This window comes from Oncorhynchus nerka, linkage group LG2, assembly GCF_034236695.1.
Source record: "Oncorhynchus nerka isolate Pitt River linkage group LG2, Oner_Uvic_2.0, whole genome shotgun sequence".
In the NCBI taxonomy this organism is placed as follows: Eukaryota; Metazoa; Chordata; class Actinopteri; order Salmoniformes; family Salmonidae; genus Oncorhynchus; species Oncorhynchus nerka.
Genome location: NC_088397.1, coordinates 50,916,848 through 51,061,026, shown reverse-complemented (window position 1 = coordinate 51,061,026; position 144,179 = coordinate 50,916,848). Strand labels below are relative to the sequence as shown.

The window sequence follows — 144,179 nt, the reverse complement described above, 5'->3', positions numbered from 1 at the left end:
ATGCTCTCGATTATGCATCTGTAGAAGTTTGTGAGTGCTTTTGGTGATAAGCCGAATTTCTTCAGCCTCCTGAGGTTGAAGAGGCGCTGCTGCGCCTTCTTCACGATGCTGTCTGTGTGGGTGGACCAATTCAGGGTGTCTGTGATGTGTACGCCGAGGAACTTAAAACTTACTACCCTCTCCACTACTGTTCCATCGATGTGGATAGGGGGGTGTTCCCTCTGCTGTTTCCTGAAGTCCACAATCATCTCCTTAGTTTTGTTGACGTTGAGTGTGAGGTTATTTTCCTGACACCACACTCCGAGGGCCCTCACCTCCTCCCTGTAGGCCGTCTCGTCGTTGTTGGTAATCAAGCCTACCACTGTTGTGTCGTCCGCAAACTTAATGATTGAGTTGGAGGCGTGCGTGGCCACGCAGTCGTGGGTGAACAGGGAGTACAGGAGAGGGCTCAGAACGCACCCTTGTGGGGCCCCAGTGTTGAGGATCAGCGGGGTGGAGATGTTGTTGCCTACCCTCACCACCTGGGGGTGGCCCGTCAGGAAGTCCAGTACCCAGTTGCACAGGGCGGGGTCGAGACCCAGGGTCTCGAGCTTGATGACGAGCTTGGAGGGCACTATGGTGTTAAATGCCGAGCTGTAGTCGATGAACAGCATTCTCACATAGGTATTCCTCTTGTCCAGATGGGTTAGGGCAGTGTGCAGTGTGGTTGAGATTGCATCGTCTGTGGACCTATTTGGGCGGTAAGCAAATTGGAGTGGGTCTAGGGTGTCAGGTAGGGTGGAGGTGATATAGTCCTTGACTAGTCTCTCAAAGCACTTCATGATGACGGAAGTGAGTGCTACGGTGCGGTAGTCGTTTAGCTCAGTTACCTTAGCTTTCTTGGGAACAGGAACAATGGTGGCCCTCTTGAAGCATGTGGGAACAACAGACTGGGATAGGGATTGATTGAATATGTCCGTAAACACACCAGCCAGCTGGTCTGCGCATGCTCTGAGGGCTGGGGATGCCGTCTGGGCCTGCAGCCTTGCGAGGGTTGATACGTTTAAATGTTTTCCTCACGTTGGCTGCAGTGAAGGAGAGTCCGCATGTTTTAGTTGCGGGCAGTGTCAGTGGCACTGTATTGTCCTCAAAGCGTGCAAAAAAGTTATTTAGTCTGCCTGGGAGCAAGACATCCTGGTCCGTGACGGTGCTGGTTCTCTTTTTGTAATCCGTGATTGACTGTAGACCCTGCCACATACCTCTTGTGTCTGAGCCGTTGAATTGAGATTCTACTTTGTCTCTATACTGACGCTTAGCTTGTTTGATTGCCTTGCGGAGGGAATATTTACACTGTTTGTATTCGGTCATGTTTCCAGTCACCTTGCCCTGATTAAAAGCATTGGTTCGTGCTTTCAGTTTCACGCGAATGCTGCCATCAATCCACGGTTTCTGGTTTGGGAATGTTTTAATCGTTGCTATGGGAACGACATCTTCAACGCACGTTGTAATGAACTCGCACACCGAATCATCGTATTCGTCAATGTTGTCGTCTGACGCAATACGGAACATATCCCAGTCCACGTGATGGAAGCAGTCTTGGAGTGTGGAATCAGATTGGTCGGACCAGCGTTGAACAGACCTCAGCGTGGGAGCTTCTTGTTTTAGTTTCTGTCTGTAGGCAGGGATCAACAAAATGGAGTCGTGGTCAGCTTTTCCGAAAGGAGGGCGGGGCAGGGCCTTATATGCGTCGCGGAAGTTGGAATAGCAATGATCCAAGGTTTTTCCCGCCCTGGTTGCGCAATCGATATGCTGATAAAATTTAGGGAGTCTTGTTTTCAGATTAGCCTTGTTAAAATCCCCAGCTACAATGAATGCAGCCTCCGGATATATGGATTCCAGTTTGGAAACAGTCAAATAAAGTTCGTTCAGAGCCATCGATGTGTCTGCTTGGGGGGGAATATATACGGCTGTGATTATAATCGAAGAGAATTCCCTTGGTAGATAATTCGGTCTACATTTGATTGTGAGGAATTCTAAATCCGGTGAACAGAAGGACTTGAATTCCTGTATGTTGTTTTGGCCACACCACGTCACGTTAACCATAAAGCATACGCCCCCGCCCCTCTTCTTACCAGAAAGATGTTTGTTTCTGTCGGCGCGATGCGTGGAGAAACCAGCTGGCTGCACCGTCTCCGATAGCGTCTCTCCAGTGAGCCATGTTTCCGTGAAGCAAAGAACGTTACAGTCTCTGATGTCCCTCTGGAATGCTACCCTTGCTCGGATTTCATCAACCTTGTTGTCAAGAGACTGGACATTGGCGAGGAGAATGCTAGGGAGTGGTGCACGATGTGCCCGTCTCCGGAGTCTGACCAGAAGACCGCTTCGTTTTCCCCTTTTTCGAAGTCGTTTTTTGGGGTCGCCGGCTGGGATCCATTCCGTTGTCCTGGGTGAAAGGCAGAACACAGGGTCCGCTTCGCGAAAGTCATATTCTTGGTCGTACTGATGGTGAGTTGATGCTGCTCTTATGTTCAGTAGTTCTTCTCGACTGTATGTAATGAAACCTAAGATGACCTGGGGTACCAATGTTAGAAATAACACGTAACAAAATAAAATAAAATAAAAACACGTAAAAAAACAAAAAACTGCACCAAGTAGATCAACACCATCATCCGGAAACCCTAGACCCACTGCAATTTGCATAACAGCCAAACAAAACCGCTACCGTGGGTAGTGCATACAGCCCAGTACGTCACTGGGGCAAAGCTTCATGCCATCCAGAACCTATATACTATGCAGTGACAAAGGAAGGGCCATAAAATTGTCAAAGACTCCAGTCACCCAACTCATGCTGTTCTCTCTGCTACCGCACAGCAAGCAGTACCGCACCGCCAAGTCTAGATCCAAAAGGCTCCTTAACAGCTTCTAACCCCAAGCCATAAGACTGCTGAACAATGAATCAAATGGCCACCCAGACTATTTAGATTGACACCCCCCCTTTCTTTTTACACTGCTGCTACTCGCTGTTTAATATCTATGCATAGTCACTTTACCACCCAGCTACATGTACAAATTACCACGACTAACCTGTACCCCCGCACATTGACTCAATACCTGTATATAGCCTTGTTATTGTTATTTTATGTTACTTTTAATTTTGCTTTAACTGCGTTGTTGGTTAAGGGTTTTTAAGTAAGCATTTCACGGTCAAGTCTACAGCTGTTGTATCCGGCCCATGTGACAAATACAATTTGATTTGACCAGTAGTCATGACACGTGCCACTCTCCCCTGGTCCTGTGATGAGACATGGAAGTAGTCCCTAATCAGACACTAAGGACTTGTGCCGCCTTAAAGGGACGAATAACTGCTCCACATGAGAGGCTCTCCAGACGCCACTCACAAAGCAGGTGGCCATGTGAATGTATGTGAGCAGAGCTTTTCAAGCTCAAGAGAAACACATCAACAGTTTATTTCTCAGCTTTACAATTCAGCCTGAGAATGGATTCCCACAATAATGTAGCAGGTAACCACAGAGGGTAGGAAGCAATGTAACAACATAGGGTGATCAAAGACTTAGTAACGTAGTTGTAGTCACGATCTGGTTACCTATAACTACAAACAGTTATGTTTTTGTGTTTTTACATATTTAGAAATGTATTTCCGGAGATCTTCGGAACTACCCACAATGCAATATTTCTCAACATCATATTCAGTGGCGATTTTAGCATGTAAATCTTGGTGCATGCCAGCAAAGCCACTACACAACACAATATTAAACAATATATGAATTGCACTATGACGGTGACCAAACTGTTAGGGCCTACATAAAGCTGTCCCCACACCTTACCACTGCTACACCTGGCTATCAGCGGAGCCTTGTCTGGCAGCAAAAGTAAATACAGCCTAATTTACTGACTTTTAAAAAAACATAGCTGATATGGCTGACTTGCTTAAACAAATGTGGTTTCCACTAACAACTGAGATGTACAAACTTATGGCATAAGGGAATGACGAGTGGATAAGAGGTGTCTTTTATACTGATAACAAGTTCAAACAGGTGCCATTAATACAGGTAACGAGTGGAGGACAGAGGAGCCTCTTAAAGAAGAAGTTACAGGTCTGCGAGAGCCAGAAATCTTGCTTGTTTGTAGGTGACCAAATACTTATTTTCCACCATAATTTGCAAATAAATTCATTAAAAATCCTACAATGTGATTTTCTTGATTTCTTTTTCTCATTTTGTCTGTCATAGTTGAAGTCTATCATTAGTAACACACTAACGCCGTCATGGATTAACATCCTGCAGAGCACACAAGGTCCCCCTGATCAAGCCAGCGCATGTCCAGGCCCGTCTGAAGTTTGCCAATGACCATCTGGATGATCCAGAGGAGGAATGGGAGAAGGTCATGTGGTCTGATGAGACAAAAATAGAGCTTTTTGGTCTGAACTCCACTCGCCATGTTTGGAGGAAGAAGAAGGATGAGTACAACCCCAACAACACCATCCCAACCGTGAAGCATGGAGGTGGAAACATCATTCTTTGGGGATGCTTTTCTGCAAAGGGGACAGGATGACTCCACCGTATTGAGGGGAGGATGGATGGGGCCATGTATCATGAGATCTTGGCCAACAACCTCCTTTTCCTCAGTAAGAGCAATGAAGATGGGTCGTGGCTGGGTCTTCCAGCATGACAACGACCCAAAACACATAGTCAGGGCAACTGAGGAGTGGCTCCGTAAGAAGCATCTCAAGGTCCTGGAGTGGCCTAGCCAGTGTCCAGACCTGAACCCAATAGAACATATTTGGGGGGAGCTGAAAGTCCTTATTGCCCAGCAGCAGCCACGAAACCTGGAGGATCTGGAGAAGGTCTGTATGGAGGAGTGGGCAAAAATCCCTACTGCAGTGTGTGCAAACCTGGTCAAGAACTACAGGAAACTTATCATCTCTGTAATTGCACACAAAGGTTTCTGTACCAAATATTAAGTTCTGCTTTTCTGATGTATCAAATACTTATGTCATGCAATTCAAATGTCATACTTATGTCATGCAATGCAAATTAATTACTTAAAAATCATACAATGTGATTTTGTGGATTTTTGTTTTAGATTCCGTCTCTCACAGTTGAAGTGTACCTATGATAAAATATTACAGACCTCTACATTACATAAACAGACCTATCGGCTGCCTTCGATACTGTGAACCATCAGATCCTCCTCTCCACCCTCTCCGAGTTGGGCATCTCCGGCGCGGCCCATGCTTGGATTGCGTCCTACCTGACAGGTCGCTCCTACCAGGTGGCGTGGCGAGAATCTGTCTCCTCACCACGCTCTCACCACTGGTGTCCCCAGGGCTCTGTTCTAGGCCCTCTCCTATTCTCGCTATACACCAAGTCACTTGGCTCTGTCATAACCTCACATGGTCTCTCCTATCATTGCTATGCAGACGACACACAATTAATCTTCTCCTTTCCCCCCTCTGATGACCAGGTGGCGAATCGCATCTCTGCATGTCTGGCAGACATATCAGTGTGGATGACGGATCACCACCTCAAGCTGAACCTCGGCAAGACGGAGCTGCTCTTCCTCCCGGGAAGGACTGCCCGTTCCATGATCTCGCCATCACGGTTGACAACTCCATCGTGTCCTCCTCCCAGAGCGCTAAGAACCTTGGCGTGATCCTGGACAACACCCTGTCGTTCTCAACTAACATCAAGGCGGTGGCCCGTTCCTGTAGGTTCATGCTCTACAACATCCGCAGAGTACGACCCTGCCTCACACAGGAAGCGGCGCAGGTCCTAATCCAGGCACTTGTCATCTCCCGTCTGGATTACTGCAACTCGCTGTTGGCTGGGCTCCCTGCCTGTGCCATTAAACCCCTACAACTCATCCAGAACGCCGCAGCCCGTCTGGTGTTCAACCTTCCCAAGTTCTCTCACGTCACCCCGCTCCTCCGCTCTCTCCACTGGCTTCCAGTTGAAGCTCGCATCCGCTACAAGACCATGGTGCTTGCCTACGGAGCTGTGAGGGGAATGGCACCTCAGTACCTCCAGGCTCTGATCAGGCCCTACACCCAAACAAGGGCACTGCGTTCATCCACCTCTGGCCTGCTCGCCTCCCTACCACTGAGGAAGTACAGTTCCCGCTCAGCCCAGTCAAAACTGTTCGCTGCTCTGGCCCCCAATGGTGGAACAAACTCCCTCACGACGCCAGGACAGCGGAGTCAATCACCACCTTCCGGAGACACCTGAAACCCCACCTCTTTAAGGAATACCTAGGATAGGATAAAGTAATCCTTCTACCCCCCCCTTAAAAGACCTAGATGCACTATTGTAAAGTGGCTGTTCCACTGGATGTCATAAGGTGAAAGCACCAATTTGTAAGTCGCTCTGGATAAGAGCGTCTGCTAAATGACTTAAATGTTAAATGTACATGCTTTGTAAGTAGGAAAACCTGCAAAATCGGCTGTGTATCAAATACTTGTTCTCCCCACTGTATCTATCCATCATCTAACTTACGTTTCACATTTATTATAATGTACTAGTAACATTACTTGTAAGGCTACACTGCCTGCAGTGTTTTTGACCAGACAACTTAGCTAATGTGTCATAGCCTCTTCTCTGTTAGCTAGCAAGCTTATCCAGATTGTCCTTGTGACTGTGCACCAAAGACACATGTCAACGCATTGCTGGGATTGAGACATGGGGGCCAGCCAGCCACAACTTGCCTAGCTAGCTAACGTCCGTAAAAGTTTTTTTTTTTCTTGTTTGTCAATGTCATTGCATTGCACACCAAACGTTGGACGCCAAAAATTGGCTGCCAAATTTGGTCAATATCATTGCATACCAAAAGTCCCTCAAAGGACCAGACAGTGAGGGAGTAGATCACGTAATGTGTAGGTCTTTTTTAAATGCAGGCGGCTTTCCTTATGCCTCAGCTTCTCCGGCCTAGTCTGGAACAGCTTGAGATAGTAATAATATGATCTAAATGTTTTACAATATGTGAGAACTTGAGTAACATCCTCATTTATTTTTTTTCTTTCTCCCTCTTCCTCTAGAAACCTGAGTACCACCTCAGTCCAACATCAGAGACCTGACCGTGTGGTGCATGGACAACAACCTCTCCCTCAACATGATCAAGACAAAGGAGATGATTGTGGACTACAGGAAAAGGAGGACTGAGCACGCCACATTCTTTAGTGGAGCAGGTTGAGAGCATCAAGTTCCTAGGCGTCCACATCACCAACAAACTAACATGGTCCAAGCACACTAAGACAGTCGTGGACAGGGCAAGACGAAACCTATTCGTCCCTCAGGAGCCTCAAAAGATTTTGCATGGGTCCTCAGATCCTCAAAAGGTTTTTACATCTGCACCATCGAGAGCATTGGGACAGGTTGCATCACTGCCTGGTATGGCAACTGCTCGACCTCCAACCGCAAGGCACTACAGAGGGTAGTGCATACGGCCCAGTACATCACCGGGGCCAAGCTTCCTGCCACCCAGGACCTCTATACCGGCCGGTGTCAGAGGAAGACCCTAAAAATTCATAGACTCCAGCAGCCCTATTCATAGACTGTTCTCTGTTACTGCACGACAATCGGTACAGGAGTGCCAAGTCTAGGTCCAAGAGGCTTCTAAACAGCTTCTACCCCCAAGCCATAAGACTCCTGAACAGCTAATTAAATGGCTACACAGACTATTTGCATTGTCCCTGCCCCCTCCCTCTTCTATGCTGCTGCTACTCTCTGTTATTATCTATGCATAGTCACTTTAATAACTCTACCTACATGTACATATTACCTCAATTACCTCGACACCGGTGCCCCCGCACATTGACTCTGTACCAGTAGCCCCTGTATATAGCTATTGTTATTTACTGCTCTTTAATGATTTGTTTTTCTTATCTATTACTTTTTTTTAGGTACTGCATTGTTGGTTAAGGGCATGTAAGTAAGCATTTCACTGTAAGGTCTAAATCTGTTGTATTCGGTGAATGTGACTAATAACATTTGATTTGATCAGCCTTCTTATGTCACACTGCCATTAACACACCTGTATTCAGCCCTAGGTGATTCCTGTCTGCTAGGGTAGAGCTATAACTGTAATTAGGGTTTTGTTACACAGTGTTGTTCCCTTGTACTCTTTGCCTTTGTTTAGTTCCCATTACTGAGCTGAGATCATTGGATAAATTGAAGCAGCACCTTGAGCCGGTAACAAGCCGAACTCCACATCGGACATTGGGCTCCTTGACACTCCTCACACCAAGCACTGCACGTCTTTGCCGCTGCCACCAAGCTTTCAGAGTGGTGTACAAATATTGTTATAACATATATTTGTATAACTGTTAATAAAAAGGTACAAATGTGTTTGAATTATTTGTATGCTAACTTGAAGCCCGTTTAGGGCATATTATCCTCATTTGGGAACTACACTATTTCTTATCCCATTGACTGTACATGTTGGAATTGGCGGATGGTTGTACCGCCCAAGATTCCAGATGATGAACTGAACTGCCTGTAGGCAAAGTGTCTGAACTTTCTAAAAAGAAAGGGAAAAATGTAATACTATTGGTCGGGGGGGGGGGGGCGGGGGTGTAAGATTATTAGATTTTATTATTGCATTCGATTAGTGAGGATTCTATTTATAGATGAACTAACTCGTGTTGACTAGGGACTCTGTCAGCATCCTGGGCGTAGTCTGCCGGTAAATATTGTAGGCCGTGAGCAGCACATTGACATCCAGGCAGACCTCTGTCATCGTGGACATTGTCTCCGGTATTCCTGACACGACACAGACTCCATGGCTGTCTGCATGGGAATACACCTGGTACGACAAGTAATTTTTCCATGGTTTAGACGTAGTAACGAAGGAATTGACGTTATAGGATATATTCTCAGTAGGGAACTAACTAGCCATAATTATCAATCAACATCCCCCACACGTCCTGCACTACCGGCACGCTCTCTACGGCCCTTACTTCGGGGTCAAATCGAAACAGGAAAGTGATCCCTGCCTCAGCTGCCTGTGCTAACGTTACCACAACTTTGTCTTCATCGTATTCTCCAAAAAGGCCGAGGGGAAACAGAGTTCCTGCTTTGCTCAGAGTTGCTGCTTTAAACTGGCGTTTTGACATTTCATATAATTTCATAGCTGGCAAGGCTAGTTAGCTGGCTAAAATAGCTAGCTAGGCTTCTCACATCGGAAGTGACTCCCTGGCCCTGGCTTTGGTTGTTAGCTAACTCAGCCTACAGTCCTTACCATGATGGGCCCCAGCTGTCAATATTTTTGCTTTTATTACCTGCTGAAGGGTTTTGTTTTAGTTATGTGGGTTACTGCCTGTGTTCGCTGGTCTTCATTGTTGCAACGCTAGCTGGCTAAAATGGCTAACGTTAACTGGCTGACTAGTTTGCTGGCTAAGATAACATTAACTGCATATACCGTTATTTTGTAACTGGTTAGATGTGGTTATCTATTTCAAAAACGTTGGTTTACTTTAATGTAGCTGTAAGTTTAGGCGTTGATAGCATCTAGCCGACTCATGATGTGCTAACATTTTGTTAGCAGGCTGGTAGTGCTAAAATTAACAACCTAGCAGGGCTAACATTAGCAGGCTACTAGTTGGCTAGCCACCTTGCAATATATTCATAAAGCATTTGCTTGTAAATTTAACAATTTTGGTTTAATTTTAAGTTATTTCCATTGAAGTTTACATTATAGGGAATAGGCTGGCTTGTTGGGTCCTCAATATTATGTCACACCCTGCAAATCTTTTTTACCCGGGATGACTTCGGCAATCTTCGTAATTCTGATCAATTTTATGTAATAACTTGAAAAATAGAAAAGTTAGGTGTAACTTTGATTTGGGACTTTTGATGTGTACTCTAATGCAAATCCACATGTTACATGTGGTTACATTTATGCTACCCACACTTTAATAAGATTAGAGAGTATTCCTCCTCAAATCACATTGCTTTCACAGACATTCAATGTGTGATAATTATTTGTATTAATTATTATTATTATTATTACATTAGATTTTTTTTTTAAATTTTCTATTACACACACACAACATTAAAATACACAAATATATATGAGGCTATGTAAAGACAGTATGGACAGTATATACATAGAAAAGGTGTGTACAGCAGTAGTTCTATAGGATGAGCCATGACTAGATTACAGTATACTGTATAGTGGGTAAAACAGTAAACATTATTTAAGTGACTCTATGTATATAGGGCAGCAGTCTCTAAGGTGCAGGGTACAGTACCATGTGGTAGCCTGCTAGAAGTGAATAAGGCTAGTGGTGACTGTTTTAACAGTCTGACGGCCTGGAGATAGAAGCTGTTTCTCAGACTCTCAGTCCCAACTTTGATGCACCTGTACTGTCTCTTCCAAGACAGAAGCTACTCTTCCTGGGGTCCAAACACATTAAGGCACTTACATTACATGTAAAACAAAAGAGAAAACAGTACATCATATTACATTATTAAACTTCTACATATCTACAATACAACAAGTATAATACCACCATACAACAATATTACAATGTATGTGTTTGTGTCTCTTGTTTGTGTCTCTTCACAGTCCCTGCTGTTCCATAAGGTGTATTTTTACCAGTTTTTTAAATCGGATTCAACTGCTTGCATCAGGTCCCTGATGTGGAATAGAGTTTGATGTAGTCATGGCTCTATGTAGTACTGTGCGCCTCCCATAGTCTGTTCTGGACTTAGGGATTGTGAAGAGACCTCTGGTGGTATGTCTTGTGGTGTATGCATGGGTGTCTGAGCTGTGTGCTAGTAGTTTAAATAGACAGCTCGGTGCATTCAGCTTGTCAACACTTGTTACAAAAACAAGTACTGTTGAAGTCAATCTCACCTCCACTTTGAGCCATGAAGACTGATATGCATTTCATTAATGTTATCTGTCCTGTCTACATTTAAGGCCCAGCCATGCTGCCCTGTTCTGAGCCAATTGTAATTTTCCTAATCCCTCTTGGTGGCACTTGACCACGCAACTGAACAGTAGTCCAGGTGAGACACAACTAGGGCATGTAAGACCTGCCTTGTTGATAGTGTTGTTATTAAGAAGGCAGAGCAGCACTGTATTATGGACAGACTTCTCCCCATTTTAGCTACTGTTGTATCAATATGTTTTGACCATGACAGTTTACAATCCAGGGTTACTCCAAGCTGTTTAGTCTCCTAAACTTGCTCAATTTCCACATTATTCATTACAAGATTTAGATGAGGTTTAGGGTTTAGTGAATGATTTGTCCCAAACACAATGCTTTTCATTTTTTTTTTATATTTAAGACTAATTTATTTAATTCTGAAACTAACGGCATCTATTTATTAAGTATTGCAGTCATTTCAGTCATTGTAGTAGCTGACATAGTGTTGAGTCATTCGCATACATAGACACACTTGCTTTACCCAAAGCCAGTGGCATGTCATTAGAAAATATTTTTAAAAAGTAAGGGGCCTAGACAGCTAACCTGGGGAATTCCTGATTCTACCTGGATTATGTTGGGGAGACTTCCATTAAAGAACAATCTCTGTGTTCTGTTAGACAGAATATAGCAAGGGTTGTAAAAGTCATAACACATACGTATTTCCAGCAGCAGATTATGATTGATCATATCAAAAGCGGCACTGAAATCTAAAAAAAACAGCCCCACAATATGTTATCTTGAGGTTCTGCTCACTTGAGTTAGAATACTTCATGATAAGGGCCTCCCGAGTGGCTCAGCGGTATAAGGCACTGCATCGCAGTGCTGGAGGTGTCACTACCGACCTGGGTTTGATCCCGGCCTGTGTCACAATGGCAGCGCACAATTGGCCCAGCATCGTACGGGTTAGGGGAGCGTTTGACCAGGGGGACTTTACTTGGCCCATCGTGCTCTAGCGACTCCTTGTGGCGGGCCAGATCGAATCCTACAACACCGGCTCTGACACTTGTTGGATGTTGCAAATCCTGCAAACTATCGCGGATTACAAAAGGAAACCCTGCCCAGTGATGCGAGCCTACCAGATGAGCTAAATGCTTTCTATGCTTGTTTCGAGGTACCAGCTGTTCTAGACGACTGTGTGATCACACTCTCTGTAGCCGATGTGAGTTAGACCTTTTTAAACAGGTTAACATTCACAAGACAACAGGCCAAGACGAATTACCAGGACGTGTACTCAGAGCACGCGCTGACCAGCTGGCAAGTGTCTTCACTGACATTTTCAACCTCTCCCTGATCCAGTCTGTAATACCTACATGTTTCAAGTCCTTGTGCCCAAGAACGCAAGGGTAACCTGTCTAAATGACTATCGACCTGTAGCAATCACATCTGTAGCCATGAAATGCTTTGAAAGGCTGGTCATGGCTGACATCAACACCATCATCCCAGAAACTCTGGATCCACTTCAATTCGCATACCGCCCCAAAAGATCAAGAGGAACACCTATGTGGGAATGCTGTTTAATGATTACAGCTCAGCGTTCAACACCATAGTGCCCTCCAAGCTCATCACTAATCTAAGGACCCTGGGACTGAACACCTCACTTTGCAACTGGATCCTGGACTTCCTGATGGGCCGGCCCCAGGTGGTGAGGGTAGGCAACAAACAACACATCTGCCATGCTGACCCTCAACACGGGGGCCCCTCAGGGGTGCGTGCTTAGTCCCCTCCTGTACTCCCTTTCCCTCCCTCAGCCTCTCCCTCGATGTCAGCAAGACAAAGGAGCTGATCATTGACCACAGGAAACAGAGGGTCAAGCACACCCCCATTCAAATCGACAGGGCTGTAGTGGAAAAAAATTGACTCCAGCCATCCAAGTCATAGGCTATTCTATCTACCGCATGGCAAGCGGTACCAATGCACCAAGTCTGGAACCAACAGGACCCTGAATAGCTTCTACCCCCAAGACATAAGACTGCTAAATAGTTAGTTAAATAACCAAGTAGCTACCCGGGCTATCTGCATTGACCTTTTTTACACAAACTTTTTTTACTTATCACATATGCTGCTGCTACTGTTTACGTGTATTGTCTGTCACTTATTCCTACCACATGTCTACCACAATTACCTTGTACCCCTGCACATCGACTAAGTACTGATACCCCATGTATATAGCCAAGTTATCATGAATCATTGTGTATTTATTATTACTTTTATTATGTGTTTTACTTGTCTATTATTTCTCAATTTTCTTTCTCTGCATTGTTTGGAAGGGCCCGTAAGTAAGCATTTCACTGTTAGTCTACACGTGCTGTTTACAAAGCATGTGACAAATACTATTTGATTTGATTTGAACAATGGTGGACATCTTGAAGCAAGTGGGGACATCAGACTGGGATACGGAGAGATTGAATATGTCCGTAAACAGTCCAGCCAGCTGGTCTGCACATGCTCTGAGGACACAGCTTGGGATGCAATCAATGTGTTCCACTATGGATCCCCTCTTTTCATCCCCATCATCAGGGGCAATTTACTTTCACAATAATGCCTGACTTCTACCTCTGAAGCACTGGAGATTCAGCCGAAGATGGTCGATAAATGAAGATGTCCCACTCAGGCCGTTTAACATTGAAGAATATTGTCACAGTTGTGATCTGTTTAAGGGGTGGCTCTCCTATAGGCACCAATGCATTAGCAGCTGGGTCTGGTTTGCTTAGTTCATTGACTGTTAATGAACCAGAATAAAAGGGGCTCCTCTTCCGTCTCTGATTCAGCCATAGTTGGATCATTGATGGCTGTAGTTTACTTTAGAGATTACTAGTTTCCTAGATATGTTTATGCAGCTTCTTTGTTTCCACTGCGCTCTAAAGACATGCCTCTTTCTTTACCGCTGTAACATACTAAGGCGATGCAATAATGAAAACTCTATCCAAGTAGTTTGGGTCCAAAATGACTTTGATCTATTTGATATCAAAGATATGTATGTGCTAACACTAAAGAGGTCCTGAATGTCCAGAGAATTTAATACAATCTTCTACTACAGTAACTTGCCATTTTTATTCTTTGTTGTAATAAGTTTTTGTTTGATACATTCCCTAAATGTATTTTTTATTTATTTAACATTTATTTAACTAGGCAAGTCAGTTAAGAACAAATTCTTATTTACAATGACGGCCTACCCTGGCCAAACCCAGATGATGCTGGGCCAATTGTGCGCCTCCCTATGGGACTGGCCGGTTGTGATACAGTCTGGAATCTAACCAGTTTCTGTAGTGATGCCTCTAGCACTGAGATGCAGTGCCTTAGACCGCTGCGCTGAAACTGCCACGTCCATTTACTTCCAACAACAAACACAGTTTTTTTCCCTCGGACATCATTGCACGTGCAATAGTACAGCAGATGTTTTTGCCAAGATTCTGGATTCTCCGCTCCTCCTTTCACAAACAAAACAAAAATAGCTGCAAGCAGCAATGATTGGGGTTCACAGGATGACACAGTGACAACCCAGGTAGCACATTTATTTCCTTGGAAATTGTGGGAATGTAAGTTTTTGGTCTCCCATTGGTTCTGGGAACAAAGCCATCCGTTTTTTAAAACATTCTTAGAACGGAAGTGAACATTTTGCTTGTTCTAGGAATGTACAGTTACATTTACATTTACATTTAAGTCATTTAGCAGACGCTCTTATCCAGAGCGACTTACAAATTGGTGCGTTCACCTTAAGACATCCAGTGGAACAGCCACTTTACAATAGTGCATCTAAATCTTTTAAGGGGGGGGGGGGGGTGAGAAGGATTACTTTATCCTATCCTAGGTATTCCTGAAAGAGGTGGGGTTTCAGGTGTCTCCGGAAGGTGGTTAGTTAGGTTGCAGGGAGGTTCTGAGAATGTTTTACTATGGTCGCCTGAAAGTTTTCCTAGGAGAATTTATTAACGTTCGGAGAAGGGAAATGATCAGTTTTTGAATAACTTCCATAAAACTTTCTCTGAATGTTTTAATAACACTGCTAGCTTAGTTTTGGTTAGCTGTTTGGAACTCCAAGCACAGATAAGCAGGATAAACATTAATCATGCAAACACATTTATTCTTTATTGTGGCCTACGATCTTCTGTTCTCTATCCATGTAAATTAGTCCACTGCGCCACCTGGATGGAGCTAAGAGACCATATTTTTTTCAATAATCATACAAAGCTGTTCATTTTAGGGTATGTTCAAAGAACACTGAGAATGTTATTGAAAAACATATATATTCCATGCGCAGCATCAACAAAATTTGCTCTATCCTCTATCTTGTTAAGTGTATTCCGGGTGTTAGCTAATGCCTCTTAATTGGCCACACCTGGTCTTAATGAGTGCTTGAGTCATGACCGCAGTCAAATTCCACATGGCTGTTGAGTCACGGTAATCTACTTAGTTTTAAAATTATTATTATTTATTTTTTTGCATGCGTACTACAGGAGGTTGGTTGCACCTTAATTGGGGAGGATGGCTCGTGGTAATGGCTGGAATGAGTGAGTGAAATGGTATCAAACACATGGGTTCGAGAAGCCATTCGCTCCTTTCCAGCTATTATTATGAGCCATCCTCCCCTCAGCAGCCTCAGCTGATACGTTAAGGGGTACCCAATTTGCTAACAACCGCCAGGTCGCTAATGGCCTTGTACTCGGCTCTATTATCCCTCTAACCACTCTGACCTCTCCTCACCGCTCTCCTTCATTCCTTTCTCGAGCACGTAGAGAGAGGGGCAACAGTCAACAGTTCAATTAAATGTGTTTTGTTGTAAAAACATGCTACAATCAATGTTCCTGAACAGATATCACTTGGTTTCTTAAATTGAGCACTGGGTAGCTGCAGGAACAGGGTTGGAGAGCCCAAGGCATACAGAGTTTTGGCAGAATACCACCTGTCACGCAGCAAGAGGCTGCATGCTCCTCAAACAGGTTGATGTGTGGAATGAAATATGTGTTCTTAAAAGCCCAGACATTTCTATATACAATCCCGTTTGATAGTTGATGGTTGCCAATAAAAAGAGAAGGATCCCAGCTGCTACTGTATTTATGTCTCAGCTGCTAATATTAAGCACATGCTCCACTATAACATTGAAAAACTCCAGAGCGCCCGCTCCTTCTGGACAGGAGAAACACAATGAGTCCACTTCATGTTACTTTCACAGACAACAGTCGCCAACTTCTCCTCCACCCAACCTGACACCACATATGGATCAGCCAGAATACAAGGACTCATTCTCTACACAACACTCACTCCCACTGTGCCAAAATCATCCTTGTCATCATCGGGACGAGGCTCGAAATCAGCGGTCTTCACCGCAGGTACTTCAACTTCACTTGTCAGGTTCCATCTCTGAACTACTGGAGCACGTATCCCTATTTTTGCTTCCTCACCACACTTCCTCACCACACTTCCTCACCACACCGCTTCCCTCTACACTTAGCTCCTTCTCGTCGGTCATCACACCACCTGGCAGAGCATTGAATTAATCCTCACTCTCGTCACGTTCAATTTCCTTCTCTAGCTCTTCCAAAAGTGCTGTGTAATCATCCATTCCATATTCACTCAAAGCATATTCCAATTTTCTATTTTTTTTCTTGTCCATCATCTTCTCCTTCAACAGATCCCCCACTCTATATTTATTCATAATATGTTCCACTTTGCTCATTTTTTTTCTTGTCTGCCATCTTCCAAGAGCGGTCGTACCCTTTAGACAAAAAAAACCCCTTCTTTAACCTGTTTCCTCCCCTTCATCTACACTGATTGAAATGGATTCAATATTTTTTTAATACAGTTAATAGCCTAAAGTTAAGGCTCTTACAAACAAATGTAAGAGTATTTATTCAACCTTACAATGAGTAATAGATCCCATGGTCACATCTTGAGGTTAGCCTACTGTAACTATAAATGTCTTATGTAATCATAGAAAGCATGCATGTTAAAAGTGGCATGCAAAGGTCGCAGTTCTGTGGAGATGTTCACAATTGCTTTAATAATCTGTGCAGAACCTTGAACAGCATTGATAATGTGCACTTTTAATGTAATCTCAACTGAAATCCAGGTCATTTGGTTGTGCTATTAGATGAAGCACAGTAATAACACATTGAGTAGTTAAATAAATAAACAAATATTCCCATTTGAACTTTGTTGTGCTTTTAAATGGTTGAAAGAGCAGTGATGGCACATTGAGTTGATGTATAAACACAAAACTCAGACATTGTTTTTCCATTGGAATATGGTTGTGCTTTTAGATGGTTGAAAGCCTAGTAATAACACATTGTTGAATTCCCAAACTTCTAGCTGGCTTTTTGAGTGGACGAATTGTGGTTGAAATCTCATTGATCAACGTCTCAAACTAATATTACCCAAATTTCCATGTTGAGATGATGTGGTGTGCCCAGTGGGCTGCCACTCCACTTTATAATCCACAGTTGTCTAGAGCAAGACGAGACGAGTTTAGGCAAGTTTGCCATTTATCGCAACAGTTTTTGTGACGACAACCATTGTTAGAGTTGAAAATGTGAAATAAACACATCAAACTTTTGATTTTGATTGAGTACATGAAAGCGTATGCAAAAAACGGCCTTGTGCACTACACACAGCTTTTTATCTACAACAAGTTAGTTTGATAGAAACACACCACTAGTGGGAAGATGTGCATATTTTCTTTATGCATATTTTATAATATTAGCCTACCTAGCTACTGTCAGATCTGAAGTATCAACAATGAATCAAAGTGATACTTCCCAGAATTTATACCAGATATGACTGAGGTAAAAACAGAGTAGCCTAAATTGCCTCAAAATACAGCATACTGTACAATTTAATAGACCAACCTTATATAAGCCCTGAGAGACACATAACAAAGCAAATCATCTACAATACTTGTTTTTCTCAATAGGCTCCAGAGTTTCCATAGCTTAGCATACTATTAAGTAATCAATGACCTTCCTGTCAATCTTTACCTCCGCTCACCTCCCTTCCCACTGGGCACAGACATCAGTTGAACATCTAGTTTTGTTCAATGTCTAGCTTTGATTTACATTTGGTTGAGTTGTCAACTAATATGAATTCAATGTGAAATCAACAAAAAAACGTCACCATTTCACCAAGTCATTGGATTTGGGTAAAAAAAAAAAGACGGAATTCCCTTATGTTGATGACAATCAGTTTTCCGTGTTGATTCAATGTCATCACATTGATTTTTTGGATTGAAATGACATGGATGAAAACAACGTTGATTCAACCAGTTTTTGGCAAGTGGGCTCCCTCGGCTCCCCTCCCCGCGGCTCCCCTCTAGCTCACTTTAACATTGAAGACACTGATGGCTTCAATGATCAGAGAGGCCCTAGCTATCTACACTGAACAAAAATATAAAAGCAACATGTAAAGTGTTGGTCCTATGTTTCATGAGCTGAAATACGCACAAAAAGCTTATTTCTCTCAAATTTGGTGCACAAATTTGTTTATATTCCTATTAGTGAGCATGTATATTTTCCCAAGATAATCCATCCACCTGACAGGTGTGGCATATCAAGAAGCTGATTAAACAGCATGATCATTACACAGGTGCACCTTGCGCTGGGGACAATAAAAGGCAACTCTAAATTGTGCAGTTTTGTCACACAATACAATGCCACAGATGTCATAAGTTTTGAGGGAACGTACAATTGGCTTACTGACTGCAGGAAAGTCCAACAGAGCTGTTGCCAAAGGATTGAATGTTAATTTCTCTACCGTAAGCCACCTCCAATGTTGTTTTAGAGAATTTGGCAGTACCTACAACCGGCCTTACAACCGCAGATCACGTGTAACCACACCAGCCCAGGACATCCACATCCAGCTTCTTCACCTGTGGGATCATCTGAGACCAGCCACTCGGACAGCTGATGAAACTGTGGGTTTGTACAACCTAATCATTTTTGCACAAACTGTAAAAAAAAAAAAATCAGTCTCAGGCAGCTCATCTGCGTGCTCGTAGTTCTCACAAGGGTCTTGACCTGACTGCAGTTCGGCATCGTAACCGACTCCAGTGGGCAAATGCTCACCTTCGATGGCATGTTGGAGAAGTGTGCTCCTTATGGATGAATACTGATTTCAACTATACCGGGCAGATGGCAAACAGCTTGTATGGTGTCGTGTGGGAGAGCAGTTTGCTGATGTCAACGTTGTGAACATAACCCCACCATCACCATAGGGCACTATGGCATGTGCAGGTATAAGCTACGGACAATGAACACAATTGCATTTTATAGATGGCAATTTGAATGCACAGATGTTGTGTCTACACTTAACACTTACATGCAACTTCTGCTATCAGAATACGAATTTCGCATTGAAAAGATGCACAAAAGTCACTTTGTGGTCTGATTGTGTTCAGATGTGTCTGCCCACTTCAGGTGGTCAGGGATGCATTTTGTGTGGATTTCTCCACAGTCTGGATGCAATCAGGCTACCGAAAACGCATACAGTGGGCGACATCATCAGCACTCCTCCCACAAGTCTCCAGAGAACGTGTGTTTTCAGACCGAGCAGGAAATACGTTGGAGGAAATACGTTCCTTGCATGTGGGGAACGTGTTTGCTGGCCTCATAAATGCTAGCCATCTGGCTAATATTTAGAAGAAAATATGGCTAAAGTTATGCTAACTCGTTTGCAATCCATTTACGTTGCTTCCTCTGCTAGCTTGCTGGTTAGCTACAGCAGCCATCAGCTGTTGTTGTGTTATCATATTTTCCCTACTGACACAATATGGACATGGAGGGCACATTTAAATGTAAATATAGACGTATGACAGGTTTGGATCATTCCATGATCAGAATACAAAAGCTGCATGAACTGTCATGTCTAGACACGGCCAGAGATACCGTGACGAGATCCTGAGGCCCATTGTTGTGCCATTCATCCGCCGCCATCACCTCATGTTTTAGCATGATAATGCACGGCCCCATGTTGCAAGGGTCTGTACACAATTCCTGGGAGCTGAAAATGTCCCAGTTCTTCCATAGCCTGCATACTCAACAGACATGTCACCCATTGAGCCCGTTTGGGAAGCGCTGGATCGACATGTACGACAGCGTGTTCCAGTTCCCGCCAATATCCAGCAACCTCACGCTGATTGAATGTGAGGCTGCGCTGCACACAGTCATTGATTGAAGAGGAGTGGGACGACATTCCAAAGGCCACAATCAACAGCCTTATCAACTCTATTCGAAGTAGATGTGTTGCGCGGCATTAGGCAGATGGTGGTCACACCAGATACTGACTGGTTTCTGATCCAGGCCCTTACCTTTTTTTCAAGATATCTGTAAACCACCAGATTCCCGGTTGTGGTGTATTGAGAAATGTGTTAATGAGTTTAGATTTAAAATGGTGCAAATAGCCAATGGGAATTGTTTGCAGGGGTTGAGTTATTTGAATTAACAAATGACAATGGGGTTTCCGTTCTGGCATTGAAGTGATTGGATTACGAGACGCAAGGGCGGTTAGAGTTCAATGATGTATGGGAGAGTTGGGCTGAAGACACTGTAGAGAGTGGTCAACTGTAATGTGATAAGGAGAACATTAAATAAATCTGTTCCATTTATTATAAACCCGCTTCGGAGGCTTCAGTAAGAGAACCCAGCATCTTAGGATGAAACACCAGTCATGCGAAATCCATAATGAATTTATTTCAATTGACAGATTTCTTTATAAGAACTGTGCCTTCGTAAACTCTTTGAAATTGTTGTATGTTTTATTCAGATTTTTGTTCAGTGTACCTGCTCTCTGAAAGAAGTACTCTTTTTTTAAAACACAGACTCCAGAGTCATTTGACAACTCTCTCCCAAACAATCTCATGTCTGCACCTGAGTTTTGGGGGCTTGTCTCCAATTGTTTGCCACGTATTAAGAATGATTGGAAGGCAGAGGAGGCATGAGAATGTCTCTGCTCTTCTTAGTGTCACAAAGTTGTCAACTGTTCAATGTGTGGTACTTAGAGATTTGCATTCACAATGCACTCTGTGACATCTCTGCTTTGTGAGTTTAGCTGAAGCTCTGTTACCTTGACATTTCCTTCAAGCTTTGTGTGCCATGGATGCCGAGAGCCCAAACTTTTTGGATGTGAACAAGGTCAATCAATTGTTGGATCTAACCAAAACTGAACCAGTGGAAGTGGAGTTTATTGCGGGTTGCATATTCTTGCAAAGTGAAATCGCAACCACAACCAGCAACAACAAATGGAACCCTTCTCAGTGTTCTTCAAGGATATGACGGGCCTTTGTCAGCAATGCCGACTATGCTGTTGGCACTGAACCATTGATTTGAGGCATCTACAGCAATGTTTGAATATTCATTCTCCACCCTGAATAACATATTCAGTGAACACAGCATGTTACATCAAGGAAAGCCCAGCTGGCATTTAAGAGGGACCTGGCAAGTAAATTTCGCCAGGAAGGATAATGTAATCAAATGTATCATGAGGTTCAACACATCATCAAGGAGGCTGCAGCTCTTCTAAGCGGTAAGCTACAACCTTTATGGCCATGCCAGAATGATTAATGAATTGGTTTTCCACTCATGTAAGCCTGGCAGATTTTTTCAAATGTAATATGTAGTTACTTTAGGCCTTTCCTTTTTACTTCAATGCATTTGAGATGTATCTATGATTCTTAATGTCATTGCTTGCTTTTGCGGGTCTAATTGCTATTGATAGATATACACCTTTGCGTTATTTTATGTATTTAGGGACAATGACCGATGTAGCCTATTGGTTGTGCTCAGAGGCGAGCCCTGGCACAATGCTCCTGTTGTCCTGGCTGTCCACTTCGGTGGTGCTGAAATTGGCAGTGCATCCTTTCGTTGCGCTGACTGGCGGTAGCCTTCTATCCATGTCCCTGAATCGATGGTTACGGTGTGTGCTGTTTTAATGAGTGCATCTTGGGCTGCCAATCTTCGTGGGACTTCTCTTCAACATCGTGTACTTTCGTGTACTTTTGTTGTGTGCTATATGGCTGCATTTCAGATAGGAATAACGCAAGGAGGCCGAGATGCAAAAATAGTATAATTGAATCCATGCTTGAAATAATACAAGTGCTGTACAAACAAATGAATAAGACACCTACTTAAGACACCTGCTGTGCATAACAGATGCAAGCAGATAGTTGATTAGAGACTGGTGAATAGGGAGTCAATGCATATTAACAAGGAATAATATAGACTATCAAATAATTGGAAAGAGACAACTGTCTGGGCTACATAACATTATCAGAAGCAAATATATGTAATACTCTAGTAGGCTAAAAAGCTCAGAGAGTGGCAGGGTACCGAGGTAAAGTTGGTTTTACATTCAACAGACATTCGCCAAAAGATATTTACAAATGTAAAAATCAATACCTAATTCACCGTTTGCACAGACTCATCAAACTATATATGATTTATTCTATAAATGTCTAGCATACTTTTACAACCTTTGTTTTGAGTAAACATTCCAGTTCTGATTTGATGGAAATACATAACATCTATCAAATGCCATTTAAAGCGGTATAAATCAATAACGTTTTCACTGATTACGATAGAATCATCAAACTAGATTGGATTTATATGGCTTTTTCTTCGCAATTCCGCCTAGAAGGCCAGCATCCTGGAGTCGCCTCCTGTTGACATTGAGACGGGTGTTTTGCGGGTATTATTTAATGAAGCTGCCAGTTGAGGACTTGAGAGGCGCCCGTTTCTTAAACTAGACACTCAAATGTACTTGTCCACTTGCTCAGTTGTGCACCAGGGCCTCCCACTCCTCTTTCTATTCTGGTTAGGGACAGTTTGCGCTGTTCTGTGAAGGGAGTAGTACACAACGTTGTACGAGATCTTCAGATTCTTGGCAATTTAACACATGGAATTGCCTTCATTTCTTAGAACAAGAATAGACGGACGAGTTTCAGAAGAAAGTTCTTTGTTTCTGGTCATGTTGAGCCTGTAATCGAACCCACAAATGCTGATGCTCCAGATACTCAACTTGTCTAAAGAAGGCCAGTTGTAATTGCTTCTTTAAATCAGCACAAAAGGGTTTTCTAATGATCAATTAGACTTTTAAAAATTATAAAATTGGATTAGCTAAGACAATGTGCCACTTGAACATAGGAGTGATGGTTGCTGATAATGTGTCTCGGTATGCCTATGTAAGGTGTGGTTAGAGCGTTGGACTAGTAACCGGAAGGTTGCAAGTTCAAACCCCCGAGCTGACAAGGTACAAATCTGTCGTTCTGCCCCTGAACAGGCAGTTAAACCCACTGTTCCTAGGCCGTCATTGAAAATAAGAATTTTTTTCTTAACTGACTTGCCTAGTTAAATAAAGGTTTAAAAAGAAATGTTTTAAAATATGTAGATATTCCATTTAACAAAATCAGCCTTTTCCATCTACAATAGTCATTTACAACATTAACAATGTCTACACTGTATTTCTGATCAATTTGATGTTATTTTAATGGACAAAACATTTGCTTTTCTTTAAAAAACATGACATGTCTAAGTGACCCAAAACTTTTGAACGGTAGTGTATGTTATGGTTCACTCTTAGTTTTCCTTATCTCCACTGTGGAATGTCCATGTTAATCCTCTTGGTTGTCTTGGTCCTCTTGATCCATCCACCTGTCTTCTTTGTTAGTCAGGCCTGACCCCTTCATCCCGTAGTTTTATTTTTTTAACCTGTAATCTAATTTAATATGACTGAAGATGCAGAATTGTATGCCAGACCTCTTCTAATAGGGTATAACAGACTCATTAAAACTTTGACCACATGCCCTCTAGACGGACTACATGCCCTCTATCAAATCAAAACTGGAATTATTACTCAAAACAAAAGTTGTACAAGTATGCTAGGCATTTATAAAATAAATCATACCTAGTTTGATGTTACCGTGACAAACGGTGAATTAGTTATTGATTTATACAGCTTTAAATTGCATTTGAAAGATTTGATGTATTTCCATCAAATCAAAACTGGAATGTTTATTCAAAACAAAAGTTGTAAAAGTATGCTAGACATTTATAGAATAAACCATATCTAGGTTTCTGTTTCAGTGACAATCGATGAATTAGTTATTGATTTTTACAATTTAATTTTAAATGGCTTTTGGTGAATGTCTGATGAATGTTTGTTGAATGTTTGTTGAATGTCTGTTGAATGTCAGTTGAATGTATGAATGTGTGAATATAAAACCAACTTCTCACTACAAGAAACCTACAAGATCCAGGTCCTCATTAACAAGGAATATATAGGATAAAAAATTGACAATTAAATGTCACAAATAATTGGAAAGAGACAACCGTCTGGCTATATAACAATATCAGAAGCAATAGATATGAACTACTCGAGTAGGCTAAAAAGATCAGAGAGCAGCGGGGGAACATTTTAACATCTAAAAAGTCCAACAAATTAAGTTCTTTCGTGATAAATAAATAATACACCATCAATAGATTAATTAACTGTGGATCTAACAATGTATGGTCTTGTCCATGCGGCTTGCAACACTGGTATTACGCGCAGACAACTACGGTTACGCATCAACGAGCATCGCAGTGCCATCCGAAGAAATTACCTAAAATCACCAGTAGCCAGACATTTTCATGAGGCTAATCATGCTGTGACTAATCATACATTCTGTGCCATTGACTGTTTTCTTAAGCCACAGATGCCGCAATTTGGATGAGCGCCTTCTCCAGCGCGATGCCCGATGGATCTTGGACTTAAAAACTCTACATCCCCAAGGGCTTAATATGCATTGATTCCCTATTCGCCAGTCTAATCACGTATCTGCTTGCACATGTTGTAATGCCCAAAACGTATGCTCCTTGTCTTTTATTTATATATATATTTATACACCTTGCACTTTCACATTTTGCGAAGTGTCATTTTAGTGTGCAGTGTTTTAAACTTTAACGGTAGGGAATGGCACTGTGTATAGTAAGTATAGTACAGTACCTGCGCTGGGAAAGCTGTTGTCCTGTCAACGTAGGTTTGATATATGGACGGATTTGGAGGTATTGTGCTGCAATTTGGTCATTTGCAATCTGTGTGTGGGGCTTGTTTTGAGGTTTGTTGTAGTGGTAATTTTGTGGCCTGTATATTTTTTGTTATTGCAGTAGTAGTGGTAATTTTGTAGCCTGTATATGTATTTCTTATTGCAGTAGTAGTGGTAATTTTGTAGCCTAGGATCAGGAATGTGCAACAAATTAACGTTTACACCCCTGAATCAATCTTATTGAGTGATACATGCTTCCCTAACGCCGTCTCTTTGGAGTCCCCCCCAAAGTCTTCCCCATGGTGATTTTGTAAACACAAGGCAGTAGCAGGTCATTTTATCATTCAGTTGCCGGAGAAGACACGATTGTTATATACAAACCCGAATATTAGGAACACTTCTCTTCAAGGATCAGAGAGCGAGACAGTCCGCATAAAATTGCATTGGCATTAATTCTCCTGTGAATTTTCCGTTACATCTTGGTCATATTCATGTTTACTCTTATGTAATGCGTTGCATTATTAAAACATGATAAACATGATGCATTTCTTATTATGAACAATCATGTTTGTAAGATGGCTGTTGTTTAAAAAGTAATTTCACAAATATTGGTTCGATGGATGATCCACCAGGAGCAGTGCATTTTTATCTCGTTAATGATCCCGGTTGAATAGCCATCTGGATAGTGGGAACATGCTCTGACAGCGTCAAAACTGACAGAGAAGGCAACATTAAAACCCCAGCAGATGACTTTTCAACATTGATGAACCAATCTGATTCACACTGTAGCCTACGTCATACAACAAGACATGATCGATATTCCCTGCCATTTTGGAAACAGACATCGTCTGCTTTGTCAGTGTCAGTTACGTGGCTTCGTGTATTGTGTTTCACAAAATACATCACTTCGAGCTGTCCTATCTTGCATGGGGATCTGACATGTATAGCTGATCTCGATGCATCATACAAACCATCACCTCAACAGTGCATGGAACCAGCCCAGCCTATGGAACAGTCAGCTAATGTATTGGGTTTAGTTGTGTCCACTTCATTTATTTAGCTTTGTACTTAAAGATTAAACATGTACATCCTCACCGGACATTGAAACATGTGCATTGTCCAAAGCGATGTTATTTATCTACCACAAACCTCTGTTCGCATATACTTGGTAAAGCAAGTTTGCCATGAAAACAGATAAGATATTTTGGAGATGTCGAGATCAGTTATTTAGTAAGAGATATTTAAGACAATCTATTTTATATACAATGGTGTGAGATTTAATCTTACAAAATATTATGAAAATGTTGAATCATGTTTAGTCATTTTCGCTTTCATTTGATGTTCACAATACTCTTATCAAAACCATACAAAAGGAGACCGAATGCTTTCACCAGAATAGTTCTCCCCATGCTCTCACTTATCCACTGGTTTTGTTTTCATGCGGTACTCGTGGATCGATGTCGGTGGTCGTTATCACAGTATGAAAATCCACCTCTTTGGAATCGCAGTGAGCTACATTGGTTGATCCTACATGCAAAGTAAAGCTCAAACACTGCGTTAAATGCACTTAGAGCTAGCCCATTTTGCTTTTCTATGTTGACTGTTAGATTTGTTTGGGGTTAATTGAACCCTCTCTACAATAACCTTTTTGCGAATGCAAACACAGGTGTTTACCAAATTACGAATGCATTTGAGCCATTGAGGGTGACTGTTTGTTTCATTTGTATTTCTAATCAAATCTATTCTGTGACATAGGCTATGGTAGTTTTAATGAAATACCTTTCAACCATAATGTGCGTCATCATCACCTTTTACACACTTACTTTGAAGCAATTATTGTCAGATGTTAGTGTGTTTTTTTGTTTGTGTGAGAGATAGAGAAACAAGTAAATACATGTGTGCAGTAAGCCTATGTGTGGTTTGATTCCTAATGAGTTTTTGAGTCCACTCGCCAGGATGTCTTCCTGAATGAACAGACTTACAGAGTCGTCTGGTTGTCAGAAATCTGGCCGATGAATGGTGGGAGCCCTTTATCATAAAAGGTCCAAACTGAGACAGCTGCCACACTGGGGAAGATAACAGGTCTTAGCAGTATTGTGTGAGTGTTGATCCCAATATCCTAAGGCTTTTAGTCCACCAGACTTCCAAAGGGATTTTGTGGGAGTGGAAAAGAGTTTCTTGAAATGTCTTAAGTGTCATTGATTCAGGATAAGATCCTCATTTTTTATTGTATTTTTTATTATGGCTTGTGCAGGATACTTTCCAAAATGTCTCATATAAATGGACCATGGTGTAGTAAAATAGGAGCCAACTCTTATTTCTTACATATTTTGTCACAACTAACTTAAGTACAAAGTAACTAAGAGCCAAGGTGTCCTTCCTTGTAAATATATGTTTTATTTTGTCTTGAGGACATCATTAGGCTATTTTATTGGAATTCATCTTACCTCCTATGTCTACCCATCACCTCCCTTGGCCGTGGGACACAGTGCCCTCTTACACTCCTTGAAGTAGCCTACCTCTGCTGTGAATATACCCGACCCACTCTCCTGGATCAAATGAGGAAAACAGATATAGTCTACATTTACTGGCATCCTAGATGTATTGTAGCCTACATCATAAAGTAGCTTACTTTCTGCACATAGATCATATTTTATAATTGATATATTAATAAATTGCATATCTGAAATCAATATATTTTCCACCCAGCATTTTAATGCTGACATAATTTCATAAATCAGATGTGCAAAACACTGAGGCTAACAACAGTTACAATAACTAAATTGCAATAAATATGAATTCAAACACTGACAGTATGTTTGGCATAGGCCCTTTTTTACATAAGCTAATTTCACTGCGTATATGTCACCTTAACCAGCTCGATGCTTGAATGTTCAAATTCATGCCATGAGAACATTCCTGAATCACAATGACTATCTGTGTTCAAAACATATGCAATGAGGTTTCTTTATAACACTGTCAGTGTCAGTATTTAAATCTGTGTACACAGCTCCCTGTCTATATTCATTTTCAGTGCCTGAAAAACGTTTAAACATACATGTGCTGTAACAATTTGCAGATGTAGCTAGGTCTTAGAGTTATAGCAGCAGGAAGATGTTTGAGGGTGGGGGTGCTGCGATTTTTATTTTGCCTGCGCTATAGACTGCAAACTCAGCAATAAAAGAAGTGTGCCTTTTTCAGGACCCTGTCTTTCAAAGATAATTCATAAAAATCCAAATAACTTCACAGATCTTCCCATGCTTGTCGAGGGAACCATAAACAATTAATGAACATGCACCTGTGGAACAGTCGTTAAGACACTAACAGCTTACAGACAGTAGGCAATTAAGGTCACAATTGTGAAAACATAGGACACTAAAGAGGCCTTTCTACTGTTTCTGAAAGACACCAAAAGAAAGATGCCCAGGGTCCCTGCTCATCTGTGTGAATGTGCCTTAGGCATGCTGCAAGGAGGCATGAAGACTGCAGATGTGGCCAGGGCAATAAATTGCAATGTCTGTACTGTCAGACGCCTAAGACAGCACTACAGGGAGATAGGACGGACAGCTGATTGTCCTCGCAGTGGCAGACCACGTGTAACAACACCTGCACACGATCGGTACATCCGAAAATCCCACAGGTACAGGATGGCAACAACTGCCTGAGTTACACTAGGAATGCACAATCCCTCCATCAGTGCTCAGACTGTCCGCAATAGGCTGAGAGAGGTTGGACTGAGGGCTTGTAAGCCTGTTGTAAGGCAGGTCCTCACCAGACATCACCGACAACAACGTCGCCTACGGGCACAAATACACCGTCGCTGGACCAGAAAGGACTGGCAAAAAGTGCTCTTCACTGACGAGTCGTGGTTTTGTCTCACCAGGGGTGATGGTCGGATTCGCGTTTATCGTCGAGGGAATGAGCGTTACACCGATGCCTGTACTCTGGAGCGGGATCGATTTGGAGGTGGAGGGTCCGTCATGGTCTGGGGCGGTGTGTCACAGCATCATCGGACTGAGCTTGTTGTCATTGCAGGCAATCTCAACGCTGTGCGTTACAGAGAAGACATCCTCTTCCCTCATGTGGTACCCTTCCTGCAGGCTCATCCTGACATGACTCTCCAGCATGACAATACTGCTCGTTATGTGCGTGATTTCCTGCAAGACAGGAATGTCAGTGTTCTGCCATGGCCAGAGGAGAGCCCGGATCTCAATCTCATTGAGCACGTCTGGGACCTGTTGGATCGGAAGGTGAGGGCTAGGTCCATTCCCCACAGAAATGTCCAGGAACTTTCAGGTGCCTTGGTGGAAGAGTGGGGTAAAATCTTACTAAAGCAAGAACCGGCAAATCTGGTGCAGTCCATGAGGAGGAAATGCACGCAGTACTTAATGCAGCTGGTGGCCACATCAGATATTGACTGTTACTTTTGATTTTGACCCCACTTTGTTCAGGGACACATTATTCCATTTATGTTAGTCACATGTCTCAGTTGTTGAATCTTGTTATGTTCATATAAATATTTACACATGCTAAGTTTGCTGAAAATAACCGCAGTTGACATTGAGAGGACGTTTCTTTTTTTTTGCCGAGTTTATATCGGTTTATATCGGCCTCGTGAAGGCCTGTATTAGTTTAACATAATATATATATATTATTTTTTAAATGCCTGCACTACAGACAGCTATTTTGGGCCTTTAATACAGGATTATGAAAGGCCCAGTGCACTACTTTTGTGGAGAAAAAAATACAATTTTCGAAAAAAAATGTGTCTATGCTTCAGATGGCTATATTGGTCAGCTAATACAGGACTCGTAAAAGACCCAGTGTGTGCGAATGTATTATTCTCAAAATTATTCAAAAGGTATTCTGATTTTTCAGGGGGTGCTGCAGCACCACTACTTCCCGCAGCTATGCTTAGTGAGCTGAATATTTAATATTTGCTCTTTACATATATATACACCAAGCTCAATCAGCATTAATCATCTGTGTTTGCTAGGGATGGAGAAAAAGTGCGACACCAATCAGGCCCCCGAGGACTGGAGTTTGCCCACCCCTGAGCCAGACTGAGCTCTTGTCAACTTGTTTCATCTGGAGTTAGAAAGGCTCTTGGAACTGTACCGCGAGCTAACCACAGTGGCGTCCTCTTGTATGGAGTCATTCATGTCCGACTGGCTAACACACACTAAAGCCACACGTATCTTGGGGCGCTTCCCACTGAAGAGCAGGTAGATGCAGGGGTTTGCACAGCTGTTCAGACTCGCCAGGAGCATCAGGATGGTGAAAGTTGCAGCTGAAATATATATCAAAAGATGTAAAACACTCATTATTATCTAAAGCATCCTAATGTATTTATATTCCTTAATACATATAGGAGGTGGCGCAAAAATGCCAAGTACATAAACTATAGTAAACATACATTGCAAGTAAAGTTGTAATCCAGGTATTAAAACGTGTGACAAAAGGAGGGATTTCTTAGATATACAGATTGAACAGCTCTTACTCTCAGTCGGTGCTTGGACATCCCAGACGGACCACAGCTGGACAGTGAAGAAAGGAGTCCAACAGATAATGTAGGCAAGAACAATGACCAAAGTCATCTTCACAGTCTTGATCCTGGCTTTAGACACCCCAGCAACGCTACTTGCCCTGGAGGGCAGCGGTTTGGCGAGAAATGTCGATACTTGTTGAGTTTTCATGTGAAAGTTGATTTGAACAGCTCGGCAAATACGCACCTGGCACACGATAACAGTTAAGATGGGCAAGACAAATATCACTAGAGTGGTCCAGGTCACGTAAGCTTTTAACCCCCACGGTTTGATGAAGTCAGCCCAGCAGTCATAGACACCAGGCGCGATTTGAACTCGGGAGAAGATGAACACTTGAGGGAGACTCCCGATGAGGGATACAGACCAAGCAACGCACACAGGCACGTTCCAGCGCGCTCTCCGCCTCTGGAAAGTAACCATTGGGTTACAGATTGCTTGATAGCGATCAATGGTCATCACTACAATCATGTAAGTGGAGGCAAACATGCCAACGACCTGCAGGTATTTCACCAGGCGGCACAAAACGTCAGGACCGAAGAATCTGTCCGTTACATCCCACATCAGCTGCGGACAAACTTGGAAAAATGTGACAACAAGGTCTGCCAGGCAAAGGTGAAAAACAAAGACGCGCATCCTCGACAGCTGCTTCCTCCTCTTCCACAGCACAAATAGCAGTCCAAAATTTAAGATTGCTCCACTGAAAAATATTATGCTTAAAAGGGCTATTTCAACTCGAGCCAAGCGCTCATCCCGGGACAAATTCTCGGCCAATTCCGTTTCCAAACTTCTATTACTAATATTTGGACTAAAGAAAGTCATACTTTGAAGCAAAATGTCAGTTTTACAGATAAAAACGAAAACAATTTGGCACGTACGTCCACAGGTAAAACATTGGCTAGTACAGTAAACATGAAACAAAATCTGCATAAATGTATACACGTTTATGTAAATGTGCAATTGTTGAAAGTGTAGAGTAGAAAACGTAGACGAGGGAAAACTTTGGAAACGGAAAAAACCACCACTGCGAATGATGAGGAGCGGCGGCGGTGGCAAAGCATTTATATCTACGGATGCACCCCAGGAGGGAGGGGCTACCCTTCTGCACCTTTACAATAACCAAACGACGCCTTAAATACATTCACATTTGAGTCATTTAGCAGACGCTCTTATGCAGAACGACTAACAGAAGTAAGTGCATAGATTTACATACCTTTTTTTCGTACTGGTCCCCCGTGGGAATCAAACACACCCTGGCGTTGCAAACGCCATGCTCTACCAACTCAGCCATAAAAATATATATAATGCAATACATCTGAAAATAATATAGGCTACCAGCACTAAGGATTCACTGCAAACATGCAGAAAAAGGCATGCATTAGTGTTCAAAAATTATTATGATGACTTATTTACTTGTGTAGGCTACACAGTAAATTGCATAGGGAGGTAAACTAAGAATTAGGAATAATATTTGTTCTAGTCAAACTTGGGATTTATTCTTGTCACTAAAGTAACATCCTTTAGCTTGTAACTTTTTATACACCCGCTTTATCCATTAAAAAAAGAGTGATTCCTCGCGAAACCAGGACAAAGAAATGTCATTATGTTGGGGATTTGTATGCAGAACCCTTTAGTTTCCCCACGTTTTGTTACGTTAGAGCTTTACTCTAAAATTGATTAAATTCATGTTTTTCCTCAATCTCCACACAATACCCCATAATGACAAAGCGAAAACAGGTTTTTAGAAATGTTTGCAAATGTATTAAAAATAAAAAACAGAAATACCTAATTTACATAAGTATTCTAGACCCTTTGCTATGAGACTGGAAATTGAGCTCAGATGCATCCTATTTCCATTGATCATCTTTGATGTTTCACCTGTGGTAAATTCAACTGATTGGACATGATTGGGAAAGGCACGCACTGGTCCCACATTTGACAGTGCATGTCAGAGCCAAAACCAAGCCATGAGGTTGAAGGAATTGTCCGTAGAGACAGGATTGTGTCGAGGCACAGATCTGGGGAAGGGTACCAAAACATTTCTGCAGTATTGAAGGTCCCCAAGAACACAGTGGCCTCCATCATTCTTAAATGGAAGACGTTTGGAACCACCAAGACTCTTCCTTGAGCTGTCTGCCCGGCCAAACTGAGAAATCAGGGGAGAAGGGCCTTGGTCAGAGAGGTGGCCAACAACCCGATGATCACTCTGACTGAACTCCAGAGTTCCTCTGCGGAGATGGGAGAACATTCCAGAAGAACAACCACCTCTACAGCACTCCCCCAATCAGGCCAACAAGATTCTCTGGTCTGATGAATCCAAGACTGAACTCTTTGGCCTGAATGCCAAGTGTCACGTCTGGAAGAAACCTGGCACCATTCCTACGGGGAAGCATCGTGCTGGCAGCATCATTCTGTGGGGATGTTTTTCAGCAGCAAGGACTGGGAGACTAGTCAGGATCGAGGGAAAGATGAACAGAGCAAAGTACAGAGAGATCCTTGATGAAAACCTGCTCCAAAGCTCTCAGGACCTCAGACTGGGGTGAAGGTTCACCTTCAAAGAGGACAACCACCCTAAGCACACAGCCAAGACAACACATGAGCAGCTTCAGAGCAAGTCTCTGAATGTCCTTGAGTGGCCCAGACAGAGCCTGGACTTGAACCAGATCGAACAACTCTGAGACCTGAAAACAGCTGTGCATCGACACTCCCCATCCAACCTGACAGAGTTTGAGGATCTGCAGACAAGAAATGGGAAAAACTCTCCAAATACAGGTGTGCCAAGCTTGTAGCATCGTACCCAAGAAGACTTGAGGTTGTAATCACTGCTAAAGGTGCTTCAACAAAGTACTGAGTAAAGGGTCTGAATACTTAAGTAAATTTGATTGTTTTTTTGTTATACATTTCCAAAAATGTAAAACACACACACACACACACACACACATATTCGACTTTTGTAGCTAAAAGCTTAATTTATACATAATTAAAAAGTTGTCATATGTATGAAATTTGATTTGGCATTACCCAGTGGCGATTTTAGCATGTAAATCTTTGTGGGGTAAAAAAAAAAAAAAAAAACGATTTGCACTATAAAGGTGACAAAACAGTGTCCACAAACTGTTAGGGCCTACATAAAGCTGTCCCAACAGAGCCACTGCTAAACCTGTCTATCAGCGGAGCCTTGTCTGGCAGCAAAACAGTTCATTCAGCCTCATTTACTGACTTTTAAAAACATAGTTGATATGGCTGACTTGCTTAAACAAATGTGGTTTCTACTGACAATTGAGATGTACAGTACAAACTATTGCATAAGGGGACGACAAGTGGATAAGAGGCAATCCGTAATTCCGATTAAGACATTAATGAGCAAGGTAGGATGGACATAGTCAATATAACTATTTGTTCAGCACTTTGAAATGTACAGCAACATAATTCAGAGCATGGGTTGTTCTTAGGGTGTTCTCCCTGTACACCAAGTCAGAACAGTAGGATAAATAAAAGGGGGCATATAAGCAGACAATGAAAGCTTTTATAATATTCAATGATTACATTTCTAAAAAACAGTTTAAAGGCTACATGTGCACCACCAAGTCAGAACAGTCGGTGAAATTAAGAGGTGAAAATATACCAAATGATTAGGGTGAGGCACATGGGCAACTAACAGCTTACTACACAACATACACTTAGTATTACTTTCTTAGTTACAGTATACATATCTCCCTGGCATATTAATAATTTATGCAGCAACATACGAGACAATTTTGGACTCACCTTGTTGTGCTGTGCTCACTTGAACAGGAAGGTGGTGAAGAGAAGGTCCTTTGTGGGAAAATGTTGTCATCAAACTGTCATCAAAGTCTGGTATTCTCTGGATTGATGGTGCTTTCAAGACAACTGGAAACTCGGGGGGGGGGGGGGGGGGCATAACCATGATGACATCAGTGATCTTTAGGTGGTAGCTCTAGACAGGCCTGGGCAACTCCAGTCCTCGGGGGCCTGATCGGTGTCACACTTTTACCCCAGATCCAGCTTAGACACCCAACTCCAATAATGAACTAATCATGATCTTCATTACAAAATGCAATTAGTTTAAATCAGGTGTGTTTGCTAGGGATGGGGAAAAGCATGACACCAATCATGCCCCCAAGGACTGGAATTGCCCAGGCCTGCTCTAGAAAAATGCCCGAGTTCCGAATGTAGTTGGATGAAAGTTCAAAATGTATTTTTCCAGTCGTAGCTCATTTTTACCGAGGTCCCAGTTGTCTTGAACTCACTAAAGTCTGATTTCGCAGTTCCGAGTTGTTTGAGCACGGCAAAAATCATGCTTCATTGGCCATGCTGTCAATGTTGAATGTATATCATTTTAAACTAGGAAAAGAGACCCTTAATCTTAGACTTAGGTCCACACAGCTACTCAACTGAATAGCAGGCTAATGATTGCTTTGCAATGCTTGCAGTTTGCCACTGATTCCTTCCAAACCACTCATTGTTGAATTTGCGATTTCTAACTTGTTGTGTAATGTTTATGTCCAATGGCCGATGAGCACCGATTTGTTTTATCTATAATTTCTCTTCATTATTTCGCTTCATACAGTTGAAGTCGGAAGTTTACATACCATAGCCAAATACATTTAAACTCAGTTTTTAACCATTTCTGACATGTAATCCTAGTAAAAATTCCCAGTCTTAGGTCAGTTAGGATCACCACTTTATTTTAAGAATGTGAAATGTCATAATAATAGTAGAGAGAATAATTTATTTAAACTTTTATTTCTTTCATCACATTCCTAGTGGGTCTGAAGTTTACATACACTCAATTAGTATTTGGTAGCATTGCCTTTAAATTGTTCAACTTGGGTCAAACATTTCAGGTAGGCTTCCACAAGCTTCCCCCAATACGTTGGGTGAATTTTGGCCCATTCCTCCTGACAGAGCTGGTTTGTAGGCCACCTTGCTCGCACACGCATTTTAGGTTCTGTCCACAAATGTTCAATAGGATTGAGGTCAGGGCTTTGTGATGGCCACTCCAATACCTTGACTTTGTTGTCCTTAAGCCATTTTGCCAAATCTTTGGTAGTAGGCTTGGGGTCATTATCCATTTGGAAGACCTATTTGCGACCAAGCTTTAACTGCTTGACTGATGTCTTGAGATGTTGCTTCAATATATCCACATCATTTTCTGTCCTCATGATGCCATCTATTTTGTGAAGTGCATCAGTCCCTCCTGCAGCAAAGCACCACCATTTCATGACACTGCTACCCCCGTGCTTCACGGTTGGGAGGGTGTTCTTTGGCTTGCAAGCCTCCCCCTTTTTCCTCCAAACATAATGATGGTCATTATGGCCAAACAGTTCTATTTTTGTGTCATCAGACCAGAGGACATTTCTCCAAAAAGTACAATCTTTGTCCCCAAACCGTAGTCTGGCTTTTTTATGGCAGTTTTGAAGCAGGGGCTTCTTACTTGCTGAGCGGCCTTTCAGGTTATGTCGATATAGGACTCGTTTTACTGTGGATATAGATACTTTTGTACCTGTTTCCTCCAGCATCTTCACAACGTCCTTTGCTGTTGTTCTGGGATTGATTTGCACTTTTTGCACCAAAGTACGTTCATCTCTAGGAGACAGAACACGTCTCCTTCCTGAGCGGTATGGCGGCTGCGTCGTCCCATGGTGTTTATACTTGCATACTATTGTTTGCAAAGATGAACGTGGTACCTTCAGGCATTTGGAAATTGAGGTCTTGGCTGATTTATTTTGATTTCCCATGATGTCAAGCAAAGAGGCACTGCGTTTGAAGGTAGGCCTTGAAATACATCCACCTCCTATTGACTCAAATGATGTCAATTAGCCTATCAGAAGCTTGTAATGCCATGACATAATATTCCAAGCTGTGTATTGGCACAGTCAATTTAGTGTATGTTAACTTCTGACCCACTGGAATTGTGATACAGTGAAATAATCTGTCAGTAAACAATCATTGGAAAATTACTTGTCATGCACATAGTAGATGTCCTAACTGACTTGCCAAAACTATAGTTTGCTAACAAGAAATGTGTGGAGTGGTTGAAAAATGAGTTTTAATGACTCCCACCTAAGTGTATGTAAACTTCCAATTTCAACTGAATGACAAGGATTAAAAAGGATTTGCCAGTAGATTGTCAACTTGATTCATGATGACTGCTAGCTAAGATCTTGAAAGTATGATGTTGACATGTCCTATCAAAGCTACTGTAGATATAATGTGATTTGACGTCATTTTATCTGTGGCCAATGACCTTGAGCCTTCTTGGATGGCCACTTCTAATATAACTCTATGGCAGCACCCAAGGGGCTTGAATTGTATAGCTCTACCCTTAAACTTGGCGGAGAGGTAGTGTTCCCATGAGTGACAGAACACTGAGCCAATCACGGCGCAACGCACTGTCTTTTCTGCTGGCTTCCTCCACCACCACAGAAAGCACTGAGATAGGCTGAAACACCTGCATTTTGGAGCTGCCTTACTAAAAAAAAAAAAAAAAGAGACCATGTTTGTATGCGGCTTTATTAACACAATGATATATATTTTTTGTTTGCAAACGGATATGTGACATGTATTAATGCCAAAATAACATGCAAAACCGGAAATCCCTGAATGACAGGTTGACACTGGCCTTATCAAGGCCTCATTTAAGACGCCATAATGTTTCATCTGTAGGCAGTGCTTAATTTGAGGATAGGATCCGGCACCTATCAGATTTGACTTTGTTTGTTCCGGCACCTATTTGCCCGGATCTGGTACCTCTCGCGGCATGATTTATTCATTGTTTAACTGTTTGCACTATAGACATTCTAATAAAAGCAATCAGCGTTAAATCAAGTTGCCTCCTTGTTATTTCTCCTGTCCCCAGAAAGACCATTGTGTAAAAGCGTGGTAATCCTTCTGTGTAATCATCCTATACTGTTACACTGATTCCAGACCGGCTCTCTTATTTGTACATAGAGGTTATGGGGAGTGGTGGTCAGCTAGTGAAGAGGTCCCTATGTAATCACGTCACCTAGGCTAGTCATTTCCCTACTGAATTTTAATCGTGGGAAAGTAAAAACTTTTTTTTTTAAATGGATAAGAAAAGGCAATCAATTTTGATGACAATTTCCAAGTCCAAAAACCTAGAGAAAGATGGTGAATCAAACTCGGAACAAGACAGAAAACTGTCAGTGCCAGAGGAGAGGAGTACGGGGCAAACTGTTCCCGATGGCGATGCTTTAGCTAGCAGCGATACTGATCCCGGCAGTGTATCACCACTGGCACCTCCACTAACTAGTAAGCCTACTAGCGAGTCAGACTGGGAGGGAGACGGGAAGCTGGGGGGCAGTGCATTCACCGACAAAGTGCTCTGAGCAGGTGCAATTTGCAGTTCAACAACAAACAAAGGTATAACCCCTGGTTTGTCAAGCAGAATTCAGAGTTGGGTTGTACAACATGCAAAAAGGTAGGGAGTTTGTGTCTAGAAACGACTGGAGAGATTAAAGTAGCAAAAGAGTGGGTGGAATGTACGGTAATTTAACATCACATGCCATAGGCGTAAACAAACAACAAAAAGCCCTCAGAAAACTTTTTTTTTTAAAACATGCCCAAACCAAGGCACATTTGGTGGCAGCAAGCCTTTTAGACAAGGTTAAAGAGGACACCCAGGTTATAGTTAACACTCAAAATGAAAAAATATACTCTACAGCCAGTCTTCCGGACAGCCTTAGGAGGCTAAACATCAAAGCCACAGGCCACAGGCTTTGTGCAAGAAATTGACTCTCATGAGTTAAATGGACTTGACATGGTGAGAGTCAATGTGGGAGGTTTCGGAAACTAAGGTAGGATTTTTTTCTTTACAAACTTGTTCTGTACTGTGAAGGTAATTTGAATATGTGCTTCACATAGGCAGGATGCCTATATATTCTCATGTGTGTGTTCTGCTGCAGCCGACATTGATTTATTTTATTTGAAGTTATATTCCGATATTGTGATTTGTTCTACTGCTACATTGAGGTCTTACAATTATATGAAACGTGTGTCTTGTAAGCTCCACAGCAGAGTATGTGTGTATATGCATATGGCATTTTTTTCCCCCAGTGTCGTCTAAAAATGTTGCTGTACATTCATGTCTAGAAAATCAGACTAAGAAATTCGGACTTGTGTAAGCCTCGCAAATATACTAAAGTATGTGTGCATACTGCAGTAACGTCTAAAATGCTTTGAATTAAATCAGCACCTTGTAGAGTGCTGTCTGTTTCCCCACCATGGATAGCCTACTTGGCTGTTTACTCTGTCTGCCACGCTGCTATGTTGTTTGACAAAATGTATTTCTCATTGTGTTCTGGTACCTCAGAGCCCCCCAGGATAACCCCCCTCTTCTCGCGCTCACTGTGTTCCGGGACCTCCCAAGTTGACAAATTAAGCACTGTCTGTAGGTGCTACAAAGCAAACATTGGCGTCATCTGAAACTTCACCGCTTGCTCTGTAATATCAGTAGCATTTTGATTTCATTAACACATTTCTTACATTAATTCATGAATATAGAAAAATATAAACATGCATATTGAAAATATACATTTCTTTTTATTTGACAATTTTTTATATACAGTGGGGAGTACAAGTATTTGATACACTGCTGATTTTGCAGGTTTTCCAACTTACAAAGCATGTAGAGGTCTGTAACTTTTTATCATAGGTACACTTCAACTGTGAGAGACAGAATCTAAACAAAAATCCAGAAAATCACATTGTATGATTTTTAAGTAATTAATTTGCATTTTATTCCATGACATAAGTATTTGATCACCTACTAACCAGTAAGAATTCCGGCTCTCACAGACCTGTTCGTTTTTTTTAAGAAGCCCTCCTGTTCTCCACTCATTACCTGTATAAAAGACACCTGTCCACACACTCAATCAAACAGACTCCAACCTCTCCACAATGGCCAAGACCAGAGAGCTGTGTAAGGACGTCAGAGATAAAATTGTAGACCTGCACAAGGTTGGGATGAGCTACAGGACAATAGGCAAGCAGCTTGGTGAGAAGGCAACAACTGTTGGCGCAATTATTAGAAAATGGAAGAAGTTCAAGATGACGGTCAATCACCCTCGGTCTGGGGCTCCATGCAAGATCTCACCTCGTGGGGCATCAATGATCATGAGTAAGGTAAGGGATCAGCCCAGAACTACATGGCAGGACCTGGTCAATGACCTGAAGAGAGCTGGGACCACAGTCTCAAAGAAAACCATTAGTAACACACTATGCCGTCATGGATTAAAATCCTGCAGCGCATGCAAGGTCCCCCTGCTCAAGCCAGCGCATGTCCAGGCCCATCTGAAGTTTGCCAATGACCATCTGGATGAACCAGAGGAGGAATGGCAGAAGTTCATGTGGTCTGATGAGACAAAAATAGAGCTTTTTGGTCTAAACTCCACTCGCCGGGTTTGGAGGAAGAAGAAGGATGAGTACAACCCCAAGAACACCATCCCAACCGTGAAGCATGGAGGTGGAAACATCATTCTTGGGGATGCTTTTCTGCACAGGGGACAGGACGACTGCACCGTAATGAGTGGAGGATGGATGGGGCCGTGTATCGCGAGATTTTGGCCAACAACCTCCTTCCCTCAGTAAGAGCATTGAAGATGGGTCGTGGCTGGGTTTTCCAGCATGACAACGACCCGAAACACACAGCCAAGGCAACTAAGGAGTGGCTCCGTAAGAAGCATCTCAAGGTCCTGGAGTGGCCTAGCCAGTCTCCAGACCTGAACCCAATGGGAAATCTTTGGAGGGAGCTGAAAGTCCTTATTGCCCAGCGACAGCACCGAAACCTGAACGATCTGGAGAAGGTCTGTATGGAGGAGTGGTCCAAAATCCCTGCTGCAGTGTGTGTAAACCAAGAACTACAGGAAACGTATGATCTCTGTAATTGCAAACAAAGGTTTCTGTACCAAAATAGTTCTGCTTTGCTGATGTATCAAATACTTATATCATGCAATAAAATGCAAATAAATTACTTAAAAATCATACAATGTAATTTTCTGGATTTTTGTTATAGATTCCGTCTCTCACAGTTAAAGTGTACCTATGATGAAACATTACAGACGTCTACATGCTTTGTAAGTAGGAAAATCTGCAAAATCGGCAGTGTATAAAATACTTGTTCTCCTCACTGTATATATTGTAGACCATAATATACTCTGCAGGCAATTCAAAGTTCCCGAGTAGGATCTCTGCTACTTCTAGAGTTATAATCCCGTTTGTAAGCATTAAAAGCAGAGTGAATGTTAAAATGGATTCAAAATGGTTGCGTTTGCTGGTAATTTGCAGGATGTGCAATGATGCAAGTAAAAGGTAATCCAGTGATTGGATTGGTTACATTGCCTACTATGCCATTTTCTCTGTATATAATTTATCATAACTCTAACAGTATCAGATCTCACTCTGGAACTTTGTAATTCCATAACGGTAAAGCCAAAATGCAAAAAATATGCCAACTTTGATTCATTATTTCTCATTTTTGCTTTTAGATACAAATGTCAAATATATGTCAACAATTCTTCCTAAATCATGGTCTTTTTTTGTCCTGGTTTCATGAGGAATCACCCAAAACCTTCATTAAATAGCCTAAATATTTCACCGGAAAAACCACACAATACACAAGCTGCTTTCACCCTCAAGCCATTTGATGAGTCATTCTCAAAACAAAATGGAAAATTCCTGGATTAACGTTGTTTTTTTTCGCCCCACAAAGACCGCCTTGCTGAGATATGATTATGGGACATTTAAACCAATCCCACATTACTCATTAGACTTTCGTTGCTCTAATCTCACCAAGCACCATTGAGAATTGGCAAACTATCCAGTTTTCAGTTACTCTTATTGACTGAATCCAAACTAAACACCAGATTGCCCAATCTCAAAGGCATTTCAGGGCAGGCAATATACAAATGGTCCCGGGAATCTATACTGCCACAGATGCTGAGAGATTGCAGTGGCTCTGGTTGATTACAAACAAAACAAAAAATGTCAGACAGCTGTTTAGCTGAGAGCACAATATCCAAACTCTATGTGCTGCACTGGGATAAATTAGTTCATTTCAACGCTGTAAAAAGAAAAAAAAAAAAAAAGTAGTTTCTCTCTCATTCTCATATCCAACACTCAAAGATGTGTGTGGGGGTAACGCCTGATGGTTGCAGACGTTTACAGTTCTGTGAACCAGTGCAATCAACAGATTTCAATCAGGGCCGTGCACACACACACACTCAGCCCCTTCCAGCGCTGCACACACTGGGATCAAAGCCGAGCGGCTTTGTTCATCTCTTTTTTCCACATGTCTCGTAGGTTCTGTAGGATAGTGCCAATCTCCCTGCCAGAGGTGATCCCCATCTTCCTCAAGTCGTGCCTACTCGCGGGGAAGCGAGGAGTGGACCATCTGCTCATCTCTGCCAGTAACTTGTCCTCGCCCTAGTACTTAAGCAGCTGACACACTTTACTTTGAGCATCCACCTCTCACCTCTGCAAACAATATACATAAAATGATCTACTAGACCATGTGCTGCTGTCAGGTTAGGCCATCCATGGCAAACTCATTTCCAAAAGGACACCATCTTGACAGTCATAAAATTCTAAATATAGTTAGTATCATTACATCAACTCATTTTGTTATGCAATGGCTGTGCTTACATCTATGATATAGTCAGTGTAGGGCTTCATGCTGTCTGAATCATCCTGCGGATTTATGGAGGTCTCGTCTGTGTTTGACCAGGAAGTCATGGGCTTGGGAGAATGGTCTTTCACGTGCTGCCAGACCTGCTTCATCTCCTCCATGTCGCCCTCTGCAGGTAAACCTGGGAATAAAAGCATAACTCTTACACAACTATAATTATGGGACTATCTAAAAAAAAAATGCTCTAGCTGAGAACATTTCTAGTGATCTGTCACCATGAGGACCTAAACACAGTGCTTTGAGGGTTGCTTTACGTAATTGGTTGCATGACTCCTACATGCATACTTTAGGTTTTAGTTTGTACTTAGTCAGTAAGACTCATTGTAAACTGGATAGTTTGCCAATTCTCAATGGTGCTTAGATTAGAGCAATGAAAGGCTAATGATTAATGTGGGATTGGTTTAACTGCTCCATAATCATATCTCAGAAAGGTGGTCTTCTTTGACCAATGTATGGGGAGAAAGGTGGTCTCCCCACACCAATGTATGGGGAGAAAGGTGGTCTCCCCACACCAATGTATGGATGTATGGGGAGAAAGGTGGTCTCCCCACACCAATGTATGGGGAGAAAAAAAAAGTTAATCCAGATATTTTCTATTTTGTTTTGAGAATGACTCATCAAATGGCTTTAGGTTGAAAGCAGCTTGTGTTGCGTGTTTTCTCCGATTGAACATTTAGGCTATTTAATAGTGCTGAGCAAATAACCAACATTTAAAAGGGGGGTTTTGGTTTGGTTTTGGTTGACCAAAGTTGGTTCAATTACTTGAATTGCATTTAGTTCTTTTTTTTTTTTGTAAACCCAAAGTGCCGTTTCTCTAGAGAAATGAAATTTTTCACAAGATAAATCAAGTCCAACTTTGTGGGGTGCTGGGCTGAAGGGAGTTGTCATTAAGCAAATATTCAACCTAGTTCAGCGCAGAAACGTGGTAATGAACTAAAATTACCATAATCCATTGCACCGGTTTCCAGTTTCGACAAAGATGGATACAATTTTACACCTGCCTTGTAAGATACACAGACCACATGAGAGAGGAATGTACACAACACAATGATACGAGCAAGGGATAGACACAGTTTATGAAAGCATGCCTTATCTACTTTGAAGAACTAGTAAAATGGTTTGTAAAACAGCTCTGCAGCATGCATAGGAAGGCTAGCCTAGCTAAATTGGATGACTAAAGACAGTACAGTATGTGGAGCACGAGATAACATTGTCTGGCTGTATATATATATATATTATTTTTATTATTTTAAGTTACCGAAATCTAAAATAAATAATCTAATCGAAACGACCTCAAAAGGCACTAATTACTCAGCACTACTATAATGGTTTTGGGTGATTCCTCATAAAAAGGCCAGGCTTTTTTGGAACTTTAAATACATTTCCTCCATAAAATGGTCCTTTTGAGTAAGGATTGTTGATATATTTGACATCTCCCCATACCATATTTCCTAGGAAACAGGGCTTTCTACCTCACCTATGTACTGAGCCAGGCCCAGCTCATACATGACCTCTAGTGAGTGAGCAGCATGGGTGTCTAACACCATCTTCTTCAGCTCAATCCAGATGCGCGCCCCTGATATGGCTTCTAGACTACGGGCGTTCTCCCTGATAGCCTCCAGGGGTGCAGGGTCATGTTCCCCTGCCTTGACTGACACTGACCATAAAACCTGGGGGCAGACCGGTAGATATTGACAAGGACAAAAACGCCATACAGAAACACTCACATACTAAAGTCGAATTTGTTAATTGCCATAGCCAAGTCCAACATTAACACCTGTCCCATTGACACCCCAGACAACTCTGGATTAACTGAAATATCGTAATATTCAAATCAAATTTATTGGTCACATACATGTGTTTAGCAGATGTTATTGCGAGTGTAGCGAATTGCTTGTGTTTCTAGCTCCGACAATGCTGTAATATCTAGAAGTAATGTTTAACAGTTTCACAACATATACCCAAAATACATGTACGTCTAAGTAAGGAATGGATTAAGAATATACACATATGTCAGAGCGGCATTGGACTAAGATACAGTGGTGTAGTATAGAATACAGTTTATACATATGAGATGAGTAATGCAAGATATGGAGACATTATTAAATTGGCTAGTGTTTCATTTCCTTAAAGTGGCCAGTGATTCCTAATCTATGTCTATAGGCAGCAGCCTCTGATGTGCTGGAGATGGCTGGTTAACAGTCAGTGGTGTAGTATAGAATAAAATACAGTATGTATAGCTGAAGTCAGAAGTTTACATACACCTTAGCCAAATACATTTAAACTTCGTTTTTCACAATTCCTGACATTTAATCCTAGTAAAAATGCCCTATTTTAGGTCAGTTAGGATCACCACTTTATTTAGTATTTTATATTTCAGCTTTTATTTCTTTCATCACATTTCCAGTGGGTCAGAAGTTTACATACACTCAATTAATACTTGCTAGCACTGCCTTGAAATTGTTAAACTTAGGTCAAACGTTTCGGGTAGACTTCCACAAGCTTCCCACAATAAGTTGGGTGACTTTTGGCCCATTCCTCCTGACAGAGCTGGTGTAACTGAGTCAGGTTTGTAGGCCTCCATGCTCACACACACTTTTTCAATTCTGTCCACAAATTTTCTATAGGATTGAGGTCATGGCTTTGTGATGGCCACTCCAATACCTTGACTTTGTTGTCCTTAAGCTATTTTGCAACAACTTCATTGTCCATTTGGAAGACCCATTTGAGACCAAGCTTTAACGTCCTGACTGATGTCTTGAGATGTTTCCTCAATATATCCACATAATTGTCCTGCCTCATGATGTCATCTATTTTGTGCACCAGTCCCTCCTGCAGCAAAGCACCCCCCACAACATGATTCTGCTTCACGGTTGGGATTGTATTCTTCGGCTTGCAAGCCTCCCCCTTTTTCCTCCAAACATAACGATGGTCATTATGGCCAAACAGTTCTATTTTTGTTTCATCAGAGCAGAGGACATTTCTCCAAAAAGTAAAGTCTGGGTTTTTTTATGGCTGTTTTGGAGCAGTGGCTTCTTCCTTGCTGAGCGACCTTTCAGGTTATGTCGATATAGGACTCGTTTCACTGTGGATATAGATACTTTTGTACCTGCTTCCTCTAGAATCTTCACATGGTCCTTTGCTGTTGTTCTGAGAATAATTTTCACTTTTTGCACCAAAGTACGTTCATCTCTAGGGCGTCTCCTTCCTGAGCAGTATGACGGCTGCGTGGTCCCATGGTGTTTATACTTGAGTACTGTTGTTTGCACAGATGAACGTGGTACCTTCATGCATTTGGAAATTGCTCCTAAGGATGAACCAGACATGTGGAGGTCTCCAATTTTTTTCTGAGGTCTTGGCTGATTTCTTTTGATTTTCCCATGATGTCAAGCAAAGAGGCACTGTTTTTGAAGGTAGGCCTTGAAATACATCCACAGGTACACCTCTTATTGACTCAAATGATGTCAATTAGCCCATCAGAAGCTTCTAGAGCCATGACATAATTTTCTAGAATTTTCCAAACTTTTTAAAGGCACAGTCAACTTAGTGTATGTGAACTTCTAACCCACTGGATATGCGATACAGTGAATTAAGTGAAATAATCTGCTGTAAACAATTGTTGGAAAAATTACTTGTGTCATGGCAAAACTATAGTTTGTTAACAAAAAAAATGTGGAGTGGTTGAAAAACGAGTATTAATGACTCCAACCTAAGTGTATGTAAACTTCAGACTTCAACTGTATGTGGTGCCAAACTGGATCAGAACATCTACTGCTTTCTCAGCCAGGCAGGAGACCGCTTCCTGCTGTAGATGAGCAACCCAGAACTATGGCAGTGTGTTTGCCTCAAAAAGCATCTTGCTTCAATCAGTTTACTCTAGTTCAGAATAAAAATTAACTGTATTTGAACAGCAATAGTTACAACCTAGACTTGTTTTCAACAATAATTTCTACAGCGAAATGTACAGTAGGCCTGAATTTTTCATCTTCAGCTGTGCTGTTTCTTAGGGTTGCACTATCAGTAGCTAGCTAGGTTGCTTTGGCTAATGTTAGTTATTAGCTGTGTAACGTCACAAGGCCAGGGGATTGTTTGAAAGAGGATCTCACATCTACTACTATGAGAGATAGTACTCCCTTATTTCTGCTTACAGTATCATCATCACCTGTTATAAAATGACAACAATGCCTTGTTGGCTGACTTACTTTCCACTGTCGAAGCACTGTTTCCTGAAGCACTGTTTCCTGAAGCACTGTTTCCTGAAGCACTGTTTCCTGAAGCACTGTTTCCTGAAGCATTCTGCCCTGTTCTGAAAGAACTCCCTGTGTTTACCGTCATGTTGTGCCTGGATGTTTGATCAGGACGTGTCGTTTTATTAATTTGTTCGTTTTGAGAGGCTCATTACTAAGCGCTTCCCCCCACAAAACACATTGTGGGTGCTCCTCGTTATTTCTCAAAGTTTGTATGAAAGAGCAGCATGTGGGTCGCGGAGTGAACTTCAAGAAAACTGCAGAAAAAAAGTTCCGGTAAATTGCAAAGCACACAGGCATCTTCCCCCTTACCTCCCCCACTCGCGCAGCTGTCAAACTGAGCAGAGACCGCTGCTGAACCGAGAGCGCAGTTGCACTTGGCCAAATCAATTCCAGTAATTAATGAAATATTATACATTAACTTCACGACCCTCCATTAACAGGTCCGCAAACCAAACTTTCAGAAACGCTTATATATAATCCAATCTAACCCCGTTTGGACAGAAATCAAACCAGACATGTTTTTTGATTTTCTAATGTCAAGTTTGACATTAACGCCAGAAGAGGTGAATATATATACTATAAACACGGAGAGGTCTCTACGGCGAGGTCTCTACGTCTTTCTGCCAGTCTGTAAGTGAACATCCACCTGCAGTGTGGTCACCTTAAAGTTCTCATTGTGAAGCTAGAGATGAAAAGACAAATGTGTTTTAAAGGCATACACACCTCCTGTACAGCATAATTTGCACTACAATGACTGTAGTGTGAAAGTAATTATTCCCATCATGGCAAGATCATAGTGTAAAAAGAAAGGTTGCTAGTTAAAGGCAACATCACTTTCTTTTATAACAGCAGTCTTACATCCTGTATCTTTAATTTGATTGTAAAAGCAGGGAATATTTGTGTATAGCTGGTCAAACTTCATAGTAATCTTGAGATGCGCTTACTCGGGCAGTGATGGTCCCATGCTTCTCCCATTTATTGTTGATCCTCCCGATCCCTGCAGTCTGGAACATGCTCTTCATATCCTCTGGTGTTGCCATGGTCACAAGTCCACATCCTCTGGCTGTTTCCCAGACAAGAGGTCCCGCGCTGCACCCCCTGCTATCCTCAGCTCAAACTTGTACTTCTCAAAGAGCTCTATGGAGAAAGACAGACATGCCTAAATACACAAGTTGATCAGATCTATACTGTTGACATGCATTGGCCCCTGCATCACCCAATTATAATTACAAAAAAGTAGACACACTGATTAATACATTCGGATCCAAACCTGCTTCTCAAGTCCTGGCCTCTTCACTAATTAGAGAATAAAAAAACTACTTGAGAGGATCAACTTCTGAACAGTGCTACGAATGAATTTGCATGCCACAGACCTTGAAAGGCAGTTATGAATATCTAGACTTTGATCCAGATAAATTGGTTGGTAGCTAACTAAGTAAAAGTTGATGAGAATGTGATTAGACCTGTCTTCTGCTCTCACCTGCTATTCCATTCAGTCCAGCACTGAATAAGGACTGTACCTCTGTAGTCTTCAGCTGCATGGTAAGGAGACTTCTGAAACTCGAAGTGAGACGAACTCTGCTAATCACCACAGGATTCAGGATTCTCCCCCACATCTAGATGATGTTGAGCAGAGGGACTGTTAGCTAGCTGTGGTTAGCTAGCTATGATGTGCAGTGGCAATGAATGAACTAACGTTTAGTAGTGGTTGCAACACACATTCTGCTAATGTTAGATAACCCTAGTGACCAAGCAGCTACCGTAGACATTTCATTACAGCTAGTAGCTAGCCTGCAGACATTCCATGTTTTTCATATAACCAGGTTCCGCTAGCTACAGTACAGTAGCTAACTGAAGCAAGCATATTGGTTAATGTGAGCGAAAATATATATATATATATATATATATAAATAACAAGTAAATGCGGTAAAGTATACTTACATCGTCATGCAGTTGGGTATACATTTCATGTGAACTGACCTTCAACAAAATATGAAGAATTTCACTACTTTCGGAGTGTTAGAAACATTCCCATACCATGCTTACATTCCCATACCATGCTTATTCAACAGCAGGAAGTGTGCTTTCACAACAAGAGCTCACTGACCAATGAGAGTGCGTTTCGTCGTTAAAAAAAAGGCGGGGTAAAGTAGAACAACGTGAGATGTCACGCAAATATTTGCATGAACTGTTACTTTGTTGTACACTTGTGTTCTCGGTCTGTTACGACTTTTAGACTGGAACTATATGGTTGATGACGCTTACATTGATTCATTAGATCACTCTGAAATATATATATATATATATAACTTAATCAGAGAGATTAGTGTTGCGCAGTATGCCGAAACTTTTTCAGTACTAGAACATGAAAAACGGTTCGGTACTATAGTTTGTGTACTTTCGGTACTTATGTCAAATGTGTCCACGTCATCTACTGATTGGGAGAGGATCAAGTATGTCGGTGCGTTCAAGATTACTGGAAACTCTGAAAAATATGATGTCGTGATGTCAGTGATCTTCAGGTCAGAAAGTCCCGAGTTGGAATTCCGATTCGGATGACCGTTCAAAACGATTTTTCCCGGTTGGAGCTTGTTTTTTCCCCCGAGTTTACAGTCGTCTTCAACGCAGTGAAGTCGGAATTTAGAGATTTCTGAGTTCCCAGTTGTTTTGAAAGTGGCATGTCTATCAGTGTAGCAAATGCCCCCTTATAGTGTGAGAGCACCATACCTGCTCCACTGATGCCTCGTTCAAAACAACGTGCTACTTCTATACAAATGATGTTGAATAGTACAATAAAATAAGTCCCAAAATAATAAGTCCCAAATGGAAGGGAAATAGATTATAGTCCCATGAAATCAGCCAAAACAAGCTCAATAAATCAATGCATGCACACACTCCTATTAAATATGAATTTAACCGTATTATGAATAGGCCTAGGCTACGTCTTTATTTTCCCAGTTTATCACTGTACTAGAGATATACCATTCAAATAAATGATTACCATTATGTTGTTATGTAGTTTGATTGGTAAAAAACAAAGTCAAATCGAGGATATTTAAAAAAATATATATTCATGTTTTATTTTTATGTTTAACTCACATAATACAATTTAAGCATATGCATTAAGGTGTCTAATAGAATACACGTGGAAAAAACAAACACATTTAGACATTAATAAATGCATTCCTATACCTTCCAAAATATGTGTTTACGCCGGTGGGGTAGTGCCAAGATGGAGGCGAGTTGGCTTCAAAATAGTGCCATGATTATCATCTAGTGTGTATATAAATAATTGGTTTATATACATCATTGGTTGACTGGTTAGTTTGAAAGCTATCGCGAGAAATGGAAGGGGTATTTTTTTAATGATATTTGAGCGTAATCTTCCTTTTGTTGTAGCCAGACATACGTTCTGCAGCCTACAACAAGCATATTAATTATATTTCATAGTCTTCATACAGTAACAAAATGGCTAAGGTAGAACTAACACCGCTGAGACCCTGGGACGATTTCTTCCCAGGTTCTGACCGATTTGCTAAACCAGACGTGAGAGATCTACCTAAATGGAACAACAGGGTTGTCAACAACTTGCTTTACTATCAGACGAACTATTTGGCGATGGCTGTCATGGTTTTCCTTATTGTGGGGTAAGTAGCACGAGACGCTCTCCACAATTTGTATCGACAACATAAAATATCTGGAAATCTGCTTTACTGTAGGCCACCATTGCATAGTCTATTCATCGATGTTAACTCTGGCCATCACCATAACTGTTGTGTTGACGTCTATAAAAGCTGCAATCTGGGATTCGTTTTTGAGCAAAATGACAGCCCCGCCACTTGTTTTGGTATAGAGGCCTACATTATTGGCGCTAATTGTTTTTTTGTTGTGAACAATGGAGTGCATGTTGGGTTATGATAGGGTAAAACAGTTGCGCTAAAAGCTGAAGCATACATTCTTAAAGAATACTTTTCAGTGGGTAGCCTATGACCAATGAACATATTCCCATATCTAAGATTGTACTTTTAACTGATGCCAGCCTGAAATGAAAGTGTTGGGTATCATTTGCGAATTTTGGGGGCAGAGAGACTCACTTTAAAGTCTAATCATAGGAGCTTCCTGCCATGTTAATTTCTACCAAAGCATATGTTGGCATTTTGTAATTCCTTACAATTCATCTGAATAAGCTTTCTCCTACTATTGCCATGTCTGAAGGATTGGCAGCATGATACGGCTAATGCCAAGGGAGACTGAGTGCATGATTGGTAAAACAAAGTCTCCAGACCTATTTTGGGCATAGAGGATGTGGGCACGCTTCACAGGTTGAGAGACTTGTCTTGCATCCCCCTGAAACTCGACTTGCAACGTCTTATTGCAAATGTAGTTAAGCTTTTCTCTTATGATGTTCACATTTAATTTCACAATAATTTTAGAAAATTAATATAAAGGCCTTGCAAGTGTCTCATTTCTTCATTTGTTTCTAAAGTTGCTCAGATTTATGACATTGTCTTTTCACAAATGGTGGAACATGACAGTGCATTACTAACACTTGATCACAAAAAAATGACTTAAGAGGAAGAGTTTCCACTTAAGAAATGTGGAGTTAGGGTTTCTAAAAATAGTCATATTTTGGCTAGACCTACTTGATTATGATGACACACTGTTGCTATGGTGGTCAGCTACTAGGCCCCTAATCCCTGCTCACTCATCAGCTGCTGTTCTAGATAACAGGAATATGAGATGAATAGAGCACAGAGAGTAAGCTGTCCTTAATCAAATAAATAAAAATAACTGTGGGTTGGGGAAAGCTCACCATTGGAGTCTGAAGATGTAACGTCAGAGCGTCGTATGATCTAAAACAACACTAGAATAAAGTCTGAGACAAACTATTGGAAATTCTAACATCCTTAACATAGCCTGTGAAGCAATGTCAAAACTACTTGCTGTTTAAAAGTTCCTCTCATCCTTCATCAGGCCATTTATTTTGCCAGTTATAGTAAATGTCACTGCTTTGTAATCTCTTGATGATGTAGATTCACTTCAGTAACACGTCACCATAATCTTTGAAATTGCTCTTATTCTGATTATGAGCTAATCATGTTTTGTAGAAATACACATTTTCATTAGAAAAATTGGAAGTCATGTTGATGTATTGACAGTCTTTCACCACTAGATGGTATCACTGACTACAATGTATGAAAGATCAACTGTTCCAGCCAGTGTATGATCCTACCCCTTCAGTATGTTGTGCTTCCCTGCAGGTTCCTGAACCCTATGGAGATGTTCATGGGCATGGCGGTGGTGTCATTGGTCTTCCTGGGCTCAGTGTGGGCTGGAGAGAATAAGGCCATGATCAAGGACTTTAAGCGGCAGAACCCCACATTGTTTGTCATGGCAGTGATGCTTGCCAGCTACTTCCTCATGTCTCTCTTCGATGGCGTCATGGTCTTCATATTTGGGATCACGTTTCCTCTTCTCTGTACGTTTTGTTTTGTTCGTATTAATTGTTTCTTTTAGCCTACACTTCATTATGTCATCACATTAGTTCTAGGCAGAGAGGTGTCGTGTACATTTAAGAATATTAATCTGCATCTATTTCTTTGGATTTCAGTGATCTTTGCACATGCCTCATTTCGCCTTCGCAACATGAAGAATAAACTGGAGAATAAAATGGAGGGGGCGGGGCTAAAGAAGTCACCAATAGGTATTCTACTGGATGCACTGGGCCAGCAGGAAGAGAGTCTGCAAAAGATCCAAGAATTCTTGGATGGAAAACTAAAGGAAGGATGAGAACTCCACACAGACGCCGCAGTCCCTGTGTTGTCGTAGGTCCCCTATCAGCCTCCCTGGCCTCTGACCGGATGGGAAAGGATTATTTTGCACACCCCCTTTTAACGTGCAGTCTCATTGCATGCAGTCAATGTTGAATGGGAATGATTGTAATACATCTCAGCTTGTTTGAAGACTTCAGCTAGAAACCGTATTGCCTATTGCACATGCAAGTGTATGTGTGTCTAGACTAGAGAACATGTGTTGAAAACACAAGCGTTAGTTTAACCTCAGGGTATTTGTTACTCCACCCAAAACTTGTCAGAGCACTTTGTTTTTTAAAAGTAGTGATGTCTGCATCTCAATAGTTCACATGTGAGTCTTCCCCGATGAATGGATTTCTGTGTGTAGTTGGGCAAGTGTTTCCAAATCCTGTATGCAATATTTATACAACTTATTTATATTTTGTGACCTTTGTAAATATAAGGAGTGAAAATATTGTGGCGTTAAAAGCAAAACTGTGACCGGACTGATTGAGGTCACTTGGTTTGAAAAATTAACAGAACTAGGTTTATTGTTCCATAGATGAATTCACAATTTATCTCGCAAATTAAGCAGTAGGGAATTAGCTTGTTAAAGTGCTGTGCATTCTCCCTTTTACTGATGCAAACATTGCAATGTGAAAATGCTGATTTGTGGAGAGTAGACCTTTACTTTGCTACTAAACTGTACTACCTTTCTTATTGCTCTCATTCCTCAGATCTGGAGGTGTTTAATCTATGTTTAATTATTTTCAATTAAGAGAAACAACTGACCGGCTTGGCTATGAAGGAGAAATTGTGAAATCACTGTAAATTATTAGTTGTGAATTTCTGTTTTCAACAAGTGTTAAATAAATACAGTACCAGTCACGTTTGGACACACCTACTCATTCAAGGGTTTTTCTGGGGGTTTTCTATTTTCTACATTGTAGAATAATAGTGAAGACATCAAAACTATGAAATAACACAATCATGTAGTAACCAAAAATGTGTTTAATCAAAAAATAGTTTTGATTTTTCAAAGTAGCCACCCTTTGCCTTGCTGACGGATTTGCACATTCTTCGCATTCTCTCAACCAGCTACACCTGGAATGCTTTTCCAACAGTCTTGAAGGAGTTCCAACATATGATGAGCACTTGTTGGCTGCTTTTCCTTCACTCTGCGGTCCAACTCATCCCAAACCATCTCATTTGGGTTGAGGTCGGGTGATTGTGGAGGCCAGGTCATCTGATGCAGCACTCCATCATTCTCCTTGGTCAAATAGCCCTTACACAGCCTGGAGGTGTGTTTTGTGTCATTGTCCTGTTGAAAAACAAATTATAGTCCCACTAAGTGCAAATCAGATGGGATGGCGTATCGCTGCAGAATGCTGTGGTAGCCATGCTGGTTAAGTGTGCCTTGAATTCTAAATAAATCACGACAGTGTCACCAGCAAAGCACCATCACACCACCTCCTCCATGCTTTACAGTGGGAATCACACATGCGGAGATCATCCGTTCACCTACACTATGTCTCACAAAGACACGGCGGTTGGAATAAAAAATCTCACATTTGGACTCATCAGACTAATGGACAGATTTCCACCGTTCTAATGTCCATTGCTTGGGTTTCTTGGCCCAAGCAAGTCTCTTCTTCTTATTGGTGTCTTTTAGTTGTGGCTTCTTTGCAGCAATTTGACCATGAAGGCCTGATTCACGTAGTCTCCTCTGAACAGTTGATGGTGAGAAATGTTACTTGAACTCTGTGAAGAATTTATTTAGGCTGCAATCTGAGGCTGGTAACTCTAATGAACTTATCCTCTTTTCTGGATTGACTGACCATGTTTTAAAGTAATGGACTGTCATTTGTCTTTGCTTATTTGAGCTGTTCTTGCCATAATATGGACTTGGACTTTTACCAAATAGGGCTATCTTCTGTATACCACCCCTACCTTGTCACAACACAACTGATTGGCTTAAACGCATTGGAAGAAAATAAAAAACAAGGCACACCTGTTGATTGAAACGCATTCCAGGTGACTACCTCGAAGCTGGTTGACAGAATGCCAAGAGTGTGCGACGCTGTCATCAAGGCAAAGGGTGGCTACTTTGAAGAATCTCAAATGTAAAATATATTTAGATTTGTTTAACACTTTTTTTGGTTACTACATGATTCCATGTGTGTTATTTTATAGTTCTACAATGTACAAAATAGTACAAATAAAGAAAAACCCTTGAATGAGTAGGTGAGTCCAAACTTTTGGCTGGTACTGAATATGTTTCAAGCAGGAAACCATAGTTCCTGAACCCAAGAACGCCAAGGTAACCTGTCCAAATCACCCCATAGCACTAACATCTGTAGCCATTAAATGCTTAGGGTGTTTTTTTCTCACTGAATTCAAAGGTTTATTTAATAACAACATGGGACAGAAAGTAACCTGACATTCTACGCTAATAAAAGGACCAAACAAAAGAACCAAGCCAATTGTGTCCTAATAAACTATATGAGAGATATTCAATATTGTGAATTTCATCATCAAATGACCTTTGAACAAGCGTTTGATTTAGAACTTCAAAGGAATGTGGGATCCTAACCTATGTCCCATCAGCATTCACTCAGCGCCTCACCCTGTTTTATCTCCACAGTACCTCCAGGGTGATGGATGGCCTAACTTTTTCCTTCTCTCCACTTGTCCCAATCCTAATCAATAGGCTGCAGTAGATTATAGTGAAGAGCGGAATACTGCACAGTCAGTGACAGAGTGGATTCATCTGCAGTCACTCAACGCCAAACTTTCTCTGGATTGCTGTTGTCAGCTACATTGACCTCTCATAGGTGCACATTGGAAATTAATTTCAAATCACAAAGTGATCATTCTATTGCACTTACAAGCCTTGGGGAGAAAGTTTTATGATTTACATAACGGTGTCTTTTTTAAGGGTGTGTGCGTGAGAGAGATGGAGAGAGAGAGAAAGATAGACAGCAGGAACTGATGGCCTGGGTGTACTCGGGTGCAGTGTTTTAAGTGTGAGCGGTAGAGAGAGAGTTCAGCTGCAAGGCCTTATCGGTCCTCTCGGAGAACTGCACAAGTGTGATTTATGTCTCCTCCTGCACCACTTTTCCTTCATGCGGACGACATTGAGCAACCTGGGAGCACACGAACGCACAAGCCCAAGCGGCAGTAAACTCAAGTCTCAGAGCAGAGAACACCGTGGAGGCCCTTGTTCTCTCTCTCTCCCCTCCAGCTTTTGTGCTGATTTACACAAATATGTCTGTTGTGTGAAGCAGCTCGTCCAACAGGCATGTGTTTGGTGTATTGGCTCCTGATCTGAACAGATGTTTAGTGTGAGGCTTTAAGAACATACGTGTTCCTCTGGCAAGGAGCCCGGTGAGGAAACATCCTTTGTGCTGCAGAGACTCTCCCCAAAACACACGCATCTTTGCTGTAGTGTGTGTGTTTGGAATATTTTGAACAGGGATTCAAAAAAGTGTTTCCTAACTAGCCATTACTGGCAGACCATGACCAGTGTAACCCTCCCTATCAGGCTTTTTAACTTTGCTGTGTGAATGCATTTGCCCACAGTTTGCTGACACAGCACATGTAGTTTTGTATTTAGCATTTTCTCAGGCTGTTGTGTTCTCATATGCTGTTATGAGTTTGCGGATGACAACATCTGTCTCTTGTTGTTTTTGTTGCAACAAGTCAGTCACTGGGCATGAAATGGAGTAATTCAGCATAATGCAACATTCATGAAGTCAGGTCAACACTGTCAGCTGGCTGTGCCTTAATCCATCATGCCATCAGAACCCTGTATCAGTCGGTCATATCCCGCATGAGACCACTTTAATCTGCAGTACTATGAGACATCTACCCATTATTACTGTTTCTTCATGATCTCACAAACAATAACCCACCCCCCCAGTTTAGGTGCAGAATACTGATCCAGCTAACCTCTCAACTACAGGTCAGGAATATTGCTCCCTGAGCAGAAGTAAGACCTGCTGCCCTGAGGCGTGATGACCAATTATCATCCGGATTGACAGCTGCTTTACCCTGAGCAGGGTAAGAAGCAGGCAGGGTCTAGCTAGCCACATGTCTGCACTTGACATCAGGGGAGTGTCTTTGTGGTCTATCGACACACACAGGATCCCATTGTTTATGTAGTCTTGTGTCAGCTGGAACAGCCATCGTCCAGATAGGAGGTGGAGAGACACTGGGGAAGACAGCTGTTGTCCAGGGAGGAGGTGGAGAGACACTGGGGAAGACAGCTGTTGTCCAGATAGGAGGTGGAGAGACACTGGGGAAGACAGCTGTTGTCCAGGGAGGAGGTGGAGACACTGGGGAAGACAGCTGTTGTCCAGGGAGGTGGAGGAGAGAGACTGGGGAAGACAGCTGTTGTCCAGGGAGGAGGTGGAGAGAGACTGGGGAAGACAGCTGCAGAAGTATGTCTCTCTCAAGCTCTGCCTCGGGTAAACTCAAGGACCTGGAACCCTCCCCAGAGTTCAGTGGCGTTAAGAGCCATAACACTTCAAGGAGGGATACACAATGCAAGCTGGTGAACTGTAGCCTCAATAGTAGGGTCAACAGTGGTGGAATGGTAGTAGGATATACTTGAAGTGCTGAGAAATGTGTGCCGGCTGGCTGGGGAGGGAGGAAAGAGGTGAAGGGTCACATTCTGCTCCATGGATGAGTTGAGGCGCCATGTTCCGGAAACACACTCGCACTACATGGACAGAGTTTTGACTAGTAAGTGAAGTGAAACGTTGCAAAATGTAGATAGAAATCTAATGAATAGAGCGGACTCCTTTCCCTATTCAGCATGACCATTATATCTGTACTGCATTTCTTTTTGAATGTTCTTCAATGTTGTACCCTTCTAAACAGGCCCAGGTTTAGAGCAGTTTACTCTAGCTTGTAATTTATGGGAAGGGCAGTGGGTGTCAGCCTTTAAACAAACTGGTTTGTCTGGTTTACAACTTATGCAGACACATAACCAGCTTGACTACACAGTGGTCAGAAAATGGAGCCCGAGCACCCTAATTGAGTGTTAAATTCTGAGGCTAGCAACAGTTGTTTACAGCTATGACAGGTTATACTCGTCACATTTCACCCCAATAAGTTGCCACTAGCAAGTGCAGGGGGATAGATATACACAGAGCGTACGAAACATTAAGGACACCTGCTCTTTCCGTGACAGACTGACCAGGTGAATCCAGATGAAAGCTATGATCCCTTATTGATGTGACTTGTTGAATCAGCTTCAAAATCAGTGTAGATGAAGGGGAGGAGACAGTTTAAAGATTTTTAAGCCTTGTGACAATTGAGACATGGAGTACGTGTGCCATTCAGAGGGTGTATAATACTGTGACATAAGTGTAAGAGCCATTTGAAAAGACTGCCTGAGATTTCCGTCTGTTTTGGCGGGATGGCGTCATGGCCTGCCTGGTGACCTCACCAGGCGGTACATTAGTTACAAGGCCAATAAGAAAGAGTTCCAAACCTCTCTGCCAATAACAGTTTTTGGTTTTCCACTCCCCACTCAGACCACTCCCAGGCAGTCCGAGCAAATTTCTTAATGAGAAATTGCTCTTTGATAAAGTTATTAGTTTCTTTTTGACCATTGTAATTAAACACAATCACTGTAAGGTACTTAATTGTTACCCAGAAATGATTTGATATAAAACGGCTGCATTGGAACTTTAAAAAAGTCATTATATCATTGTCCTGAGCTGTAAATTCATCATTTTAAGTTTAAAAAAAGCATTGTACTTTCTTTACAGTAAAACCCAATGAACTAATTACCCTGGCTGAACGTAGACAATTTAATTTAAGTGCTTGATTTAAATGGATCTGGATTTAAATCCTCTTTTACTGAATCAGTTACTGGAGATTTGTTCTTTTCAGTTATAACAGTGTTTCTCATGACACATTAATAGCAACCATTTTAGAGAGTAAAACACGAATGAACTGAGGATATAGTTCAAAATGTATGTTTTAATTCAAATGCATTTCAATTATACAAATAACTAAGAACCAGCTTAATATTTGATTGTTTACTATATATTACATGCTTCTTAAAATACCAAAAGAAAATGCTCTAAAAACAGACAGAACCGTACAATGTATTTACATTATCAACAGGTTCATACAAATTCCTTCTTGAGGAATGGAGAGCACCAGTCCAGTCCAGCATGGGATGCAGTAAGCATTAAAAAAATTACAAAAATGAATTTTGTATCGACAAAATGAAGCCCTGTAATAGACTTAGTATTAACATCACAGTCATTGATAAAGTGTTAACGTGGTCTTTGACGGTATAAAAGCCGACACGTTAGACTGAAGCGTTTGGAAGTAAAGATGATCAAATTGCTGAGAATGAGCGAGGTCCAAATGCTTGTAAATGGCTGGTGCAAAAAGACTGACCAACAAAGAATAGCCAAGTGCTGTACATAGCTACGAACAACGCTACCGTAGAATGGGCTCTGGAAACTGGTAGACTGGAGAATGTTTCAGCAGGTTGCCATTGGTTGGCATCCTTACACTCAAAATCCAATTCCCATCCTTAAATTTCAACATGTCATTGTTTGAAAGATCCTTCATTGTAATGGTGAGCATATACAGCTTCCCCATATATTGGTCACGCAGGACAAGTCATGTTCATTGTCCTCCATCCTCCTACTGTCATCCCAGACCCTCAAACTAATCCAACCAGCCACAGCACCAAGTGCAACTCCATGCGCAACACACACACAGAATCTAGCAATACAGAACATTCAGATCAGGTGACCGTGTTGTAATTCTGCTTTCAGAAACTATGACTGTATGCAGATAGACCCACTTTGGCAATTCCGTGTAGGAGAACTCAAATCAGCTGTACATCGACTTTAGGTCCTTCCCAGTGTGAATTCCATAGTGTTGTTATTTGATTCTTTGGGTCCCTTCTTCCATCCAGAAAAACAGTTAAGTGCAGTCCAAGGCACATGAAAGTGTCACAAAGTGGAAGTTGAGACCGTTCATGATTGGTCTGACCGCTAGACTATAGTTCCAGGTTTGGCGGAGCCCTCGTGCCAGTAAAGTCGCTGGTCGTCTGGATCCAAGCTGCAGTTTGTATGGCTGCCGATGAATGGATCGGTTTGGCTGCCGATGAATGGATCGGTTTGGCTGCCGATGAATGGATCGGTTTGGCTGCCGATGAATGGATCGGTTTGGCTGCCGATGAATGGATCGGTTTGGCTGCCGATGAATGGATCGGTTTGGCTGCCGATGAATGGATCGGTTTGGCTGCCGATGAATGGATCGGTTTGGCTGCCGATGAATGGATCGGTTTGGCTGCCGATGAATGGATCGGTTTGGCTGTCGATGAATGGATCGGTTTGGCTGTCGATGAATGGATCGGTTTGGCTGTCGATGAATGGATCGGTTTGGCTGCTGATGAATGGATCGGTTTGGCTGCTGATGAATGGATCGGTTTGGTTCACATCTACATAGGATCTGCAACACATACAGGATACAAACAGGTTAGGCTAAAAATAAACAAAGCTGGTAACACAATCCAAGCAAATAGACATTTCTCACTGGTGGAAAGTTATTTGAATAATTTAACCCTGGGATATTGATTGGTTGGGATACAGTGCTAGAGAAATGAAAAATTGACAATTCTATGCCGGGTTTGAAAAAGCCAAAATGTGTGTGTGTTTGACCCAGGATTAAACTTTTCTCACACCTAAAAACAAAGCAGATGCACAACACGCATGAAACACAGAGCATTCAGATATCCGACAGGCAGGGTCACATTTTCTTCCACATATACCACCACTTCCAGAGCTGCACCACCACCACCAACAGTGGACACCACCACGAGTAAAGAGTAGAAGAACTGCCACGTACAAAATAAGTCCCCACCAACACCATAGCATCTTTGTGGGTAGTTTGTTTTCTCTCTCACCCTTTCTTTAGTGCGGTGCCTTTGATTAGGCGGTTTCATTTCGCTGGTCAGAACTCAGTACCATGATAGGCACCAGCGTCATACATCTCTAATGACCCCGGAGCCCATGCTGGCCCCGGCTCCAGTCTACCACAGCGCCTCCACTCATACTCTGCTGGGGGACATCTGTGCACGAGAGGGTCAAGGGTGAGTGATAGCAATAACGGAGAGGGAGGAGGCAGCTTAAGTGGTGTATGTGTGCCTTTGCAGACCCCATAAGAGAAATGTGACCGCTGGATGACAATTGGAACTAGTATGGCAGCTGAAAGAGATGGCAGGCGTAAACAACAATCCTAAAAGCCATGCAGTTACCAAAGAGCGAGAGAGACAGAGAGAGAGAGAGAGAGACAGAGACAGAGAGAGAGAGACAGAGAGAGAGAGACACAGAGAGAGACAGAGAGACACAGAGAGAGACAGAGAGACAGAGAGAGAGACAGAGAGAGAGAGAGACAGAGAGAGAGAGAGACAGAGAGAGAGAGACAGAGAGAGAGAGAGACAGAGAGAGAGAGAGACAGAGAGAGAGAGAGACAGAGAGAGAGAGAGACAGAGAGAGAGACAGAGAGAGAGACAGAGAGAGACAGAGAGAGAGAGAGACAGAGAGAGAGACAGACAGAGAGAGAGAGACAGAGAGACAGAGACAGAGAGACAGAGAGAGAGACAGAGAGACAGGGAGAGAGAGACGGCTCAAACAAACAGCTTTGATACTCATTGAAAAAGAGAAGTCCAAGGTACAGACCAGGACATTTTTAGCTCACTTAAAAAATAAAAACAAGCAAGCAATGAGGTCACACTGAGGACAGACTGATAAGCAAAACCACAGACAGGCCTGGTAGCTGGTTACTTACTACTATCATGGGCTACACTTAGCAAAGGAGACTTTACTAAGTATCTGGCTTCTGGAGCTGTGGGGCTGCTGCATGGGGACTAGAGCCCTGGCCTACCAGCCCTGTGCTCAGCCGGAGCCCACAGCGAGGGGAGGAGGAAGAGAAGGGGGAGGGGAGGAGGGAGGAAGCAGAGGAAGAGCTGGCAGGGACAAAGCCACAGCATCTCTGGCCATCAGGGCTGTACCAGGAACGCTTAGAGTGCTGGGAGGAGGAGGAAGAGGAGCCGTATCTATGAAGAGAGCGGTCCAGTGGACAGTTAAAGCAGGAGAGGAACCACCATTCGTAATCCCAGTAAGAGGAAGAGCTGACCATTGGCTGCACAGACAGACGCTATATGCTATAATCCAATCCAAGCAGTCATGCTAATTGGCTTGTGACTGAGGGAGCACCAACTATCAAAGGGTATTTGTAAACGTCTGGGACATATCGTGGTCAAGTAAGGGAGCCTAATGTCGGCCACAATGGTGTGTGACTGATAAACCAAATGGAAGCTTAATTTTTTCCAGCAAGCATCCATTCAACATAATGACACAGTATTGATTCTTAGGGCCATGGGTTAAGTATCTAATTAGGTAAGAAGCTGAAATGGGGCCAGGAGCTCACCTGCTGTAGGCGGGGTGGTGAGCTGTGCCGTAATGTGCTGTGCCATAGGAGGGGTAATGCTGCTGCACCGGCAGGGGCACGTCGTACTCTACCATACCGCCACGCAGGTGACCGGGCCGGCCTCCTGCTGTAGAGGACTGATGAGACGAGACTGGAACAGAAACGGGAAGAAAGTAGCGTTAGAACAGGATGACATAGCTCTGAGATATAGAGCGCTAACGAGTGACTGAACGTTAGCGTTTGTCGACATGCTCGAACGCAGAGTTGGGCGTTTTGCGCCACTCATACAAGTGAAACCAAATAATTGCCTTTGACTAACAGACTGGATGCGAGTGATGTGAGAGGAGAGACTTTGGCATGCTGTCTGTACCTGAAGAGTAGGGCATGGTCTGGTAGCCAAGGCTCTGCTGGGAACCCCTCTGATTGTAGTCATAGGCCTGTGGCTGCTTGTGGCTTGCGTTGCGGTGATACCAGCCTCTCAGGTGCTCCTCCACCAGTGCCTTCTGGATGTTCCTGGTCACGTGTTCCGTCCTGGGCGGAGCGTGGCGGTTCCTAGGCGGCCTCAGCGTGGCGTAGGGGTTCTGGGCCATACTGTCCGTCTCGTCGTCACCATAGCGACTGCTGTACGCATCATGTCTGTGGTAGGCCGGCGCGGCGTTGTAGGAGGGGTGGATGTTGTAATGACCCTCCAACTCGTTGTGGTACATGTAGACGCCGTTAGAGTAGGGCTCTGGCTCTGGGTAGCTGGGGTAGCCAGTCACGTAGTAGGCCGTGGTGGTGGGTCGCGGTGCCCGGGGGGGCTGGTATGTGTTGTAGCGGGCGTCAGTCTGTGCCAGGTTGGGCATGCTGCCCGAGTTGGCATAGACGTTGCTCTTCCTGCCCCTCCGTCGGTCCCTGGGGCGGTGGGTATGGTTCCCGGGCGCCGAGTACTCCACGCTGGACTGGCTGGTGTAGGATGAGCCGTCGTCCAGGAACTCCGTGCTGTTGCTGCGGCGTGCCAAGACGGACGCGGGCGCCGGGGGCACGGTCTCGACCAGGAACTGAGACTGGGACTCCAGACTGCCACTCCGCTGGCGGAAATGCTGAGGGCCGTCCTCCGACCTGGGAATAAACACCATTAGAATAGGATCCTCGGTCCTTTTCATATCAAATAAATATGGAAAACTATGTTACATCGGGTTACAATACGTTGTACAGAGAACACTAGACAGGAGGTTAGTCTAATTGGGGCTCATGGCTGGTGCCGAGACAGATGTTGTGGTGAACATCAGGAGGCAGCTGTGTATGCGAGGCGTGTAATGGGACATGGACGCCTGGCCTACCTGATCTGGGTACTGCTATAGGCATTGCGGGTGAGGAGTGGAGTCGGAGGCATGCTGCGTGCGTCACGTGGCTGTCTGGAGGCAGGCTTGTAAGGGCTGATGTGGCTCGATAAGGCGTCCGCGTGATTGTAGTGGAACGGTTCCCGGACTTCACCATCATGTAATCTGAAGCACATAAGAACAATGCTTTTTCACAGACTTGACGTCCTCAGGGTGAAGCTTTTATCGTGGTGACACAACCTCTGCGTCTCTACTCAAAACAGAAAAACGTGCCGCGGTTTCAGTCAAAACCTTCCCCTGGGTGACAGTCATTTCATAGCTCATTGATCTTTCTCTTCATGGAACAGTAAACAAATAACATTACAAAAATGGTAGCTGTATGAAACCTACATGAACCACTGAATTCTGCTCTCCTCTCCCAACAGCACATCATCCATGTAATTTGGTAAATGTTCACACAGTGAGCGAATACATTCAAATTCTGAACGTTTCCGGTCCCAGACTGCTTTTTCCCCCCTCCTTGGGATTGTGGTCTGTTCCTTAGCAGGCAGACACATGCTTACTGCCGTCTATTTTTAAAAGTGGAGCGCATTTGGGCTGATAAGAGGAGATTGTGGTGGGCAGTAGGAGAGGCGGCGGCTGGTAGGAATGCAGGCGGCCCTCCCTAGTTCTCCTGTACAGGTTTATACTGGCTGCTGCTATGGTTCTCCGGGCCCCAAGAATAACTGAAACACTGAGACTGGATAACAAAACAGCCCAGCGCCAGTAGAGCTGAAGCCACTAGCCAGGCCCGTGCCAAGTGTGCCTACCGGCTGTTGGTGCCGAGGTCCTGGAGCTGGTTGTGAGCTGAGGCCCGTCGATCAGACTGGTAGTGGAGACTGAGGGTGTCTGAGTGGTGGGGCCGTGGAGAGTACTGCACCGAGCGGGACCGTTGCCTCTGGTCTCCCAGATCCTCGTCTTAAACACACAGGGGAAGGAACTGTCATTGTCATGGTCTGCTAAGAGCTATGGGGGATGATACAGAGGTTTAGCTAATGTATGCATGCATGTATGTATGTATGAATGAATGATGTAACCTCCGCAGCACTCACCATCGTCCAGAGTAAGGCTGTCGGACAGGGAGCTGAGTTCGGCGGGGTTCACATCATCTGAGAAAAGGGGAGAGACGAAGGCTTTAGACGTGCTTGTTTTGGGCATTTCATTAGAAGCCATTAAATAAACAAATCCACATCTGATAAAAATCCATCGCCTGAAGTCTAGTTCCTTTCCGACTAATACAGACAAGGTGCTTCTGGCAGGAATTCTGATCTCTTTGACTCCTCTGTAAGCTACACTCAATATAAACCATGTTATCACTGTGACAGTTTGTGATGTCTGCCGGCTGATATGGCATGGTGTAGGCTACCTGCTATGATTATTGATGCTCTCTGGGTGGGCTTCTTGCCCATCTTGACCCTGTATTCGTTGATCTCGTCCTCAATCTCATGCAGCTTCCTCATGGCGTCTAGGCAGTTCCTCCTCCTCTTCTTCTTCACCGTCTTACAGAGCTCAGCCTCGTTGGCCAGTTTCTTCGCCGCCTCCACGATCTTCTGCTGCAGGGCAAACATGCTCTCCAGGTTCCTCAGGTGGGGATCCTGCCGGACAACACACAGCACAAACTGAATTTTACACACAGACGCGCAGAACGAAGTCTAAATATATGATTACAACATTTCACTACAATGTCAATCAAGCCTAAGATTTATTAGCAAACATTGTTATGACAGCCAGCGCTGCTCCCATCCTGTGACTGCCACACTAACCGCGTCATAGGGGAAGAGGTCGTCCAGTTTGAAGGCTGTCCCCATGCGCCGACGGACCACGGGGGGCTTCTCGCCCGAGGCTAGAGGGTACTCTTTAGGCAGACTGCCTGTCAGCTCCTGGAGGAACAAAACAACAACAAAAAAACAGAACAAATCAGCTGGGATATAATCTACTTGAAATCAGGACCTTGAGACTGCTAAAGATGCTTACAGCTTCTCGCAGGCAGATCTTCTTGAGCTCCTCCAGTTTCTGAGTCAGAGAGTCCTGCAGATCCTGCTGTTTCTTCTTCAGGTCAGCAACCTTCTTCTTCTGTTCCTCACTCACCTCGGAGTCTGCTGATCCTGCAACAGGCAGGCATTATATTTAGACCACGATGACCACTAATTTCATCTAATCTAATCCATCACTTGTCTTAAATGGGAGCCAATAAGACAGATAGGTCCATCCAGCGTAGTTGGATTGTTAAGCTTATTGTCTACCTGCTGAGATGAGGGATCCGTTGCTGGCCATGATGAGCTGGTCTTTACTCTCTAAGCTGGACAGCTTACTGATCCTGGGCGCTCTGATCTCGGTCAGGTCCATGGTGATATCATTCAAACTTCTCGCTGTGGCAACGTTGGACTGGAGAGAGAGAGAGAGACAAGGAGAGAAGATAAAGTCAGTATTTCATCTTAATGATTGTGCCGTGCGATGAGAGACCCGTTTGCATGCTTCTGTTTAGGCTGGGAGCGGAGCTCGGTCTCTCTGTCATTAATCAGCCTCAGCACTATTCCGGGATGAGCACTGGTAGAAGCCCCATCTGCTTCTGGAAGGCAAAAAAACATTGACTGCAGCCACACGTGCACTCATTCACCCCCTCGGAGCAAATCTCATCGCTCACACTCAACTTGGAAACAGCAGCAGTGCACAACAACCTACTAAAATATGCACAATCTAAACAAACACATCCAAAAAGGCCCTTCAGTTGATTCATCAAATAAAACAACAAAGCAACTCAGCATTACTTCAAGAATCCCCATAGCCAAGCTTGGGCTAGTCTAACAATAGTACAACACACATAAGATACTGGGGCAGAGACATGTTAGCAACTGGGAGGAGTTAAAGGTAAAGACAAGCCAGATGTGCATGGAGGAGTGGAGAGATGGTGTGTGGAGATAGATCCGATAGCGTGGCGAGGGTGATGAGGCCTTGAGATAAGGCTAGGAACAGCATAGAGCCTCCAGATGCAGGGTGGAGTGAAGAGAAGACACTCACTTTGCTCTGCTTCCTGTCCAAATAGAACCGGTGCTGACTGATGGCCATCACCCAGATGGTTTTAATCAGAGAGTGGCTGGCATACCACGAGTGGATGACCGATCCGGTCTGCCCGAATGTACGCCTGGACACTGTCCTTCTGTGGATTAACGGAGACAGATAAGACACACACATTTTTAAAATCACTCATGTTACTGCTAGGAGTAATTTCATCTCTTTAATCCAGACCGGGAATACCTGGATCTCACGTGTGGATACACTTTTAATAACATGGTATGATGGGTGCTGGTATCAGAATCACACACAAATCAGGGATTACAAAAACAATTGCTCGCATACACTCACTCAACATCCAAATTAAATCTCATGACTGGTTCCGTAATTCAATACATTCATGGCGGAGAGATAGAGCAACATTAGGTCAGTTTTGCACCAGAGATTGTTTAATTACAGCCAAGCTGGCTAGTAGCACCATGTTAAACCTGTGATCAAGCACTGAGGCTAGAAGTGCTGCAATGTCCCGAGAACACAGACTGCCAGCAGTCCTTTAAAACAGGAAGGAAGGCCTTCATTTGTGACTAGCAGGTTGTTGTATTGGAGAGAGAGCTCATTAACACTAGGCTCTGAAAAGGGCTAGAGGCAGCAGACAGACAACTAAGGCTTCGGATACCAGTTGTAATGTTTCCGAAAGGCTAGTATTGGAATATAAGGAGTGATTTCTGGGTCTAGTCCAGTAGGCACAAAATGTTTTGAGGCACTTCAGCAACCTGTCCAATAACATTTTTTTTGCCATGTCAGGCCCAACAAAACATGACCAAGGATCGATCGATGTATCCAGTATCAGTTCTCTCACCTGTGAGGGTCGTTCACCTCAACTGCAAATTTCTTCTCACGGAAATACAAATTATCGAGCTGCTTCCACTGAAACAACTGCAGACAGAGAGAGAGAAAACAGGACACACAACTTAGTACATAGTATACGGGACCATGCCTTGTTTGAGTGAGTGCAGACCTACAAAGAGACGTGGTTCGATACATCGCTGCATGAAAACAAACATTTACATCCTTATTCATTCCAAACTGCTTGAGGCGTCCAATGTGTGTACCATCAAAACACAAAGAAAACGCCACAAGCATGGAAAAAACACTTTGGCGTTGTCCCAGACACACCAGCCTCTCTCTTGGCCCTTCGTTAAATTCCAGTGAACTTGCAACATTAACAGCAGCAGCTGTGAACAGAGGACAACAGCCAATCAGTCAGGTGGAAGGTCAATTTAGTTACTACTCCGTAATGAAGCCGGCGCAGAGAGCAAGACTTGCCTAGCTGAAAACTAAGCCTCTCATTTCATTCTGCCTGAAGGGAGAGCGCTGAAAACAGGGCAAGGAGGAGTGCACTTCAGTCAGGGTGAAAGATCTGCTTACAGTGGAAAAACGGGATTTCTTTAGAGACTTGGATCTCTCATGTCATGTGAGAAACAGAGAATCCACCACTAACACCAGAATCCGGGGGTGTAGATTTACGGCAGAGGGTCTTAATAAACATTCTCTACCAGGTACCGGCGAGCCAGGCAGACAGTCAGAGCTCTAAATAATAGAACACATTATCCTGGACTACAGAGGCATATGGGTAATATATCATAGACTACCTACAGTCCTCAGCGAGAAATCGAAATCATCTCACAAGAAGCCCAGCCCATGACACTGTACTTTGTAGCATACATCGCAGTGTATATTGGCTATTCTTTCACTCATCTCTGATCTGAAAACTGCTCTTAGTACATTTTTTAAATGACACCACAACAGCAACCAAATTGTTGTTTAAAAAAAAAAAAAACAGGTTCTACATGTTGCCAGTATACTGTCAGTCTGGTTTAAAATGGTGGATTACACAGCACGTTAACATACAGTTACTAACAGGTAACCCAAAAAAACAGAAAGACAACAAAATAACTGAATATATCCTAAACTACCTAGTCAGGTAAATGGAAGGCTTACCAAAGCAGGTTTTAGTACTAAATCCCTGGTGAATTATCAGGGTGCTGTTGAACCCTCTGGCTGTTTCCCACAGGGCTAGAGACTTCTTTGAACAATACGCTCTTGTCTGTTATCAGGCAGCCAGAAAGGTGTTGGAAGAGTTTCAGCTGAGCAGACTCCACCCCTCTCCCCCCACTTCCTCTGACATCACAGACACCTCACCCAGCTTGCACCTCTCTCTCTCTCAAATTCTCTCTGTGTTCCTCACTCGATCACTCACTTCCTCTTCAGTCAAACCTGATGAACAGGTTGTGTACAGTGCACACAAAGGTATTCTACCTCATCTTCTGAGAACTGACCGCTGTTACCCTCTTTCAGTCTGCTTCAGTTCCGTTTATCCACAGATCTTAGATTAGCCTTCTAGTCATACCTGACCCTTAGCACCTTCATTACCCTCTGTGATGTTGTTCTATATACCTTGCCAACCCCTGTTGTTTGGAGTGCCATCAACTCCAGCCTCCAAACGCTCCCACAAGGCAAATATGTCAGGAATCTACTACTAATCATTAATAGCAGGCCCCTCCCTCACCTCGCTGTGACTACAGGACAGCGCTCGGTCAGTTCTTCGAATCGGGCCCTACCTGACAAAGAAGAATCTCTCATTACACCTCTAAAGCCAGTTACTTAAACCAGCAAACCAAATGTAACAAACTCTGCAACTGACAAAACAAATGCTGTAGCCAATAACAAACATTTAGTATATTAGGTAGCAATGTATTTCATTTTATTTAACCTTTATTTAACTAGGCAAGTCAGTTAATAACAAATTCTTATTTTCAATGACGGCCTAGGAACAGTGGGTTAACTGCCTGTTCAGGGGCAGAACGACAGATTTGTACCTTGTCAGCTCGCGGGTTTGAACTTGCAACCTTCCGGTTACTAGTCCAACTATCTAACCACTAGGCTACCCTGCCGCCCCAAGATAATAGTTCAGACTTCAAGACTTTAGCCCCCACCCCCCCAAAAAAGCAAAAGAGGCAGTAGTTTATGATTTACAGTCTGTAAAGAGAAGCATCTCCAGAGATCGGGAGTAGTAAAGTCAACCAGTTTCTCCATTGCTGCTCCAGATGATACTGCAAGCCTAGCCTAATCAATTAGATTCCTAGTCTCACCGTGGATGGGGAGCATGGTAATTACTGAACAATGAGAACCAGCAGCCTCCGTACTTCCCACAGGCTCATCTTCAATTCACAAACCCCCTGGCCACTTATTACTCAATTACTAGTAGAGCACATTCAGAAAAAAGACACAGATAAGTCATGTTTACGTAACAAGGTCATTCGATAGTTTCAACACACACATTTAATAGGTGCTCAGGTGTGGCCGATGGTAGTGACTGCCAAAATATGTCAAAAATGTGACACCTCAAACTCTGATTACAAGACCACACCGTCTAGACAGAGAACAGTCCAAGACAGTGCTGCGAACAGCCTTCAAACCACCACCAAAACCAAAACACGAGGTGGAGAGACACCGTTCAGCCATCTGGAGTACAGAACAGTAGGTCCCCCATCTCGGTCTGATTTCAGTTGTTACACTTCTCATTAGAGGCCGAGTCCATGCCAAAATGCCTGTGGTCATAGATAGTCCCAGAACTTTCTGATCCAGACCCAACCCTGAACCCACAACAACCTCCCCAGACCACCCCCCAGGGCTTTGTGACTTGACAGAGTCATTTCTGAGGATAAAAAAATAAATAAAAAATAAATAAAAATGATTGTGTGTCAAAGGCCGTGACTCGCACCCCTATGCAGGATGCGTACGGCCACACCCGTCTCATGCCATGTCACATGGCACGCTGGCTGGTAACACGGAACATTTCCACCAGAAGCATAACAGGAGAGATTGCTACAGTCGACTAGACTCCACAAACACGCATTAAGGCTATGACTTTAACCCAATATATACTAGGGTGAAAGAAGTGTGAAAGTGGCTTGTATGGAATGGATTTGTATGGTCCACTGCCACAGCTGGCATTCGATTTTAACACCCTTTTAAATATTTGAGCAGTCTTTTACTGTTCCAAGACCAAAATGTATGGTCTGTCATATGATCATTACCTAAATAATGTCATCTTTACTGAGCTGTGCTTACATTGGTTGATCATATATCTGGACCTGCAATTGATTGTTCTTTTCTTCTTTCTTTTTTTAAATAAAAAAAAGTCAAAATTACTTGCGGAGAAGGGTAAGATGGACTGAAACACATACATAGAGACAGCGAGTGAAAAAGAGCTCATGAATGATTCAAGCCTGTATGAATCAAGCTGGGCTCTAAAAGCGCTCTACATCACGGATGCTTGCTCCTCTGACCATCTTAGAAATCCCTTTTCATTTATAGTACAGCTTTTGTATAAAACGTGGTGCTCTAGCATACATATGATTCTCCTGCATGGTCTTCAGTCCCTCTACCCATTCAAATGCAAACTTCCCTTCTTTCATAGTCGTGGTATGCTTGAACACGCAGTTCAATAGACAGACCATCAGAATGACATGTTGGCTACTATTGACATTTTGGGAGAATCCTTACGAGTCCTTTTAACCCCAGCAGGCACGGATAGAGAGTTGTGGTTCATCCCATTCATGACGCTGTGAGGAAACTGACATCCATGAGGAGGAGGATAATGAGAGGTTAAGCTACAGTAACTTCTTTCAGCGCATGTCACTGAACTCTGGGAGAACCTCAATTAAAAGCCTTTTCATCCCGATGCCCCACGATTTCTCTCAGGGGACGAGTGGAGTGCAGAAGTGGGCTCCTCCTCCTGCAGCTCCCCCTCACAAGCCCCTCCCAGCCTCCCAAGCGTCTCTCAGCCCCCCTGCCAAGGTGATTGTGTTTTATTACTTGATCAATTGTTTGCTCTCCAAGAGACAACACACACACAATGACAGGCGGCTTTGCATAATGAGCGCAGCATGCTGAGAGAGGGGCAGAGGGGGGCTGCGCTGAATACAAAAGGCCGCCAGCCTCAACAGGACGCACTATCAATATTATACTAGATGACAGGCCCTTCTAGAACAGCAGCTAGAGTTGGGTACTTAACAACAACAAAAAAGCATGTACAATTTTAAAAAGTCCACCCTTTCACCAGGGGACTGCTGAGGAGGAGTTTTGGCATGAATGCCCCCTCCCTTTATGGTCAGTGGGTTGGGTTGGTCTGGCTGGAGCATGGTTCTCTCTCAGAGCAGAGCGCCCCTCACAGAGACAGCCCAGGCTGGATTGGTGCCAGCTCCAGAGCCCTGCCTTCCTGCTCCCCATGGCGCGCCATAATTACACCTTCCACTGGGAGGGCTGCTGGGAAAGGAGCTGCGATACGCTGGGTTTAATAAGTGGGACATGTCCATTAATGCCTTGGCATTCGCTGCAACAGCACATCCAGCTGTGCCAACACGTATCCAACATGGAACAGGTAAGACACATACTAGTAATGAAGCTGGCCGATTAAACACACAAGACAAAACGTGCATGGAAAGGAACATAATCCCCTGAAAATAGAGTGGGTGAGACGTAGGGCTGGGAATGGCCAGGGACCTCACGATATGATATTATCACCATTCTTAGGTGCCGATACGATATGTATTGAGATTCTATATGGATTGTGATTTGATTGCAATTCAATGTTCCAAATACATTGCTCACCATATGTCTGCTACAGAGGGACAGGAGAAAACACGTTTTGATCAGTCATGGAAATGAAAAGTGCTGAAAATAAATACTGGACTTTTGCTGCAGGTACAGCCAACTAACGCAAAAATAATATTGCGTTATGTCATTATTGATTCCCCCCCCCCTTCACGAGTGAGCAGAGGATGTTTAGAGAGATAATAATAGAGGACAATCTTTTTTTCAAAAGTAGCATTTTCTTTATTTAAAAAGGCCAAAAACGGTAACTTCGTTTCATATTTGTAATCACTGTCGTAGTTAATAACATTACACCCTAAATTAGGAATCTTATCTTTCCCTTTCAAGACAATTTGATACGCATCTACATACATGGGCTCCGATACGTTATAGTTTGAAATGATTCGGTGTGAATCAGTTTGATCAGAGGAACGATACGATCGAAGGGACTAACATTTGTTGCATAAACACATAGATTTTCCATTCTAAATGAAAACCTGCTGCTGATGGAGCTCATGAGCTGGGTCTCTCTGAACGCAATCTGTCTGAGCCAACAACAAAAGCGTGTGGGTAAATAATGTCCATGGCGTATGTAGGCACCTGAGCTGAACTGTAAGGTAAACCGGGCATCTTTTACAACCCTATTATCAGTTAGAGAAGGAGGGAGACATATCCTTTTGAGCATGGTGAAGTTATTCATTACACTTTGGATGGTGTATCAATACGACCAATCACTATACAGGCATCCATCCTAACTCAGTTGCCGGACAGGAAGAAAACCGCTGAGGGATTTCACCAATAGTGACTAAAAACAGTTACAGAGTTTAATGGCTGTGATAGGAGAAAACTGAGGATGGATAAACATTGTAGTTACTCCATAAAACTAACCTGATTTTTCACCTTGTCGGCTCGGGATTCGAACTAGCAACCTTCAGGTTACTGGCCCAACGCACTAACTGCTAAGCTACCTGCCGCCGCTACCTGCCACCCCCACGTTGATAACACAATTTCACCTCCCTTTCCTCCCTCTCTTTTTCCACTTTTCCATGACACTGGCCAAGAACAAGCTTTTTGTTGCCGTCATTTACAGTTTGGTGGCTTATTAACCAGAGGAGTGGGGGTGGGTGTTGAGTTAGAGCATAGGAATGACAAAATGAACAAAAGCCACAAGACATACAAAGGGAGGCCAACCTACCTTCCGAGGTTTCAACTTGTCCTGTAAATCGTACTGTCCGATGCCTTTATAGCTGACTCCCAGCCACCACGGTAGGCCCTGCTTGTCCTGTTGAGAAGGCAAGGCACACCACTCATTAAGAGCTGCTTCAGTGGTACAGTTTTAAACTAAGGGCCATTACTGTGGCAATTACCCCATTAGGCTAGCAGCACAAGGGAAGATCAAATACATTGAAGCAGCCCTAAAAATCCACAGCATGAGGGAGTCATTTTAACACCAGCGTTTGATGTGCTCAGACACCCTGCTTTAATGAGTGAGTTGGGAGGGAGCTGGGGCTCTGGGAGAGAGAATTGCTGAGAGAGGGATCACTCAGTCATCAGTTAACTAAGCATGCGGCCGGAGCAAACACCCAGCTTAAGTCCCCAATCAGCCTCCAGGGGGAAAATGGCTGTATTTCGATGAGAAATAACTACTTCTTAATAGGGTTGTCACAACACCAGTATCGCGATACTCAGAGGTATCGCGGCAAGGAAACCAAACATGAAGCGGACTGAATTTCTTGAGTAAAACAGCCATAACGAAACAAGCAGCCTTATGTTGTCATCAGAATCACATGTTTTTTGCCCCAAAGCTATAGCACACAATATTTTCCATACAGTAGGTTTCTTAAAAGGACCAAAGAGTTCAGCCTGCTTTGTGTTTTCCTTTTTTCCATGGAAAATCAGGTATTGTAGTATCGCGATACTGGTATTGTGACAACTCTACTTCTTAATCTCAAACAGGGTTAGTCAGATGGGAACGCAAACATGAACAGTACAGATATTCGATGCCTTCTACTGTTTGATACAGGGTGCAGCTCTTACCTTTACTGGATAATAATGGACTCCATATGTAGGGAGGGACTCAACTAAGGCCAAATACCTTCAAAACAGAGGGAGACACGTTAGCAGTAATTCAGGCAGTTACACTTCATCGATGTCCGTGAGCGGCCATTGCACAGAGGTTAGAATGGGCTTCAAGCCCCAGTCATTTACCAGACTGTCATTTACAGTGGCAGAGCCATCGATTTCTGTACATGGCCTTGACAGAGAGAGGGGCAGTCCACTGATCAACTCAAATCATACACCCCGGGTTGTAGATGACCTCGCTAGGCTAATCTCTCCCAGGTAAAACAAAGCAGACCACTGCCACACACTTCTGGCTGCCCACAGTAAGAGCTAGCTGTTCCCTAATTAAATGACACATTCTGGTAGCGCAACAGCAATCCCCTTTAAACAACAACACCCAGGAGTAGCCTGTACAGAGGGGGCTGCGGAGGGAGCAGTGCTGATGAACGTGCTGGACTAGAGGTGCACAGCAGCTCATTTCCTTCATGCACTTGACCCAGATGAACATAAACGGACAATTCATTACGTTACTTACTGCACAATGGCTTGCCCTCTGCTGAGGCCCTTCAGGTTCTCGTGGCACTCAATCACTCGGTCTTCACTGTAACAGAGAAATAAAAGCTGTAATGATTCATCCATCGCCGATTGTAACATCCCCAAACTGAGGGATGTGGTGAGACAGTCCTTCCCTGACACACATTCTGCCTGTTCATGCAGACAATTCTGGCTGGCCTACGGACCTGGCCAGCCAATGGATCTCATCTCCCTCTCAGCTCCCACACACATCCCATCTCGTTCCCACTGCAATCATCCCCCTTAACAGCATGGATTGATTCAGAGGGGTTGGGTTAAATGCGGAACACACATTTTGGTTGAATGCATTCAGTTGTGCAACTGACTAAGTATCCCGTTTCCCTTTCCTTAACAGTATGGAGGAATTGCAGCGCGTGCGCACTCTCACACACAACCCTGTAATTCCAATCTGCCCATTGATCTAACTCCAGCTGCTGTTCATCAGTGAGCAGAGCTGCAGCCTCAGATGACCGCTGAGGCAGAAGACATGGCAGCATGCACTCAAGACACTGGCACAGAGACACGGGAGCTCTAAAACAGTGCCTGGCCTCCTCCACCTCCCTCCCTCCCTCCCTCTCCAGCCTAGCTCCCATGAGGACATGATGAAGTCAGCACCTCCCTAGCTGTGCAGGGTGCATTCAGAGCAGAGCTACTGGCCAGCCAGTCTAATTAACAGAGCACTAATGAATACAGCCCATCTGAGAAAAACTAGCTGCTGGTACCAGGCAGAACTCTGGGTGCACATCCACCCTCATCTGCATGGGAAAATAATTGCTTTGTGCATCCAGGTGTTAGCTACAATTAAAAACCCTTTGATGGGGATGGGAATGTGGTGGGGGATGGGTGGTATCGACAGGGCGGCGGTCTGGTATCTATGGGACTGTGTGTAATCCACTTGGATTAATTCCCCCTGTGCATTTGTGGTTAAAGTGCTTCTAATGTGGCACTGCTTACCAGTAAGCCAGGGAGGGGTGCTCTCTCAGGACTCTGGTGGGTAGAACTGGTAGCTTATTCAGGTCCGATCTGGAGCTTTCAACACTGGAAACACACGGATTGTACAAATGATTAACAGAGTTCGTTCACAAGAACATCATTGTAACAGTTGTTTTGACTTAAAAAAAAGGGGCATTTAATCTTCAATAGGAAAAAAATGCTCATCCAGAAGTGGCACTCCTAGTGGCCGGGGAATTTAATGCAGTTATATATATCATTACGTTATATAACTGCATTAAATTAAACCTCTAGACTACCTTTACTCCACACAGAGACGTGCACAAAGCTCTTCCTTGCCCTCCATTTGGAAAATATATTTTTATTTTTGGAGAACTTTTTACCCCATTTATTCCCTCCCTAATTTCGTGATATCCAATTGGTAGTTAGTCTTGTTCCATCGCTGCAACTTCCATACAGATTCGGGAGAGGCAAAAGGCAAAGGTTGAGAGCCATGCATCCTCCGAAACACGACCCCACCAAGCTGCAGTGCTTCTTGACAAACTGCTTGCTTAACCCGGAAGCCAGCCGCACCAATGTGTCAGAAGAAACACCATACAGCTGGCGACCGAAGTCAGCGTGCATGCGCCTAGCCGCCACAAGGAGTCGCTAGAGTGCGATGGGACAATGATACCACAGCCGGCCAAACCCTCCCCTAACCCGGACAAAGCTGGTCCAATTGTGTGCGGCCTCATGAGTATGCCAGTCGGGGCCGGCTGCGACACAGCTCGGGATCGAACCCGGATCTGTAGTGCCGCCTCTAAGGCACTGCATCACTGTGCTAGACCGCTGAGCCACACGGTTGAACCATTTGAAAAATCTGACCATAATTCAATCCTGCTGATTCCTGCTTACAAGCAAAAACAAAAGCAGGAAGTGCCAGTGACTCCCTCAATAAGGAAGTGGTCAGATGACGCGGATGCTACAGGACTGTTTTGCTAGCACAGACTGGAAAATGTTCCCGGGACTCATCCAATGGCATTGAGTATACCAATTCAATCACCGGCTTCATCAATAAGTGCATCGTCCGACATCGCAAGCTGCCAATGACACGAGCCTACCAAACAGGCTAAAATGGCTTTTATGCTTGCTTTGAGGCAAGCAAACACTGTAGCATGAGAGCACCAGCTGTTCCGGACGACTGTGTGATCACGCTCTCCGTAGCCAATGTGAGCAAGACCTTTAAACAAGGCCTCAGGGCCAGACGGATTACAACGATGTGCACTCAGAGCATGCACAGACCAACTGGCAAGTGTCTTCACTGACATTTTCAACCTCTCCTTGACCTGTAATACCTACATGTTTCAGGCATATCACCATAGTCCCTGTAACCAAGAAAGCGAAGGACTGGCTAAATGACTACCGCCCTGTAGCACTCACGTTGGTAGCCATGAAGTGCTTTGAAAGGCTGGTCATGGCTCACATCAACATCCCAGAAACCCTAGACCCACTTCGCATACCGCCCCAACAGATCACGCAATCTCAAATCGCACTCCACACTGCCCTTTCCCACCTGGACAAAAGGAACACCTGTGAGAATGCTGTTACTACAGCGCAGCGTTCAACACCATAGTACCCACAAAGCTCATCACTAAGCTAAAACACCTTCTGCAACTGGATCCTGGACTTCCTGACTGGCCACCCCCAGGTGTTAAGGGTTAGCAACAACATCTGCAACGCTGATCCTCAACACAATGGCCCCTCAGGGGTGCATGCTTAGTCCACAACCGTACCCGCTGTTCACCCACGACTGCATGGCCAAGCTCAACTCCAACACCATCATTAAATTTGCTGACAACACAACAGTGGTAGGCCTGATCACAGACAACGATGAGACAGCCTATAGGGAGGTCAGAGACCTGACAGTGTGCCAGGACAACCTCTCCCTCAACGTGAGCAAGACAAAAAGAGCTGATCATGCACTACAGGAAAAGGAGTGCCAAACACGCCCCAATTCACATTGACAGGGCTGTAGTGAAGCGGGTTGAGAGTTAAGTTCTTTGGTGTCCACATCAACAAACTATCATGGTCCAAACACACCAATAAAGTTGTGAAGAGGGCACAACACTGCCTTTCCCCCCTCAGGAGATCCTCAAAAAGTTATACAGCTGCAACAGAGAGTATCCTGACTGGTTGCATCCCCACCTGGTATGGCAACTGCTTGGCATCCGACCATAAGGTGCTACAGAGGGTAATGCATACAGCCCAGTATATCACTGGGGCCTAGATATTAGGCGGTGTCAGAGGAAGGTACAAAAAAATATCAAAGACTCCAGACACCCAGGTCATAGACTGTTCTCTATGCTACCGCACGGCAAGCGGTACCAGAGTGCCAAGTCTTGGTCAAAAAGGATCCTTAACAGCTTCGACCCCCAAGCCATAAAACTGCTGAACAATTAATCTAATGGCCACCTGGACTATTTGCATTGACACCTCCCCCCTGTTTTTACACAGCTTCTACTCTCGTTTATCTATGCATAGTCACTTTACCCCTACCTACATGTACAAATGACCTCAACAGACCTGCACATTGACTCTGTACCAGTGCCAGTACCTCCTGTATATAGCCTCATTGTTATTAAGGACTCGTAAGTAAGCATTTCACGGTAAAGTCAACACGTGTTATATTCGGCGCACGTGAAAAATACAATTTTATCTGATTGTTTTCAGGTCAGGGGGCATTTTAAGGCTCCATAATAGCAACACTGCCAATTGGTCAAAATACATGTTATTATTACACTGTTTTTATACATATGTCATTACTGGCATTACAATGTCTAATTACTAACCTCGATCTCTCTATGATGACTATCTCAGAGTTCAATAAACCCCCATATCCAATAATGACACCGATCATGCGAAATATAAATATTCAAGTATTGTATAGAGTTTGGTTGATGCGTTTGTGGTTTAACAGAAGAGTTCAATTCCCAAGTCTTACAGCATGAAAGTGATAACTCATAACAAAACGCAAAGGTGCAATGTCTGAACATTTTTCATATTTTTAACAGGCAGGCTATTAATGCTTCCCAACAGACTAGGCTTAATATCCACTTATGTCTTGCCAAAGTGCCTCAGTGGAAGCAGATAAGAGCCCTTTTAAGTTAAGAGGGTCTACCTTAAAAGGTAATTCAAATAGTTACATCGTGTCAAGGCCCCTTTAATGTACAGTTGCAGCCAAATACACCATTGCACTTTTTTCCCCTCCCTATTTCTTCTAAAATAAGTTGAACTTTGTCACCACACCTTACATGGATTTGAAGTTCACCATTTTAATTCCTGGGTGCTGTTTAACATGCGACTGGGGTTGTTGTCCTGCTGGAAGACCCAAAACCTGCGTTGAACATTGGATTCCAACACCTGATAATCTGCTAATTACATGTAACCTTTATTTAACTAGGCAAGTCAGTTAAAGAACAATTTATTTACAATGAAGGCCTACACCGGCCAAACCTTGACGACGCTGGGCCAATTGTGTTCCGCCCTATTGGACTCCCAATCACGGGCGGTTGTGATACATTATGCCTTGCGCACGTTCAAAGCACCCTGGAATGGATCAAGAAGAAAATGTTGGAGTAGCCAGCGAAAAGTCTAGATCTGAATCGCGTCCATAACATATGGCGAGAGCTGAAAACAGCAGTTGGTGGAGGGCACCCCACAAACATTGAAGAACTGGAGCAGTTTGCTGCTGAAGAGTGGGCCAAAATGCCTGTAGAAAGGTGCAGCAAGCTCATTGATGGCTCCAAAAAAACATTTGTAGGCAGTTACCTTGGCCCCAGGGGGCCAATAATTTTGTCCATGCCAAAAATACAATTGGTTTTGCTATGTTGAAAATTCAATGACAAGGTGGAGACCAAAAGTTGTTTTATTATTACATTTCTACTTATTTTACTAGAAATAGGGAATTATTTAAGAAAAGTGCAAGGGCGCTAATATATTTGGCAGCAACTGTATGTGCTGGTACTTATGACTCACGAGTAGGGTTGCAAAATTCCAGGAACGTTCAATACATCCTCTAGTTTTCCAGAAAGCCTGGTAGGAGGATACTGGTTTTCCTGCTTATTCAAATCAAATTCTAATTTAAATTGGTAGAGTACACATTTTGCAGCTGTTATTGCGGGTGTAGCAAAATGCTTATATTCCTAGTGTGCAGTGCAGTAATACAGTGCAGTAATACCTAACAATACAAAACAATGCACCCAAATCCCTAAAATGTAAATAAAGGAAATAATAAACATAAGAACGAGCAATGTCAGAGTCCAGAATCTAAATATATGATTGTGTGTGTATGTATGTATGTATGTATGTATGTATGTATGTATGTATGTATGTATGTATGTATGTATGTATGTATGGACAGTATATGAACAGAAGAGGTGTGTACAGCAGTAGTTCGTGCATTCGGAAAGTATATTCGGAAAGTATTCAGAGCCCTTGACTTTTTCCCACATTGTTACGTTACAGCCTTTTAAAAAATTAATTTCACCTTTATTTAACCAGTTAGGCTTTGGGGATGACAAGTACAATATACCTGCTGGAGCGTGTGCTACGGGTGGGTGTTGCTATGGTGACCAGTGAGCTGAGAAGGCGGAGCTTTACTTAGCAAAGACTTATAGATGACCTGGAGCCAGTGGGTTTGGCAAAGGATATGTAGTCAGGGCCAGCTAACGAGAGCATACAGGTTTTGGTGATAAAACGGATGGCACCGTGATGCTCTACTCAACAAACTGGATGTAGTCTGTTGGGGGATATTTTGTAAATGACATCGCCGAAGTCAAGGATTGGTAGGATAGTCAGTTTTACGAGGGTATGTTTTAGAGGTCGACCGATTAATCCGGGCCGATTTCAAGTTATCACAATCGGTAATCTGCATTTTTTTGACACCGATCATGGCCGATTACAATGCACTCCACGAGGAGACTGCGTGGCAGGCTGACTACTTGTTATGTGAGTGCAGCAAGGAGCCAAGGTAAGGTGCTAACTAGCATTAAACGTATGTTATAAAAAACAATCAAACATAATCACTAGTTAACTACACAGTTGATGATATTACTAGTTTATCTAGCTTGTCCTGCTTTGCATATAATTGATGCGGTGCCTGTTAATTTATCATTGAATCATAGCCTACTTCGCCAAACAGGTGATTTAACAAGCCCAATCGTGAAAAAAGCACTGTCATTGTACCAATGTGTACCGAACCATAAACAACAATGCCTTTCTTAAAATCAATACACAAGTATATATTTTTAAACCTGCATACTTAGTTAATATTGCCTGCTAACATGAATGTCTTAAGGAAATTTTAGGGAAATTGTGTCACTTCTCTTGCGTTCATTGCACGCAGAGTCAGGGTATATGCAACAGTTTGGGCCACCTGGCTCGTTGCAAACTAATTTGCCAGAAATGTACGTAGTTATGACATAACATTGAAGGTTGCGCAATGTAACAGGAATATTTAGACTTATGGATGCCACCTGTTAGATAAAATACAGAACGGTTTTGTATTTCGCTGAAAGAATAAACATTTTATTTTCAAAATGATTGTTTCAGGATTTGACCATATTAATAACCTAAGGCTCGTATGTGTGTGTTATGTTATAATTAAGTCCATGATTTGAAAAGAGCAGTCTGACTGAGCAGTGGTAGGCAGCAGCAGGCTCGTAAGCATTGTGCTTCAAACATTGAGCTGTTTATGACTTCAAGCCTATCAACTCCCAAGATTAGGATGGTGTAACCAATGTGAAATAGCTAGCTAGTTAGCAGGGTGCGTGCTAATAGCGTTTCAATCGGTGACTTCACTCGCTGAGACCTTGAAGTAGTTGTTCCCCTTGCAGAGATGGGTAACAATGCTTCGAGGGTGGCTATTGTCAATGTGTTCCTGGTACGAGCCCAGGTAAGGTCGAGGAGAGGGACGGAAGCTATACTTTTACACCGGCAACACTAAAAATGCCTATAAGAACATCCAATAGTCAAAGGTATATGAAAAACAAATGGTATAAAGAGAAATAGTCCTATAATAACTACAACCTAAAACTTCTTACCTGGGAATATTGAATACGTTTAATTATTTATTATTTATTGCAAAGCAGGACAAGCTAAATTGATTTTATTGATGTATTATATTAAGTTAAAATAAGTGTTAATTCAGTATTGTTGTAATTGTCATTATTACAAATAATTAAATAAAATGCAAATCACCAAAATAACATTAAAAAAATATATATATATATATATATATATACACACATATATATATATATATATATATATATATATATACACACACACACTGCTCAAAAAAAATAAAGGGAACACTTAAACAACACAATGTAACTCCAAGTCAATCACACTTCTGTGAAATCAAACTGTCCACTTAGGAAGCAACACTGATTGACAATACATTTCACATGCTGTTGTGCAAATGGAATAGACAACAGGTGGAAATTATAGGCAATTAGCAAGACAAAGGAGTGGTTCTGCAGGTGGTGACTACAGACCACTTCCTATGCTTCCTGGCTGATGTTTTGGTCACTTTTGAATGCTGGCGTTGCTTTCACTCTAGTGGTAGCATGAGACGGAGTCTACAACCCACACAAGTGGCTCAGGTAGTGCAGCTCATCCAGGATGGAACATCAATGCGAGCTGTGGCAAGAAGGTTTGCTGTGTCTGTCAGCGTAGTGTCCAGAGCATGGAGGTGCTACCAGGAGACAGGCCAGTACATCAGGAGACGTGGAGGAGGCCGTAGGAGGGCAACAACCCAGCAGCAGGACCGCTACCTCCGCCTTTGTGCAAGGAGGAGAAGGAGGAGCATTGCCAGAGCCCTGCAAAATGACCTCCAGCAGGCCACAAATGTGCATGTGTCTGCTCAAACGGTCAGAAACAGACTCCATGAGGGTGGTATGAGGGCCCGACGTCCACAGGTGAGGGTTGTGCTTACAGCCCAACACCGTGCAGGAAGTTTGGCATTTGCCAGAGAACACCAAGATTGGCAAATTCGCCACTGGCGCCCTGTGCTCTTCACAGATGAAAGCAGGTTCACACCGAGCACGTGACAGACGTGACAGAGTCTGGAGACGCCGTGGAAAACGTTCTGCTGCCTGCAACATCCTCCAGCATGACCGGTTTGGCAGTGGGTCAGTCATGGTGTGGGGTGGCATTTCTTTGGGGGGCCGCACAGCCCTCCATGTGCTCGCCAGAGGTAGCCTGACTGCCATTAGGTACCGAGATGAGATCCTCAGACCCCTTGTGAGACCATATGCTGGTGCGGTTGGCCCTGGGTTCCTCCTAATGCAAGACAATGCAAGACCTCATGTGGCTGGAGTGTGTCAGCAGTTCCTGCAAGAGGAAGGCATTGATGCTATGGACTGGCCCGCCCGTTCCCCAGACCTGAATCCAATTGAGCACATCTGGGACATCATGTCTCGCTCTATCCACCAACGCCACGTTGCACCACAGACTGTCCAGGAGTTGGCGGATGCTTTAGTCCAGGTCTGGGAGGAGATCCCTCAGGAGACCATCCGCCACCTCATCAGGAGCATGCCCAGGCGTTGTAGGGAGGTCATACAGGCCACACATACTTTAAGGACATTACATCAACGTTGGATCAGCCTGTAGTGTGGTTTTCCACTTTAATTTTGAGTGTGACTCCAAATCCAGACCTCCATGGGTTGATAAATTTGATTTCCATTGATCATTTTTGTGATTTTGTTGTCAGCACATTCAACTATGTAAAGAAAAAAGTATTTAATAAGAATATTTCATTCATATCTAGGATGTGTTATTTTAGTGTTCCCTTTATTTATTTAATATATATATATTTTATTTTTATAGAAATCGGCCAAATAATCGGTATCGGCGTTGAAAAATCATAATCAGTCGACCTCCAGTATGTTTGGCAGCATGAGTGAAGGAGGCTTTGTTGCTAAATAGGAAGCTGATTCTAGATTTAATTTTGGATTGGAGATGCTTAATGTGAGTCTGGAAGGAGAGTATACAGTCTAACCAGACACCTAGGTATTTGTAGTTGTCCACATATTCTAGGTCAGAACCGTCCAGAGTAGTGATGCTAGTCGGGTGGGGGCAGCAAATCGGTTGAAGAGCATGCACTTAGTTTTACTAGCATTTAAAAGCAGTTGGAGGCCACGGAAGTAGTGTTCTAAGGTGTTGAAGCACGCTTGGAGGTTTGTTATCAGTGTCCAAAGAAGGGCCAGATGTATACAGAATGGTGTCCTCTGCGTAGAGGTGGATCAGAGAATCACCAGCAGCAAGAGCAACATCATTGATATATACAGAGAAAAGAATCCTATTCTAAAATGGATTCAGTTATTCCCCCACCTCAATGTACACACAATAGCCCATAATGACAAAGCAAATATAATTAACATATTTTTGCTAATTTAATAAAAAGACGTAAATATCACATTTACATAGGTATTCAGACCCTTTACTCAGTAGTACTTTGTTGACGCACCTTTGGCACCGATTACAGCCTTCTTGGGTATGACGCTACAAGCTTGACACCTGTATTTGGGGAGTTTCTCCCATTCTTCTCTGCAGATCCTCTCAAGCTCTGTCAGGTTGGATAGGGAGTGTTGCTGCACAGCTATTTCCAGGTTTCTACAGAGATGTTAGATCGGGTTCAAGTCTGGGCTTTGGCTGGGCAACTCGAGGACATTCAGAGACTTGTCCCTAAGCCACTCCTGTCTTGGCTGTATGCTTATGGTCGTTTTCCTGTTGGAAGGTGAACCTTCACCCCAGTCGGAGGTACTGAGTGCTCTGGAGCAGGTTTTCATCAAGGATCTCGCTGCACTTTGCTCCATTCTGCCGCTGAAAAACATCCACACAGCATGATTCTGCCACCACCATGCTTTACCAGACGTGACGCTTGGAATTCAGGCCAAAGTGTCCCATCTTGGTTTCAGACCAGATCATCTTGTTTCTCATGGTCAGAGTCCATTAGGTGCAATTTGGCAAACTCCAAGCGGGCTGTCATGTGCCTTTTACTGAGGAGTGGCTTCCGTCTGGCCACTCTACCATAAAGGCCTGATTGGTGGAGTGCTGCAGAGATGGTAGTCCTTCTGGAGGGTTCTCCCATCTCCACAGAGGAACTCTGGAGCTCTGAAATAGTGACCATCGGGATCTTGGTCACCTCCCTGTCCATACCTTCTCCCCCGATTGCTCAGTTTGGCCAGCTCTAAGAAGAGTCTTGGTGGTTCCAAACTTCTTCCATTTAAGAATGATGGAGGTCACTGTGTTCTTGGGGACCTTCAGCGCTGCAGAAATGTTTTGGCACCCTTCCCCAGATCTATGCCTCGACATAATCCTGTCTCGGAGCTCTACAGACAACTCCTTTGACCTCAAGGCTTGATTTTTGCTCTGACATACACTGTCAACTGTGGGACCTGATATAGACAGGCGTGTGCCTTTCCAAATCATGTCCAATCAATTGAATTTCCCACAGGTGGACTCCAGTAGAGTTGTAGCAACAACTCAAGGACAATCAATGGAAACAGGATGCACCGGAGCTCAATTTCAATTCTCATAGCAAAGGGTCTGAATACTTGTAAATATTTTTTATAAAGTTGAAAAACTCTCAACCTGTTTTCGCTTTGTCATTATGGGGTATTGTGTTTAGTGTTGATGAGGAGTTTGAATAAGGCTGTAACATAACCAAATGTGGAGAAGGGGAAGGGGTCTGAATACTTTCCAAATGCACTGTATATAGGATGAGCCTTGACTATAACACAGTATATACACATGAAGTGGGTAAAACAGAATGTAAACGTTCCTGACTGATTCCGGGAATCTGGGATCATCTGGGAATTTATTTTAAGTTCCCAGAATTTTGCAACCCTACTCAAGAGTATGTGTTTGTTAATGCCATCACATATACATTGTCAACATTCCTTGAGGTTGGTGTGTGCAGTACAGGCATTGACTTCAATAATCTATTATACCAGTGCAAAGAATGAGACACAGGTCTACAATACTTTGTCATTTTGAATACTATTTCCTCTCACTTTTGAGTACTGATTAGTATGTCGAAGTCTGGAAGTGATCTAAAAACACAGCATTAGCATGTTATCTCTCTTTACTAACTGTGCTGCATGTCACGATCAAGGTCTGTGATAGTGAACTATGAGTCACTCCAAAACACACGAGGGGGGAGCACTTGCTCTACAATTACTGATCGCCAAAGAGTGCTATTTACTTGGCAGGCCAGAGCATTGAAGCCCAGAACAAAAACCATTCACCAGTTCTGGCATGCAGTGTTAAAATGGTACTGTACAACTCAAGAGGAGAGCTTTTCAAAAATATGACTTGGCCTCTAAGGACAGGACTCAGAACGGCAGGTCTTTCATATCTTTATCATGTTCTAAACTACTGGGCCAACTTATAATACTTATGTTTTGGTCCTTTTATATTGAACGTATTGGATGTGTAACCTTTATTTAACTAGGCAAGTCAGTTAAGAACTAATTCTTAGTACGTACATCCGTCACTGTAAATAACAAAACAAAAAGCATGAGCTGAACTTACATTTTCAAATATCTCACTTGAGGTTTCTCCATCTTCAAAGTTAATGAAAAAAGCTAAACAATCACTAGCATGCAGAGGCCATAATGATCTAGTTATGGGAACCTGCTTACTCCACACAAAGGTGAAACACTACAGAGAGGGACTCACTTGAATAATTGCTCCCAAGCTAGCTGCTTCAAGGTTCACTGGTTTCTGCTGCTATGGCAGTTCACTGCTACAGAGTTTGATGGCATACGTTTTATAGTGTGCTGGGCCTGGTGTTGTCGGGTGATCTACTCTGAAGCCACATCGCCTTGTCAGCAATCTGGAATTCATTACGATGTCTTATCTTCCTGCAGCGTGGGCTGGGGGCAACTCCTCCACCCAGCATGTAGGCTAAACACTCATATGTCAGCTATTTCAGTGGGCTGAGAGTAGTTCATTGGAAAGGAAAGCCAGGGAAAGAGACTGGTGTGAAAAGAGATGTGGTCCCCATTGCTGTGAAAGTCTCAGTAAAAGCAGGCTGAATCTACACACGAGTGAGTGAATTGACAGTGCCAGGCAGGGGTGCTGTAACTCAGGGGCTCCCAATCCCCCCCCCAGGGCCCCTTTTTCACATAGCCACTAGCTTGATATTGTTTCATTTGAGGGACCTAGGAAAATTGTTATTTTGAGGTTCCTTTCCTGCAATTCTACATAGATTGACAAGACATATTTTAGATATTAATTATTATTAAATTACGTAAGGAAAATAAAGTCTAGACCCAAATGTTATTCCATTACCAAATATGTTATGATAATTTACATGAACCCTAAATTTACAGAAAGTGAATAGATCAATTGATAGCAACAGAGTCACACATTCTATAAGATTACTTCCCAAGCAATGTCCAATTTATTTGACTTGTCGACTTTAGGTCGTAACTCTGCTTCTGACTGTCGTAGAGACCAACCAAATATATTTGCATGTGCACCAGTGTCGTGTCTTCCTAGGGCATTTTACCTCTTGTTTCAAGCTTAAAGCATTACGGATATATGCATAATTTTAGATCAGTATATAAACAATTGCAAATTGTAAAAAATAAAATGCATCAATACTGAACAAAAATAAATGCAACATGTTAAGTGTTGGTCCCTCGAGCTGAAAAAAAAATAAAAGATCCCAGAAATGTACACCCCTGTTAGTGAGCATTTCTCCTTTGCCAAGATAATCCATCCACCAGGTGTGGCATATCAAGAAGCTACTTAAACAGCATGGTCATTACAAAGGTGCACCTTGTGCTGGGGACAATAAAAGGCCACTAAAATGTGCAGTTGTCTGACACAACAATGCCACAGATGTCAAGTTTTGAGGGAGTGTGCAATTGGCATACTGACGGCAGGAATGTCCACCAGAGCTGTTGCCAGACAATTAAATGTTCATTTCTCTACCATTTGTTGGCTCCAACATTGTTTTACAGAATTTGGCAGTATGTCCAACCGGCTTCACAACCGCAGCCCACATGTATGGCGCCGCGTGGGCAAGCGGTTTGCTGATGTCAACGTTGTGAGCAGAGTGCCCCATGGTGGCGGTGGGGTTATGGTATGGGCAGGCATGAGCTACAGACAACGAACCCAATCGCATTTTAATCGATGGCAATTTGAATACACAAAAATACTGTGACGAGATCCTGAGGTCCAGGTATCTGTAACCAACAGATCGATATCTGTATTCCCAGTCATGAGAAATCCACAGATTAGGTCCTAATGAATTTATTTAAAATTGACATATTTCCTCATTAACTGTAACTCAGAGTAAAATTGTTGCATGTTGCGTTTATATTTGTGTTCAGTGTGTGTGTGTGTGTGTATATACAGTGGGGCAAAAAAAGTATTTAGTCAGCCACCAATTGTGCACTTTCTCCCACTTAAAAAAACGAGGCCTGTAATTTTTACCATAGGTACACTTCAACTATGACAGACAAAATGAGGAAACAAAATCCAGAAAATCACATTGTAGGGTTTTTAATGAATTTATTTGCAAATGATGGTGGAAAATAAGTATTTGGTCAATAACACAAGTTTCTCAATATTTTCTTATATACCCTTTGTTGGCAATGACAGAGGTCAAATGTTTTCTGTAAGTCTTCACAAGGTTCACACACTGTTGCTGGTATTTTGGCCCATTCCTCCATGCAGATCTCCTCTAGAGCAGTGATGATTTGGGACTGTTGATGGGCAACACATACTTTCAACTCCCTCCAAAGATTTTTGACTGGACTGGCTAGGCCACCCCAGGACCTTGAAATGCTTCTTACGAAGCCACTCCTTCGTTGCCCGGGCGGTGTGTTTGGGATCATTGTCATGCTGAAAGACCCAGCCACGTTTCATCTTCAATGCCCTTGCTTATGGAAGGAGGTTTTAACTCAAAATCTCACGATACATGGCCCCATTCATTCTTTCCTTTACACGGATCAGTCGTCCTGGTCCCTTTGCAGAGAAACAGCCCCAAAGCATGATGTTTCCACCCCCGTGTTTCACAGTAGGTATGGTGTTCTTTGGATGCAACTCAGCATTCTTTGTCCTCCAAACACGACGAGTTGAGTTTTTACCAAAAAGTTATATTTTGGTTTCATCTGACCATATGACATTCTCCCAATCTTCTTCTGGATCATCCAAATGCTCTCTAGCAAACTTCAGACGGGCCTGGACATGTACTGGCTTAAGCAGGGGGACACGTCTGGCACTGCAGGATTTGAGTCCCTGGCGGTGTAGTGTGTTACTGATGGTAGGCTGTGTTACTTTGGTCCAAGCTCTCTGCAGGTCATTCCCTAGGTCCCCCCGTGTGGTTCTGGGATTTTTGCTCACCGTTTTTATGATAATTTTGACCCCACGGGGTGAGATCTTGCGTGGAGCCCCAGATCGAGGGAGATTATCAGTGGTCTTGTATGTCTTCCATTTCCTAATAATTGCTCCCACAGTTGATTTCTTCAAACCAAGCTGCTTACCTATTGCAGATTCCATCTTCCCAGCCTGGTGCAGGTCTACAATTTTGTTTCTGGTGTCCTTTGACAGCACTTTGGTCTTGGCCATAGAGGTGTTTGGAGTGTGACTGTTTGAGGTTGTGGACAAGTGTCTTTTATACTGATAACAAGTTCAAACAGGTGCCATTAATACAGGTAACGAGTGGAGGACAGAGGAGCCTCTTAAAGAAGAAGTTACAGGTTTGTGAGAGCCAGAAATCTTGCTTGTTTGTAGGTGACCAAATACTTATTTTCCACCATAATTTGAAAATAAATTCATTAAAAATCCTACAATGTGATTTTCTGGAGAAAAAAATCTCATTTTGTCTGTCATAGTTGAAGTGTACCTATGATGAAAATTACAGGCCTCTCTCATCTTGGGAGAGAACTTGCACAATTGGTGGCTGACTAAATACTTTTTTGCCCCACTGTATATATATAAAAAATATATTCAAATCAAATCAAGGAAGACCCCCACAAAATGTTGTTGCCCCACTAGGTTGGAAACCCCTGCTGTAACCTATAGACCTAATGTATTATACTAACAACATCTGACTGGGGGGGGGGGGCTTTGACCACGAGAGATGACATCATAATGGTTAGTCCCTCTGACGCCTGGCAGTTTACAGTGGGCCAGTGGGGTCTGCACTCTTAAGGCTCATCCCTCTTAGAACAGGCTGTAAATTGGAAAGGGGGGTCTCCCTAACTCCTCCACATCTAATCTCAGAGCTGCAGGGCCCTTCGCAATGCCTGTCTTAAGCAGCGTATGTTATATGAGGGGATTTGCCAACCTTCCTCCTCCAAAAAGGTACAAATGAAAACCATCAGAGAGAAAAAATAATGTATTAGCCTAAGAACAACTCAGGAGAGTGTAGGCTGGGCTATATAGTTGGACAGGCTGCCATCCACAATGATTTTACAGACTTTGTTGACAGGGTCTGTTTCATTGTGCTTTCAGTCAGGACAAAGTGCAGCACATCCCCACGCCCTCAAAGGCTGAAACATTAACTCACGTAGCTGCCTGACACCTCAGGGCTAAAGAAAATCTGTAAATCACCCCTAACATACTGCAATACAAAGCTGTGAAGGGCTTCACTGGCCAGTCTGAATAGAATACAATCACCATCAACTCTGAAGCTTGCTGAAAGGTGGGCTTGAAAAAAAAAATGGTCCTAGAGTTTTTGAGAGTACAAAGATGGGACTTTAACGTAGAAACAAACATTTTCAGCATTAAATATCACGGTGTGCATTCACACCATACAATTCCTTACAGAGCAGAACACAAAGCCTTGTGTTCAGATAATGGCCAGGGGCCTCTAGGGGACCCAAGCTGGGGAAAACGCCCCACAGGTTCAGCAATATAACCAGCTCGTCCACTCTGACAGACAGGACAATATTTACTGATTACCTCAGCCCTCTCCAACTGACAACTAAAATAACAAACCTTATCACTAGGCCAAGCCTTAAAGTGCTTAATACTCCCACAAAAACATATTAGTCCTAGTTCTATATAACATTGAGGGAGAAGATGAATGATTGCTATCTTGTGCAGCCAACAACAATCTAACCCAAGACATAGTTCAGTGTACTGAACTAGATGCGGGGAAAGGAAATGCAATAGCCAGGACACAAACTCAACAGAAAGCAATTGAGGTCAGGTTTTCCAGAGTAGAGCCTATAGCATTTGGCTACTGAGCAATGGAGATTGAAAACAATAAAACACATCCCATTTAACATGCAATCAGAACTGAGCGGGAAAACTGCATCTAGAAGCATCACTGTGTATGTTCTACAGATACTTTCATCAACGGGGAATACATAAAACAGGGACCATATCAAACAGAGTTGCATGTAAAGCAAATTCCAGCTCAACACCAAAAGAACAACATCAAGATAAAACCCCAAATCTGAACCAACGTGATTAACCATTAAATGACCACTGCGACCCTCCCTGCCTGGGTTGTCCACTGAGCTTCGACCCAACACCACAGGTCTCAAACATGTGGGTCAAACTACATAGAAGCATCGATTATGGGGTAAACAACAAATGCGTAGATTGCTTACTGTAATACGACTGTAGACTGCTTCATTAATTAAGAAACTTGAAGCTTACACAAAAACGTGTTAGAAATGCGACTGAGTGAATAGCCTGTGCAAGTTTAAGCAATTGTATTACAATTGTCTTTAACAAAAGACGCATGCAGATCATAATTTCACACACAATTGACTGTATTCTAATATTATTTATTTATCGATTTGAGTTGACATGAGTGAATCCTTACTTTGTGTAGTCTCCTTTGGCCTCCTGGGAAAAAAATAGCACCCTTATTAGTGGGAATGATGATACAACAAGTAGCCTGGAGGACTTCAACATCAATAGGCCTATGTCATTGCAAGTCTTGAATGTACCTTGGGACCACGGGAACACTTTTTAATCTCACTCCGTGTTGAATAGCATTACAAAAAAACATAATTGCACGCTAAAGAACTAAAATCATAGTAAACGATTTCAATATTAAAGTAAAAACGTAACTACTACACATCTCTCAAAATAAAAGTTCCGAAACCCTAACCTTTTTTGTAACAAGCGTGCATGCATGCAGTGTAGATTCAGTTTAGATTTCAAATCGCTGATGAATGACAACTCCACAAACTACAAAAATACATTTACCTGCAAGGCGTAAGCAGCTAATTTGAAAACGTTTTCACTCTCCACTTCGATGATCTCCTGCCGTGGGGGGAAAAAAAATGAAATTGCAATATTATAGGGTGGAAAAACAAGTGTACCGCATTCGAACAGTAGCACTTGACTTGAGGCAAATCTCATTACCAGCCGTACCTCTGCTCCACAGTTACCGACTGAACCATTGTCACTGAAAAGTGGGTGCGCGTGTTTAAGGTTGAGTCGGAATATTAGAAGAGTTTTTCATATTCTTCATCCACGCTCGAAACGAATTATTGTTACGTTTATCATAACATAGAACGAACGTGCATACAATAGTTACAAAAAGCCAATATAATCGCAGTTTATCATTTCAACCCCCTTATCAAAATGGTACATTCTGAGAGCAGGTTCACGTTCCTCCAGTGACCAGGGGGAAAAAAGTTACTCCTGGCAACGTTGGATCACTATCCACAAAATGCACGTATCCCATAACGTATTTATAATGTGTATGATATTAAATGGATTTATGTTAAGTTCAATACAGGGTTATGAATTGGCAGTGTGCGTGACATTTTTAAGTCACTCGATGAAGGACACGGTGGGGCTGTTGTTAGCTTGCTAGTACCCTCTAAAGTAGAAAGGCAGACAGGCTGCTCAAGATGTAAGACTATCTCCGTGGCGTGGAGATGATCAAGGGCGCGTAAATACATGGGCAGCCTCCCAGATAGCAAAACATGTACCCCCTATCACATCTGAACTATTGGGAATGGGATCCATCATTTCCTCTTAAGTAATTCAGCAACTGTAGGTGATAAACAAATGCAAATGGCTGTTGGCTACTCAGACATACTGATATATCACATATATATACACACACACACCGAACAAAAATATAAATGCAACATGTAAAGTGTCCCATGTTTCATGAGCTGAAATAAAAGATCCCAGCAATGTTCCATATGCACAAAAAGCTAATTTCTCTCAAATGCACAAATTTGTTGACATCCATGTTAATGAAAATTTCTCCTTTGCCAAGATAATCCACCTGACAGGTGTGGCATATTAATTGGCTGATTAAACAGCAGGATCATTACTCAAGTGCACCTTGTGCTGGGAACAATAAAAGGCCACTCTAAAATGTGCAGTTTTGTCACACAGCACGATGCTGCACATGTCTCAGGTTGAGGGAGCGTGCATTTGGCATGCTGACTGCAGGAATGTTTAGCTGTTGCCAAATAATTTAATGTTAATTTCTCTACCATCAGCCGCCTTCAACATATTTTTAAAGAATTTGTCAGTATGTCCAACCGGCCTCACAACCGCAGACCACGTGTAACCACCACAGCCCAGGAACTCCACATCTGGTTTATTAACCTTCGGGATCGTCTGAGACCAGCCACTCGGACAGCTGATGAAATTGAGGTATATTTCTGTCTGTAATAAAGCCCTTTTGTGGGGAAGAACTAATTCTGATTGGCTGGGCCTGGCTCCCGAGTGTGTGTGCCTTTGCCCTCCCAGGCCACCCCAAGGCTGCACCCCTGCCCAGTCATGTGAAATCAATAGATTAAGGCTTAATGAATTTATTTCAATTTACGGATTTCCTTACATGAAATATAACTCAGTGAAATTGTTGCTTTTATATTTTCGTTCAGTATAATTCTGTTAAGGTTCAAGTTTTATTAGTCGTATGTACAGGATACGCAAGGTATACATCGTCCAACGAAATACTTACCTTCTCGACAATGTAACAACAATAAGAAAACAAAAGATACGAACATGAACATAAAGTAAATGGCAGTAGAATTAACTAATACATTTTAGCATATGTATAATACAGGAGGAGGAGATAATGCAATAGACAGTACGAGTGCTATTGATGATCATTATTCAATGAATCTGCCAAAATCAAATTGCAATAAAAAAAAATTAAAAAGCAATTGATGGTCAAAGGTCAGCTTTCCAATGTCAGACTAATAAGGGAAGTCAACAGTGGGTGCAGCACTCAACCCTTTACAATCACTGGTAGATAACACTACTTTATTTGACAATTCTCACATGTGTGTGTGACCATGTGATGTATGTGTGTCTGTATGTGTACATTATGAAATGCTTAGACCTGTTCCTCCAGCTGCATTATGCAATGATTTCCTCCTCTTGGTTATCTAATAGTTTTACAGCAACACAGCTTAGAAATTGATTTCTTCTAGTCTGGCTGAGCTGTGTGTGGCATGGGAAATATGCACAGGCCTCAGAGAGAAGAGGCAGTGAATCAGGATATTGTTCTTTTCCATGTTTGTACAGTGCAGTGTTTCCAAATAGAAAGCCCTAAGTCAAATGATATTTTGAAGGATTAGGGAACTATTTGGTACTCTTGGAGAAAGCCTGAAAGCCGTCATTGTGTTGAAGAATTTTGCATTAGAGTAGCCTACATAAAACAAAAGCAGGGAAGTCTCTGTGAAGTCAGCAAGTCGAGTGAAGAACTCAAGTAACTCTGTGGAAGAACTTCTATAAAGACTGTTTTTGAACGAGCTTAAAATAATTGATAGTAATGAGAGTGGAGAGTGTCCAGTCAAACAGCTAGTCCTTACTGTCTTCTGAAAATAATGTGTAGACATAAGAATTCTCTGGCCACCTACTGTGTTTCTGGCCCACATGCTTGTTGTTTTAAGATATTGATGTCTGGAGCCAACTTTCAGTTCCAGCAGCCAGTCATCCTATCAACTAGAATTCCACAACAGGAACCTTTGGCTTGTAATTACATTTGTGGGATTATATTTTCACTTCTCAAATGATCACAGGTCATACAATTGGTTTATGTCTGAGCAGTGGAACAGGGTAAGCACAATATGTGCATTGGCATGGAAATTGAAGGACAGGCTATGGAGGGCTGACTCGTGGTAAAGCTCAATAAAATCATATTGAGTAACAAATGTAAGAAAAGTAGCTACATCCACTTACATTAAAGACTGACGATTTGGCATTTAGGAAAAACAGCTCTACTGTTGTATTCTCTTTCAAGAATGTTATCTTCTCAATATAAAACCTGCAAAACACAAATAGACATGATGTAATTAAATGAAGTGCTTGAATTAGGTGGAAGGGTAATGCTCCTGGTTGCCTACCCCAATTTCAGAAGTCTTTCATATTGCAGAATATTACATTAGCACCATCTACTGGACATGACTAGCTACATGTGGTCAGGGTTACAAATACCTCCTATCAACACTGGGGGAATGAACAATGTCGTAGCTCTTTGAGCCTGGGCAACATTTATACATACCTACTTTTTCTTCCTCAATGGATTTTCAAATAAACCACATATAGCCTAATTTGCAAAGAGGAAGGGTAAGTCAATGGATTTAAGAGCATGTAAGACACACTGTCAAAGCCTCAGCCTGATGATGGATGTGGTACACTATAGGGTAGCTGGCTGGTACAGTACGGTGGTCCATACTGTAGGCGACCAGCTGAGAGAGAGAGAAAGCGAGAGAGAGAGAGATCCCTCACCTGACCAGGAATTTGAGCTCCATTGGACCAGTCTTTTTAGTGAAGTCATGATCCAGGACCCTGCGATCCAGCTGGAGCCAGTTACTCTGACCACTTGGGAAGGATACAAGCAGATGTATAGGGTTATAGGCAGCATACGTGATCATCAACACGACTACTCTGTTAGAACTCATGTTACTTACAAGAGATGCTATCTATTTAACTGTGCGGTCAACTGCTAGACTAATACAAAGTTCTCTCTTAAGTTGCATCATTTCAACTTGTGTCATGGAGATGCAATCAGCAGCATGGAAAAAAAGCTAGACTGGTTTGCACCCATGTACAGTATTTTATATCTGACACCAACATATTGGACATATGTCAGTGAACTAGAATGTAGCTAGGAATTGTACATACGTGTCATCGATGAAGAATAGTCCAAAATACTCCTTCTCCTTCAGGTTAAAGTGTGAGGACACCAAATCTAACAAATCCCGGGACAAGAGCTTTGGCTAGGAAAATGAAACCAGGTAGAGTACAAATGAACACAAACGCATGACGTTTCCACACTAGAGAATAACGACAATTCAAAGCACAGAGGTTGAGTTTGTGTAGAGGGTGCGTACCTACCTGGACCAGCAGCTCCAGCTTCCTGTCGTCCAGGAGGTGCACCTGGCATAGCCGGCCCTCCGTCATCTGTGGGAAGGGAACAGACATGATGAGATCCCCAGACAGCATGGCGACACTTTCACGACACCCAGCACAGCGGCTACTACACCCTCACTCTAGCACCACCATCTAATTCCTGGTGTCTCCATGCACTGCTGAGACCCAACCGGCGGCACGGCAGCTGTACACCCTACATCCATGACCTTCCTCTGCACCACTCTCATTAACATGAACCAAATCTAATGATCCAAGCCTTTCCTCCCATGTAAGACAAGAAAATGAATCATCTACGGTATAGCTGTTGAATAGATGAATGGATTCCTTTTCCATTGTCCAAATGGATGTTAGTGTTCGGGTGCTGTCGGCACATTTTACAGGTGTGTGTGTGTGTGTGCTTGCCGTATATTATTCCATGTCCTTGGGTGAGATGAGTGTGTGGCGGTGTTTGGCGTGAACGGCACGTAGTGGGCATTCAAACTACAGTTGGTGATATTGTTGGTGATATTTTAAGACCCATAATGTGCTTTCCTTATTCTGTTACTTCTGAGAGTGTGTAGAGGATTAAGGACATTTGTTTCCAACACAGTTGTAAGAAACAAGAAACACTGAATGGTCAGGTAAACCTGAGACAAACAAAGAATGGCCATGTAAGAGGTCTGCGAAAGTTGCAGGGAAACCAGGGAAAGATGCTGCACAGGATTCGTGTCAATGTTGACTCTAGGCTGCCTGACACTCAGGAATGTGGCAAAGACGACAACATTTTTTTCTGTGACCCGTTGGAGTGAAAAACATGTGGCTCCCAACTGGCTTGGCTGGCCTGGCCTCTGTGGTGGAAAGTGACTGTCACGTTAGGGACCAGTGACCACAGGGTGGGAATAGACGTTCTGGGCTGATGTTAACTACAGTCTACCAGAACATATTGTTCCCTTCACCACAACAGAGCTGATTTTAAACGGTTATACAGGCTACGTTTTTGCTTTGTTTTTGAATACATAAAACCTCATTGAAATGTACTCACTTGTGAACATGTCTGGACCAAGCGTTTTAATTACTGTCACGCAAACACAAAATTATGTAAACTCCCCTTTTTCTAAACTCAAAGTGTAGTTTTTAGGCATTTCAAAAACAAAGTTGAATCATTATATCCCTTGAGAATTCAAGCCCTTTTCCGATTGGTTCAATAGCCCACCTATACAGCAAAGAACAAAAACACAATCATGGATTACTGGATGACGATCGAATTCTTAGAGTTTTTGTAACACAGATGAAACTATAGAGCCGGTCTGCATAGAACATTGTGTGCTTTCTGTGTAATCCATCTTAATATAGAGAATTATTGTAGCTGTTAATTACACAAGCTCCATTGTCTGTGCAGGGATTAGTCACTATAGTAACCCTTTAAGGGATTATGCGGTTGTCCAATGCATGATCCACACCACATTATATTTATCAATGTTGCATTGTTACGGACAAATGACATCAAAACATAAAAACAAAGAGGCCAGTATCTTCATGGTCTAAAATGTGTTAGTCTTCTAACATTGTTTAACGGGATAAAGTGTAATAACAGTAGTACTCATTTAATTACGCCCTCTGATTTTCTGCTCCTCGCTTGTGCCCTTCTCTTGCCCCCTAAAGCCCCGTCTACCTACCCTCACACCACCACCTATTTTAAATTTGCCTTAGCAACTAATGAGCTACTGCTCAGTCTGAACCCTATCTCCAAAGAATTACGCTACAGCTCACTGCACAACCAATTTCAGAAAGACAGAGAGACTCATAAAACATTTAAACAGACGCCTAAACTACCCTTAGACTATAAAGATGTACAATGTGCTGTGGATCGACAATGTTTTTTTCACTCATTTATTTTTTCCTAGTAGCATGGCAGTAAAATAAGAATTGTTGGTGACTATCTATCCTAACAATTTTTTTACTTTAAGTAACTAAGTTTTAAGAATCACTAAGGATGGATCACCCTCCCCTCCTCCTCCCCACGCTTGCAGAAGGCTAGAGGCCATGGCTTTAGAGAGGTTGACCCGCAGGATTAAAGGAAGGTCATGTGATGTGTAATAGCCATGACACAGAGGTCATCCCCTTGACAGCCTGTCATTGGGGTGGGGGCGTTCCAGCCATGGCCTCTTCACACGACCTCCAGACACTGACCTACATGGGCTTAGCTCCAGCCCTGCAGCGTTAGCCCCCGCCTGTAATTCACTGCAATAAGCCCCACATATTCTCACTCATTACCATCTCCTGTCACCATCCATCTTCACTGATAGCGATCTACAAATATGAATCATGCCATTTGGTTTAGTAATACTTCATGAAGGCCAACCTTTCCCAATTTGACATATCTGAATTATTGACATTTTTGAACATTTTCAAGATTTGACAGACATGTATGTAGAGTTATAGGGGATGTGTCATGTGTGCACACACAAGATCCCATTCAGGTGCTCCAGCAAAAAAAACAGCATTTCAAAGTGCTTCGCTTCTATCTGGGAGATCAAAAGACTGGCCATGCTGCTTCCTGATGACATCCACATGTGCCATGAGACCCCTGTAAACCCGTCTCTGGGACTCAGTCCTCACAGGTACAAACTGCAAACTTTCACCCAATAGACACCATGAACTGGACACTAACCAGTCCAAGGCAATCTATCAAAAACAGCATATCATTCTGAAAGTGAAATTGAAATGTAGTTCCCCTTTGGACATACTCCGTTATCGCCACAACGTGATGGTTATTCTATAGACCCCAGACAACTCCTGACAGATATGCCCATTTACAGAAAGCAAGATATCAACAAGACAAGTCAAATTAGAATAGAGCAGACATGATCTTGCTCCAGGCACCAGTACCTCCCAGTTAGCAGCTGGCACCGTAACTGTCAACAGAGCAGTCAATAAAAGCCACATTGATTTGAGCAGCATGTACAGTACAACATTTCCCCTGGAGTAAAGGGATTGATTAGTAATGCAGTTTCAGCGCACCTGATAGAAGTCCCCGAGCTGCCACCATGTCTGTAGGAAGCGGCGGGCTGGCATGAGCCCCTGAGAGGACCACCTTCTGAGGGTCTGCTCCGCCAAGTTCCAAACAACCTGGCTGCTTGAGGCCAGCAGCTCCTCCACTCTAGACATGAAGCTCACAGCCATAGCTGCCCCGTCACCGCTCACTCACTCACTCACTCACGAGATCAAGGTTCCCGGTGCCCAGCACAGCCTTTCTCTACTGATCCTAGTTTGTAGAACGTCTGTGATGCTCGAGAGATTCCTGGCCCAAGAGAATGCACGCTGCTGCCTTGAACACCGACTTCACTCGGTGTCTAGATGCTGTTGTGAATGTCAATACCCTGGAGGAACGTCAGTAGTAGTCTACTACTACGCACACACTTTACTATGTCTCCCTGCTGATGTAATCTGTGTGAGTCACAGCTCTGGGCTAGAGAGGCTGGAGTTGTAGAGCTGGAGTGGAGTGTCCCAGCCTCCCGCTATGGGTCCTGGTCCAAGACATAGCCTCACACTCACAGGACGAAGAGGAGAGGGAGGGCAGGACAAAGCCACAGAGAACCAGCCTAAAGAAGCTTGGTCTGCTTACCACATAAACACACTTTACACACACAGACTGACGGACAGCTCAATCCTTCCATCTCTGCCTCATAAACATTCTATTTTCTTTGACTAGCAGGATCGTTTTTTTTTCTTGAGGTTTCCTACTGTGTCGTTAACTTAGATTGGGAATCTCTGATGCCCAGTCTTTAGGCACACAGTGTACTGTAGTTGTTCACTTATTATCAGGGATGTTAAATTAATATCTCATATCACATTAGATATTGTTATAGATTTGAGTGATTCAGGATGGTTTCTGAAGGTCATTCATTTTCTCTGTAAAGTACTCCGGGTGCAGTTTCCTGAAGAGAGCAGCTGTCTCCACCCATCATATTCCACAGGAAGACTCAAAATAACCTGTGTGATTTGGACCAGCAGAGGCAGTACAGCAGAAACACTATTACTAAAACGGTCTTCCTTTTGAAAATGTCAAATGTTGGAAATTGACAATAAACCGAATGTAATGGCTATAGCTTAGGAAAAGTGGTTTCCATAGATTTGCTTTTCATTTCAAACATTGACAATTGACATACTGTGGGGGAAAAAAATACGAATTATTTATTTGATTTAGAATAATCATTTTTACATTCCTTTTAGCAAAGAAGGATCTTCATATTTTCCCAAAGAACCACACACCATTCTGACAGAAACTGACGAAAACAAGTGAAAAGAGAGAAAAATGTGCTCTCGGCTATAGAGTCCCAATTATATAAGTCTATAGTTCAGTCGGACGATGTGTCTCATCTGGAAACAATATCCTGCTGTTTATTTGAGTGATCCGAGTCTCCTAGAACACAAAAGATTCTGCGGTCAAAACGTACAATAGGACATGTTGCAAAGCCCTCTGAACAACATCCAAGTGATCATCCGAAACAAAGTTGAGTGAATACTCGTAACAGTTCTGATTACTGTTGGGGTAAAAATCAATGCTAAACCATTGGCTACATCATAAAAATGGGCTAATCAAATGTTCCCAAGCAGCACTGTCCACAGAACATTAGCAGCTGAAGGATTGTGACTAGCATGATGACGTCGCAGTTTCAGAAGTGTAAACGGTCATCTGTCGAAAATCTCTCTCTCATCATCTGTGCCTTCTGCCCATTGTTCTGACTGGAAGGACATGGATGATTCTTTAAATCTTATAGTTTATAGTATAGTTTTCTAGTGCGGTGAAGACAAATACTTATTGAACTAAACAATCACACACGCAAAAACATTAACCATTTTGTAATAATGCATCTGCTACAGATAAAAGCACAGTGTATGGCACTGCAGTGTAGCTTTAACATCTAGCTCCATTATGAAAATACCTTCAGGAGGAATTTAATTATTCCATCTCGACGACAAAATTACAACAAAAAAAACTTTCTGGTTAATATTTCAAATTGTATATTCAAAACATGGGTTTGCTAAAAAAAAAAGTGGCCTGTGTTCGCTAGATAAAGCAAGAACATACAATGTAAAAACCAGTGCAGGACCTATAGATGACATACTACTTTAAACAGAGTAAAGTGTCATTCCGTCTAACTGTATCTACTATCCCATACTATCCAGAGACTTGGACCAGGCAGTATCCAGATGATTCCCTCCACAGTGAGTGGGGAAAGGTCTGTTTGCTCCTAGAAAACATATGGCTGTGCAGGGGCTGTCTTCCATAGAGACAAAATAACAGCCAAGCCAGAGGCCAAAACACACACACACACACACAGAAACACACACATGCACAATGCCTGCAGGTGCCTGCTATTCACAGCTGATGTCCATGTGTGATTTTTATCCAGTCGGCAGCTTTGCGGTAGAGGTAGGGGTGAGACCAAAACAAGAAACTGTCTGAATTCAGAGGAAAGTAAGAACCGTATACCTCTCATTGGGAGTAACCACTCTTTATCCATTCCTAAAATCATCCATGCCCATGTCTTAAGAGGAGATTATATTCAGCTCTATAAATGGATGCCTCAGTCCAGTTTGACATTTCCCCTCACACTAGACTCGCTTTGCCAATCTTATAGTGCACTGTAAGGGAATGAGACTACTACCCACCCCCCCCCCCCCACACACACTCAAAATCCACATTTTCAGTTCATCTGGGCCTTTTGAAGAATGGTGGTGGTGATACAACGCAGAGGAGCCGTGTTATCTGCCACACTGATCTGGGAAACCTTACATATTTCCCTATAGTCCCCGATGAAAGAAAGTATGGATCTATCTTTTCCTCTCGCACTGTGAGTGGACAGCTCCAGCTGTCCCTCTCACGCTCATTCACCCATATGTCTCCATAATGACAAACCCACTGGAGAGGCTGGTACCACTGACTGCAGCATGACCTCACACTCTGGCCCGCTCTTCACTCTGAGGTCACTCTCATAAACACATCACTGACAAGCCCCCTCCAAGTCATAAATGCTCCACAGAGGAATCCATTTATTTCAGTGCTAATTATTGTCCTCATGACTTCAAGAGTGTGCTTTACCACCAATTGTGGTTTTTCTCTTCTAACAACCAGAATACAATCTATTGTTGTGTGGAGAATCAGGGAACTGCTGCCTTGTTGAACATACTGCAGTTTCCAGAAATCACCAGTAGGCGGAGTAATATCACACTACTAGACTAGACTCCACTACTGAATAAGTGTAAGGCAGTTGTCTACATTTGTCCTTTTGTTCTAGCCCACAGTGTTAGTGCTGGGCTGAAACAAAAGCCTGCACATCCTGTTGCGCTCCAGAACAGGCGTTGGAGATCCCTGATCTAGTGTAGCCTTTTACACCCATACCTGTATAGGGGTCGAATATAGCATTGATAAATGCCTAAATTGGAATACAGTAGCTATACAGTAACATACTTAACATGACAGCAGACCTCAGGCTCTTGATTTTATTAATTTATTGCCACCGGGGCCTGCCAGTGTAACTGCTAAACAGCTTGCTGACTTTAAACTGTACTGCATGATTGTAGCGGGTTAACTAATGTGTTAGCTACTAGAATTATGTTGACTATGACATTAGCTAATATGGTAACAACGATTTAGGCTGTGTGTAGCAGTTGTGATATGAATGTTTGGCTCTGAAAGGCTTTTTCGCCTGGTCACAGACAGCTGATGTGTTGTGCACTGCAGTGCACAAGCGAAGGGAAAAGGTTAGAGGAAGGGAGCATGTAGATGTGAGAAGGAATTATATAATGAGCAAAGGGATGATGCTGTTTGTATGTGGCTGCTATGAAAGTGAATCGTGTTTGCGTGTGATCAGGGACGTATTAATTCTACCGATTGTGTTGAAAAACGTTTCTTAAAACGGAAGCAAACCGAACGAAACGGGAATCAACATACATGAATTTGTCCAATAGAAACTCTTGTTTGCAACGGTTGGACTAGTGATTACACCCTAGGTCAGCTAGATGCAGGCAAGAGTGTGCAAGGCGTTACTGAATGTGTCACTGTCACCTTGATTACTCCAATTTCTCTCTCGACCTTTGCACCTACATTGTAAACTTTAATTAAAAAGCTAGGTTGTAGCAACCTCATGATGGGTACAGGGAAAATTGGAGCGTAATGTAGTAGCCTAAACCTATGGATGTTACATTGAGCTGGGTGAATGGAATATGAATGACAGTAGCCTAAACCTATGGATGCTACATTGAGCTGGGTGAATGGAATATGAATGACAGTCATCCGATATGCTGTAATAGAAATAAGGCTCATACATTTATTTTTCTTAAACCGCACCGACCACCACTGGATAAGATAGTGTAAAAAAATGAATTTGAACAATTTATCTGCACCATATGTTTGTTAGCTAGCTAGCCAGACAGTTTTAGAGGAATGATTTGATACATTTTTCAAATTCACTGCCAATATTCCATTAAAACAATGCAGACAAGAAAACAGCTTTCCAATAAAACAAATGCACACACACACACACACACACACACACAGCCTTCGGAAAGTATTCAGACCCCTTTACTTTTTCCATATTGTTATGTTACAGCCTTATTCTAAAATGGATGAAATAAAACCATTTCATCAGCAATTTACACACAATACACCCCATGACAAAGCAAAAACAGGATTTTAGAAATGTTTGCAAATGTATTAAAAAACAAAAATACCTTATTTACATACAGTACCAGTCAAACGTTTGGACCCACCTACTCATTCAAGGGTTTTTCTTTATTTGTACTATTTTATAAATTTAGAATAACAGAGAAGACATCAACACTATGAAAAAACCCCACATGGAATCATGTATTAACCAAAAATGTGTTCAATCAAAATATACTTTAGATTTTAGATTCTTCAAAGTAGCCACCCTTTGCCTTGATGACAGCTTAGCACACTCTTTGCATTCTCTCAACCAGCTTCACCTGGAATGCTTTTCCAACAGTCTTGAAGGAGTTCTCACATATACTGAGCACTTGTTGGCTGCTTTTTCTTCACTCTGCGGTCCAACTCATCCAAAATCATCTCAATTGGGTTGCGGTCAGGTGATTGTGGAGGGCAGGTCATCTGATGCAACACTCCATCACTCTACTTCTTGGTCAAATAGCCCTTACACAGCCTGGAGATGTGTTTTGGGTCATTGTCCTGTTGAAAAACAAATGATAGTCCCACGAAGCGCAAACCAGATGGGATAGCGTATCGCTGCAGAATGCTGTGGTAGCCATGCTGGTTAAGTTTGCCTTGAACTCTAAATTAATCAGACAGTGTCACCATTAAAGCACCCCCACATCATCACTCCTCCTCCTCCTCCATGCTTCACGATGTGAACCACACATCTGTTCACCTACTCTGCATCTCACAAAGACACAACGGTTGGAACCAAAAACCTCACATTTGCACTCATCAGACCAAAGGACAGAATTCCACTGGTGTAATGTCCATTGCTTGTGTTTCTTGGCCCAAACAAGTCTCTTCTTATTATTCGTTTAGTAGTGGTTTCTTTGCAGCAAATCAATCATGAAGGCCTGATCCAAGCAGTCTCCTCTGAACAGCTGATGTTAAGATGTGTCTATTACTTTGGGCTGCAATCTGAGGTGTAGTTAACTCTAATGAACTTATCCTCTGCAGCAGAGGTAACTGTGCCAGTGTTCATAAGAGCCAGTTTCATCATAGAGCTGGATGGTTCTTGCATCTGCACTTGAAGACAATTTCAAAGTTCTTGAAATGTCCAGAGTTGACTGACCTTCATGTCTTAAAGTAATGATGGACTGTAATTTCACTTTGCTTATTTGAGCTGTTCTTGCCATAATATGGACTTGGTCTTTTACCAAATAGGGCTATCTTCTGTATACCACCCCTACCTTGTCACAACACAACTGATTGGCTCAAACATATTAAGAAGGAAAGAAAATGAACTTTTAACAAGGCACACCTCTTAATTGAAATGCATTCCAGGTGACTACCTCATGAAGCTGGTTTAGAGAATGCCAAGAGTGTGCATAGCTGTCATCAAGGCAAATGGTGGCTACTTTGAAGAATCTCAAATATAAAATATATTTTTGTTTAACACCTTCTTGGTTACTGCATGATTCCATGTGTTATTTCATAGTTTTTTCATAGTTTAAATGTCTTCACTATTATTCTACAATGTAGAACTTTTGAATGAGTAGGTGTTAACAAAATTGAGCTCAGGTGCATCATGTTTCCATTGATCATCCTTGAGCTGTTTCTACAACTTGATTGGAGTCCATCGGTTGTAAATTCAGTTGATTGGACATGATTTGTGAAGGCACACACCTGTCTATATAAGTTCCCACAGTTAACAGTGCATGTCAGGGCATAAACCAAGCCATGGGGTCGAAGGAATTGTCTGTAGAGTTCCAAGACAGCATTGTGTCGAGGCACAGATCTGGGGAAGGGTACCAAAACATTTCTGCAGCATTGAAGGTCCCCAAGAACACAGTGGCCTCCATCATTCTTAAATGGAAGAGGTTTGGAACCACCAAGACTCTTCCTAAAGCTGGCCGCCCAGCCAAACTGAGCAATCGGGAGAGAAGGGCCTTGGTCAGGGAGGTGACCAAGAACCCGATGGCCACTCTGACAGAGCTCTAGAGTTCCTCGGTGGAGATGGGAGAAGCTTCCAGAAGGACAACCATCTCTGCAGCACTCGACGGTAGCCAGACGGTAGCCACTCTCAGTAAAAAGGCACATGACAAGCCACTTGGAGTTTGCCAAATTGCACCTAAAAGACTCTCAGACCATGAGAAACAAGATTCTCTGGTCTGATGAAACCAAGATAGAACTCTTTGGCCTGAATGCCAAGTGTCACGTTGGGAGGAAACCTGGCAACATCCCTAGGGTTAAGCATGGTGGTGGCAGCATCATGCTGTGGGGATGTTTTTCATCAGGAGGGACTGGGAGACGAGTCAGGATCGAATCAAAGATAAACGGAGCAAAGTACAGAGATACTTTCTAAAGGCACTGTGTATGTACAGTGGGGAGTACAAGTATTTGATACACTGCCGATTTGACAGGTTTTCCTACTTACAAAGCATGTAGAGGTCTGTAATTTTTATCATAGGTACACTTCAACTGTGAGAGACGGAATCTAAAACAAAAATCCAGAAAAATCACATTGTATGATTGTTAAGTAATTAATTTGCATGACATAAGTATTTGATCACCTACCAACCAGTAAGAATTCCGGCTCTCACAGACCTGTTAGTTTTTCTTTAAGAAGCCCTCCTGTTCTCCACTCATTACCTGTATTAACTGCACCTGTTTGAACTTGTTACCTGTATAAAAGACATCTGTCCACACCCTCAATCAAACAGACTCCAACCTCTCCACAATAGCAAATACCAGAGAGCTTTGTAAGGACATCAGGGATAAAATTGTAGACCTGCACAAAGCTGGGATGGGCTACAGGACAATAGGCAAGCAGCTTTGTGAGAAGGCAACAACTGTTGGGGCAATTATTAGAAAATGGAAGAAGATCAAGATGACGGTCAATCACCCTCGGTCTGGAGCTCCATGCAAGATCTCACCTCTCGGGGCATCAATGATCATGAGGAAGGTGAGGGATCAGCCCAGAACTACACGGCAGGACCTGGTCAATGACCTGAAGAGAGCTGGGACCACAGTCTCAAAGAAAACCATTAGTAACACACTACGCCGTCATGGATTAAAATCCTGCAACGCACGCAAGGTTCCCCTGCTCAAGCCAGCGCATGTCCAGGCCCGTCTGAAGTTTGCCAATGACCATCTGGATGATCCAGAGGAGGAATGGGAGAAGGTCATGTGGTCTGATGAGACAAAAATAGAGCTTTTTGGTCTAAACTCCACTCGCCATGTTTGGAGGAAGTAGAAGGATGAGTACAACCCCAAGAACACCATCCCAACCGTGAAGCATGGAGGTGGAAACCTCATTCTTTGGATGCTTTTTTGCAAAGGGGACAGGATGACTGCACCGTATTGAGGGGAGGATGGATGGGGCCATGTATCGCGAGATCTTGGCCAACAACCTCCTTCCCTCAGTAAGAGCATTGAAGATGGGTCGTGGCTGGGTCTTCCAGCATGACAACGACCTGAAACACACAGCCAGGGCAACTAAGGAGTGGCTCCGTAAGAAGCATCTCAATGTTCTGGAGTGGCCTAGCCAGTCTCCAGACCTGAACACAATAGAAAATCTTTGGAGGGAGCTGAAAGTCCGCATTGCCCAGCGACAGCCCCGAAACCTGAAGGATCTGGAGAAGGTCTGTATGGAAGAGTGGGCCAAAATCCCTGCTGCAGTGTGTGCAAACCTGGTCAAGAACTACAGGAAACGTATGATCTCTGTAATTGCAAACAAGGGTTTCTGTACCAAATAATAAGTTATGCTTTTCTGATGTATCAAATACTTATGTCATGCAATAAAATGCAAATGAATTACTTAAAAATCATACAATGTGATTTTCTGGATTTTTGTTGAAGTGTACCTATGATAAAAATAACAGACCTCTACATGCTTTGTAAGTAGGAAAACCTGCAACATCGGCAGTTTATCAAATACTTGTTCTCCCCACTGTATGTATATTTTAGAGGCTATTTAAAAACAGAACATTTGTAAAAACCTGTCAATTGTATTTAGAATTATATAACAATTTTTGGTTGACAATAATTCTTCCACAATTTTTGATATTCACATCCCTTTTATTTTCCCGCATAAGTAACATCTGGATTATTGCTCTACTGCCTTTAATTCCAATTAGACTGGTTTGGATTTCTCCCTGACCAATATGGCTGCCATTTTCACCCCATTCTGGAACTTTGAGGATTGATGACCCAGCCCCTCTAGTAATTTAATAGGATCTCTATGGTACTAAGTAGCAGCAACAAACCCAAAGCATTAGCAAAACATGTCAGTTGGTTGCATAGTGTATCGTCGTCACCAGCCTGAATCTAATCCAATCTGGAGCCAGTCAGTCTACATCTGTAAAGCACAGAATTAGCTTCCAAACTAGACGGTTATTTCTCAAGATCTATTTTTAATTGACGGATGATGACAATCATTGACCCTGTTTTTCTTTAAGACAAAGTGCACAGTTGGATCCCTGGTCATGAACAGATGCTGGGACCTACCAGAAGGAGCAAAGAGGGGTATCATAACATGTCAGGCAATGTGATTGCAATGGTTTAGTGACCTCCAAATAGAATTTAATTCACTTTTCACAGCTTGTCAGACAAGCTCAGAATAAGTATCATGCGACACAAATACCCCTGTGACACCACCTCCGTTGCTGCCAGTGTCTCCCTTGACTCCTGTGAAAAGGACACGCCATCATGAGGCCTCTGACAGTGACCCGAGTCACTGCCCTGATGACAGACAGCTTCATTAACAATGGTGTGTTATGTGAAAAGTTGTTTGAAAGTTACCCGGTTTGATGAACTAGTAGATTAATTAACCAGCCAAGCAAGTAGTAGAGACATTTCGGTTGTGAAGTGCATTATCAAAAAGCTTTGTTCTTTCTTGATAACAAAATGCAATTCACCACTTGGCTGTCTATTGTATCACTCTGTCACAGGCCCTGCTAGTCAACACCACCTCATAAGTTGAGGAAGTATATTGTTTATGAGGACTCCTTGTTGCAGTTGTTTGAGAGATGCCCAGTTTGCAGCTGAACATGCAACATAGAGAAGACCAGCTGTGAGGATTCCTATAAAAGGAACAGGGAGGACACTTGAATCAGGTTGGTGACATTTGACCTGGTCAAAGGTCAAAACCATTTAGAGTTTTTTCCCAATTCACCTTCATAACTTAGCCTGGTGGAACCAGCCTGATCGCTGTGTTGACCATTCTATTTCACTGATCTACACTGCGATGGCCATCAATGGGGCTCTTGCAAAGACCTTGTCAGATATCACCTATCCTAACTGCCATTGGTAATTGATGTTCACAAATGCATCTATGGAGCCAGCACTTGGAGACTTGCAAGATGTGATGGAGTCTGACCGACACAGGCTTGATACTGCCGTCTCTGAATGGAGAGACCTGGCACTCTGCATTAAAATCTTAATACACACAACTTTTACTTGTATCGTCTTTTTTTGAATTATTGAATTGAATGCTATCATTCAATAGTTGGTGGGAGAAACTCTGTGTATTCTGCCATAGGATCAGGGAACTCCTGTTGTATACGGGACACCACAAAGGAAGGTATGACCACTGACATGTTTGCTAAGGTAGCCCCATTACCACCAGACAAAATGCCAATAGGCGCAGTAACTGACTTGCCTAGTTAAATAAAGGTTAATAAAAAAAATGTACTACATTTTAAAGTTATCAAAAACACTTAGTTTAAAATATCTACATAAACTCAGCAATTGCATTCTCATATTACTCTGGAGGCTACTAACCTATTCAAAGCGTCCTCTGGCATCTCACCATGCATCTGCCTGTAGTTATTGAACACAGCCTGCAAGAGGTTTGTTTGTTGTAATTGAGTGTGGCGAAACAGCTGCGGGCAAGGTTCTGACACCCCTTATCAAACCACACCCCCAAGCCAACTCACATGGCCGCCAGCATGGCCGCCAACAAAAAAAACGAGGCCAAATCAGTGGATGATTTTTTTTCCTTTTAAGGAGTACACAATAGTCTTGAGTGTTACCTGACAATTATTCACATAGCGTTTTCATCTGACTAGCGAGTGCTTTGAGGAGACTATTACACACCTCAGGCGTGCTCTGGCTCTGGTACTGCGGGAGCGGATGTCTGTTTCAATTTAGATACCTCTCAGTCCAATTCCATAACTTATCAGTATTAATAGGCTTGGGTCTATAGGGAACACAATGAGGGCATGACATTGCTGCCGTGATCATCAAGCATCTGTGTCCCCTAGCTAATTTCATTAGGATGGCAATTACCACATACTGTAAGCGCTCCGTTAATTGTCTAAAAGAGGATGGCCTCCCACAGCAGCAGACATACAACTTCAGCACAGGGCAACAGCTGCTGACACACAGCTACAGCTGACGGGCCACAGCCCCATTCCACATACAGAGCTACAGCTGACAGGCAGGCAGGCTAGGACACGAACACGTACAGTACAGTACGGTTGAGGCAAGGACAGCATGGTGGACAGTGTTGGCATTCCCTTTCCTCTCAGAGATGACGCCCATGCCATGTCTTCAGAGTGACAGGGACAGTGCCATGGCTATACATGGAAAGTATCCTGACTGCTGCCTCTGTTCTGAAGCAGAGCAGGTGTCTAATCTGTTCCAGACCATGATATCCCGATGGGAACATTTTGTCATAAATCAAATATGAGTGGATTAAAGCACTTCAAATAATCAAGTCTAGCAGTTATGCATAAGTGATCACTTGATTACTATGCTACATGTCTCGTACGTTGTAGTGTTTACCAAATTAAATAAAGTCTAATAACTTACTCTCCCCCTGTGCTCCAATAAGCTCTCTCTATTCAGAATGGTTGCTATTAAGCGCACATTCTGCATTCAATCAACCAGGGATGAAACTATAGATTCTGAGAAGGATTTGTATTTTCTTTCCCAGTATGTCTGTGACTGAGAGGTCCCCATTATGTGTTTAAGGACAGTTCTCAGTGCATATGTTTAATACACACACAAGACTCAATAATACCCCATTAAAGTCATGTGATTAAGCTCCAGTTGGTGAATGAGAGAGAGAGAAAAGCTTTTTGTGTGTGGTGGGGCGGTACAGTCAAGCCTTGCTTTGTGCAGCCTGGCAAGGGGTGGAGGAAAGGGAGTGGGGTCAGGGGGTCAGTACTGCCAACACCGCCCCATTGAGATGTCTGTTATGACCAGGGATTTGGGACCTGGTTCTCTGCTTTCCAGGACACTGCTCTGAGGCCTACTGGAGGCCTGTGACAAACCCTGTGTGCATAACCCAGATGCCTCTGAGCTGAGGGGGTGGGACACAGGCCATGGTGTCAGCCGCACACTGTCTGCCCTCATCAAATAAGCCCCCGGCCCCAAGGGATTGTGGGTGCTTCTGAGATTTGCAAAGGCAGAGGCTGTTAGAGAGAGGAAAAATTAACTGGAGTTGCAGGGTTTTAATATGATATGTAAGAGATGGAGGTCATGAATGGCTGATCTCTGTGGGGGTCCTAAGAGACAGACAAAGACAGGGAGAGAGTAAAGAAGCGAGAGAGAGAGAGAGAGGAGAGAGAGAGAGACAGAAAGACAGATAATGGTTCATATAACATGTATGCTGATATCTCATACTTGATTGTCTAACTCCTCTGACATACTGTATTTGTTTAGGAAGTGACTTTATTCTATAAAATGACATGAGTGTCATGCTATGCCTGGTCAACAAAACATCCCTGTTCAGTCATGTTGTAAAATACGTTTTTCTTGTCTCGTTTTATTCAACACAATAGCAAAATGCCTGTTTTTATTTATAGCCATGTTCAGCAATGACATAGTCCTTGTTCTGTAAATATAGATGAATTACCACCATCATGCATCCAATTTCCACAGTAATGTGAATGGTGTCCAGAGGAAGGTCTGTAGGGACCCAGTGAAAAGGTTATTCTGAATGCTAAACTAGGGCTGTGGCGGTCATGAAGCTTTGTCCGCCTGTGATTGTCAAGCAAATGACTGCCGGTCTCACGGTAATTGACCATTAATTAACATAAACACATTTAGCATCTCCTGGCTTTCACGCATAGCCTACAAGCCACTGATGCAGACCTTTGGAACATCTACATTTTAACAAGTATAATAAATCCACTTAATATATCCTACACAATACATTCATAATTTATTTTAAACATGATATGAAGAAAATGTAGTATATTTCATAGCATACTCTTGTTCTTATGTTAGGCCCCGATCTGGCTATGCCATATGGCTGTGGGCTGCACTAGTTCATTTAGCAGACACGATTTGCTTAGAAGTCTGTGGCATTATTGTATAGTATGAAGAATACAATTTAACATAGCTGAATAAAATAGGATGTTTTCTCCGAACAATTTCTGGGGGAGTGCGCACATTCTGTGTTGAGCGGTTAACAAAGAAACATATTCTCAATTTCTAGTTATTTATGCAAATTTAATTGTGATACAAATGTTGGGCTATATGTTTAGATGTTTTATACAATCTAAGGCTGCATGATGTGACTCTAATGATGATTTGAAAAAAAGTTGAAAGCCATGAGCTCTGCTTTGTTTCTTGCACAGGCTGCACACACTTCATCAGTCTCTCATTCACAATTTGACAAGCACTTGATAATGCCTTGAATTTCCCGGTGGCATCCACCTAGTGTGGCCGTAATGCCCCATAAAAAAAATCTATACATTTTGCTGACAGCGGCCGTTGTTGATATAATAATTATAATTCCCTTCTCCCAGCTGCATGTTCCCGAAGTACCTATCACTCGCATAGCTCTCTCAGATATCGTAATTGTTATTAGCCAATGCCGACACGTGATCAGGTTCTCCTCACAGGCATCTATCTCAGCTCTTGAAGTAGCCTAGAAGTAAAAGACAGACCCATCAAGGATGCAACTGCGCGCATCCTTCTTATCGAATTCCAAGGCGCGTATTTAAGATGTTAGAACGGTCCATATTAGGCTATTTCTTCGCATTATGAGCGCAGAAATGCACACACGGTAGTAGGCTATGCGCGAATATTCTAAAATGCAATTAATTTGCAGGAAAACGCCATTCTCAAAAGTGACCACAAATGCCACTATGCATGTAATGCTTTATTATAAAGGTACATTTTAATGGTGAAAATTATCTTCCCCAAACTTGAAACTCACTTGCCAATTATGTATGCCAGTTAGGCTCTACACCGGTTGTAAAGCAGATTAACATGCTTAATTTTAAGAAGTTGTTTGGCCACTTTAGTTGTGATAAAAACCTTATCAAAACATATAGGCCTATGGGCTAGGCTACATGAGTTGAGGGACTATGATCTGAAAAGGTCGCAAAAAAGGCATGCGCTGTTTCTTGCCTTACTGCATAAAAGCTGGGCATCATTCACAAGTGACAGGCTAATATTGTCACCCATCAGACTATTCTTGGTTTAATCTTGTCTTTACATATAATATATGTGTGAAATTTGTTTTGATTTAGAATGGACCATTTTCATGCACGTGTCTCAGAACATGTCATTCACTTAAATAGCGAATGGAGGACGCTTTTCCCGTGGTTAATTTTCATGCCAGCCAGGTAGACTATACTCCTGTTGTAAAGTGAAGCAATGTGTTTAATATTAGGAATGTTGAGAAATAAATATAGTAGGCCTAGCCTATAGAAAGCTGATGGGATACTCCTCTTTTTAATAGCCATCAAAACGTTGTTTTCTCACGCAATTGCATAGCCTATAGAAATGTTGCACAACATAAGCTTGTGGACTCATAAAATGTTTGATTTGATTTTCGATTACATTTGCATTGATGTCAGAATGATTAGAGGGACAAGAGTGCTGAATACCAGGTAGTTAGCAAGTTTGGTAGGCTACTAATGACCATCAGCAGCATCAGAGCTTGAAGAAGCCTAGTTACCGTGACTAAACAGTCACATGGAATTTGACTGTGGTCATGACTCGTGACTACCGGTGTGGCGGTAATACGGTCACAGCCCTATGCTAAACCAACTGTCAAGTACGCAGACACACACAGTAGAAATATGGTATTGTCAATGCTACAAATCAATGCTTCAAAGAGCTAAATAACCATCACACGTAATACGTACATCTCTCCAGTTAAACTCAACCCCATCATATCACTTACTGACTTATTTGATACACTGCTCTTTCTTGTCCTTGTACAAAGATATCATCGATTAGAGAGCGTTTGCCAGGTGATAACTACTATAACTATTAGATATTGTAATGAGACTATCAAACAATCCTCTAACTAAATAATCAGATCAATTACACAGCTTTATCAGGGCAGCAAAACATGCATAGGGAAGCAAAACATGCTTTGGGAATACAGACAGAGTGACAATGAAAACCTCAGACTGTGAATACTCAGAGTGTGGATTTCATAGACAAAACCGTCCCTGAGGTATTATGGGAAAAAAACGCTAGCGGATACACAGCAGTCAATTTGGATTAGTCACCATTGGTCCATTGCAGCAAACCACCAATGTGACAGAGGACCTCTCAATCTGTCACAGTGTGAACACTTATCCCAGGGTCTGTCTAGTCCACTTCGGCGGGGAACTGAGCTTTTGGAGAATCGTGGTTCGGCATGGAGGGGTGCTGGGGTTCATAAGTGCTGAGCGTAGTAGCAGACTACTTCTGATACTCTACAATCCCTGGAAAGGATTTATAACTCACCGTCTCATATGTACACACAAGCACAACATATACAGCAAGACATTTGATTCCATACTGCTTACAGTTAAGCATAGGTGGTTTGTAGTGTCAAAAGTGCCAACGGGTAAAGCGGTCTGTTTTGACTTTGTTACAGCAGGCTACAACAATGATCTTGACAAACTTATCCCTGAAGGGTAGCATATCTTTCAAACATAAACAAGGTCACCACCCTGCACCCTTATACACAACCTCCCTCCCCTGTCTCTGCATTCTCCCTCAGGGGTGAATGTTACTTAACCATTGTGTGGATGCCACCGGTTGCCACCCTCTTATGGGAGGGTGGTGAGATTGTCTCTACTGCATGATTCCGAGGCATCCAGCTTTAGAACCAAGCCCACTGCATTAGGTTTTCTCAATGTCCAGTCAAGGTATACAAGCTAGATCTGCTTAGGCTTTTATAAAGCTAGCCAGCTTCTGTTAGCATCACATTCCAGGTCAGGCTTTATCCTTACTACAACGGCGGATATTGCTCTTCCGCCTGCTGCTAAGTCAGGCAGGCCAATTGTCTGGGAGAAGAAAATCCCATTGCAAAATAATGCATTTTAACCTATTCATTGATGGAATACCATATGATGGAAATACATTAGACTGGCCATGCTTATCGGTCTATAGGTTATTTGCATCATTTTGTGGAATTAAATTTGCGATTGTGTACAGTATGTTAGTTATGCATCTTATGTATCACACGCTTACAGCATACAGAGACTTTGAGCGGGAAATCTGCTACAGCATCTCAAACAGCAGATGCATAGGCAACAGAAGGCAGGCTTCATCAGCGATGAAGCTCCATCTCTCTGGTTTTGTTTTCGCTACTACATGTCACTTTGTCCCCACCTGTGATTATTGTTTTTGTTATGGTGTTTGATGGTGGGAAAAGGGGGTACTAAGACAAGTCGCCCATGGGCATACACTACCCGTAGGTAAACTTAGTTTAAAACACTAGTTAGAACTGGGCGGACCACCCACTGTATTTTTGGTTAGTTAGCTGTATTGAAGTAGGCTAGTCTAATTTAGGGGTGTTTTCGGACATTTGTTTATTTCCTTGGGTCCAACTCAGCCCATTTTCTTGCCCCCCTTTACCGTGTGTTTAGAAATAAACCCTGAGTGTTTGACAGTAACTTAGTTGTTATCTGTGATTTTCATTCTCACTGTTACTTTGTCACTATTACACCTTGCATGAGTTATGTTACGTGTCTCGATACCCCCCTCCTAGACTGCCGGGCCAAATGGATTAGTAACACTGACCAATAGAATAGGTCAACTTTTCTACTATTTGTATTTTATTTATTTAACGAGGCAAGTCAGTTAACCTCTAAGGGATCTGTGTCTCTATACAGGGACGGTTTTTGCTAATGTGCGCTAATGTGACTAGAATGACGTAACAGCCAACTTTCCAGGACATATGCATGTCTTATATGTGCAGAAAGCTTAAATTCTTGTTAATCTAACTGTACGGTCCAGTTTACAGTATCTATTACCATGAAGGAATACCATGCTATTGTTTGAGGAGAGCGCACAACAACTACTTATCAAGGCAACTGGTTTGATACATTCACCTTTGAAGGTAAATAATGTACTTATATTCAGTAATCTTGCTCTGATTTGTCATCCTGAGGGTCCCAGAGATAAAATGTAGCATAGTTTTGTTTGATAAAATGAATGTTTATATTCAAATGTAGGAACTGGGTTCTGCAGTTTGAACCGCTGCTGTTTTTGGTTTTAAATATGCTTAAGTATCAAAAGTAAATGTAGTTGCTAAAATATACTTAATATAAGGAATTTATTTATTTGTACTTTTGCTTTTTATACTTAAGTAAACCAGACAGCACAATTAATTTTTTTATTTACAGATAGCCAGGGTCACGCAACACTCAGACATCTTAACAACAAAGCATTTGTGTTTAGTGAGTCCTCCAGATCAGAGGCAGTAGGGATGACTAGGGGATGTTCTCTTGATAAGTGTGCAAATTGGACCATTTTCTGTCGTGCTGGGAATTCAAAATGTAACAAGTACTTTTGGGTGTCAGGGAAAATGTATGGAGTAAAAAGTACATTTTAAATTAGTACTTCAGGCATTAGACAAGCTATTTAGGAATGTAGTGAAGTAAATGTTGTCAAAAATATAAATAGTAAAGTACAGATAGTATTTTTACTTAAGTACTTTACACCACTGTCTGTAGCATTGAATTGTCTAGAAAGTGACCAAGCCTGTTTGAACCATACACTACAGTGTGGAGCCACCCATAACAGTATCAAAAGACAGTATACCATTGAATAACTCTCTATATTGTCTATCACAATGTATCCGTGTGTCTTTATATCAATCACAGTGTTCCTTTTGTAACAGGCCCGTATTCCCATATAGCTGTCTTCCTGTAGCAGTGATCAGGACTCTCATTGTATTGAATGGATCAGCAGGGTGCAGGTCCATGGGACAGGTATTCCCCTGTCCTCTCTGCAGCAGTGAGGGTGGCTGACTGCTTGCTACTGGCTACCTGCTTAGTAGCTTGCTTCTGTGAATGTGAAGAGGTGGGGAGGGACAGCAGTGTGGAGGGGGAAAGGACAGGTGGCCTCTACTGGGGGAGGGAGGGGGTCTCACAGAACACAACATTGAGGCAGGGCTCATCCAAGCGTGGGATATACACATTGTCTTCCATCTGCCAAACGGCACAGAAATTACTCCTAAAATCAACAACATATACACATTTCATGATCAGTACAGTCTTCCAATATGAGCAAACAGAGTATACGCTTGTCCAAGGAGAGGCAATCTCGCAAACACAAAACAATAAGAATAAAGAGTACACTTCAGGCATTAGACAAGCTATTGAGGATATATCACTCAATATATCACAGGTTCAGAGGGCTCTGTAGCTCACTAGCCATGTCTTTACCAAGCAAACCCCTCCAGCAGTAGCCATGCGAAACACTCACATGGGGATTTAACCACTGAGCAGTATTGATCACTCTGGTTTCAAGGCTTTGGGGTATGTCTGCTCCCTGAACACATCTGCCTCCGTGAACATCTCTATTGCTGCTACAGTGAGAGAATAATAGCTGCTCAGGTCTCTCCATCCATATCCATCCCCCCAATCAGCACAGAGTTCTCTCAGTGGTCATTATCATTCAGGCCCTCAAACCTCCTAAATGAGCACTCCAGCTCATCTCTCGTGTGTGTGTGTGTGTGGTGTGTGTGATTTAGTGAGAGTAATAAAAAAAGGGAGACACACACAGAGACATGGTAATTACAGGAAGGATCATCGACAGCTCCCCCCAGTTTGCAGGCAAAGCAGCAGGATACTGAAGCATCCGCAGACAGACAGAGCAAGGGCCAGGGATGGGGTCTGCTTTGTTGGTATTCTCAGTTCCCAAGCCTCAGCATAATTGAGTGCTGGTCTGCAACACTGAGAATGAGACAAACAATAACAAAAGGATGGTGCTTTCTACACTGTGGTGCGGCTAATGTTGGCTCTTCTCAAGGGAATTATTACCCTACAGCCTCTGGCCTTCCTCAGTGCACAGCCAATGCCAGTGGTACCACTGGGGAAGAGGTTTGTCTATAGCTCAGGCTCCATCTTACTCCTGTTAAAAGCCTACCTATACACCACAATACCCACTGAGAGGTGGAAGGTGACCAAATGTACACGCAGCATGGTTTCTCAAAGCAACAAAGTTCATTCTTAGAGCTCCCCATAAATAGACATATAAAAGATAGGTCAATAACAAGCTATTTTCCATTTTGTGTACGAATGGGGCCATACCCAAAGACTGAGTATCTGGATTCTTGGAATTGTGACATTACCTGCATTATTCCCATGAGACAGGGGCACTTAATGTGAAGTGCCTCAGTCAATGTCCACTGACACAAATGGGTAATCTATAAATCCATCCTTATATCCATCCTCTAAATTATGTATAAGGAAATGCATGTGCTCTGGGAATTTTGGGTGGAATTTGTCCACAAACTGGCAATCCTCTCTCTTCCTTAAATAGATTGCTTGTTGGCTTAATGCATTCTCTTTCATCTAAATGATATGGGCCCTGCCTCCCAAAGGACTTCCCTGCCAGCTGAGGAGCCCCTTTCAGGCCGAATCCCTGTGCTTTCTACTCTGCATCGCACTGAACACCAAAGCATGAAATGTTTCACAGTAGGGGATTCAAACCTTCCACTCACGTAAGAGGATGAGTACAGTCACTCAAACCATAACGGAAAAAAATCGAACAGGACAAAGAAGCACATTTGCTTCCTACATGTCTGCTAAATCAAACAAAAGCATTATGTTTATGTGTTTCAAAAGACTGTGCCTAAATTGACAAAGGGCCTAGAGGTCGACCGATTATGATTTTTTTCAACGCCAATAACGATTTATTGGAGGACCCCAAAAAAAAGCCGATACCGATTTAATCAGACTTTTTAAAATATTTTTTATTTATTTGTAATAATGACAATTACAACCATACTGAATGAACACTTATTTTAACTTAATATAATACATCAAAATCAATTTACCCTCAAATAAATAATGCAAAAACAAAGTGTTGGAGAAGAAAGTAAAGTGCAATATGTGCCGTGTAAGAAAGCTAACGTTTAAGTTCCTTGCTCAGAACATGAGAGCATATGAAAGCTGGTGGTTCCTTTTAACATGAGTCTTCAATATTCCCAGGTAAGAAGTTTTAGGTTGTAGTTATTATAGGAATTATAGGACTATTTCTCTCTATACCATTTGTATTTCATTAACCTTTGACTATTGGATGTTCTTATAGGCACTTTAGTATTGCCAGTGCAACAGTATAGCTTCCGTCCCTCTCCTCGCTCCTACCTGGGCTCGAACCAGGAACACAACAACAACAGCCACCCTCGAAGCAGTGTTACCCATACAGAGCAAGGGAAACAACCACTCCAAGTCTCAGAGCGAGTGATGTTTGAAACGCTATTAGCGTGCACCCCGCTAACTAGCTAGCCATTTCACATCGGTTACACCAGCCTAATCTCGGGAGTTGATAGGCTTGAAGTCATAAACAGCTGCTGGCAAACGCACGAAAGTGCTGTTTGAATGAATGCTTACGAGCCTGCTGCTGCCTACCATCGCTCAAGTCAGACTGCTCTATCAAATCATAGACTTAGTTATAACATGATAACACACAGAAATACGAGCCTTAGGTCATTAATATGGTCGAACCCGGAAACAAGACGTTTATTCTTTCAGTGAAATACGGAACCGTTCCATATTTTATCTAACCAGTGGCATCCATAAGTCTAATTATTGCTGTTACATTGCACAACCTTCAATGTTATGTCATAACTACGTACCTTTCTGGCAAATTAGGTGACCCAAACTGTTGCATATACACTGACTCTGCATGCCATGCAAGAGAAGTGACACAATTTCACCTGGTTAATATTGCCTGCTAACCTGAATTTCTTTTAGCTAAATGTGCTGGTTTAAAAATATATACTTCTGTGTATTGATTTTAAGAAAGGTATTGATGTTTATTGTTAGGTACACATTGGAGCAACGATCTGCACCGCATCGATTATATGCAACGCAGGACACGCTAGATAACTACACATGGTTGATGATATTACTAGTTTAACTAGTGATTATGATTGATTGATTATTTTTTATAAGATAAGTTTAATGCTAGCTAGCAACTTACCTTGGCTCACTGCATTCGCGTAACAGGCAGTCTCCTCGTGGAGTGCAATGTAATCAGGTGGTTAGAGCATTGGACTAGTTAACTGTAAGGTTGCAAGATTGAATCCCCCGAGCTGACAAGGTAAACATGTCGTTCTGCCCCTGAACGAGGCAGTTAACCCACCGTTCCTAGGCCGTCATTGAAAATAAGAAGTGTTCTTAACTGACTTGCCTAGTTAAATAAAAAGGTGTAAAAAAATATATATTTTAATCGGCCAAATCGGTCTCCAAAAATACCGATTACCGATTGTTATGAAAACTTGAAATTGGCCCTAATTAATCGGCCATTCCGATTAATCGGTCGACCTCTAAAAGGGACATTTCAGAATGTCCATGGTTTAGTACATGAAAATAAGTTAGTCTATTTGTTATACACAGGATGTCCTGTGAAAGGACAAAAGCAGACGTAAAACAAGGAAAAGGTCCAGAGAGAACCAACCACACAGGCAGTATAACAGCCAACAAGAGAGTCCTGTTGACAGTGTTAACCATGTTTGTGACAGTTCCCTTCCTTGAGAGACTGGGAGCACAGAGGGTATTAAGTGCAAATCATTTGATGTTTTTCTTTTTGCATTGTATGTATATTTCACAGTAATTTCACCCCCTTGTCTCTTGCATTATCTCTGGCATAAAACAAACAATGAACCCTGCCAAACTCTTAATTGGAATTATTTACTGCAACTCTTTAACTCAGCTTTCCTTTCTGGACAACCCTGCCATCTACAGTGGGAGGGGCTTTGAATTGATTTCCACTGCTAAGCCTAAAGATTACAGTTGACCCACAAACAGGCATTGACCAGCACTGCTTTGGGGCATGAACTTACATTAGGCACTACCATAATCAAGTTGAGTAGCCACATTAGTATGCCTATTCATTAAAGCAAGCATACTGAACTGGAGAAAATATTTGAAATTCTACATAAGTTCATAACTTTGAGAAGAGAGAGGACATTAACTTATTGCATTAGTCTTTTTTTCTCCCTATTTTGTATTTTTGTCGTAATCTGTAGTCAGTAAAGGGTTCAGAGTATTGCCTGTAGACTAGAATGCCCTGTTCGGAAAATCTATTCAACAGGACCTGCTCACTCTGTCAGATTACATGATTTGTACAAACCTGCATGACCACAGTATCGAATAACTACCAATCTTCCTGTTCAATGTGCATGAAAAACGTTCAAATGATAGGTGCGTGGGAAAAAACAGAAAATGCCAGCGACCAAATCTTAAGACAAAAGAAAGGATTGGTCTAAAGGTGAGAAATCACACTATTCCCAGGACCAGGTTTCTACATGTGTTGCCTCTGATGGCTAAACAGTTACGTCTAGACAGAAAAGGTATGTTTCTACTGTTTACACTCTGAAAGGCTAGATTGTATGGATGAGTCCATTAATGTACTTTGATTGGTAAATAACTTATCTTTGCTGGCTGGGCACCAGCGATGGAATCTTCTGTGACAGTTAATAGCTTTATTGAATTGGAAGCGCTGAGCCCATTAAAAGCAACTGAACATCCTAGACTAAAGTCAACACAATTCTGTCCTGCTTTTGTACTCTACTGTAATTAATGTAATGTGTGTGTACACGTTTTACTGTACTTGTGAGTACCAGAAGTCCTTACAAGAATAGCAAACCAAGAAAAAATCTGAGAAGTGAGGACATTTTGCCAGATCTCACTTGTAAAAAGGCTTCGGGTTAGGTTCAGGGTTAGATTTAAGTCATTTAGCAGACGCTCTTATCCAGAGCGACTTACAAATTGGTGCATTCACCTTATGACCTCCAGTGGAACAGTAGTGCATCTAAATATTTTCAGGGGGAGGGGGGTGAGAGGGATTACTTTATCCTATCCTAGGTATTCCTTAAAGAGGTGGGGTTTCAGGTGTCTCCGGAAGGTGGTGATTGACTCCGCTGTCCTGGCGTCGTGAGGGAGTTTGTTCCACCATTGGGGGGCCAGAGCAGCGAACAGTTTTGACTGGGCTGAGCGGGAACTGTACTTCCTCAGTGGTAGGGAGGCGAGCAGGCCAGAGGTGGATGAACGCAGTGCCCTTGTTTGGGTGTAGGGCCTGATCAGAGCCTGGAGGTACTGAGGTGCCGTTCCCCTCACAGCTCCGTAGGCAAGCACCATGGTCTTGTAGCGGATGCGAGCTTCAACTGGAAGCCAGTGGAGGGAGCGGAGGAGCGGGGTGACGTGAGAGAACTTGGGAAGGTTGAACACCAGACGGGCTGCGGCGTTCTGGATGAGTTGTAGGGGTTTAATGGCACAGGCAGGGAGCCCAGCCAACAGCGAGTTGCAGTAATCCAGACGGGAGATGACAAGTGCCTGGATTAGGACCTGCGCCGCTTCCTGTGTGAGGCAGGGTCGTACTCTGCGGATGTTGTAGAGCATGAACCTACAGGAACGGGCCACCGCCTTGATGTTAGTTGAGAACGACAGGGTGTTGTCCAGGATCACGCCAAGGTTCTTAGCGCTCTGGGAGGAGGACACAATGGAGTTGTCAACCGTGATGGCGAGATCATGGAACGGGCAGTCCTTCCCCGGGAGGAAGAGCAGCTCCGTCTTGCCGAGGTTCAGCTTGAGGTGGTGATCCGTCATCCACACGGATATGTCTGCCAGACATGCAGAGATGCGATTCGCCACCTGGTCATCAGAAGGGGGAAAGGAGAAGATTAATTGTGTGTCGTCTGCATAGCAATGATAGGAGAGACCATGTGAGGTTATGACAGAGCCAAGTGACTTGGTGTATAGCGAGAATAGGAGAGGGCCTAGAACAGAGCCCTGGGGGACACCAGTGGTGAGAGCACGTGGTGTGGAGACGGATTCTCGCCACGCCACCTGGTAGGAGCGACCTGTCAGGTAGGACGCAATCCAAGCGTGGGCCGCGCCGGAGATGCCCAACTCGGAGAGGGTGGAGAGGAGGATCTGATGGTTCACAGTATCGAAGGCAGCCGATAGGTCTAGAAGGATGAGAGCAGAGGAGAGAGAGTTAGCTTTAGCAGTGCGGAGCGCCTCCGTGATACAGAGAAGAGCAGTCTCAGTTGAATGACTAGTCTTGAAACCTGACTGATTTGGATCAAGAAGGTCATTCTGAGAGAGATAGCGGGAGAGCTGGCCAGGACGGCACGTTCAAGAGTTTTGGAGAGAAAAGAAAGAAGGGATACTGGTCTGTAGTTGTTGACATCGGAGGGATCGAGTGTAGGTTTTTTCAGAAGGGGTGCAACTCTCGCTCTCTTGAAGACGGAAGGGACGTAGCCAGCGGTCAGGGATGAGTTGATGAGCGAGGTGAGGTAAGGGAGGAGGTCTCCGGAAATGGTCTGGAGAAGAGAGGAGGGGATAGGGTCAAGCGGGCAGGTTGTAGGGGCGGCCGGCCGTCACAAGACGCGAGATTTCATCTGGAGAGAGAGGGGAGAAAGAGGTCAGAGCACAGGGTAGGGCAGTGTGAGCAGAACCAGCGGTGTCGTTTGACTTAGCAAACGAGGATCGGATGTCGTCGACCTTCTTTTCAAAATGGTTGACGAAGTCATCTGCAGAGAGGGAGGAGGGGGAGGATTCAGGAGGGAGGAGAAGGTTGCAAAGAGCTTCCTAGGGTTAGAGGCAGATGCTTGGAATTTAGAGTGGTAGAAAGTGGCTTTAGCAGCAGAGAGAGAAGAGGAAAATGTAGAGAGGAGGGAGTGAAAGGATGTCAGGTCCGCAGGGAGGCGAGTTTTCCTCCATTTCCGCTCGGCTGCCCGGAGCCCTGTTCTGTGAGCTCGCAATGAGTCGTCGAGCCACGGAGCGGGAGGGGAGGACCGAGCCGGCCTGGAGGATAGGGGACATAGAGAGTCAAAGGATGCAGAAAGGGAGGAGAGGAGGGTTGAGGAGGCAGAATCAGGAGATAGGTTGGAGAAGGTTTGAGCAGAGGGAAGAGATGATAGGATGGAAGAGGAGAGAGTAGCGGGGGAGAGAGAGCGAAGGTTGGGACGGCGCGATACCATCCGAGTAGGGGCAGTGTGGGAAGTGTTGGATGAGAGCGAGAGGGAAAAGGATACAAGGTAGTGGTCGGAGACTTGGAGGGGAGTTGCAACGAGGTTAGTGGAAGAACAGCATCTAGTAAAGATGAGGTCGAGCGTATTTCCTGCCTTGTGAGTAGGGGGAAGGTGAGAGGGTGAGGTCAAAAGAGGAGAGGAGTGGAAAGAAGGAGGCAGAGAGGAATGAGTCAAAGGTAGGCGTGGGGAGGTTAAAGTCGCCCAGAACTGTGAGAGGTGAGCCGTCCTCAGGAAAGGAGCTTATCAAGGCATCAAGCTCATTGATGAACTCTCCGAGGGAACCTGGAGGGCGATAAATGATAAGGATGTTAAGCTTGAAAGGGCTGGTAACTGTGACAGCATGGAATTCAAAGGAGGCGATAGACAGATGGGTAAGGGGAGAAAGAGAGAATGACCACTTGGGAGAGATGAGGATCCCGGTGCCACCACCCCGCTGACCAGAAGCTCTCGGGGTGTGCGAGAACACGTGGGCAGACGAAGAGAGAGCAGTAGGAGTAGCAGTGTTGTCTGTGGTGATCCATGTTTCCGTCAGTGCCAAGAAGTCGAGGGACTGGAGGGAGACATAGGCGGAGATGAACTCTGCCTTGTTGGCCGCAGATCGGCAGTTCCAGAGGCTACCGGAGACCTGGAACTCCACGTGGGTCGTGCGCGCTGGGACCACCAGATTAGGGTGGCCGCGCCACGCGGTGTGGAGCGTTTGTATGGTCTGTGCAGAGAGGAGAGAACAGGGATAGACAGACACATAGTTGACAGGCTACACAAGAGGCTACACTAATGCAAAGGAGATTGGAATGACAAGTGGACTACACGTCACGAGTGTTCAGAGAGTTAAGCTTACGTAGCAAGAATCTTATTGACTAAAATGATTAAAATGATACAGTACTGCTGAAGTAGGCTAGCTGGCAGAGGCTGCGTTGTTGACTAAGTAGGCTAGTTGGCATTGGCTGCGTTGTTGACACTACACTAATCAAGTCGTTCCGTTGAGTGTAATAGTTTCTACTGTGCTGCTATTCGGGGCTAGCTGGCTAGCTAGCAGTGTTGATTACGTTACGTTGCGTTAAAAGAACGACAATAGCTGGCTAGCTAACCTAGGAAATCGCTCTAGACTACACAATTATCTTTGATACAAAGACGGCTATGTAGCTAGCTATGTAGCTAGCTACGATCAAACAAATCAAGCCGTTGTACTGTAATGAAATGAAATGAAAAATGTGATACTACCTGTGGAGCGAAGCGAAATGCGACCGGATTGTTGAGTGCAGAAGTTCTGTTCGGTAGACGTTGGCTAGCTGTTGGCTAGCTAGCAGAGTCTCCTATGTTAAGGACGACATAAAACTACACACTCTAAACTACACAATTATCTTGGGTACGAAGACAGCAAAGACAACTATGTAGCTAGCTAACACTACACTAATCAAGTCGTTCAGTTGAGTGTAATAGTTGTGCTGCTAATCGGTAGACGGTGGACTAGCTAACGGTGGACGTTAGCTAGCTGGCTAGCTGCAGGGCAGTGTAGACTGCGTTAGGACGACGAAATACGATAATTACGCAATTATCTATGATACAAAGACGGCTGTGTAGCTAGCTAAGAAGAAATTGCTAAGATTAGACAAATCAAACCGTTGTACTATAATGAAATGTAATGAAATGTAATACTACCTGCGGACCGAGTGCAGATGCGACCGCTCGCTCCAACCCGGAAGTCCAGATTTCAAATGAAGTTTACGGAAAATAGGATTTTGAATGGGAATCAATTGTTGGTCCCCAAAAAGTCCTCACAAGTTTAATAAGACAAAGCTCTGCGTCTGTCTCTGCGGGCCTGTGTAACACTTACTTTATGAACTGCAAATTCAATATTGACCCCTTTACAAACCAACCTCATGCTTTTTTTCAATATCACTGTAGCGACAGGCACATTAGCACTGTATAGCTTAACATGTATAGCTATTTCAACGACCATTGAATGACACCAGTGAACTGAGGTAAGCGAGTGTACTGAGCTACTGAGGTAAACTGAGGTTTGTGAATCAAACTTTGTACTGATCGGGTTGCTGTTTACAGTTAGTTGTGGCTTTACTGTACTATAAAGTTCCTACTTTGAGTAGCCTATGCGTAGCCTACAATTGCACTTTATTTCATTACAATCAAATGTGTTATGGCCTTATTTTGGTACTTGAGTCCAGAGTGACACAAGACTCGTACAGGATATCACATGCTCTCTCTCCCATTGTTGGTCTTTCCCAGGAAACAGGAAACCCAGGCAGAAGTTGTAAGTCTGTGGCTGGATGTTTGTTTGTGTCTGCCCATGTCTGTGAGCGTTGTCTGTTATGTCTTTATTGTCCCCCTGGACTCATGCTGTGCTCATAAATAACACCTTGTTGGTGCATTTCCATACAGTGTTTTACCCAAAAGGCCGGCACCCGTGTCTCACTGGGCCATGGCTTCGGTGGACCTGCTCTCTTGGGGCCAAAGTCAGGCCACTGGTACTTTTCAGATAACATTTACATAACAATGGTTAACTGTGAACTTTAACACCTTCTCACAAAGCAACTGCTTTGATCATGTAATTGATTCTGCTCTTCACAAGTCGTCACTGTCAGCCCTAGATATGGAAACACGATTTCCCTAGTATAACGTTAGGGTGTATACACTAGTGTAAAACTGGTGTTACAGTCGAAAAGCAGCATGTGTGCATGTTTACAGCATATTTACAAGAAAACAAGCATGTTTTGGTGTGGTACATCAGTCTGTCATGCAACCTGGTCTCGGAGCATTTTGTATTATTCTGTACATAAATGTATTTTAGTATTGTTACGTTTCGTATGGTTTGTATTAAGTTGTGGATATCCGTCACCCATTTCGAATGATGTGACAAATTACAATTTGTATTATCTGTTACGAATTTGCTAAACATATGTTTTGCAACTTCGTTACATATTGTATGTTTCGAATTTGAAAAACGTATATGTTACGAATTCTAGCTAGGTGGTTAACGTTAGCTAGCTGGCTAAAGTTAGCTAGACTAGGTGCTAGGTGCTAGGGTTAAGTTAATGAATTAGTTTAAAGGGTTAGAAGAAGTGTTCGCTAAAAGGGTTCAGGTTGGGGGAAGGGTTAGCTAACATGCAAAGTAGCTAAAAAGTACAAAGTAGTTGAAAAGTTGCTAATTAGCTTAAGTTGTCCCTGATGAGATTCGAACTCGCAACCTTTGAGTTGTTAGACGTTCGCGTTATACGCCCACCCTACTTTAAAAAAAAAAACTTAAGTATCCTTCCCTGTCTTAGGTAACCATAGCAAGCGTAGTGAGTCTGAGACCAGGCTTGGTCATCACCTGATGTGTATGTTCTCTTCTCAAATTGGTAGATAATGACACTATAAGCTGGGTCAATACATGACATTTTTGTACAATGTCTCAGTAATAATAATAATAATAATAATTATTATTATTATTATTATTATTATTCATATTGTAGGTTCCTAGCTTGTTTAAAATATTTAAGTATATAACATGTGCCAAGTAATGCACAACGCAACATGATAATTGAATCGAACTGAGGGAGAGAACACAGAGCAACTACCAGCTTAGGTTGGTTTATTGCTGAAGAAAAACAAAATCTCCGCGTGTAGCCTACAAAAACAGGTGAAACTATAATTTATACCATAAATAAGTTGGGCTTGGCACAAATTACCGATGTTTGCTAGCCTCATCAGTATTGATATCGATAAACGTTGCTTAAATTATCAATAAAACATTATTTGGTTCGTTTGAGAAGCAACTGGGCAGTTCCTTACCTTGTCTTTATTGTCGCCGTTATGATCGAATTGAGCTCCAGGACTCTTTGTATGAACAGAAGGTTTTTACCCGCACGGATAAAAACAAATTATTCCACCGGGTTTCTCTTCTGATGTAACCAAGTAAAACTCATAAAGGTACAATTAACCGCTGATCTTTCTCTATAGACAACTGATCTGTTGGAGCCAGGAAGCAAAGCTGCCGGTGCATATCCTTATCGCGCACAGTTCCACCCATCCACACCCCGCCTCCTCCCTCCTACCTTCAGCCAATTCACAGAACAGACGAACTTCCCACTAGCTGTGCCAGAAACGCGCTCTCCATTGCGTAAACGCACGCTCCACGCACAAGCGATGTGGCACCTGCTGAACCACCCATATCAACAAAGCTCTGCAAGCTGCTCTGGTCTGCTCTGCTCTGCATTGCATGTAACATACTGTAGCTAGCTACAGTGGTTGAAATATTGAATGATCTATTAATCATGCTGGTCATTCACATTTAGTAAACGTTGAACAAACCATCCATCCAAGCATCCATAAGTTATCAGAGAAGAACTAAGCCCACCTGATGAAACATGTTTTATCCCATCGTTTTAAAGTGTTGATGGTAGAGAGCTGAATGTGTCCTTTCCTGTGAAACCTACATTTACATGTCAAGATATTTGCAGGTGCACATCATTCAATTACACTGCCTTGTATCGAAGAGAAGATTTTCTTTGCAGATCACATAAATTTGGATTTTGGTTTCAGGGGAATATAATGACAAGATATCAGTCCTGTCCCGACCTGTGATTTCACACATGGCTGGTTATGTGGAGATGATGCTGCTGCTCTCTCACATACATTCATCTTGATCTCAGTGATAGTCTAACCAATGGGGTAATGAGTTTTCTGGAATTTGTCTGCAGAATGTCCCACTTTTATGGGCACAGATAGACCAAGAGATTGTTTTTCTCATGCAGTGAACAATGATTCATCTATTAGGTGAAAAAGTAAGCTGGTAGAATTTTAAATGATGAATTAGTAGCTTTTAACAAGCCCATTACTAAAATAGATATTGACTGAGTACTTGGTCAGTCGAATTTATTTGAATGTGCAAAATGGGTATCTTTCAACTGGCAGAATTGTGAAAGAAGTTATAAGGGGAAGGAAGGAAGTGCCAGATCATTGTGGAGTCTGAACAATGGAAAATCTCTGAAATCCACAAAAACTGCAGGACTAGGAAATGGAAAGGATTTTAAAAAACGGACTAGGTTTACTGTAAGGTACACTACATGACTAAAAGTATATGGACACCTGCTTGTCGAACATCTCATTCCAAAATAATGAGCATTAATATAGAGTTGGTCCCCCCTTTGCTGCTACACATCCTCCACTCTTGTGGGAAGGCGTTCCACGAATATACGCACAATGCTGTGGCGACTTGCTTCCATTCAGCCACAAGAGCATTAATGAGGTCGGGCACTGATGCTGGGCGATTAGACCTGTTTTGCAGTCGGTGTTCCAATTAATCTCGAAGTTGTTCGATAGGGTTGAGGTCAGGGCTCTGTGCAGGCCAGTCAAGTTCTACCACACCCATCTCGGCCATGGAAACCCATTTCATGAAGCCCCCGCCAAACAGTTATTGTGTTGACTTTGCTTCCAGAAGCAGTTTGGAACTCAGTAGTGAGTGTTGCAACTGAGGACAAAATATTTTTTACACACTACGCGTTTCAACACTCGGCGATCCTGTACGGTGAGATTTTGTGGCCTATCATTTCACATCTGAGCGAATGTTGCTCCTAGACATTTCTACTTCACAATAACAGCACTTACAGTGGTTGAGGCAGCTCTAGCAGGACAGAAATTTGAGGAATTGACTTGTTGGAAAGGTGGCATCCTATGATGGTGCCACGTTGAAAGTCACTGAGCTTTTCAGTAAGGCCATTCTACTGACAAATCCACTAATTTTAAGGGGTTTCTACATACTTTTGTAAATATAGTAGAGCTCAACCAGGTCAAAGCATTAACATGCAAACCAAAGGTGGGTGGTACCCATTAGCAATCTCACCCTTGCATACCAATTATTTGAAACCAATTATTATCCTTTGTGTCTAGGCAACTGACTAGTGTGTACGGAGGCAAAATGCTTCCTTCAAATCCGAAATGAGTCACCCATGGGACTGCCTCACCCCCATCCCCCATTTGTGGGGATTTCTGGTAGCGAGTGATTAGGCTCACCCCAGTGCCATGTGTGCCCTAAGAATCTCTACCCCCAAATCTCTGCCTGGCTTCAGGTCCCATGGAGATTACCACAGAAGGCCTTGTCACTTTGGCTGCGTTTAGACAGGCAGACCATTTCTGATCTTTTTCAACTAATTGGTATTTTGAGCAAACCCATCAGATCTTTTCAAAGCAGATCTTTTTTTTGACAGATGATCTGATTGGTCAAAAGTCCAATTCATGAAAAAGATCAGAATTGGGCTGCCTGTCTAAATGCAGCCACAGACACTTCCTTTATCTGTCATTTTCAATGATACATTAAAAATAAATCTAGATGGAATGCCAATTTTCTTCTCAAAAAGATTAATTAATTATGAGAAAGAAGGTATTGGCTACATAGTCAAACATCCTTCAAATTCATATTGCATATTGTTTGAGGATTAAGACAGTTTTTGTTCAGATGTGAACAATCAAATGCATCACATAAGTATTTATTTATAGGCCACTGTTCTATTGTAGTTCAGAATAGGTCCATGAGGAAATGTACAGATCTTTTAAGAAAATTGTAAGTAATTACTGATTTTGAGAATTATGTTAAATGATACAAAAAAATAATACATTTGGATGAATGGCATGTACGGTAAGTAATGTTTAAATAGTCTACCTCAAAATACCATGTTGATAAAGTGGAGTAATTCTTGTTTTAGGCAGGGGAGGTTCACACCATGAATATTGAATAGAAGGGATTATGTCCCATCAGTGTTCCTCATGAAGCAGATGTTAACATGGAAAGGAGGGGTAACCTTCAGGACCGGAGAGACCTTGAGCTGATTGACACACTGTGCCCATCTCCCTGCTGGGGCCATTGTCAGTGTGCACCATGTCACCATGCATCTCCAAGAATCTGTCTCCTTTTACAGGCCTCGGGCCAGTTTATCTCTGACTGCCACTACCATAAGATTTGACATTGGTTAACTGGTAATATGGTATTTGATGCTCAGACATCACCTCTCATTAACTTTGCAAACCACAACTGTTTTTTTTGTGTTGTGAACTTGTGTACAATCCCTAATATCAAACAAAGGACACAATAATACTTGTGGGTGTTGAATCCATATGGGCTAGTGTCTATATGGGCTATAGACATCCCATCTCACTCAGCAGAGCAGTCAAAACAGATTGACTGTACAATGGTATTGTACTGATACAGCCACCAGCCTTCAATCTTCATTTTCCAGGTCATACTGAATTACACCACCATTAGTCTCTCCTTCAGCTTTGTCAGCCCATCCCCCATTTTAAAATGATGAGGTGTAATGTGGGGATATTGCAGAGGAGGGTAGAGGGGTTTTTCGTTTGGCAGTTTCCTTTATTTCTCCAATATGTGTCTCTCTGTACCTCCTGTTTCAGGTTCTATGTGCTGCATTCATGCATTATGGTTTGCAAATACTCCAATGTTGATTTATGATCATATTTTGAGCTAAAGCCATAATATCAGCACCCTATGTTTACCTGAATTTATACCTGACCAGTTTTATAATGTTTATATGAATGAAAGTGACATGAATGATGAGCAACATATTAGACCAGACAATGTGACATAATATATCATAATATGTGAATAGTGACATTTTGTGGCCCATAATTTTTTTTTTTACAAAAATGGATCATATTTAGAGATTTAAGTGCTTATCATTAAAACACACTTTTAAATACAATACAACTAAAATATTAAGATATCTTCAAATATCCTCATGCACATTTTCCCCCCAGGGCATTCATTATATCTGGGCTCCGGAGTGGTGCAGCGGTCTAGAGGGCTCGCTCCAGGCTGTATCACAACCGGCCATGATTGCGAATCCCATAGGGAGGCGCACAATCGCCCGGCGTAGGCCGTCATTGTAAATAAGAATTTTCTCTTAACACTTGCCTAGTTAATTAAGGGTAAAATAAACATTTGTTTTCAGGATACAGAGATGACAGACAGGTAGAAAGAAATGAATATTCCTGGACTTCCTCTTGCCTTACACTACCATCTAGTGGAGTACACGTGGAACTGGACAGTCTCCTTGCACACTAATTTGCGCAGCAAATAGCTGAATTTATGCTATAAGAAAATTGTCGTGAGGCCTAGAATATTATGGGTAGTCTATTAAAAATTACAACCGTGTGCTGCTATATACCAGCTAAGTATAACACTGTTGAAGTTAGTGTAGGCTAGTTTATTATCTCTGCCTGTTGCTTTCTCAGTATCATCATGGAAAACAAGTAGTTGTTGATTAACCCACCCTTTCGTGTTCACAGGATATGACTACAGAAATAACTTTTGTTTTCAAATGAGAGTTCATCATAATTATGTTTAGATTATTTGTAGCTATTGTGCGAGAGTTTCACTTGGAAAGTATGCAGTCAGATTCTGAATTGTTCCAGGTATTGTTGAAGAGCAAGCCCATGAAAAACTGATCAGTGCAGATCTTAACAACCTACTGCCTGGAGCTGGCTAAGTAAAACGACGATGATTAGTGATGTCGAATTTATGAATGTCTTTTATGATTACTGATATAAATATTTCACATTGATGTTTAAAAAAATAACCATTAGTGTAATAAACTAGAGATATTAAGGATAATAAGAGTAGCTGTGATGTAAACCTTGGGCCATTCTTTGTTTGGACTGGAGGTAATCCTGATGTGGAGATAACATGTGACTCAGTTACTGAACAGCATTACCCCTGGAATGAAGACTGGCCTTTTCTCATTTGGGAAAAGTCAGTCCTCCACTCTCTCTCTCTTCCGTCCTCTCTCCTCCTTGACCCGTAAAGTGGTAGAGGAGATGTCAATTTGTTAGTAGGTGAATGGGAAGAGTGTCCTCCCGTCCACGATAGCCACCTTGTGTATCCTACCCGGGTCCTTCCTGGAAGAGTTTAGAAATTTGGCACACAGCCTTTTTTGAATCAGCTTTTGCTTTGTCGGAGGAGAAAAGCATGTATGTGTTTAAAAACAACATGCTACTGTACTTACGATAAAGATGTCTTGCACAACTAGCGTATTATTTTTTTGTATCACTTTATACATTTGTTTTGGGATCCACCCCTGTAAACATAATTTGCCTGATGACATGCAGAGGGGAAGGAGAGCCTAATTTCATTCAAGCGCAATTTCGTCCACTTTCCCTCTCCTCGCTGCTTCTCCTCGATTCACTTTTGACCTTTTTCAAAAGGAGGTGAGAGAGGATGGAGGAGACAGGAAGCAAGAGTTGAGCAAATCCAATTGAGAAAAGGCTTTCCTGTGTTCATCCAATTTAATGCTTCAAGCACTGTAGCTGAGCACGTAGATTTTGTTTTAGATGTATATCTCATTTCTCAATGGTAAATCTACATCAGTGGAATGTAGCAATTATAGAATGCTGGCAAGATTAACTAATATTCATAGGATTTTAGCCATCTTTATCATGGTAAGATAATTAATATTGTCGGGGTGTGCTCATCAGGTTTGTCCCTTTGTTTCATTGTCCACAAAGTAATATTGGCACCCAAAACCAACTCTCACGTGTACACTCGTGTGAAAAGGACTCTATTTGCACAAATACAGTACGGGCTATAGTGGTTAGGCAGCTAGGCTACTCCACCATCACCGGTGCTCGAGGTGATGCTATTTCACAGTGAAGCTGACATGCTTTGTTGTGTCAGGCTTGCTCTGACATGCCTCCTAGAGCAGTGGTTCCCTATCAGGGGGCCTAGTGTGTACTTGAGAAGACTCATGAGACCATAGGCCTAATGGTAAAATGCACATGACGGGGTACTTCAGGGGTACTTCCGGGCAGAACAAAATTCAGTTGGTGGTACAGTAACCAAAAAAGGTTTGGATCCACTGTCCTAGAGTGTGTGGTGTAGGCAGGTCCGTCATGGGGGAAGAGGAATGGCAGGAATTCACCCCAAGGGAAGAGGATGACATGTCTATGAGTGCTACAAACATATCACATTGATTCACTGAACTGGAGGTGTCTGTAGACTCGCCTGAAGCTGTCAATGATACTTATAGGATTCAATGAGATCAGTCATATAGAACACAAATATAAACACATGTAAAATGTTGGTCCCATGTTTCATGAGCTAAAATAACACATTCCAGAAATGTTCCATACACACAAACTTATTTCTCCCAAATGTTGTGCACATATGTTTACATCCCTGTTAGTGAGCATTTCTCCTTTGCCAAGAGAATTTCTCTACCATAAGCCGCCTCCAACGTCATTTTAGAGAATTTGGCAGTACGTCTCACAACCTCAGACAGGGGCGCAACATTCACTGGGGACAGGGGGGGACATACCCCAGACAACATGTAACCACGCCAGCCCAGGACCTCCACATCCAGCTTCTTCAGCTTCGGGATCGTCTGAGACCAGCCACCCTGACAGTTGATGAAATTGAGTATTTCTGTTCGTAATAAAGCCCTTTTGTGGGGAAAAACTCATTCTTCAAATTAGTGGATTCGGCTATTTCAGCCAAATACGTTGCTGACAGGAGTATAAAATTGAGCACACAGCCATGCAATCTCCATAGCCAAAAATTGGCAGTAGAATGGCCTTACTGAAGAGCTCCGTGACTTTCAACGTGGCACCATCATAGGATACCCAACCTTTCCAACAAGTCAGTTAGTCAAATTTCTGCCCTGCAAATGTTATTGTGAAGTGCAAATGTCTAGGTGGAACAACAGCTCAGCTGCGAAGTGGTAGGCCACATAAGCTCACAGAACGGGACCACTGTGATGAACGCCTGCTGAAGCACGTAGCTCATAAAAATAATCTGTCCTCGGTTGCAACACTCACTACCGAGTTCCAAACTGCTTCTGGAAGCAATGTCAGCACAATAACTGTTCGTTGGGAGCTGCATGAAATGGGTTTCCATGGTCGAGCATCACCATGGCATAACATCACCATGCGTAATGCCAAGCGTTCTCTGGAGTGATGAATCATGTTTCACCATCTGGAGGTCCATACAGAAATGGTTTGCCGAGACCTCACTAATATTCTTGTGGCTGAATGGAAGCAAGTCCTCGCAGCAATGTTCCAACATCTAGTGGAAAGTCTTCCCAGAAGAGTGGATGCTGTTATTGACATGTTCGTTATAAGGACCGGACCAAGGCGCAGCGTGGTATGCGTACATTCTTATTTATTTAAAGAATGAACACTGCACAAACGCTATACAAATGAGTGCTGACAGACAACTACACATAGACGAGATCCCACAAACACCAAAGGGAAAATGGCTATCTAAATATGATCCCCAATCAGAGACAACGATAAACAGCTGTCTCTGATTGAGAACCATGTCAGGCCAACAGAAATACAAAAAACCCTAGACCTACAGCAACCCTAGACATACAAAAACACTAGACAATACAAAAACTAGCATACGCCCTGAGTGTACGCTAGTCACACCCTGACCTAACCAAAATATAAAGAAACAGAGCTATCTAAGGTCAGGGCGTGACAGTTATAGCAGCAAAAGGGGAACCAACTCTATTTTAATGCCCATGATTTTGGAAAGAGGTGTTCAGCGAGCAGGTGTCCACATACTTTTGGTCATGTAGTATATATATACTGTATATTTATACTCCGGACTCCGACATTGCTCGTCCTAATATTTCTATATTTCTTAATTACATTATTTTACTTTTTAGATTGTTGTGTGTTGATAGATATTACTGCACATTTCGCTACACCCGCAATAACATCTGCTGAATATGTGTTTCGGACCAATCAAATTTGATTTGATTTAGTTACACTAGGCCTACAGTGCATTTTCCGAGATCTCCAAGATCCATGATTCGTACAGGGTTTAAGTTATGTTCTAATTCAATTGTTAAATGCTTAATGACAAATAACACCATCATAAATGTCGTTAATGTTCGGAAAGAAAGGTTGTGTTTTATGTCACATGACCTGTGAAGACTCCATGCTAATATTAACTCGTGAATTTTGGACAGCTCATGAACTAGGGTGTAAAACATGTTTTGAATCAACTTGTATTATATTGAATGTAGGCTACCGGTTCTGCTTGTGTTCATGTGTGTAACATTTCCTCGGATGAGCGGGTAGGCTACCAGCAGTGGTGTAGGCCTAGTGGAGAGTAAACAGAAGTAAACACCGTTTACCCAACTTTTTCAGATAATTGTATAGGGGGCGTAACTTTTTTTAAATTTTACTACGACCGGCAATCAGATATTATCCACCTATTTTCTTTTAACATAACTGGCTCATGACCATGTGTGTTTTTCACCGGACAGTGTCAGCCCCATTTCAGGTGACTCGACTTATCAGGCTTCAAAAAAGGCACATTTGTCAGTAAGGAGCATCAATTAATGTAGACATAATCAACAGAAATTGTAATTGTTTTAAGAAGGTCAAACCAAGGAACATTTTGCTGTTTGATTGAGAATTGTAAGACCCCTTGATGCATAAAAAAAAATAAGATTTAAAAAAAAGATTTGATGAAAAATGTTATGGCCTTACTGATATTAGACCATAGAAACGCATTGAACAACAGATAGTCCCCCCCCAAAAATCTAAAATACGTTTTTTTCTTAAGTGTCTGTCCTATATCTGAGAGATATCAGAAATATCATTTTACATGTATTTAACCCCTCATTTGAACCCCTTATTTTTGTCACTAAACAGCCTCCGTGTATACTTTTTTTTAGACTGGTACCGGGGGACCTTCAGATGAGTCTTGTGAGGCATGTGTGCATCCTAGAACAAAACATCCAAAATGTACTTCTTCGTGAGAGTCTCATCTTTCCATAGAGGGGAATAGTTTGTAGGCCAATCCGGACGCTACAGACGATTTTGTGAGGAGACCAATTTTTTGGAAGTCTCGTGTTGTGACTAACACGTCTGTTCACTTTGACCGCAGATGCGGAAGTGTTACATAGGCGGATGCAGTGGATTGAGACTCCAGTGCAACAAAAAAAAGATATCTCTGGCTAATTCTTATGGGGATTTGTCACTGAATTGGTATCACCAGTGAGTTAGGTGCAAGACACCTGCTCCCAAATTCTCCATGCTTCTTCTGAGAGAAGCAATAAGGCCTGAGGTGGTGTGGTATATGGCAAAAATACCATGGCTAAGGGGTGTTCTTAGGCACTACGCAACGCGGATACTGCCCTTTGCCGTGGTACATTGGCAATATACCACAAACGCCCAAGGTGCCTTGTTGCTATTATAAACTGGTTACCAGCGTAAATTGAGCAGTAAAAGTACATGTTTTGTCATACCTGTGGTATACGGTCTGATATGCCAAGGCTTTCAGCTAATCAGCATTCGGGGCTCGAACCACCCAATTTACAATAACAATTAGATGATGCTTTCTTCCCCAGGTGTAAATCTAGAATATTGTTCTATTAAATTGCCCCAGCATATCTGGCAGAATAAATCAAAATTGATGTAAGCTTCAACCAAGCTTTTGAGGGATTTCCCTGGCTACAATATCATACTTTGTAACTTCTAACTAGACCAGAAAATGGAACATATGGATATGGAACAAACAATAACTGCCTTGTTGCATATCTATACTGTTCATAAAATATGTTTCACAGTGTCGCAATAAAAATACATTTCTCAATGGAAGATAATATGCATGTTGTGATATTGAAATGTATTAGACTTAGGAAGTAGATTAAACATTGAGACATCACTGCGATTTGATGTGCTTAATTGATCCTGAAATTAATGTTCCTGAAATTAATTCCATAAAAATGTGACATTTTGACCTTACCCAAGCCTTCTTTAAGACTCTACAGGGCTGTGTCTATAGATGCTACAAAGCCAGTTTAGGTTAAGAATGCAAATTATTGACGTTAATTTATGGATAATAAAAAATATAAATATAAATATTTCAAAAGTACCCTTTTTGATTTAGTTTATTCTTAGACATTTTGTTTGGAACAAAATAACCTTAAAAAATGTCCAGTGGGCTTTCTGGTACTTTTAAAGATAAGGAATTGCTAGTAAATAACAGCAATATACACATTTTGCATGCCTTTAGACTTTTAATTTGACTTACCTTTAGAAAACACGTGTCCTAGTGTTGCGTGACTTCTGTGAAAATTAATATAGTCTATTGCATGATGTTACACTGTACGGTACATAACATTTATCCTTACTGCCCTATATACATGTATAATAATAATATTTGATATATACTGTATGCTATTTAGCAGACGCCTTTATCCCAAGTGACTTACAGTACGGTGAGTGCATAAATGTTTTGTATAAAAGTCCCAGCAGGAATCTAACCCCCAACCTAAGAATTACTAGCGCCACACTTTACTAACAGCCACACAGGACCATGTCCTTAATGGTTTGTGGCTATGATCAATGGAGGTCAGTCTGACACAGCCTGAAGATTAACCTACATGATGAGAAAAGACCCTTTTGGGATGGTCCTGTCAGGCCATGTAGTTCCTGTATCGCACAATGATGATTTGTTATTTGGTTTTGTTTTGTCAATTATTTTAACCTTCCCCTGATGTCTCTCTGTAGCTTAAAACTTCTTAGGGATCGGTGTCCCATCAACCGGACAGTTGTAAATCATGCAGCACCTTGTGTCACGATCGCAGATTTTAGAGAAACAACAAATGTTGGTACATAGAAGTGTCTTATAACGGCTGAAAGCTTAAATTCTTGTTAATATAACTGCACTGTCCAATTTACAGTAGCTATTACTATGAAAAAATGCCATGCTATTGTTTGAGGAGAGCTCCTAACAACAAAACACTTTTTTCACTGCGATAGGTTTGATAAATTCACCTCTGAAGGTGAAATGTGTACTTACATTCTGAAATCTTGCTCTGAATTATCATCCAAAGGGTCCCAGAGATAACATGAAGTGTCGTTTTGTTAGATAAAATCTTTTTTCATATCCTTAAAGTCTGTATAGCATGCACGATCGATTTTGTATTTCCACTTTTTCAATTTGCAGAGAAAGGAATCTGTGAAAATCTAACCCTAAACATTGTTTCAACCAGTCAAATCACGTTCGTATGTATTCCTCAAAGATCCTAGAATGTAACCAGACTTCACTATATCATTAGGGGTGTAGTATATCCTATAGGACCCTATATTTGGTCAGAGAGCAACGCCTTCATGGCATGCCGATGACGCGGGTGGTCTTCACTTGAATGACTAACTTTGTCAAATAAGCACAAATAGGGGTCAATCAAAGCTAGCTAGATAGCCAATGAGCTGGGCTTTACGGGAGTATCCGGAAACCATGTATCTGTCATAAAATGTAGCTACTAACCTTGTGCGACAGCATGCCTTTCCCTTTGGACAAAAATTATAAGAATATTCAGAGTTATGAAGTATGTACCTGGGTGACTTCACACTACATGTCATGTAGTTTGTTCATACTTCAAGTTATCTGTCTGAAACTTTGCACATACTGCTGCCATCTCGTGGACACAATCGGAATTACAACCAGAGTGATGACTAGAACTGGGACCTTTCTGTTGCGTGGTAGAAAAAAACGGTTGGTCTTTATATTTTCTTCTACCAGATCTATTGTGTTATATTCTCATACATTCACATTTCCACAAACTTCAAAGTGTTTCCTTTCTAATGATACCAATAATATGCATATCCTTGCTTCAGGGCCTGAGCTACAGGCAGTTAGATTTGGTACGTCATTTTAGGCGAAAATTGAAAAAAAAGGGGGCTATCTCTGTGGCCACAAACTCCACAAACCTCATGTCTTTATAAATGTCTGAAGCTTAACATTTGTGTAGTTCCTATAACTGTGTGTACGTGGACGAGAGCCAGAGGACTCTTGCTTGTTGTTTTGGGCAGTTTCAGTCTGCATGAATAGTGGGATTGTCTAGATATTTTAGGGTGGGGTTATAAGATCATGACGCCTCCAAAGTGCTATCGTACGGGCATGGTGATGCTAAGTGATAGTTGCAGTGCGTGGCTGAATTTGACATGACTGGCTAATTAGTGTGATTATCACACAGCTGCGCAGGCTGAGAGGCTTTGCGGTGGTTTTATCAAAAGGATCACTTACCCAGGGAATGCCTCGTCCTGACAGTACATGCACTGCCACATCCATTCAGGTCTGGGATCGGCAGAGTCCGTCTTGAGAAACACATTATACATTTCATAAAGGGAGAAGAGAGTGGATGGGAATAACAGTGATAGATGGAGAGGAATGACTTATTGCTCTTTTGTATTATTGCCCATGATTAAGACTGCGGAGTCTTGTTCCAAGAAGGTAGGTCAATATTGTAGCCAGTCTGCTGTTGCCACGTCTCTGAGGTTATAGGGCCACAGGCCACTTCTAGGAGCTGAGTGGCCCAGTCTTGGTCACAGCTTTCCCAGAATTCCACTCTGATCAGGCATCAGGGGAGAATAGTCCAAGTTTACATTATATGTAAGAATCTTCCAGCATCTCTCTCCCCCACCAACTACAGGTGTATGATCTTAATTTGAACACTATTTTGTTGTCAATCATTTTCTAACACATGGTTATATTAACAGTATTCCATTTTTCATGCAGCCTCATTTTGGACAGCTGATAGCCTAACCATTATGGACTAATTGTTCAAATCCTGTTGCTACAGGATTATTCTGCTGTGACAATACACCTGTTCCTGCAGCTTCCCTTATTTGCTAGTTCCTTGCTACCTACATAATAATGTATGTGCCTCTTTCACATATTGTTCTCCTCATGCTCCGAACAAAATCTCTCCTTTCCCTACATACTCATAATGCCTCGGTTTACCTCCGTCTCTCGTTGAATTGTATTCTAATATGATGCCTCATCCTGCTCGTTAAACCTGGATGGCTCAGAATAATGCAATCAGCCTCTCACTGCGTGTGTGTTTGTGTCCTGACTGTGTCTCTCTCCCCAGCTCTGCCTTGCTCTGGCTGGGCCGTGGTCTGCAGAGATCCCCTGGACCTACATGTGTTCTCCAAGCCCCCCTGGATTCTCAGTGTGCCCCCCCGTGGTGACGTCACGCGTCCTCTCCGCCAGCAGCTGAAGTGGGAACAGCTCCCAGGAGCAGGAGCAGCGGGAACAGGGGGTGAGCACCAGGCACCCCTCACACCACTTTCTACACTTCAGCACCCCCCAGACCCCCACCATCAATGTCACGCCGTCCCCCAACCTGCCCGCTGTGACCCATGTGTCCATGGAAGTCCTCAAGCTAAGACTACCACAATCCCAGGCAGGTAGGGTTGGACACTCTCTTTTCACCGCTCTGGGTGGCGGTACTAGAGGAGCTGCCAAGAGGTAGGTGCATGGGCATGGCATCTGTAGCTTCTGTCTTTCACTGGTTCCTAGGTACATGGGTTGCTATTGTTAGTGCTGCAGTGGAATTGTCTTTCAGTGCCCCGTTTTTCAGAATTGAGTTTAGATTCTTGATTAAACATGACTACAAACAGATTACAGTTTATAGCATTTTTTGTTAAGATTGTTCATTTAACATGATTATGGAGTTTCATTACATAAATAACGGTGACTGTGTCACCTTAAAACTGAAAACTACAGCTTTTTAAGACTGAACTGTGTTAAATCCATATTTGGATTATCTCCTGACAAAATCCCTCTGTTTCCAGACATTTGGCATTCAACATGTTTAATCCTATTTGCTCCACTACATTGACCATTTTCATTGCTTTGATTTCTGGTAGGTCCTAGTGAACCCTAAAAACGAATGGTAGTGTTAGTATGTTTCTGCAATGAGACAGAAGGATATTACAATGTTTTCCCAAGGCAACTGTTAGGAATCAAGAACAGGTAAGATTTTATATTTTCTAAATTGCATGTATTCGTTGTTTTATTTTACTCTCTCTAGCTCGGTTTCCACCAATTTGCGAAAAGAATATTGTGAATATTCAAAAAATCTGCATAAAACAATAAGCGCATTTCCCCACAAGAGATGTTTTTCCAACAAACGGACTTTTTGCGGATAAAAGACTGTGAGTGATGACTTAGTGCACATACAAATACATTTTGCGGTGAAATGCCAATTTACGAATGAAAAATACAAGTACTGGTCAGAACTAGGAAACTCCGACATGTCCGACCAACTAACAACTGGTTGTAGTAATAGTAGTTTCCAATTTCTGACTAGCATGTGAATGCGGAATAATAAACTGCACGCTTTCCAGAGTCATAATAAACTGCACGCTTTCCAGAGTCGTAGTGGGAGAACCATTAAACGTTTCATCGCGTGACTCCTAATTGACTTCGATAGGATGGTTATTATATCTTGCTCCATGGAACCTACTGCATGGAGAATGTTAGTTGTGCTTGTTAAAAGAAAGGGGCCAAGCAGCAACTCTGTTTTTAAATGTGTCGTATCCTAAAAAGTTGGCTATTTGGGATTTAGCATGCAATTGTCTGCCATTAATCTCAGTTCAGAAAGAAAACACAAAGTGTACGTTTAACCATTTATTAGAAAAGATAACAATGCATGTGTTGGCGTTAGGGCTCTGCTCCTTCAGGGTAGCTCACTGCCAGAGCGAGTGAGTGAGAGTGAGAATATAAACTATATGAAACACAGAACCCATATAGGTGGTGGTGAGATATCAGAACAGCAAGCATTGTGAGCAACAGCTAGTAGCAGCAGCACGGCAGCAAGAGACACCAGCGCAGACAATGGCTACATAGCCTTCTTGATTGTCAACAAATCTGCCCAATTAGCTGATTCGCTTTCCATTCACTCACTCCTTTCGACAAAACCCACTCGTCCATACTCCAATCGCCATGTTGGGTTGCAGCCCAATATACCCATACCCGCCAGCGCATGTGAGCACGTGACATCTGGCATCGACGAAGCTTGTGTAGAACGGGTCTTTTGAAATAGACCGCATGTAATTAGAGTGTGAATCCAATTGGTACAATATCAGCTGATGCACTCGGGTTTCCCTTATGTACTGGTTATGCTTAATTAGTTCTATATATGTTTATTACTGTTTACACTGACTGCTTGTTTGGCAGGGTTTCCTCTGCTACTAAATTCTCCACCAGAGATTAATCATCATAAAAATGCATGTGCCGCTGTTATGGCTGATAAGATATTTAAGTAAAGAATCTAGCAATATTATACCTGTCCTGATAGAGATGTTATTAGTTATCAATCAGAGATCTATGCGAGCACATTATCCCCTCCTACAGGTGCAGGGTCTTAATTTGAGCCAGTTTCCTAGAGCTGGAAAATAATTCTGCAGCAACAGCAAATGGGAATTATTGTGTGGATTATAATTAATGGACTTTTTTGTAGGGGTTGATACATTTTTCACAAGGGAAAATCAAGTTTGACATTTTAAAGTGGAAATTACAAACTTCAGAAGCCTTTTGAAACGTCAGATACATTACAAGTTTTACATTTACTGCATTGCAGGAAGTTTTTGAGTTCTACTTACTTTGTGATAGCCAGAGTAGTCTGTTGTGACCATCAGAGTTTGTTCACATTTGATAGCCTTGTATCTCCTTTCTGCAGACTATTTTAGTCACATGGTGGTTGTGGCCTCCTATAGCCTTGCACAACACATTAGTTCATGTTTGGTTTTGATAAATATATATATATATTTTTAAGTTTCTTTGGTTTTTAAGATGGTTGTAATATTTTAGAGAGCGTGCCTAGATAAACAGGGTCCCTCCAAAATTATGCATGCAGGCAAAATTAGCTTAAAGGTACCAGGCAGAGCCGCTGGGCCATGAAAGTGAAAAACTCATCTGTGTTGAATGTTATCTAAAGACTGAGGGGACCCTTAATTAGTCAAGTTACCTCTGACCCTGCGAGAAACTAGTAAGCAACCAGTTCAGGGGTCAAGACAATGGCATGCACAGAGTTTTACCACACACAGAACACTAAGTCAGCAAAGAATGCTCTTAATTAGGCCCAATACTTTCATTCTTTCGTTTGTTTAGGAAACTAAATACTGCATTGAAATAATGCTCACAGGATCATATTTAATGAGCTCAAAATCATCACAATGAAACATTATCGCAGTTGATGCTTGACATTTGGGATAGCACATACCAAACATGCCATTTCATAATTACTACATGAGTGACCCTTAAACATTTTTTTATGTCATGAAAACCTGGTGAAGTTCATAAATCCCCTCCCTAAGAAGACCACAGTCCTTCTTATTGGATTACATTTGAATATTAAAGGGGCAATCTCCATATCCTACATAAATGTTTGGACTTTTGAAATATATAGCCATTGATTCTTGAAAAATATAACTTATGAATCCCTCATGAGCTTTGTTCAACTGTCATACCCCATCAGAACACAACATATAAGCTTGTTTTACTCCATTCTTTTACTCCAGGAACCTACCAGGTACAACCCTAAAT

At 42.6% G+C, this 144,179-nt stretch overlaps 3 protein-coding genes and 1 pseudogene across 6 annotated transcripts; 1 reads left to right on the top strand and 3 right to left on the bottom strand.

Annotated features, from left to right (window-relative positions):
* Positions 1–30,013: 30,013 nt before the first annotated feature.
* Positions 30,014–31,294, bottom strand: LOC115145584 (vasopressin V2 receptor-like). Its single transcript, XM_029687077.2, has 2 exons — positions 30,430–31,294; positions 30,014–30,219 (listed from the first exon to the last, which is right to left on the bottom strand). The coding sequence occupies exons 1-2, from the start codon at positions 31,292–31,294 to the stop codon at positions 30,014–30,016; spliced, it is 1,071 nt and encodes a 356-aa protein (XP_029542937.1).
* Positions 31,295–36,995: 5,701 nt separating this feature from the next.
* Positions 36,996–48,517, bottom strand: LOC115137189 (CCA tRNA nucleotidyltransferase 1, mitochondrial-like; annotated as a pseudogene).
* Positions 48,518–49,740: 1,223 nt separating this feature from the next.
* LOC115137184 (PRA1 family protein 3-like) lies at positions 49,741–54,720 on the top strand. The gene is made up of 3 exons (XM_029673323.2): positions 49,741–50,097; positions 51,712–51,929; positions 52,062–54,720. Exons 1-3 carry the CDS (start codon positions 49,919–49,921, stop codon positions 52,238–52,240), a joined length of 576 nt encoding a protein of 191 aa, XP_029529183.1. The 5' UTR covers positions 49,741–49,918; the 3' UTR covers positions 52,241–54,720.
* Positions 54,721–58,216: 3,496 nt separating this feature from the next.
* LOC115137158 (FERM domain-containing protein 4B-like) lies at positions 58,217–127,782 on the bottom strand. Of its 4 annotated transcripts, none has more exons than XM_065027764.1 (24): positions 127,610–127,782; positions 95,670–95,735; positions 95,457–95,551; positions 95,061–95,153; positions 94,512–94,596; positions 91,560–91,616; positions 91,171–91,193; positions 75,333–75,416; positions 74,341–74,406; positions 73,782–73,839; positions 72,940–73,026; positions 66,946–67,022; positions 66,093–66,231; positions 65,318–65,459; positions 65,049–65,179; positions 64,838–64,954; positions 64,441–64,669; positions 64,127–64,183; positions 63,845–63,992; positions 63,036–63,200; positions 62,084–62,814; positions 61,714–61,864; positions 61,072–61,339; positions 59,644–59,733 (listed from the first exon to the last, which is right to left on the bottom strand). In XM_065027764.1, the coding sequence occupies exons 2-23, from the start codon at positions 95,733–95,735 to the stop codon at positions 61,108–61,110; spliced, it is 3,033 nt and encodes a 1,010-aa protein (XP_064883836.1). In that variant the 5' UTR covers positions 127,610–127,782; the 3' UTR covers positions 59,644–59,733; positions 61,072–61,107. The 4 variants fall into 4 exon arrangements, with proteins under 4 accessions (XP_029529153.1, XP_064883829.1, XP_064883836.1 ...); XM_065027773.1 differs by lacking the exon at positions 61,072–61,339 and adding an exon at positions 60,188–60,352 and having other exon boundaries at positions 59,645–59,733; positions 127,610–127,781; XM_029673293.2 differs by lacking the exon at positions 61,072–61,339 and having other exon boundaries at positions 58,217–59,733; positions 127,610–127,778.
* Between the last annotated feature and the right edge of the window lie 16,397 nt (positions 127,783–144,179).

Excerpts from the sequence above, each read along its gene's own strand:
- LOC115145584 (XM_029687077.2), bottom strand. The coding sequence starts at position 31,294 with ATGACTTTCTTTAGTCCAAATATTAGTAATAGAAGTTTGGAAACGGAA. Across the intron at positions 30,220-30,429 it reads TGTCCAAGCACCGACTGAGA|CTGCAACTTTCACCATCCTG; the intron begins GTAAGAGCTGTT and ends TATATATTTCAG.
- LOC115137184 (XM_029673323.2), top strand. The coding sequence starts at position 49,919 with ATGGCTAAGGTAGAACTAACACCGCTGAGACCCTGGGACGATTTCTTC. Across the intron at positions 50,098-51,711 it reads ATGGTTTTCCTTATTGTGGG|GTTCCTGAACCCTATGGAGA; the intron begins GTAAGTAGCACG and ends GCTTCCCTGCAG. Across the intron at positions 51,930-52,061 it reads GATCACGTTTCCTCTTCTCT|TGATCTTTGCACATGCCTCA; the intron begins GTACGTTTTGTT and ends TTTGGATTTCAG.
- LOC115137158 (XM_029673293.2), bottom strand. The coding sequence starts at position 95,735 with ATGACGGAGGGCCGGCTATGCCAGGTGCACCTCCTGGACGACAGGAAG. Across the intron at positions 73,840-74,340 it reads AGAGGGCAAGCCATTGTGCA|GTATTTGGCCTTAGTTGAGT; the intron begins GTAAGTAACGTA and ends TCTGTTTTGAAG. Across the intron at positions 62,815-63,035 it reads TATAGCAGTACCCAGATCAG|GTCGGAGGACGGCCCTCAGC; the intron begins GTAGGCCAGGCG and ends GTTTATTCCCAG.